Genomic DNA, 105,204 nt, shown 5'->3' with positions numbered 1-105,204 from the left:
TTAAACGTAACAACAATCTACAGGACACCAACACCAATGTACTCACCTTCAACAAACCAACAGTGCCCAGAGTGGTCAAAGTTGGCTTTTTACAAGTGAAGGGACTGTGTGTGTGTATGTGCATTCCGATGCCCCTTCGATGCTATGAGTGTCAGAGGTGTGGCCATCATGAGGACCGATGCTTAAGAAGCCGAGTGTGTGGCCGATGTGGGGATCGTTCTCGTCAGGGTTCTGGGTTTGTCGGCCGTAGAAGGTGGAGCGCCGCGCCAATTCAGGGGATTGTGATGCCTTGAAGCAGGAGAGAGAAATACAGGGAGTGGAGTACTTATCTAAAATTTCCTGCAACATCCCTTCCTGGCCCATGCATCTTCACTGTAGGGAGGAACAGTCCTGGAGCGGCGAGAGACGCTCTAACACGGACAGATTCACCCGATTCAATATTAGGCTCTGACACCCCTTATTGTCAAGCACAGAGGGGCTCGGCATCTGCTAAAACAACTTTCAATAGTTCCCCACCACCGGGGTCACTAAGGAATGGGGGTAAGTCTCCGGGAGGTGGATGGCGTGGGTGTCAGATGACCCCATCAAGCTCTATAATGGGTTGGGAGACATTGAGGGCATGAATGCAGAGGAGGCTGCCCCACGTGCTCAATGTGGTTCCAGACCTACCAAAACAATCACCCCCGTGCTTCTCCCCAGACAGGTAACCACAAAGATTTCCTCTGCAAGGGGTCTGACCTGGCTCCACGGTCTTCAATTTGAACTTGTAATGAAAAACACCATCATGCAGTGGAGCTCTCGAGAACTTGGAGCCAACTGCAGTGATGTTCTTCTGCTTTTAAACGAGCGTAGTCCTGCAGTGCCGTGCCTTCAGGAAGCATTCTTGAGGGATGCTGATATAATCACACTTGAAAGCTGTTTCCTGTTTAACTTCTACTTTCAAAGTGTTGACGAGGCCTCGGGAGGAGTTTATGTTTGTGAAAAGTATTTCCTCTCATAGCGTCATCCCTTTAAACACAAATTTGCGGGCCATTGCTGTGGGCGTCACTCTGCATCGGTGATTGCATTTTGTTGTATTTACGTGCCACCAGTCACCAATCTGGTGCCAAGCGAGCTAGACAGTCTTGTTCAACAACTTCCAGCTCCATTTGTTTTGCTCGGGGAATTTAGTGCCCATAACATTTTGTGGAGATCACATGGGCGACAGGGGCCGTATGGTGGCGAACTTCATTTTTGGACACGATTTGTGTCTATATGGCACCAAGACACAGACGTACTTGCACGTACTTTGTACGTGCGTGCACGTGTATCGACTTGAAAATTTTTCTCCTTCGCTGCTTTAAGACTGTAATTGGAGGGTCACTGATGACCTTCACAGCGGTGATCACTTTTGTCTGCCTTGAAAATGTTGAACTTTGTGTAAAACACGGCTGAATGAGGATACCCATTTCAACGTTGATGACCATATTTATCATTTTACTTCTATTTTGGTCGAGATTGCAAAGGAGTCCATTCCCGGGTCATCACCGAACCGTGGAAGAGTACAGGAGCCTATGGTCGCTGTGAATATGAGGAAACCGTTAGACGGCGCAAAGAGGCATTACGAAAATTTAGCAATCGTCCGACTCCCAAAAGTGTGAGTGGGTACCCCGTTCTCCGGCCGGAAAGTAATAGAGCATCATTGAAGGGGTGTGTTTCTGCTTTTGTTTCTCGTGCCTCTATTGGCGGGGTTTAGGACACTGTTCTCAAGGTGAAAGGAAGGAGAAAACACAATTCTCTGAAACATCCGAGGCTGAACAGTAATAGTTTGGTTTCAGAGCATGACATGGCAAATGTTCTTGCTGACAGTTTCTCGAAGAGTTTCTCATCATCGAGTTATTCGGAGGCCTTCCGAAGATTGGAGACTCAAGAGGAAGAGTCACGTTTGGAATTCGCATCCAGCTTCTCGGAAGGTTATAACCAGCTGTTCTTATTGTTGGAACTTGTGGTAGTTCTGGAGAGGGCCCATGATACATCCACTGATCCTGACGAGGTGCATTGCCAGTTTTTGAAGCACCTTCCTGAGTCATCATTGGCGTTTCTTTTGGGATCTTCAATGATTTATGGATTGCTGGTAATGTGCCTGATAAAAGGAGGGAGTCAGCAGTAGTACGGTTACCAAACCAGATGGGGACGCCCATTGCACTGACGATCTGTGTGTGCGGAACAATGGTATGAATGATCAGTTCTGGGTTTGTGTGGTGCTTGGAAGCTAACAATTTAATATCTCCTTTCCAAACTGGCTTACGTTTCGGCCGTTTCAGCAACGATAGTCTGGTTGGACTGGAAACAATTGTAGCGGTTTTCTTTGATTTGGAAGGGGTCCTTGACACGACATGGAAGTGCGAAATCTTGGATGATCTGTATGATCTGGGTCTGGGGGGGCCGCCTGCCCTCTTTCGTGTCGAGATTTATCTCGGACAAAGAGCCCAAGGTGCGAGTGGGCTCCACCCTCACTGATATGCGCGAGCGGAAGATGGATGTGTCCCAGGGCAGTGTTTTGTCTGTGACGCTTTTCAGTAACGGGATCAGTAACATCGCGATGTGTTTGGCTCCTGGTGTGGATTGCCCCTTGTGCTATGATGATTTTCTAGTGTGTTGTCTGTCGATACACATGCGTGCAATTGAAGGACAGGTTCAGTAGTGTATCAACAAGATTCCAAATTGGGCAAGTACTAGCGGTTTCATGTTCTCGAAATCAAAAACGGTATGTATGCATTTTTGTCAGTTACGAAGACGTTGTGATGAGCCTGAACTCAAGCTGGACGGAGTAACTGTTCCGGTTGTTGATGAAGCAAAGTTTATGGGCATTGTCTTCGACAGAAGACTGTCTTTTGTTCTAAACCTGAAGAAGGTGAGGGCTGAGTGTTTAGAGTTTTAGGATCTCCTTAAAGTAGTGGCGTACACTGGCTAGGGTGCTGTAGAGGGGTCGTCCTCAATTTATATAGAGCGTTTGTTCGCGCTGGGAGCATTTGAAGCATCCCCATGTGAGGGCCTTCTCGCAGAAGGGAATGAACCACCTTTGTCACGTAGAGAAGTGCTTTGCGCACAATAAGCTCTCAAATTAAGATTGGACCCTCTGAGCCTTCTTTTTCGGCTGTTTTTCAACACTTATATAGGGCTTTATTCGAAAGTAAATCAAGCGCCATACCTTCCTTTGACATTGGAATGTTATCCAGACTTGACGGTGCCAAGGTCTATCTTTCAAAATTCACAAAACATCCTTTCCCGAAGCACGTCTCTGGTTGCTTGAACAACCAAACGTACTTTTTGCTCTGCACGATGGAAGGGAATCGGAGGCAGACCCTTCCATGTTCCATAACTTTTATAATGAGCTCCTTACCGAGTTTGAAAACTACACAGGAATTTGTACTGACGGATCAGAAGATGTGGAAGGAGCTGCTGAGGCCTTCGTTTGTGGAGGGCACGCAGCACATGCTCGCTTGCCAAGTGGCGCATCAATTTCTTTCAGCAAAGATAGAGCAGTAGACCTTGCTCTGCAGTATATCGAAAGCAAGCGTGTTATAAACAGCATCATCTTCTTCGATTCACTATCGATGCTTCAGTCACTGCACGATGGAAAACTGGAGAACCCATTATTGACCGGTATTCTTGTCAAAAACGATTATGTGAGGACATTGCCCAGCAGTCTTCTTCAGGTGCATTAGTCGTTTCAATTTATTACATATCGACACCATCACAATTAAATTTATAACTATGTAAAGCCCCGCGAAAAAAATACCACCCATGGCAAGTTACTGGCAAGCTTACTGATATACACACGTTGGCCAAGCCTAGGTTTGAACCCACGCATACAGCAATGAGATGCCACTTATCTGCAAAGGCGTGAGTCTAAGACCACTCAGCCTCTTTTAGTGAAAGTGCAATCGATTAAAACACCACCACCACAACCCAGAAAAACCAAATCAGTATGTTCACAAAATTCCTTCCAGAAACTATTAAAATGATTGCTTACATTTGCAACGTAAAATTAAAGGTTTATGTCTCATGTCCCAGGAAAGAACGCAGCTGCATTTTTTACCGACTTTATGGAATTGATTTTATATGAGTTAACACGGCAGTGTCCAGCTTAAGGTCATGATCGTTTGGGACTTTCCATTACTCCCAATAGTTTTAAATCTCCAGTTGGATCAAATTAAGCACATATGCGGAATTAACTTCTTCCAAACCTTGGACTCCAACAATCAAATGCTGAGTTTGACAACCGATAGAGCATCCACCCTTCATGTTGAATGAATTTCACCTCCTTCTGGAATTGAGAAAAGAAAAGGCGTTTTATACGTGGATCAACTTGCAACTAGCAAACGAGATTGCGTCAGTATTAATAACGACCATTATCAGGTGCGTTTAGTCCAAAAATTTGTGGTCGCTCGAAATCATGTATATCCAGAATGGAAAATTGTGTGGATGAAGATTAGAACATCATTAAAACGGAGAGAAGGAGAGACTCTTTTGAAACAAGGAAGCATTTCGAACGAGGCTGTGTTTGGACCTCATGAAATGTAGAAATTCCAACTGTGAACACCATGTTAGTTCAAGTAGAAGAAAGCCACACGTTTGTTCAGGCAAGAAACCCTGTGGTATGTGTTGGTGATGTAGACAGACTCATATTTGAAGAATGTACGAGACGAAATCGTTTTGAACTCTACGCTTGCAGAACAAAAGGTTGTTGATAAACAAACAAAAAACGTGACTGATCCCACTCGCAACTGATCGCGCGCGCGTGCACAAGAAAAAAAAACCAACAAAAAATAATGATCTTTTCAAAATCTTTACATTATGTTTTAGAGACCAGTAAGACACCTTGAACTGGGACATTGGTTTTCAAAGCTCGGTACAAAAATATGCTTTTTGACCTTGGTGTTAACTTAATTGTGTTTTACATTAGTATTGGATCTCTACACAATTGTAAAAACTGCGGTTTTGTTACTTGGGTTTTGTGAATATGTCTAAACCCACTAAAATTTATCAGGCTGGATTTATAACCTAGTGTTATGAAAAGATTTCTCATCGTTCTTGTTATTCACATTCTGACTGGTAATTTAAACACGTTATTGGCGGGCTCACTCAGGTCGATAGCAAGATGACATAACCACATTCTTTCAACCGTACCAGCTTCATACAATTCTGGAATTTGTGCCTTTTAGTATATCAGGTAGACGATCAAAAATCCAATGAGTTAACAATTAACAAAAAATGCTAAAGAATTTCAAAATTTCTGACTGACACCCAAAGTTGTTTATAGTAATCGCAAATTATTAAATGTTTGATTTTAAAGCCAAAATATTATGTTCATTAGCTTCAGAGGTATTTTATTTCTAAATTTCTAACTTAATCATTTCTGAGAACATGAAGTTCATAGCGAAATTGTCTTTTCAATAATTCAACACTAAGACAACAAATACACATCAATTTTTAATATAAATAGCTTTCCAATACGCGATATGTTTTATCATTTCAAAAAGGGTTGCCTGCCTGTGCCTTTTGAGTTTCCGTCTGTGTAATGGAGCAAAATTATTTAGAATAAAATGTCTGTCGTATAATATTGAAGTGCTTTCTTTCGTTGTCAATATGACGTATGATCATTAAGTCTGATGTAATGGCTAAGGGATCGATATAACTTGGCAACTTGTAATAATTAATCTGTTCTGATGGGGGTGTGAATTGAGTTTTATTAGGGGCTTGCTTATTTAACGGTTCGAGCCGGAGGTGAGTATAATGGTAACAAGAGGTCATTGTGGTAAAGTGACAAGAACGGAGACAAAACAGCAAGGAATTTTAGGAATTTGTTTTCCATTTAAAAAGCTGTCATGAAATATTTTCCAGAGAACTTATTAATAAAGTCGGATTGTAAGAAATTATTCTGACTTCGTTGGGAGTCATAAAGACTTTTGGAGGGTAAAGTAGTAATCCTGATTGGCTAAGCTAAACGAGAGAGTGTGTTCCCTGACGGAATTCGGGGATTTCAAAATAATTCCCCTATGAATTAATCGGTCGAAGGGAAGTCTGAGTTGCTCCTAGATCAGGAAAACGTACTTGTTTCGTTAAAGAAATAGTCCAACGGACAAGGAGATATGAACATTTTATAGACCCGTATACAAAGAAGGACATAGGGAACACTCTTATGATAAACGAGCGAGAGTTCGAATAAAGCGCAATTTTAGCTTAAATTGCATGCAATGAATATGCAGTTATAGAAGTCTGTAATTAGTCTTGAATTTAGTCATTTTTAAATTGATATTTCAATTTTCCATGAGTTCATAAATAATAATAGTATGTCTTTTTTATTCATGTTGCAAGAACGTCATGTGATATTTCGTTATAGGATTGAGTTCGGATTTTGTTTTTTGTATGTAAAGGAATTCATTTATTAAAATTTCAAGCATTTCTTCTGACGAAAACTGTGTTAATATGTAAATTATCTGTCTTAAATAATTTGTATCATTTATGCTGATGATTGATTTTCATGAGTCTTTAAACTTATGTCAATGAATCGCTAATCAGCAAAGTAACGTAGTTAGGACAAGGAGTCAATTCCATTAATTTTTGTGTAATTTAGTTGTAAATACTTTGAAATAAATCCCTGGTGTAGAACGTGTACCGACTAATAGGTCAGCTGGAAAATGTATAGTTCCGCGGGACAATGGTAGAATCAGAGAGGGCTAATTATTTCATTTTATAGTACTCAGTTAAATGATTGATGATGATAGGTGTTTGTGTATTAGGCGAATGGTATTAATTAGTTCTTTTAATTTAGATAGGCGAAATCTGACGAAATACAGTGTGAATATTTTGTTGATTCCAGTAGAAGGAAATCCTGGGTTGGATAAATTATTTTCATTTGAAGGAAGAAACTAAATAGTTCCTTACCTGACTGGACAGTGGGAAAGAGAGCGCAGCCCGAAATAAAATTTAATGACTCGAAGAGAAGGTGTAAAAGAAAGACACGAACGTAGACCGATCACCAGCAGTGATTTGCGAAGGACCGGAATCACCAAGTGATGCTGTCATGCCTTCATTCTGTATTCGATCTGTCACTCAATCGTGATGAAATTGCATCAATAACAGAACTGCTAAATGAATTTCTCATATTTTTGTAGCTCTGCTTCTGAGAGAAATCGGGTTATTATCATGTCATCTTTCTCTGCGTAATTGATTAAATTGTTGTAATTTAAATTTGGGGACTCATGTTATTCTATTCTTTATCTTTGCTCAGTTCTCTATTATTCCATCCATTGATTTCGGATTTTATTTTATTGTTTACTCGATCCGGACGATAACACCGTGTCGATCATTTCCTAGATAACGATAACCAAACCAAACAGACAATACGTCGCAGTCTCACTTCAGAGTTTGCAACCTTCCTGATAACTGTTCCTCGGATTTATATGCATCATTACAGAAAATCGTTTCCGATATTAGTACTTTCCATGAAGTAAATGTACTTAACTGATGTCAGCAGAAAATAATGTTGCTGATCTAGCAATCCTTTTATTAATGTTAATGAATAATAAAATCGCTGACTTAGAATAAACGAAGAAATTTATAATTTACTTTAGTAATGCAAAAAAATGTTGCGATTTTTACTTAACGATAATCTTTAATAAAATAATAGAATTTTAAATTATTAGAATTTAAAACATTTGTAATACAATTTCCTAAAAGATTCAATCATGACAATACCTTCTGGGTCATTTGACCTGAGTCCTCGAGGCACGATTGAAGGAAAACATTCAAGGGAAAAATTAATAGAGTTGAAATGTCAAAACACAACAAACAATATGACTGTAAAATGTGCAAGGAAAATTCCAAGGAATATATTTCTCATGCAGGTCTTATTAGACTATTATAAACATATTATTGCTTTCATTCTTATTTTTATGCCATTCTTTTGGTACATTTTTATATTATTTGTTATAATATTTAAGGATGACTACCGTTATTGTTTTGATTCAAAGCATTATTGTGAAAAGAATTGTCATTCTTATGGATATTACTAGCAAACCGATCTTGAGTGAATCTTCCTAGTACGTTGCATGTAATTCAATTTGATTGATTGATTAAATGACAAAGATATAATTATTTTCTTGATACTTTAAATCAATAGCTTATGTATTCAGATTTTTTTTTTATTTGCACATGAAAATGAGTCATCATTTGATCTAATAATACAAATGAAGTACAGGTTAAGGTTAAAATACATTTTCTTTTGTCATTGATTTTGTCCTGTGTAAGGGACGTATTACAGTTAGTTACAATTAGTAAGAAGTAAGGACAGCAGGTGTTCTTTTCTGAATCAGATACGTATTTCTACGACAAACAAAATTTACCAATAGGACAAAAGTATCGTGTTTAGATATAATCAAGTATTTTAGCTTATATCTATTATTACAATAAAACACGATAACTTTTTCTATCTTTCGGATTATAGGTTGGTAGCATGAAGTATGCAGGGTATCAAATTATTATTTCTGACATGTATACAAAAAAATTTTTAATAGGATTTCAGGTCGATGCATTACGTTTAAGTATCATTAAGCAATGGCGAAAACTACCAGTTAATTGATTTTAACTTACTTCTTTAACTCGAATATATCAATGTATAATCTTTTCTATTTAATTAACTATGTACTGCTGTATTCTATACTTAAGCCTGTATATGCATTTTTTTTATCTCGGTATGTTTTAATACAAGTTTGTGTTTTGCACCTTGATTTGACTGGAAAACGAAGTTTACAAGGCAGCTCTTTTTAACACTAGGTTTCTTACGTATTAAAATGGTCAATAAAATGTTGTTTAGAAACGTCCTGATATAAAATAAATAGTTTATTTTTAATTTTTAACAATATTTTATTGACCAGACGAATTTCTGAAAAAAAAATATCCATATATTTTTATTTAAATTGCAGGCTTCTTCGTTCAGGGCTTGGTTTATTTCCTGATATCCCTTGTACTGGTAGTTAATATTGCACTCATCAAGGATGTAATTTACCAATGCCTCCTCAACAGCCTCATGCAGATTTGGTAAATTAATATTAAGATCACACAGTGTAATGTGAGACATTTCATCTTAGTTAGATTGTCTTAATTTAGCTCTGAGATAGGAGAGATGGGCGAGGGCAAATGGCTGGTTGGGTGGGTCAGGGCAATATAATTAAACCATTTTTGTAGCAAAACCACAAGAATGGTTATCTAAGTAATATTTTGCCATCTGTGTCTAAAATGTATTGTTCTTATCATGATTCCTAGTAAACCTTATAATATTTATGCGTCTTCCGCAAAGGAAAATAAGTTAAAACAACTTAAAGCTCAATTGCAGAACATTAAATACTTATGTCAGTGTAGCCGTTTTATGTCTCCTTCCATTAGCTTTCAAGCTTATCAATTTGCTAAAAATTCTGAGCAATAAACTTGTTGAAACGTCCCAATGCCTAAAAGAACCCTCTTTGCTTTTAAAATAAATAAATAATGCGGCAATTCAGTTGAAATGTATTAATATATTTTTATTTCCGCAAGTGTTGCAGTGGAATTGGGCAATACGTTCTCACAAATTATTATATAATCTTCCCTACAAACGATGTACGTAAAATGCGCGAATAGCGGGAAACGAATATTACAATATAAGATGAGAGAGAGAGAGAGAGAGAGAGAGAGAGAGAGAGAGAGAGAGAGAGAGAGTTGGACTGTAGCATGCAAGTAATGGCCATTATTGTAACTGCCAGTTCTAGAAAGCTAAAAGGGTCGTGAAGGATCACAAAAGGAAAATGTAAAAAAAGACAGAGAAAATGCAGCCTTTTCTGAGCATCTGGATAAAACGCTTGGTTTCTTTAAATACAAAATTTAATAATATGGGATAAAACTGACAAATCTGATGACCTATTGAGCAAAGTTTGTATAGTCAGTGTTAGTGTGTTATACACATCTTTTCACCAAATAGAGGATTATCTTTTATAAAAGTCATAATGTAAATCCCTTAACTTTCTCCTGATTCGGGAATTCATTTTCAATCTCCATATACATTATAGGACGTCATGCATGTGGTCTTAACTGCAATTTCGCTTTTAAAAATTGTGTAATTAGCTTATGCCTTTTCTGAGTCAAGGAGAAAATTTCAAATGTGGACGGTGGAGTTTAAACATAAAATCCTACTTTTGTTGAGACGTGGGTTCATCTTCATGAAGGTTTTGTTACTTTTAAGATGATACCTGTTTGATAAACCAAGCAATGGCGGCAATGAAGGATATGTGCTGTATAGAATGTTATGAAAGTAGCAAGGCTTATCAAATTTACACTGGTCTGCTAATGCTATCCATCTATTTTCGTCATATATATTTTGAGCAGATGCAATTCTCGCTAGACAAGTCACAGTTCTCCTTCCTTCAAGTTCCAGCATGTCTAATATATGATTTTCGAGCCTCTTTAATCATACAGCCATCACAGTCGACAATAATATTTTAAATATAAGTGAAATACACTCTTTCTTCATCAAATATGTTACCCGATCTTACTACCTTAGGAGAACTACCCCTACCCTGCAAATCCAGCCCTCCCAGGCTAAAACTGTTTTAAATAAATCGCTGAAAGTTATCTGCCCACATAAGTAGCAGTTAGAGGGATCTCCCCTTGATACAGGGATTGGCGCCAAGTCCCGTTAATAGTTCATTTACTGCCTCCGCTTGTGTTGCGTAGAAATAGCTTAAATAGGTGCAGATATAATGTATGATACAGAAAACTCGTATAATATTGATGTGAAATTTATTCTATGGTCAGGTACACACAGGTATGTTTTATACATTAATGTAATCTTAGCGTCAACTTCATAGTTATATCCTGATGCTCAACTAATTTTACCTGTATAGGCCGTCTTTTGGGTTTCCGTACAGGTAACATTCTTTACACTTGATATTATAGCGACCACTTCGTAAGTATTAATAATTATGCTTCAGTGCATTTTTATGTGCATGTGTAGTGTGTACTATAATAAATTTCTTTGCCTGCAAGGTTTGTTCAGTGCAATAGCGGACCTTTTAGTCCTAGGTCGCCTATGTATGAGTCCATTACAAATCATTATGTTGTCCAACTGGTGGCCTAGATTTTTCCCAGTGGAACAACGTTTCACAATTTGCACAAATTTGAGATTCAATCTCAAAAGATGGGGCACTCTCAGTTGGCGCTAGTTGGGCATGCTTTTGCAGTACAACGTCTGAAAATCTGTACGGATGTGAGCACAGTGGGCAGGGAGGAACACCTACCTCCATCATTCCCGTAAGCCAGTGGAGTGTGTCCCCATCAGGGTCGTCATTTTTGTATTAACATCATGAGATGAAAGCCCTTTCGAAAGCTTTTCATTGGTAGCAGGATGAACTAAAGCGGAAGAGAGTTATCATTTTGTCGGTGGTGACTTGTCTCAAACGGCAAGGTGGAATCAAGTCCCCAGGCTTTTGCGTTTTTGTTTAGAGCTTTCTTAAGTGGCGTCTTCAACGAAAAATATATTTGCCATAATCCAGGCCAACTGAATGTATTTGTATACTAGTTTCACGGAGAATCAACTAATACGAACGAATGGTCTCTTATACAAAACTCAGATATGTGCCCGATAGGAATAGACCAATGATGGACTTATTTGCGACACGGTTGAATGACAGACTCCCATCCTGTGTTTCACCAGTCCCGGAACCGAAGGCTTTGGCAGTCGATGCTCTTTCCGTGGATTGGATAGCTAACTTCCTACTATGGTTTTCCGATGGGAAACAGTTAGTACTAATCGCAATAAAAGGTTACCATTCTATCACTGAAACCTTTGGTCATAATGGAAGAGAGGATATCGGACAAAATAGAGAATAATACTCTCCCGATCATAATATATTTACACCTTCCTAGCCTCCATGCAGTTACATCCATGTAGAGAGAATGCCTTCCGCTCCAGTAATAAGTGAAGTATTCACGAGACTTGGCACCTAGCCCTGTATCATGGTGAGAGCACTCTACCTAACTGTAGTTGTTTGTTTTAGCCTGGGAGGGCTGGAGTTTAAATTGATCCAATCATTACATAAATTCCATCCTTTTCTGACCCACAATCTGAATTGGTGATTAACACATCATACTATGTATTGTTCTTCCCAGACGTCTGCTGTTCACCTTTACATACTTGTTGTTCTATATTATATGTATCGGGTTGGTTTCCTGTCTGATGTCTACAATATGTTTATCGGGTTGGTTTCCTGTCTGATGAGAATTATCAAGTCCATGATAATTCGGGCCATTGTCATATCCCGCCCTGACGGAAGCGTACTTTCCTAATTGTTCAAGAGATTTGATCCAGGTTTGTTATAAAACAAAAATTTACTTACATCGTAAAACATGAATATTTTGGTGGTGATAGGGTATTTCTTCATTGATTGAAGCAAATGTTTACAAAACAAAAAGTTTATGCCTGGAAAATTTGAGATCGTACTTTTTTCAAACAAAAATTGGTTTACTTGACGAAATAAAGTACTTATTTGTGATATTCATCGTTTTTGTGAGTGGTTATAAGTATTAATCATAAGGTGCTGGGTTGTCTGATCTTTTTCCAGGAAAGAACTGGTCAGTTGTACACGCTACAGACCCAGATCTGCCAGCTCATTATGCGACGGCATATCAGGGTCTATAGCTTTTGCTGTTGAACTCGACTTATAAGTACGTACTGACGGCACGCATTGTCATACATAGATTTTATTCATGCAATAACATCAATTAATTACTGATTTCTTAATAATTTGGAAAGAATAAAAATTGTTTGCCCTACATGTGGCATAAATTTATTGAAATTTAAATTTAGTATTAAAACATAATTTTGACGCAAAGATAGCGTACATTTCAGTCATTATTTGACCTTATTTGTACCAAAATATTTCTTCCCCTGAAATTTTGTTTCATGCAAGTCTTGTATCTAGAGATCGTTACTTCTGTCCAGTAATAAAAATCATCTTCTACGGCATTTTATTTTGCGTGTGTGTGTTATTTTAAAAATTGTAACAATTCAAATAATGTTGCAAATACTTTTAATGCTTCTATATCTACATTTTGCTACAATTAAAACTGTATTGTATACAATTATTGTTCTTATATATAAACACCTTGCTGAAGAACAATGAATCTATTTCGTCCATTATACATGTAGATCAGTACAAAATATCATTTTCCTTTGCACATATATGTCTCCATACTTTTCCTGTCTTCGGAGGATGTAAGACTGTTTTCACCAGTGGACCTGTAACCGGCATAAAGTCTACCCGTGGTGAAATGATGTACTTGTGGACATCACAGTCTGAAATGGGCACATTGACTACTGAATTATGACACATGAATATCATTAATGCTATTATTAAAAAAACAATTATTTCATAATTATTATTGCCTGACATGTTACAATATGCCATAGAAGATGAAATATTTTCTATTTTGTATCGGCTCTTTTTATGATCAAGGGCATAATTCATACCAGATACAGTGTTCGAGACATATGAAAATAATATGCCATGAAACACTGTATTAGATACGTATGAAAATAGTATGCAATGAAACAGGGTATTAGAGACATATGAAAATATTATGCAATGAAACACGGTATTAGAGACGTTAGAAAATAGTATGCCATGGAACACAGTATTAGAAACATGAAAATAGTATGCTATGAAACAGGATATTAAATATATCTTAAAATGGTATGTCATGAAACATGGTATTAGAGACATGAAAATAGTATGCCATGAAACACGATATTAAAGACATAAGACAATGGTGTGCAGTGAAACACGGTATTAGAGACATGAAAATAATATGTTATGAAACATGGGGAGTTCTTATTTCTTAAAATATGGCATCAGTAATATTGTACGTAAGAACCGTTGTGCACCTCGGTTTTATCATATGCCAACACATTTCAATATACACATGCTGACATAACACATTTCTCACATCCTATTATCATTGAGATGAATAAGACAATTTACGCAAGTATGTAGCATTTTAAGAAGAAAAGCAAAATATAATTGTAAATTAACGAAAATATGAAAATGCAAATCTACATATACATATATGAGCAAAGTAGGAAATAGTACATACCTGAATTTGAGTTATAATGATTTCATTGTATGTTCAAATATATTTGACTGCTGACCAAAATCATTATTTCATACACCAATCACTATTTTTAATAAACAATTAAAAGCTTGCCTTTGTTTGATGATGATGTCACGAAGTCAAAGCTCTGAAAAAATATTTTAAGAAAATGAAAAAGACACTTAAAAATTTGTTCTCACCAGTATGAGTTACTACACTCCATTATATATGTGTTGATATGTTTGTTTGTGTTTTGTAAATACAATCATATTTTACATGTTTGGTGTTGTTGTTTTTCAAGCATGTGGGTGCAAGTGTTTTAGCTTAAAATAACACAAATATTCTGTTTAAGAAAAATTACAAAACGAATTTCGTGCAATAAGGTATTGTCATTAAGTGTAGTAATACGACAAAGTCTATGTGTCTAAGTTTGCCTTCCTTCATTTGATACAAGACAAAGAATGAAAAAACGTGTCCAATAAACAAAGATGCACCCACTCAACTAGACGTGTTGCAAGAAGGTAAGAGCAGTAACTCAAGCAGCATGTATTGGTATATGTATCAACATGCCAAAGAACATTCACAGTGGATAAAATCAAAAGGGAAATTACCCTTAAAAATCATCAGTGACTGCAAAATCATGCACATGTTCGTCTGATGTATATGATACCTGCCTAGCTTTATGTTTCGGTAACCTAGTTATCTCCCTCTCGTATTTGGTATTCAGCTACATCCGGTAGGCAATCAAGCCACTGGACAAGAAGATAGCTGATATAGTCTATGATGAATCCGTCTTTGCCAAGCCTTTTGTATTAAGTAATGTGGACGCAGTGCTGAGCGATTCCTAACCACTCTTACAGTAAACATTTACTACAGGGGAAAGGACTGGGCAAACACATGGTATTACAGCGATGCAATTAAGAAAATTCTCTCTCTCTCTCTCTCTCTCTCTCTCTCTCTCTACATAAATAACAAAATACAAATTAAAATGTACTAACGGGGCTAGTCCTAATGCAAACACAATATAGCACGATTAAAACAATATATCATACACATATAACACACACAGGATATCAGACTCATCCTTGTCCAGATCACTATAATTTAGGGACCATGATATAGAAACCAGGCGAAAGACCGTGTATTAGAGGCGGAAAGTATATTTCATAAAAAAATATACTGGAAAGGAAAACAAAGGGACCAACTCAAGGGACCCTTTGAGTACGACCCACCGTAAAATAATAAAATGCAAATAGCAAAGAGCATCCCCTGAACAAAAATAATAAATACATTTTTCTGCCAAATCTTTTTGATTTTGTACAGAAAAAGAAACACCTACATTGGCGGGGGGGGGGGATGCAGAAACACATACAATCCTTTAAATTGTTCTGATGACTGTAGTGGGACACTTCAGAGGCCGAGAGCTTAACATAGCTAAAGAACGGAGAAGTGCCCACAAATAAAACAATATACAGTTCACCGTATGTAAAAGAACTCTGATAAACGGTCTAGCTGTTGTTGAACGTGATCGTTGGATTATAGAACGGTATGACTAAAATACGCGATGGAACGCAAAAGAAATAAAATACGCAATGGAAAATGGAACGCAATGGAATAAAATAAGCATTGAAAATTAGTTTTTGTTACTTTTTTTCATTGAAAAAATCAAAGAAGTTTTTAATCATCAGATGGATAAATATCTTTTTGAATTGGACAATGGAAAATATAATTACTTTTCAAAACTGACGTTAATAATTGTATGAAACGTACGCATTTGAGAAAGTACGCAGACGCTGTATGTCTTTTCTGTCTCACAACTATCCGTTAACTGCTTTATTGCGCATTAATATAGGGCGTTTAATTGAAAGATTTGCCCATGGCGAGAAATATAATTTCATTCACTTCATTCTGTGTTGTAATCGATGACTGTCTAACAGCGGCAAAACCTACCGGAAATGCTACTAACGAGTTCGGATAGAAAGGGCAGATCATGAGGTTACGAAAAATGGTGATGATATCTACGTGTTTAAGTAGATATATGGAAAATATTTCGCTCATAAACTGTGAACGTTTTGTATTGTCATTCATGGCCTTGATATACGCTAATATTTCACGAGTGAATGGAACAATGTATGTATATATATATATATATATATATATATATATATATATATATATATATATATATATATATATATATATATATATATATATATATATATATATATATATATATATATAATTGTAAGAAAACATATGTATTTTAAAATCTACAAAGCATCTACCACATACAGAAGTAGTGGAAGGGGATACTATACGTACAGTGGGAATTAGCATTACAGACCCCCCTTGGGAACATATACGTACAAGGGAAATTTAACATGGCGAAAAATTGTGGGTCAATATACGTACAAGGGGAATTAACATGGGAATAAATCGTGGGTCAATATACGTACAAGGGGAATTAACATGGGAATAAATCGTGGGTCAATATACGTACAAGGGGAATTTAACATGGGAATAAATTGTGGGTCACTTTACGTAAAAGGGAATTGAATATGGGATTTTTTTTTTTTTTTTAAATTTTTTTTTAAAAAAAAGGGTAGGCAATTGAAAAGTCATTCTCTTTTCGAGAAATATGGCTGGCCCTGAAAAGGGCCTTTGGGTTTTTCTTCTTCTTCTTCTTTTAACTTCTTAACTTCTTCCACCATCCTCTTATTTTGTCCATCATTCCTTTCTTCTTCTTCTTTTCTGTTTCCGGCAGCCAGTCCGGGTGGCCCATGGCCCGGAACTTCTCTTGGATTTTCATCCAATTATTGTTAAGCCGCTCAAACTCTTCCTTTTTCTTTTTGTTTTCCACATCTTTTCTTTCTTCCCTCCATTTCTCTTTAATCTTCTCTACTTCTTCCTCCATTACTTTTCTCATCAGATCTTCCCCTTTCTTCACCTTTTCCAATCCCCATTTTACATTTCTCCACTCTGTCCAATATAATATTTTTTCTAGGAAGCACCGGACTTTGATGACATGATCCAGTGCTTCCTTCAAACTTCCCACTCTGAAGTAAGGTGGGTTAATGAAGCCTCTTGACTTATTGACTTCTTCTTCAATCATTCCTGCTATGATATCTCTTGCTGTCTTTAGGCCTTGAACTTGACTCGTTACAAAGTCTTTCATATCTCCATGCCTCCATTCCTCTTCTATTCTTCCTAAAACATATTCTACATCCATTATCCAGAAATAGATGTCTCTCAATAGATTAAATAGAACTGATACTTGAGTCATTTTGTCTCAGTTATTCCTTAGAATGGTTCCAACATCAAACTTTGTGGGTTCTTATAGTGAAAGCGCGGACGTGATGGAAAACATCCCCCTAAAACATAAAATTGATCTTACCTAGATCATGACCAAATAACGCGCGGACGTGAAGGAAAACATCCCCCTACTTTCTCATTTCATATAATAAAACCCAAACTATACTCTCCACATACGCTAAGAAACCTATAATCTACTATTCACACAAACATACCTGAGCTCTTACAAACACTAACACACAAACACACATTCACTCACATTTTTTTAAAAACATTTAGTGTTTATATTCACACTACTCTACCTACACACATTGGCAAATGGATCGTTATTTCTTTTCTAGAGTATTGGGGTAGCCCTGAAAAGGGCTGTTTTTTTGTTTGGAACTTCATGGACACCTGGTTAATGGTGGCACCTTCCAGGCCTGGCGGCACATACACATCTTGTCCCCCAGTTGCTTTTTACCTTTTGGGGGGAGAGAGCAGAGGCAGGATATGTGCCTTCAGAATCCCAATTTTCGCTCTCTGGGATTCTGAAATTTCTTCTTCTTCTCTCCTTTTCCTCCTCCTCTTCTTCTTCTTTCTTTCTTCTCTCCTCCTCTTCTTTATTTCTTCTTTCCTCCTCCTCTCTCATCCTTCCGTCTTCCACAATGGCTTCCGCGGCCAGTTCATTCAACAGGCGCCTGGCATATTCCAGATGCACATGAAGTTCCATCAGTTTCGCCAATCTCGTGTTCATTCTTCTGGTGGTGGTGTTGATCAATCAACAAGGGTAGCTAGACTGCCGTTCGTGTTTCAATTTATACTGAAAGCGCGGACGTGAAGGAAAATATCCCCCTAAAAACATAAAATTGATCTTACCTAGATCATGACAAAAAAAAAACAAAAAAAAAAAACGCGCGTACCTAAAAGAAACACTCACTCACTTTTTTTATACTTCCCATTCCTATCTTAAAAAATTTTTTTCATCAATCACTTTAATAGACTATCCACATACTCAAATCAATCTAACCCCCAAATATACTCTCCCACACCTCAAACACCAAAAAAGAAAAACATCATTTTAATCTACTATCCATACCATCGTACGTTATTACTTACAAACACAAACACACAAACACATACCCTCACATTTTTTAAAAAGAGTTAGTGTTTATATTCACACTACTTTACTTACACACATTGGCAAATGGATTGTTATTTCTTTTCTAGAGTATTGGGGTAGCCCTGAAAAGGGCTGTTTTTTTGTTTGTTATGGCATTCTTTTTTTAGTTTCTAATAATGCGATGTCCTCTGATTATAGACTTTCTGGCAATAGGTCTGCTTCTTCGGAAAGAGAAGAAGAACTCTTTGGTGTCGATACGACAATCGACAAAGCCTCTGTCAGGTTCAGGATGCTGCTGCTGCTGTTGTTGCTGCTGTTGCTGCTGCTGTCTCTGAAGTCTGTACTTCTCTGTCCATTCTTCTTTTTCCCTGTTCATTTCTTCTCTGAAGAGCTCTTCTATCAGGTCTTCAGTGACTTTTTACATTCTCACATTCTCTATTTCTTCTGGCTTCGGTATCAGACTGTGTCTGACCCTATGCAAATTCACGTAGGCTTCGTTGAGCTTAGCTAGTTTGGAGCACATCTTCTTAGGAGGATGAGTCGACAATGGATGGTTAGACTGGAAACAACTCCCGGTTCTTAAAGTCAAAGTGCGGACGTGAAGGAAAACATCCCCACACGGTTTTTGAGCCGCAACGTTCAGTGAGTGTCATGAGAGGGATAGTAAGAAATGAAAGAGCATCAATCCAGCATTCTTATAGCTAAACAAAAGACAAAGGCATTTTTTTCAAAACACAACATTTTTTTATTCAAAAATCACTTAACACTAAACAACTCTAACATTTTTAACAATAATCCAACACTATAACATCAAACAATTTTTTCAAATCACAAACATTTTTTTCTCAATTGACAATCTACTTTAAACAGGGCTGACAACGTTGTGAATGAAATTGTGATTTCCACTGTTGGAAATCATTAGGCCATTGATGGACACTACGTTTCCTAGCTTGAGACAAAAGATAAGCATAATGGTCACAAAACCATCGATCTACTTTCACATCATTTCTCGTAGAAGAACGAGGATCAAAATGAGTCACTAAATGTTCTAAGGAATAGCCTAGGCTGCGATGATGCAGAAAATACACACAGTACTGTTCACGCACCAAGGAATCTGTGCCTTGTAATTTCACATTATTGAATCGGGTGGTCTGAGCATTTCTTCTCATAAAGTCAATGATATCGTCTTCCAAAGGGGGCAATCCGTACGAATCGAAATATTCCACACATCCTTCTTGAGGAAAGTAGACGGCTACCCACTGGGTTCTTGGGAGATGACTGTCGTCCGTGTTGATCACGTAAGCTAGATGGTCTTTACGTTTGCGATGAGGGAGTTCATCTTTAGCACAGACGACAGGATTCCAAGAAGCCGTATACGAACTGTGGTTCAAAAGGTAATAAAGTTCCCAGGTATCCATGTTTTGTGTGTGCTTTTTTTCTTCTTCACAGGTAATAATAAGTCGTCAATTCGATCCTGACTTTTTGCTTGAAAATGTCTGACGAATAAACGGTTATTCGTTCTGTTTCCTCACTCTGATTCAGGAGAGCTTCGATACGATCGATCTCTTGAGTGGTTAATGGTGGACAAGAATGTTCACGCAAGTCTTTATACCACTGATGCAACACGTCTTTGTCCGAGATGAGACTCCAAGCATCGTCCAGATACTCGTCCAATTTTTCTTCTTGACTCAACATCAGGCATTTATCGTGTTGAATTTGACTGGGATGATCGTTTTGACATCCATAGCAATCTTTCTTGATCAATTCCGTTATTTTTTCGACCAAGTGTTTGGCAAAACAGGAGACTAAATGGGCTTCTTGTTCTGGCCATCTTGACTTCATCATGATCACTTCTTCTTTTTCCATGGTCTCCTCACATTTCATGTCCAAAGCTTCTTCACTAGGTAAAGAGGGATAACAGTCTTCCATAGCTTCTAATAGTCTAGAATGACTTCTCTCAAACTGTTGATTTCTATGGTATTATCGAATTCTGCATACAGGATGACGTTCAACGTTGGATTATCATCAACACCGTGGTCTTTGATTGCAAACTGAATTTCCACACGAATCTGGCCGGATTTTATAGGATGGAAATGTCCCTCGTCGCTGCCTTGGTCTGGAGTGAAATCGAAAGCCCACAAAGCGTAGCCACCTGCATAATCTTCGTACGTAATGCCGTGACTGGTGTTGGTTCCTAACTGTCCGGTGGCTTCGTACAGGGACAAGTACGATTTCAAGTAATTCTTCTTTTTAAAGTCAGGTTCGAAAGGTCGGGTACACAAGGTCTTGCCATCGCGACTGACTTCGATCTTGGACACGTCAAAGTGTTTAAAGTAGAAAGGATTTTTTTTGATAGCTCCGTTGAAGGCTTCATTCTCGACGATACCAATGATTAAACGTTTGGGTAGCTGTCCTTGGAACAAATGATCTTCGATCATGGATCGCTGTCCCCTAGGAATGGTGAAGGTTTTCACTTCCACGCGTCGTATGGGATACTTGGCGGTCGTTCTGCTCAACGTCTGACTGATGTCGTTACCTACTTTAGGTAACACTTCCACACGTCGCACGTAGAGTCTGGCTTCTTGGATTTTGGTTTTGTAATCGTCATCATTAGCCAATAAATGGAAAGCGGTACTGCTCCGATTCAGTCTCAGGCGGACATTCACCCCGTTCAGCAAATATTTCTCTTGCAACCACATGTCCAAATGCAAACGGTCCATCAGTTCTAAACTCTTTCCATCTTTGATTCTGTCTCTTCGTTCTACAAATCCCGCATTGTGTTCTTTGGTTGTATCAATATCCAATAATTCAAACTGGCCTTCATCGTCACCTTCCCATACCACACAGGCATTGAGATGAGTGTTCTTGGCATCTATTCCGTACGTCAAGAGATTTTCCAGGTAGGCACGATAAGGGTAAGTATCCATGCTGCTACTGACTAGTTTGTTGTTCAAGTACAAGTCCACTCCGCTAAACAAGGAATGCATGAAATTGTTGACGGGAGCTACTGCTTCACTGTCTATATTACTTCCAGTCTTATCTACAACTTTGACTTTCAAGTACAAGTAACTGCTATTCAGATCGATTTAATCTTCGGGCTGTCCTTTGATTTCAAACTCGATGGGAGCAGAATCGGTCAATGAGGAGACGGGGTGAAATTCCACCCACTGGGATTCTTGCATGGTCATCATGGTAGGGGGCATGGCAAACAGATCCAGTTCCGTCTTGGAACAGGCGCAAGACTCTCGGTGCATCATTTTTTTCTCTTTCTCAATAATCGAAAACGTCTAAGTCTCGAACGGTTCTTCTTCTTTTCTTGATTTTTCTCGCTTGAAGTCTGGTGAAAGGATGTTTTCTTCGTCGTCTCTTTCTGCCTTGTCCTTGCTGAATGCCTGATTCGGTAGCGTGCAGGGCATTTATAGGTGTCTCTCGTCGACCCAAAATGTCTTTGCCCGTTTGCAGCAAGACATTTTTGCCAGCCCTCATGAAGGCTTCTTTAGGGTTTTGTTTGTCGATGATGACATTTTGGAGAAATTCTTTGCCTTGTGTCAGTGCCGCATCTTTCAAGGCGTGCAATCCGCGTGTCACCATCGGTTTCAAGACTGGGGCCACCGAACGAAAGGCCGATTTTAACATATCTCCTAAACCGTGTCCTCGCTGTCGAGCAACCCCTCGGTACACTGGATACATGACTTACGAGTCGTGAGAGAACCGTTTTCGAAAATGGAGTTTCACCGTGACTTTTCCTTTGGTGAATGGAATATTTTGTCCCAAATCTCCTTTTATAGCAATGTTGACCGTGTCCAAATACGACTTGCTGACAGGTAAATAATGAGGATGGATAAATTCGCGGTGAACGTGATAAGTGTTTCCACCTTCTTGGTCACTGGTCGTGGTACTATCCACTTTGAAACGAATGACACGCAGTAACGGTACGAAGGTGTGTCCCACCACGTTGTACTCCACCACATCGGAGTACACAAACATCAAATTCAGTCCTTGGTTCAGTTCTACCGGGAAACGAAAATACTTGTAAAATTCCGTATTGCTGTTGATCTTCGGATTAAAAGTTTGAGCCATTTTTGTGTCTCCACCTAAAATATCAAACAAATCACGATTGAAACTGATGGACATCGTTTGGGTATCCGGAAATTTCATCAGTAAGCTTTATGGTACTCCAGGGTGACACGTTTATTTACTTTGTTCAGGGCTTTGCCAAAGACTAACTCGAACGTGTCCGCAATAGTGTCCACCAAATGTTGGCCACTAAAATAAAACCCTGCCGGAATTTTCAAGGTGTAGATTTTGAAGGTTGGATTGCTGGTGGATGTTCTTGTGATCCCTGAAAACCCGCTGATTTCATTCATGGTGTCTTGTAATTGTTGGTTCAGGATTTCGACCTCAAAAGTGTTTTGCGTTTCAGTGATGTTTTTGATTTGTGTAGGGTGAATCATTTCTACTAAAGCCACTTCCCAATGGGCTTCGTGATCTAAGGGGATGGCCTGAGGTAATTTGGCCGTGTAACAGCACAACGTGTTGTGGGGAAACACCTCCATGGAACTGTCACTGGGTAAGGTTAAGTAAAATTGGTTTTGGTGACTCATAATTCCAGAGTTCTGTGGCTATCCGAGGGGTTATTACTGGACGTCAGAGGCGTGTCTCCGCCCAAAATGGGGTTCTGTTTGTGGTTGGACTGGTGACTGGCACTGACACTGGCACTGGACACAAGGTTCCCGTTCGAGGAGAATTTCAGGGAAGGATTGGGAAGCAGGTAACCGATGCAACTGCTCAATAAAATGGTCCACAATTGTTTGTCTCCTTGTTGCAAACTCAAATTGGCAATGGCTGCCCCGATGACACAATACACCACGAAGATTTGGCAGAAAAAGACGATTTGCGTTTTAGGCACACGTTCTCCACACCACACCCACAAGGATTGTTTTTCTAATTCTTGCACAGAAGAACTAGGTGAAGGAGGAGTGGTCGACGTAGCTGCGTCTGCTGTGTGAAAGGGCATGATGGTCACTTCTTCTTTTTATAGTCGATGACTTGCGAAGCGTCGATCCAAGAATCAAAACTGGGTGGATATCCTTTCCAACGTACTTTGACTTCTTCGACACGTCGTTTGCCCACTTTACGGGTTCTGCGTTCGAGAATGCTTTCGATGTCGTACACGTCGTCTTCTTTTTTGGTGACACGTTGTAACTCGGACAAATAAAACGTTCCTTTGAGCACTTCTCCGTTCATGTCTTCCAATTTATAGACGGCAGGATGACGGCCATGCACTCGTCCAGTGACGCGAAACAATTCGGTCGTCCAGTTAGGTAAGTAACCTTTGTCGAAAGTGCGTTTGGTTTTGCCAATGCGCACCCAATCTCCTACGGCCAACTCTCCACTTTTCTTGGGGACAGCCCTCGTCGGGGACGTACCAAACAGGCGCTCAAACACCAACACTTCGTTGTCGGGAGTCACGTCTTGCGGGGCACGTCCTATGCTTCGATGGTAAGATTGGTTGTGCGCTTGCACCAGGTGCAGTAAGATGTCGATGTACTTCAGAGTGTGGTGATATGTAAAATATTTCCACATGCGTTCTTTCAATGTGCGTTGAAAACGTTCCACGATGCTGGCTTTGGTTTCGGGATTCTCGGTGGTAAAAAAATGAATGTCACGTTTCTTTAATTCTTTTTGGAAAGCTTGGTTCAGAAATTCGGTGCCTTTGTCCGTTTGCCATCGAAGAGGGTGACGACCGCTTTGTTTCAGCACTCGTTGCAGGGCTCGCACTAACTCGCTGCTGGATTTGGAAGTCAAGGGCACGACCCAGGCAAATTTGGAAAAGACGTCGATGACACAAAACAAATATTTGTAGCCACGATTGTAGTTGCCCAAATGAGAGACATCGGCTAAATCGGCTTGCCATTGATGATCGATGCCTTCCACTTGGGTGCGACTTCTGGCAAACTTGCGTGGAATGGGTTTGTGTAAAGTGTAGGTAGCTTGTTCTTGTAACCATCGTTGCACTTGAGGTAAACGGAGACTTTTCAGTCGAGTTTCGGCAGCACGATACAATTTTTGAACTCCTGCGTAACCTGCAGGATGGGAGGGATCGTAGTAAATGCTGGCTAAGACTTTTTCCATTTTTTGTGTTTGTTTGTGTGTTAATAAGGCACCCACTCTTGGAAGAGGCTACTCTTTTTCTCTTGGGGTATTTTCTTGGATTGCAATGCTTTGCGTGTGCGACCGGCAATAGGTGTTGAAGAGGAGGAGAAGGATGTCTGAGCGGGGGATATCGGTTCTTGTTTCACTTCTGTCTTCACTTTCTTTTTCTCTTGTGATGAAGAAGGGGTGGCCATCATCTTTTTAATCCATCCAATTCTGGAGGTAGGTGGTGTTGTTAACTTGCGTACTTTTTCTGGTGGAGTTTGAAACCCTTCTTCTTCTTCTTCTTTTCCTTTTTCTGTCTTGACCAATGGTACTGGTACTGGTACTGGTGATGGTGCTGGACTTTTCATCAAGGTCTTAAAATCTTTCAAAGTGGGTAGAGCTGTTTCGTCTAAAGCTTTCTGGTGAAAGAGTTGCAGTCGTTGCAAGAGTTGACCGTACTTTTGCGATTTTTCTGTTTCGGACAAATCTTGGCGATCCATCAAGGACTGCAATTCGTGTTGTAACTGGGACATCTCGCTCAAATTGGGATTGGGAGGTAAATGCGGGGTGCGTTGTTCTTGCCACCGATGGTATTCCATCCATCGTTTGTAAGGCACTAAAGCTAGTTTTCGTCCTTCCATGGGGTTGTCAGGGGTCGATTCTGAGATCTTGGGACTTCCGAGGGTCTTTTTATCTTGCTCCCACCAGACCTCCCAACATGGTTCCCAAGACTCCTTTCAGTATGGGGCCTAACAAGAGAGGCAAAATGCCTCCACGTTGCACTAATATCTTCTTCTTTTGACGAATGGGAATTTTCTTTCGAAACATTTGGCGAAGAACGTGACGATGTTTGCTTAAGCATTGTTTCTGGTGTTTGGACAAAGCGATCGTGCCTTTCAAGACGTTCAAACAACATTCGCACACGGTATCGATGACCTCTTTGGAGGCTGATTGAATGAGTTTTTTTCGTAGAGGTGAAGAAGCTTTGGACAGGACAGATAACATGTCCCCATGTTTGACTAAACGTGGTGGTAGTCCTTTCCTTTTCTTTCCTTGGGGTTTTCTGGAGGGTGACATCTTTGAGTCTTCAGGAGCACCAAAAAAACACTGATACCCCGAGTTGGTCACGGGTCTTTTTTATACTGGAACGCGTCGCCACTGATTGTCTTTACGTCGTATCAGTTTGAGGACAGGCATGACACGTCGTGCAGGGGTACGTAACGGACTAAATCGAGCCAGTTCTTGCTTGGACAAATCCAGTAAACTTTGTAACATGCCCGATCTTTCATGGACTTTGATTTTGGGAGAAGGTAATTTGTGAGCAGCAGCCACTGCCGCTAAATTGGAGGGTCCTGCCACTGGGGAAGTTCTTTCTGGGGTCATCAACGGAGAAGTTCTTGGTGTGATCAACGTCTCCAAGTACTCTTCAGTTCCTGGTGTCATCAACGGAGAAGTGGATAAACGTGAGGCTGCCGGAGACACAGTCACCGACGTGGCAGGTCGTGGTTTGCTAGTGTAAGGCTGCGTCCTGGCCGAAGTGCCTCTCTTGCGATTAGTTTTCTTCTGTGGACTTTTTCTTTTTCTGGGGACTTTTTCTCTGTTTCTTTTTCTGGGGGCTTCTTTTCTTTTTCCGGGGTGGTGTCTGGTAAGAGGAGGGTCCCGCCACTGGAGAAGTTCTCCTTGGGGACTTGGTCTTTTTCTTCTTGGGGCTTCGTTGGACTTTTTTCTTGGGGATAACTTTGGGGGCATTAGGATCCCATCTTAAGAGTGAGCGAATGATGACGCCTCCTAGAGTACCGCTCCCTCCAGGTTTCAAAATGATTTGTTTTTTGGTTTGAGTGTCGATGCGGGGATCGGCCAGTTGGACCAAAGCGACTTTGTTTCGATCGAAAAAGCGTTTGGTTTGATGAGGAATCTGAATGATTCCTTGGAGTATTTGACGTGCCGTCACCGTGAACCATCGTAAGACTTCTTTGAGACTAGCTTCTAAGACACGAGCTCGTGTTTGTGGATTTTTTTCTCGACTGATGCCATACAAGGCACGAATCAATTTGACGGGAAGATGCGACTGAAGGGACGTCATGTTTACACTGTGTGAGACAGGCGAAAAGGGTCTGAGGTTTTTATAGATTTTTTGATGTGGAGTGAAATAAAATCTAGGACGGAGACGTGTACAGGACAGGTCCTCCGTCTTGGCACCAGTGGTGAAACAAGTGGGTACGAAATCGCAAATCCTCGGGGGTCGTAGGTTTCAAATCGACGAATAAATAGGCGTGTGGCGTTTGAGTGGCATCGTCGTACGCCTGAGTCAGCCAAGGCGTTCCTAACTGTTTGGCTAAGACTTGCACTTGCGATTTATCTCGAGGGCTTTTAAACAAGACCACGTAATGCTCATTGAGACTGATGGTGCGATGGGCTTTACTTTGTTGAAACAAATTTTGGGTGATGTAAACAACACTGGCATTACGGTGATGCCCTTTGCGCGTGAACCACAGTTTAATTTCTTCTTCGTCTTCTCCTAACATGTCGTCGAAAATGACCAAATGGGTTTGACGGGAGTCAGAGACGATGCCGTCGTCTTCTTTAGGAATGCCTTCCACAAACACGATGGAATCGCCTTGACTTTCTCGCAAGAGGCTGTACGCCGATTGCCACTCTTTGTAACACCACACGATCCGTTGAGGGGGTAGATCGATCAAATGATGTTTATGTTCGATCAAACGTTTGACGAATTCGGTTTTGCCTGAACCGCTAGGTCCAGCAATGAGCATGTTAAAGGGATGGCGAAGATACAAAGCCTCCCAACTGGCACGATCTAAGTGTTCATCGATGACTTTGACAGTAGAGGAAGAGGGAGCAGAGACAGCAGAGGTAGCCATTGTGTCAGAAATATCACTTGTGACACGAAAACAAACAAGACAAGAGTTTATATACTTTTTTTCAGAACACGTTTATTGAATGTTTCAAACATGAATACGAAAGACAAAAATAGATAAAAGCCAAAGGCTTAAGTACAAGAATAAAAGGCACATGATAACCATGAACGTGGAATAAACACAAGTGTCTGTACAACCACATGTTTTGGGTAATGTTCTAACCAGTTCTATAGTAGGGGGTAGTAAGGTCACACAAGTGTCCTCCCGAAAGGGTCTTTCAGGTTTGTCCACGACAGTCCTGTCCTGAGTGACGGGTTCTTCTGGTACCGTCACTAACACGGGTTGAAAAGTAACTTTTTTCCTTGAACAACTCTCTTGCATACTGGGCCACTTCTTGGGTCCAAGCCTCAAAACCCCATTCTTTCCAGGCACGGACATGTGTCCAATGGGAATGTAAGTCACAAGCTACACACACATCGTCATACACGTCTTGGGTAGCTAAAAGTTGACGAATCTTTTTTTCCTGTTGAGGTCGAGAAGTATCCAGATGAAACCGCAAGGCTTTGAGCAAAAGGAGTTTTTCGTGACCATTTAAGGCCATTGAGGTGGTAAGTACTGATCGTAAAGAGTCCACAAGGAATCGGCTGGTAAACGAAATCCCAGAAAACAAGTCACTAAGACACACACCACTTGTCGTCCCAAATTGAATGGATAAAGTTCTTGTAATAATCGATGGTAATGATCCACGGTTTGAATATGGTCGTTGAGTACCTTCCACGGAATCTGTTCAATGATATGTGACATAATCCGTGGCATGGCAACTTGATTTTATAGTGTCTTTGTTTCGGAAGCAATAAATGTAATTTCTAACCAAACATGTTCGTTCTCCAGTAGGGAATTTAAATGTTACATACCGTAATTGAAACGTCAGAGTTTGTCTAGATGTTTCGTCTTTTTCTAAGCAGATTCCATGTAACAAATGTTGGTAATCCTTTAACTCGTCTTCCTCAATACGTTGCAGTAAGTGAATCTCGAAGTAACCAAAATTACGAACGTCTGGTCCATCATCATCCACAAACTGAAAGTGTTCAACAAGGTCTGACCACTGAAAAAATTTCTGACGAATCAGTCCTCTTATACCATTCAGGTACCAGTGGTTAGAGATCTGGTGACGTAACGGATGCAATTGTTCTTTACGTTTCACTTGTATTTTCACCAGCTCTCGGTAAATCCTTTCTCTCAACTCCTCAGGCAAGCCCAAAATGTTCTCTTGTAAAGTATCCATAAGTATATACACTGTTTTTGGAATCGTTGGGTGGTGGCCAACAGCCTCGTTTAACTTTGTGCCTAATGTAATATCCACTCATAATCAGTCTTCTTGTAGTTTGGAACATAGCATAATTTAAAAACGGACGAATCACTTTAAGTTTGCGTTTCACTTGTATTTTGATCAGTTCTCGGTAAATGCGTTCTTTCAACTCCACAGGCAAAGCACGAATGTTCTCTAACAAAGTATCCATGAATAGGTCATACTAAATCCTCTTTGGTCTGACACAAGAAATGTACTGTTTGCACAAACATGGTTTTACTTCAGTGTCGAATTTAAATCGTTCAGTCACTAATCTACACATTACAATTCGTTCAGAAGTTTCCTCTTTCACCAAGTCGACATTGTGTTCAAGATGTTGGTAATTCGTTAACTCTTCCTCTGGAATTCGATGCAGTACGTTTACAATGATGTAGGTAGAATCGTCCATACCAAACCAATCATTTTTAAAACTAGAGGATCGTTCATCAATGTCTGTCCGATGGAACACTTTCAATTGAATCAATCCTTGTATAGCCTTCAGGTACCAGTGGTTCAAACACCGGTGACGTAACGGATGCAATTGTTCTTTACGTTTCACTTGTATTTTGACCAGCTCTCGGTAAATGCGTTCTCTCAACTCCACAGGCAAAGCACGAATGTTCTCTTGTAAAGTATTCATGAACAGATTATTATGGTAAAGTTACTTGAATGTCTCGGTCCCACTAAGGGTAAGTAATGACAATTCGGTGACCATCGAGCATGTTCTACGTAGGCCGAATCTTGCGGTTCCCACTGGTGAAGTGACACACCGCAACTGAAGCACTTGACTTTATCTCCTTCGCCCAAGTAGAAAAATCCGGCTCTGGCTAATTCTTCGGGGGTCGGTCCTCCCAGATACTTAGGCCATTTTCCTTTGAACGATTGAAGACGATTTTCAAAGTCGTAGTATTCCGACAAACGCACAGGAAACGAATATTCGTCTTTCACAGGTTCGTTTCGATAAGGGTTGGGTGACAGGAACAGGAGTTTGCTCAAGGCTGGATGACATCCGTAGGGGGGTAAACGTGAAGGTGAACATTCCCCTTTAAAACGAAACCCAGTAAAATGTCCAAGAGGACGAGCGGCATCCCTTTCGCATCCCTCAGGTTTGACACGCACAGCATCACTTTCCATGATAGGGGTAGTGACACTAAAGTTCCCATGATGCTTTACGCCATCGCTCAGGTCACAAGTACAGCATCGTATCCATCGCAAGGCTCACAATCGCATTCCACTTCCGAAGCCCCACACTTGAATTGTGCCTTTCTAAACAACTTGTTTTGTGTTTCTCTGAAAGTATTCATCTTGTTCGCTCGGTCTTGGTAGTCACAATGAACTATCGATCTTGCCTAGGGTTCCTTTTTTATATACAGACTAATACCGACGTGACCGTACGGCAACGTAAAGTGATTGGGAAGTCTCACTCGCTTCTGGTACACAATTTGATAGACTTTTTCCAAGGGTCGACTGACGATGTGGTGAGTGGGTAAACGTACAATCTTGCTGGGTTGGTAAGTGGTCACTTTAAAGTTTGCATCCTCTCCCGATTGTAAGGCTTCTTTCACTACCCCAAAGTTCACCACTTGACTGGTACGATAATTCAGAGTCAGTCTTTTCACTTTGCACGTCGTGTGCACTTCTCCTTGTTTGTCCCGGTATTCGTAGCCGTAATTTTTGGGACCGCCACTGACGAAACTTAGAATCTTGTCGTCGGGATGCTCGTCTGTCCAGGCTCCTAAACGGTCTCCTTCGATGTCAGGGTGATGTTGAATCGGGTGATGGATGTAAATGCAACTGTCCGTGTCAAAGTACAGGACGCGTTCCCCTAACAGTTCTAAAGCTTCGTACAATTTTAAGCGAGCATGGGCTGTCACGTAAGCCGCAATGATGACATTTCCAAAAGGGTCGTCTTGTACAAAGTCCAGATCTTCTTCGTAATTGACCAAGATCAAATCCTCGCGAACGACGTCCACGTGTTTCATGTATTTGGTTTTGCCGTGAATCATCTGGAAGTAGCGGGAAGGTTCTGTCAAATATTCCGTCTTGGGTAAACACGGTCGTTGTGCCATTTTACCCCACAAGCAATTTAACATCACTTTGGCAAACGACCGCCTGCCTTCGTTTTTCTCGATGTGGTCTAAAGTGATGCCTTCTTGTTCATAGTATTTCTCTTTGAATTGTATTTGGTCTTCGGGAGTGTGACACCAGGAAGGATAGCCGCTGGCTTCTTGCTTCAGTTTCAAAAAGGCATCCACGTAGTCAGCGAAAGTGCCTTTCTGACTGGGGTCACCCTTGTGGTATTGTTGTGTCTTGGGAAAGTGACAAATTTCGTACACTTCTAACAGTTGGTATCCCATGTCCAAAGCTTTGAACAATTCTACGCTGACCCAGGTTCCCGTCAAGGCACGTTCTTCCTGGCTGTGATGACAAGGCTGGTCTTGGTTGCACATTTCGGCACAAGTACGGCACAAGGGAAACATCAGTTTGCCTTGACAATGGTGAGGTAAGACGGGATGGTATAGGTTCGTGGGAGGCAAAACTTTACACTTGATCAAGCCTTCGTATTGTCGAATGTTTTTCAGGTCGATGTGTTCCGTTAACAATTGTGGGTGCCCTACAGGAAAGCGACAATATTTGCACACGTAGGGATACAGCGAACACACGTCCAAGTATTTGATTTCTTCTCCTTTCTCTTCGTCGGCTTGGTACAGCAAACATGTGGCATTGGTCCTCTCTCCGTACAAACTATCCCTCGGGTTCAGCGGGTCCATGAACTGGTAACTTTCCACGAGGCGTTTAAACTCGGGATCGGTTTTCATACGGTGATCGTACTCGTGTTCCCACATTTCCACCACTTGGTATCCTTGCTGTTCTAACTTTAGGCGCCGCTGACAAGTGTCCTGGTACAAGTCTTCCATGGTTCGTTGTAAAAACTGATTTTTAGTGCCACGGTCAGGGTAACAGACGGGACATCCGTGAAATAAGCAACCGTTAAACTCGTACACGATCTTGGGGTTTTCTAAGTCCCAGCCATCGACCGAATACGTTCCGATGGTCTTTTCGCCTCCTCCGTTGCGGGCATGCTGAATCCATTTGTCTTCCTTGTCGCACAAGTAATGTAACCAACGTAGGGCTTTGACCGAGTATTGACGTTTGACAAAGTGGGTCGTTTGAGGACTGATGACAGCCACGGTGTTTTCAGGCATGAATCGTTGTCGATACACTAAGGAACACGCTTTGACAATGGTGCAAGCTTCTTTCAAAGGATCGACCCCTCCGTGTTCCATGAACAGTTCTCGAAATTTTCCACAGCAACGCCGTAAAATGTCCACGTCGGAACGACAATACTTTAGCATTTCTTCCTGAACGTCGAAAGGGTCCGAGGCGTGAGCCTGGTACCAAGCGTAGAAAGCTTCTCGTTGTTCGGTACGCATGTTGTCGGGGTCGTAATAGTGAGCTTCAGGTAAATGGGGTAGAACAGCGTGTTAATTGGCTTCCGTATTGAAAAAGTGTGGAAAGTACCCTTTAGCCATTTCTGTCATTCCAAACGTTTTAGGCATTCGACTCAAAGGCATGGCCAAGTAGCTCATCGAATCTTTAAACTGTACTTGTCCCACTTGCATGAAAATAATTTTGGCTCCGTTCAAAGTCACTTTAGGACGCTCGGTGCCTTGTTCCGTATAGTACCTCAAAAGAAACTGTCCATCGTATCCGGAGAAATTGTGAGCCATCACCGTGGCATGACGATGACAATCTCCGTGACGTTCGATGTCCTCTTGGCTCCACGTCTTGTCGACGGGGTCTAAGACCCATTGGGCAAAATCGGCTAGCGTGTTCGGTCCCCGAAAGATTTTTTCACGCCCTCCAGGAATTTTGCTGCAGTGAGGGCAATGACTGAAGATAGGTTCTTGAATGCACTTCTCGCACGCTCGATGAGCCACGCAGAAATTAGGAATGTGAATGCCAGTCTCTTGCATGCATTCGAAATCGAAAAAGATGAAATTACCTTTCTTCTTTTGATCGTCCTCTTTCTCTCGTGGCAGCTGGTATTTTTGCACGTAACATTCGTGTTCCAAGTCCACGATGTGGTGACAAATGTGACATTTTTTCTTTCCTGAACATACGTGTGCCTTGGTATTATTGGCACGTAGGCCTTGTCCACAGGTAGGGCACAATCTCAGCAGTTGACAAGCACATTTCTTCTGCGAACCTTGTGTTTTCGGATGTTGTTGGTAACAGGTAGGGCTGACAAACGTGCGCAGACAAGTTGAACAAGGCACTGGTTCTTCGCTCAGACAGGGTGGAGAGGCCAAACATCCTGGGCATTTCGATCCACAATGCTTGTGTTGCTCTCGATTGTTATAACCATAATCACATTTCTCACAATAATAACCGTATCCCAAGAATCCAGTGATACTGGTAATGGTATCGAAATGGTCATCGTGATAATAGACATGAATGTATTTTCCGTCCTTAAAATGTTGGCCTCGAAACAACAGAGGCCCGCGCATTTCTTGAGGGTGCACTTTCAAGGTGTATCGTGGAGCTAGGACATCTTGCAATTTTTGCATCTCAGGAATGCCACAGGGTGTGTCTTTGGACAGGCCAGCTTGTTGCAACAGGAGTTCTGCTTCGTTTCGTTGTTTGGCTCGATCGGATCGTTGAATAGTGTTCCAGGTTCTTTTCCATTCTACCGTGTCGTTCTTGTTGGCATAGGTTCGTCCCACCACGATGGCACGGGCTAAACACATCTGGTGATGAGGATTGTGAATTTGGACAAGGCTACGCTTAATGCTGCGAAGCTCGTTCACCATTAACATCTTTTTGCGTCCGGTCCCTTGAGGAGGAGAGACGTGGGTCATGTCCAATGTGGTTTTTCCATCGGTGATGTCAAACTGGTCATTAGATTGTTGCACGTGTTGAATCTTGTCCATGACTTTGGAAGCAGTCAATTCTGCAGGGGTGCTAAACTCGATCCAAACAAGGGATTTCAAACCGTCGTGTTGTATGGAAAGTCTCAAGCGATCGTCTTCTTTGGGTTGACATTGTCGCTTGAGTGCAGTGAGCAGAGAATCCCACACCCCAGTGATAAACACTTCTGCTTTCTCTAACGGCACTTCAGCCTTGAAATCTTTAAACTTCACCGTGTATTTGTAAGCCGTGGTTCTAAATTTTCTAGAGGAGCGCTTTTCCGTCTCTCGAATGGAATAGTATTTGTCAGGGTTGACAAAGGGTGGCGAACATGGTTTAGAGGTTTCAAATTCTGGTTCACTCATGTCCTCTTCAAAATCACTGGCATGAATTTGTGCCAAGATTTCAGCCATGGTTCGAGGCGATAGATCACGTTTTTGCCTCTTACTTTCTTCTTCTTTCTTCTCGAATGAATAGGATCGTTTCATCTTGAGTGTAAAACGTCAAATGACTCAACTTTAAACACCATAGACTAATTTATAGTCATGGCAGACCAGCGTATATAAAAGGGCGTGTGTCTTGTCCTTTCACTATTCATTTCACTCTCAAGCTGAGCACAACGATGGAAGAGACTAACCAAATCGAACGTTTCGTCAGAGCTTTGCGAGGGGTCATTAGAAAATTCTCTTCAGACCAGCCTACGGACTACTCTCCTTCCTTTCGAGATAAAAGTCAAGATACTTGCTATATTTGTCAGAAGAAAGGGCATTGGTCTTCAGAGTGTCCAGACCGTCAAAAAAAAAAAAACAGGGACTAAAAAAGACAAAAGTCAAGATACCTGTTATTATTGTAAAGAAAAAGGACATTGGTCTCCAGATTGCCCAAAAAAGAAACAAGAGGAATCAGAAGAAAAGAGGAATTCTTCAGAAGAAGAGAGGGATTCTTCAGAGGAAGAGAGGGATTCTTCTGAGGAAGAAAGAAGACAGGTGAAGAAAAAGAAACAGGAGAAAAAAAGAAGAAGGGAAGAAAGCGAGGAGGAGGAAGAAGAAGAGGAAAAGAGTGTGAGGGTGGAAAAATTCAAAAAACAGAGAGACTAAACAAGGAGACAGAAGAAGTCAATGAACTTTTAATTAAAGTGTTATGTTGTGAATTGTGAATTGGATTGTAACAATGGATAAAAGAATAAATTAATGATATAAGGTATGTGTCTTTGAGTTTTGATTTTAAAATAAGAAGCTGCACTCACGCACTCATACACAGACACGTACTATAAGGGTAAAATGGGTGGGGATTTTTTGAGTTATTGGCAAATTGAAAGGCTATCTCTTTTCGAGAAATATGGGTGGCCCTGAAAAGGGCCTTTTTTCTTTATGGTGTAGGGGTGAGTTTAAGCAATCAACTTTAACTGTCTTAAGTCTTTGCCACGGCCAAGGCCTACTTCTGGAGTGCGTACTGTTGATGATGATGATTTGGTTGAAATCACTAAGGGTGGTACGGTAGGCTTAGTCACAGGGTTAACGTGTTTAGCTCGGGAAGGTCGTATTCTCTTCGGTCGTAATAAAGAAGTCTGATACATTTGTTTCAGACTTCTTAACTCCGCTAAAATGTCCAACAGTAGCGTGACCGTTTGATTTTCACCCTCTTGTTTCTTTGCTGCTACTTCTTCTTGCTGTTGTTGCTGTTGTTTTTTTCTTACCTCTTCTTCTTGCTGCTGTAGGAGAAAAGCTTGTTCCGCTTCCTTTTGTCGTTGTATAAATTTCTCCAATTCTTCTTTCTGTCTCTGTCTAAAATTCTCCACTTGCGGTAATGAAGAAGGTAACGAAGGTTCCGGAACAAATTCTTGCGAGGTAAGAAAATCCACAAAATCCCAATTCACCTCTTCTGAAAGTAAGTCAGGGTTCCCTTGGTCAGTCTCCCCTGCTGGTGCACCCCAATGGATCGTTTTCTGAGTTTCCGTCATGTTGAATCACTGTCACATAGATTGACTGTACACAAGCACTAACGAATCTATATAGACTACGTGACGTCACAGACTGCTCTCTTCGGATTGGATGCGAGCTGACTGAATTTTGTAACGCGTGTTCGGATTGGTGAATGAACTCAATCCGTTTCAATCCTTCCTCTGCCTATAAATAAGCGCAGTTCACTGCATTGATTCACCTGTTCTCGTCACTTCAAGATGTGGACCACAGTTGAGTCATCCACCCTTGTGTCTTCCATGATGTTTAGTACGGACATGCTCATGTATGTCCGATCCATGTGGACCGTTGTCCACAGGACAAACACCAGCCTGTGGATACGTAGGATCTACGTTGAAAGACAAGGATGCCTGAAAAGAGTGCTGATTTACGGACCAACAGTGAGACGCAGCCTAAGGACAAGAAGAAGACCAATGCGGTGCCATTTATGTTAATGAATACATTAACATAAACCCAAAGGCCCTTTTCAGGGCCAGCCATATTTCTCGAAAAGAGAATGACTTTTCAATTGCCTACCCTTTTTTAAAAAAATTTTTAAAAAAAAAAAATCCCATATTCAATTCCCTTTTACGTAAAGTGACCCACAATTTATTCCCACGTTAAATTCCCCTTGTACGTATATTGACCCACGATTTATTCCCATGTTAATTCCCCTTGTACGTATATTGACCCACGATTTATTCCCATGTTAATTCCCCTTGTACGTATATTGACCCACGATTTTTCGCCATGTTAAATTTCCCTTGTACGTATATGTTCCCAAGGGGGGTCTGTAATGCTAATTCCCATTGTACGTATAGTATCCCCTTTCACTACTTACAGACTGGTTCAGTACTGAATATTGAGAATAACAATATACCTGAGACGGGTCTTACCCCGGTCTTCCGTCTAACACTATAGGCAATGTCCGTTTCCGACCCAGATCTCCCGCTGGAAGACCACAATGCTTTCTTCTTGGCAGAAAACTTCTTCTGGATCTATAACAATATCAATTAGTGAAGATATTAATAAAGATAAATTTATATGATGTAATATTATTACAATTAGTGTAAAATAGTTACAAGTATTGCAAAATCAAAGTACATCGTTAGCTGTTACAATAATATTAGTTAATTAGCTATCGTAATACAGTTTGAAAACTTGCTTTACTTAAACATGTTATTATTGTGGACATAATCTAAAAACTATTTAATAATTACCATAGTTAGGTTGAAATAATTTTGGAAACATGGGATAAAATGCTTCATTAGTCAATACTTTATTCGTGATAGTGAAATACTTTTAAAACATCGATAAATTACTTGTCTAGTCATTTATATAGCATAATAACGAATTTTTGAACATCGTCAGAAATAGCAGTGAATTGATGAATATAATTTAATTTTTCCATCTATTCTTTCATATTATTTTATACAATTAAACCCCAGCCCAAATAAAAATCTCCTTTAAATGAAATTATTCATATACGTTCCATATATTATTATATCCGTTATATTTTACTGCAGTATACTGTTCTCCATTCGTGCAAAATGATGAAGAAAAGTATAATTACTTCGTCATTGCAGATACAATGGAGGAAGAAAACTAGCATCCCCTGCAACGAAATTTTTAAAATATTACACTTCATCAGAAAGCAAATGCCAGAGTGATAAATTACAAAACAATGAAGATACAAACATTAAAACTCATAAACAACACATGTTCAATGCAGACGTTATAAAAACACCCCTAAATATTTAGGTATTATGATTGCAATCTATTATTTTTGGCTTCAAGGTCAAGGTCCTGGTTCTGGAAACGTTAGGATTTTTTCTTCTTCCTCGTTGTTCAAAATCACTCTCGACTTCGTAATGTTCAAATTATATTCAATGCTCTAACATTAAAGAAATTAGAGGATAGTATTTATGGTTGTTCAAAATTCCTGAATAGTTTTTGTACCGAAAAATGTACCACCACTAGAAATGAACGAAAAACTTACTACTGATTGGTTACAAGAGGACTTAAGTCAATCACAACTTTAAGATTTACATTTTATTCATTTTATAAAATTTGAAAGCAAAGTCGTGTTGGACAAATTTTGAATATATTCGGTTTCATCCATCCTTCTTGTTACTGCAAAGTGTGCATTGCATATTGTACACCACGAGTTTTGAATGGAAGGTCACATGTTCTGTACAAAAAGTACACAAGGATACTCCTGCAAGTCAGTAATATAATATATGCATCAGACATACAAATATTCTTATCTATCTATCTATCGATCGATCGATCGATCTATCTATTTATCTATCGATCTATCTATCCATCTATCTGTCTGTCTGTCTATCTATCTGCCTGGTTTAAGATCTAGCTATCTATCTATCCATCTATCTATCTGTCTATGTGTCTGTCTGTCTATCTATCTGCCTGGTTTAAGACGTGTGACATGCTGTAAATGGCGGACTGATGCAAACTAGTGTAAATATGGGTCCACGGCGAATTGAAGACCGCTATCAGTTTATGTGTGGAAAGATGAGGCCATACCTTTATGGCCGTTTCAATCTGCTTTTCTATCTAAATACCTTCGTTGTGATGCAGAGTTGGAATAGCGGTGGAACATCACAATTGTCAGATTACATAAAAACTTAGAAACCATGCATTCACAGCAAAGGAAAACAATGTAATTAAGACTCAAATACTTCCTCCATCTTTCTCCATATCTGTCAACCGGTACGTCTGTTTTCATTATGTTGACCTCCATGCTTTGTGCAAGTTAGAAATATGTAGTGGAATACGCTGCTGATTTGTATCAGACGAGTTAGAAGCCATATTAAATCAAGCAGGGTAAAACAGTCCCCATGACCATTAATATTATATCTGTCTTGCGGTATGCTACTTTATTTGCCTGTATGTCTACCATATGTACATCACTAAAGGTTGTGGAAGACTATCACTCACTTCACCTGTACCGAGAAGCCATATCAATACACTAATGTGTCTCTTCAGTCTGTCTCCGTGGCTGTTTTCTTTCGGACCAGCAGTTGCGGAACCTGCAGAATGCTGCAGATTATAAACAGGTGGTCATTCTTAGTCGGTATGTGAATACATGGTTGAAGGGTAAGCTAAGCAGAGAAGGCGTCTCCGTAACAGTCACACAGCCATTGGCTGTATATGAGTTTCATTGTCAGCTTATATATATGTCTGTTACATACCTGCATCGTGCTGCAGATAACGAAGATGTAGTGGAACACTACACTGAACGGTACGAGAAGACTAAGCAACCAGGTCAGTCCAAGGAGCGGGAGGAGGGCCAACATGGCTCGTAGACTGCCTCTGAAACAATGTGGTGAATTATGTTATACAAATCTATTGGGCACTATGTACGTTTAGGATATTTCGGAAGACAAAGACTGACTCCCTGTCTTTATTCTACAATACGGTCATCATGTATTTACTATCAACCCCAAAGCAAAGAGGAGGAGAATGATCACACAGCACACTCAATTTGCAAATTTCAGTGCATGTACATTTTACTGGTTGCTAACTTTCGGACTCGGCCTGTATTGCTAGCTAGGGAAATTAAAATGTACAACGGAATTAGGTAATCCTGGCATTTATTTGCAGATGTAGCACATTTATGAAGGATCAATTAATATAAGAAAGGTCTTAATGGGACCCAAAAAGTATCCAGTCTGTAGAGATTGCCATTTTACAGAAATGACATCCTTTCAAGAGCGCAGTGTGTCTCTTGGAAAGACACTTTCCTTCGGTATGTATTGTATCCACTAATCTCATACATATATAATCTCTATTTACCTTATTCTTGCTGCTTGTGTCTTTTCCGAGTTGGTCTTCAGGGTAAGAAAGACCCTGATGACAACACCTAGCACGAATATGTTCATCTGAGAATAGAAGAAAGTTTTTTTTATCAGTGAGAGTTTGGAACAAACGTAATTTGACGAACAGGAGAATGTTGATTAGAGATGCATAAGAACCAATTCGTCAATATAAGTGGTATACATGTAGCATAACTTATTTTTAATCTTTACATCAACATTTTCATGTCGAAGGGATACGTCAAGATAGAACATAAATATTCTAACGCACCAGAGCAGTATATTATTTTTTTCAAATACCAGCATTAGCACAGAAATACGAAATTTAAAGCTCAGGATGACCTTGCATATTTTTGTTATATAAATAAATGTTATTAAAAATTGCTGCAACAAGATTTCAGCAGAATATCAGATTCACTGAGAAAATGTATACCCCTTTCTCAGTCTGTGCCGTGTCAAATTCAAGTACTTCACCAACCAATAAATGTACAGCCATTTGCATTAGCATGGAAAGTGTCGCTTTTCAAGTGACAACATCGGATTTGTTGAGAATTGTAAACAAATTAGATCTAAAATATCACAACATCGCATTTGGAGATGGCCTATATTTGTATTAAAAACAATGCCAATATTTAATTAGCTTAATCATGTTATTATCATGCTTGAGGAAGACAAAATGTGCTTGATATACTAAAAGGCGATAATAAAATCCTCAAACGTTCAAGGGCAAAAAAGTCTTCAATAACTTAGAGCGCGGAAACTTCTGGATGTATCGTAAAGAAGCCGAATCACTGTGAGTTACCATAGCAAAATATCCAGAATGCAATTAGCGATATGCTGTAATACAATCGGTATTCAGTTTTAATTTGTAACAAAGTTGTTTTTGGTATGCAATAGCGCTAAACATTGGTAATACTATCGCTTGGTAAAAAAGAGTTACAGAAAATTAAAAAGGGGTGATTTTTCAGATATTTTAAATTCAAGGCCTGCGCTAAATCTGTTTTTAATAGGAATTATTATAATCTTGAACCATGCCAACATGGACACGTACTCATACTGGACACCCTGTGTGAGTGAACATCTGCTAATAACGGTCAGTATACCATGATACTGATTGGCATAATCTACTTCATTTGCTGTCGCTTTTGTCGTTACGTGCTGATACTATAAAGCTGGCTTGGGTTTTGGCAATGTCACCAAATTTTAAATTATATAGATCATACTAAAAAGCATCCGAAAGTTTGATATGAACAGTGTCCCCCAAAAATACCTCTCCCTCATTTGTCATGTCTTGAGGCTCGTAATCTCCTGTTTGCTTTGCTTTGATATTGTTGGCCATGTTCTTCTCGGCTGGTTCAAAATCATCAAATGTTTTGTGAAACTCTGTTTGCTCTATCTTTTGCGCAGCAAAGAATATAAAGATGTTGATATTTGCTTTCGTGCTTAGTAGTTTGTCAAACAACAACTATCCTAAACAACAACAAAAACTTATTTTCCTATGAAGGGCTAATTTGTTTGTCAGTAGCTTCATGCTTGAATGCGTCTTTATTTGTTATTTTTCTGACTGAATATGTTTTCACCTACATTGTCTACACATTCAAACTTTTGCACTTTATCATGGCCTTGTCACTTATTACCCCGTTGCGAAATTGACGACGAGCTTGCGCTGTTGAACTCGTTAAATTCATTAATCTCGTTGGTGCTTTTGCTTCTTCTTGGTTCCGTTTAAGTCCATACCTTTTATGTTCAGTGAGTTCAATAGGGCACTGTAACTAAATATTACTCACTGCTAACCCTTAGAAAATGCTACTAATTGCTACCAAAAGCTACTAATTGTCACTAAGCTTCATTAGTGAAATGTAAAGCCAAAATTACAAGTTAGCAACAGTTATTAACATCCCCAAATGTTGAAGATTTGTGTTATTTATTAAGTTCTCTCGATGGTTAAATTGTAATCAAATATCAAATAAAAATACCGTCAGATGTTAAACTATACATTTGCTGTTGCTTATCACCTCCTTAAAGAAAGATAACATAAGACTGAAAATATATTGTAGAACCGCTGGAAAATAATCAAAGTTAAATCAAGCAATCTACAAAAATTGTTTAAAGAAAGCTCATGATAGAACAGGTATACATTCTGCAACTATGTTTAGGATTGATAGACCACCGAAACCTCCCACGTGTAAGTGAAAGCCCAGCAGACTGCACCTGGTATCGATGGTTAGATGTGAACGTTACTTAGAATTGTCTGTGAAAGTTTGTTACCTGTTGGACCAGCTCAAATAATTTTATCTTTGCAATTATGAAACATATTTATTTTCAAAAAGTATTAACTTCACAAATACTCAACTACTTTTTTACAAATAGTTGGTACTTAAGGATAAATAATTTATCCGTCAGTAGAATTTTACTTGATAACAAAGACCAAATTTTGGGCGTAAATTCCTGTGCGAATCTTTAGGCAGACCAGTTTTTGATCTGGCAATCCATCTAGTAAGTAACAGTCATTCTACATTCTATGTTTACTTAAATATGGTTCCCCTTCTCGCTGACAGATGTGGTCTTTAAGATGAATATATCGAAGTTAAACAAGCTCCATATGATGCTGCTGTCCAATCGCGTGCTTACAATTTTGAATAGCGAAACGATTGACAAACCAACACTCACCAACACAATTATAAGCATCGGACCAAGAAAAGCCCATATTAGTCCGTTGTGATTGGACAACCAGCAACTGAAGATAAAACAAACAATAAGGATGAATTAAATAAAAGTGGCATGCACCGCATATGCAAATATACACATGAATAAAATGTTAGAAACACTCAAAATGTGCTATACAAACATTGATTTCGCTAATGAAACCTCATAACACTGAAAGCCCTTGCGACCAAATTAAAATTACGGATTTTATGGAGTTTTATTTATGGAAATTTTCCACACTCACCAGGTATATGATCAGGCCTAAGATATATTCTCTGCCACACAGTCAATCACACAGGTAACTATAATCATATTTCTAATGGACATCACAAGTCAATCACACAGGTGACTATAATTATGTTTCTAATAAACATCAAAAGTCAATCACACAGGTACCTATACTTATGTTTCTAATGAATATCAAAAGTCAATCACACAGGTACCTATAATTGTTTCTAATGAACGTCAAAAGTCAATCACACATGTACCTATGATTATGTTTCTAATGAACATCAAAAGTCAATCACACGTGTACCTATAATTATGTTTCTAATGAACATCAAAAGTCAATCACACAGGTACCTATAATTATGCTTCTAATGAACATCAAAAGTCAATCACACAGGTAGCTATAATCATGTTACTAATGAACATCAAAAGTCAATCACACAGTTACCTATAATTATGTTTCTAATGAACATCAAAGTCAATCACACAGGTACCTATACTTATGTTTCTAATGAACACCAAAAGTCAATCACACAGGTACTTATAATTATGTTTCTAATGAACATCAAAGTCAATCACACAGGTACCTATAATTATGTTTCTAATGAACACCAAAAGTCAATCACACAGGTACCTATAATTATGTTTCTAATGAACATCAAAGTCAATCACACAGGTACCTATACTTATGTTTCTAATGAACATCAAAAGTCAATCACACAGGTACTTATAATTATGTTTCTAATGAACAGGTAACTATAATTATGTTTCTAATGAACATCAAAAGTCAATCACATTTTAAAATAGATTTCTGTAATAATAGGAGTTTTATTGGGAGGGGGATTCACCCCCAACTACTTGCTGCTCTCCCTCTTCAAGAGCGTGAAACAATTGGAATGGTTCCTAGAGTAAGATTATGTCCTTGACCCGCTTGAAATGAACGATTGAAATACACCCCAGCACTCGGTAACGCTTGCGCAGTCGCCATCGGTGCACCCTCTCGGAAAAATTCTAAAATCCGCGAAATGGCACCCACCCACCCACGTCGGTCGCCAATATCCCCAATACCTTTATAGATTATAGACTGGTTACAATCCCAAAAAAGTTTCAATTTTATCGAAAAAATTCCGATCCAAAAACTGACGGTTTCAAAAGGACTTCGGATTAATGAGGTCTCAATACAGAGATGCATATTTCACAGGAATTAAAATTTACATAATCTGAATCGTCTGTCACATTTTAGGAAAGACCACTCCGGTGGCATAAGTGATTAGAGCGTCCGCCTTGGATGAGGGAGGTCGCGGGTTTAAATCCCGGCCGAGACATAAAAAAGACATGAAAATGTTACTAGCAGTTGCCTGGCTTGGTGCTCAGCATTAGGAGCTTAGTGTTAGGACTGGTCGGCCTGGTTTCAGGATAATGTGACTGGGTGGGACATTATGCTACATGTCTGCGGCATAATGCCCCAGTACTAGACATCACTATAAACTGCCACATTGCAGACATCGTAGCGATATGACTGAAAAAGTTACACGTTTTAAGAAAAGAAACTATGTTCCTAATATATTCCATAAAATCAATATCTAATACAAACAATCTGATTAGCTCGTATATTATTATTATTATTATTATTATTATTATTATTATTATTATTGTTGTTGTTGTTGTTGATATTGATTATCTTTATCATTAAACGGAATTGATTCACTATATTGCATGAATGGAACAGTACCGTAGATCACATTTTAATATAGATATCTGTACTAATAGGAATTGTATTGGGAGGGGGAGTCACCCCCAACAACTTACCGCCCACCCCCACCCCTCAAGAGCGCAAAAAACCTGGAATGATTCCTAGAGTAGGTTAATGCCCTGGACACGCTCGAAATGTACGATTGAAATACACCCCCGGCCTAGGATTTTCCTAGATTATTATTATTATTATTATTATTATTATTATCGTTGCTATTGATTGTCTTTATCATTAAACTGAATTGAATAGCTATATTGCACGAATCGAACATTAACGAAGGTATCACTTTAACAATCGGCGATTCTTAGAATAAATGACGCGTGCAAACATTAATTTCTGGTCGTGTACCTCTTCTCGGGTCCTTCGCCGTAATTTGGAAACTGGGCTCCTACTGAGACCGTAACAATTACAGCCGGTAAACCCCACCCTAAGAGGAAGTACTTGATGCGCATGTCCTTATAGTTGAATATGCCCTTTGCACAGCAGAGATAGAGGGCGATCCCCTCTACCATCATCCACGTGAAGGCCGCCATAAACAGGAAGTGAAGAAGACTTGCCACCACCTTACAAACCACCTGCAAATGGATGCTATAAAAGTTTGAATTTGAAGTACTGTAATTTATCACCTTTCTTTAACACAATTCCAAACATTTTACTGGCTAATTGTTAAGGCAAGTCATTCCATTCACCCTATCTCAGATGGGTAACATGAAATTTGTCTGGCAATATGGAATGTAATACGACGTCCTCTTTCTATGGTAAAATAAACTGAATATTTTTTTAGATGACTGCAACAAACCTCGCATAAAAGCATCTGTAAATTTTTTCCTCCAAAATTACTGTCCTTGGTAAAGAATAACTGTTTGACTACATGATTAATCTTCCAGTCTAATATGATTAAATTAACAGCCTCTTACAGGCAGATGTCCAAGTACAGACATATTGCAGTTTATCAACGGTTGCTCGAGAAGATTCAAATCAATGGATTGACAGAAGAATATTTTATTTTCAAAAGCAGTTCGGGCAATTTTAGATCAGAGATGTTTTAAAAATTTGACTCATTGATCAAACCAATATTATGTTATGGAGCATGAAATATGGGGATCTGAATAGTCGAACGATTTTGAGGAAATGCAGTTTAAATTTGTAAAAGATACCTCTTTCAAATACTTAAAACAATTGGGTGTCTATAGGGGAATGCGGTAGTTTTCCTCTCTTTACCTCATATATGGCAAGATGTATAAAATATTTGATTACAATTATGCGATTATCGAGTGATAGATATCCACATCAATGTTATGTTGAAAAAGTTAGATTAAGTTGGTAGAGTCACGTGGGCTACGAAGATTAAAGATATGCTCTATCAATATGGCTTGGGATATATATGGATAACACATGAGGTTGGCGATGAAAATGTTTTTATTTTGGAGTTCACACAAATGATTAGAGACACGGCATTTCAAAGTTGGTTAAAGCGTATTAATAATTTTTCAAAATGTTATTACATGAGTTATTATAACTCCCTACTACAATATGAGAAATTCCTCTCAGGCAATATACCGTATAATATAAGAAAACATTTAGTGCAACTAAGGTGTTTAAGCCATAAAGTAATGATTGAAATAGGAAGAAGGGAAAAAATTGATTGAACATGCAGATTTTGTGAACTGTGCAGGAGAAGAAATATTGGTATACAGAGGATAAATTTAGTTTTGTTGAGTTTTCCCAGAATATGATATTGTTAGACGACAATATCTAAATAAACGCATATTATGTATAACCAATCGTTGAAAAATTTGTCTCGTTTATGGGTGGAAGCGATGTAATGATGCTGTATAATTTATCACACAACAGCTCCTTTACTAGCAGAGAGGCTCTTCTATCTCCATCAGAATAAAAACACATGAAAATATTACTATTCGGAAATACGTGTAGAAATATGCATAGAAGTAAAGCCAGAACTCATATCTCACCTCTATTAAAGAAAATGCAGTGTTCCGACTATGCATATCGTAAAAAGAATTTCGTATTATGATCGGATGACTATAATATTTCAATAAAGTGATTTTTGACATTTTTTATAAGGTGACTTTGGCCACGCACAAAATTTGGAATAGGTTCAATTTCCATTAAGGTTTTTATGTCATGGTAGAAATGTTTGCATTTGCTAGCTTTAGGGTGCGAGGCGAATTCCGTCGACGCAACGCTAAATGTACTAAGTACTGTCACGACTCAATGGTCTCAAATTATATAACAGAAAGAAACAAAACCAACAAGTTTATTAAAATCAACAAAAAAATTTATTTCTCTAAGCTACAAAGTGAAAACTTAGAAAAGAACATACAGTATTGTGAATGAAACCCCGAGTAATCCCAAATGTTCTATCACACGTCCAAAGTATAGAATCTTCGGAATGATTGCCAATAATCTTGAATGTCTTGATGTACCAAGAGTTTTGAATGACTTTGAATTAGTCATCAATAATCCCAAACTAGTGTTTTAGTGCAAAAAGCCGTCTAAAATTATATCTAAACAAAACTAAAAGTGATTCCACATACTGATATTCAAATGGGAATGAATAGGTGTGTACTTAGTCCTTTAATTCATACTCTCACCTGACCTATGTATGACACAACAAAATGACCTGGATGTGGGTCATTTATAACGGTAAACTCCATCAAATACTGTCATCAAGTTCTCTGGCTTTTTAAATTATTTAGATAACTGCATGACGATTTTGAAGTATTCGCTGTACAAAGGGACTCATACCAAACTGTTAAAGACAGAGTTGTGAAGTTACCCGATTTTAACGATCATCGCTATGCAAAGTGAGTAGTGAAGTTGACTGACTTTATCATCATCGATATGGAAAGTGAGTACTGAAGTTGTCTGATGTTATCGATCATCGCTATGCAAAGAGAGTAGTGAAGTTGCCTAATTGTATCGATCATCCATATGCAAAGAGAGCAGTGAAGTTGCCTGATTCAATCGACCATCGCTATGCTGAGTAGTGAAGTTGCAAACGTATGATGAAGTTCCCTGACTATAGATTATCACAAAGGGAGTGGTGAAGCTGGCTGAGTTTAAAGGTCATCTCTATATCTCTATGCAAAGGAGGTGAAGTTTTCTGATTTTGTATATCATCGCTATGCAAAGGGTATGGTGGCATTGACTGATTCTAAAGATCATCACTATAAGTAGTGAAGGGGGGCACTTTACGTACAATGGGAATTAGCATTAAAAACACCCCTGGGTCAGATTACGTACAATGGAAATTTAACATGGAGAAAAATCGTGGGTCAGATTACGTACAAGGGGAATTAACATGGTGATAAGTGCTGATAAATCGTGGGTCACTTTACCGACAAGGGGAATTTAACATGGGAATAAATCGTGGGTCTGTCTAACGACAAGGGGAATTTAACATGGGAATAAATTGTGGGTCACTTTACGTAAAAGGGAATTGAATATGGGATTTTTTTTCTTTTTTTTAAAAAATTTTTTTTTAAAAAAGGGGTAGGCAATTGAAAAGTCATTCTCTTTTCGAGAAATATGGCTGGCCCTGAAAAGGACCTTTGGGTTTATGTTAATGTATTCATTAACTTAAAGGGCACCGCATTGGTCTTCTTCTTGTCCTTAGGCTGCGTCTTACTGTTGGTCCGTAAATCAGCACTCTTTTCAGGCATCCTTGTCTTTCAACGTAGATCCTACGTATCCACAGGCTGGTGTTTGTCCTGTGGACAACGGTCCACTTGGATCGGACATACATGAGCATGTCCGTCCTAAACATCATGGAAGACACATGGGTGGATGACTCAACTGTCATCCGAAGAGAGCAGTCTGTGACGTCACGTGGTCTATATAGATTTGCTAGCGCTTGTGTGCAGTCAATCTATGCGACAGTGATTCAACATGACGGAAACTCAGAAAACGATCCATTGGGGTGCAGCAACAGGGGAGACCGCCCAAGGGAACCCGGACTTACTTTCAGAAGAGGTGAATTGGGATTTTGTGGATTTTCTCTCCTCGCAAGAGTTTGTTCCGGAACCTTCGTTACCTTCTTCATTACCGCAAGTGGAGAATTTTAGACAGAGACAGAAAGAAGAATTGGAGAAATTTATACGACGACAAAAGGAAGCGGAACAAGCTTTTCTTCTACAGCAGCAAGAAGAAGAGGTAAGAAAAAAACAACAGCAACAACAGCAAGAAGAAGTAGCAGCAAAGAAACAAGAGGATGAAAATCAAACGGTCACGGTACTGTTGGACATTTTAGCGGAGTTAAGAAGCCTGAAACAAATGTATCAGACTTCTTTATCTCGACCGAAGAGAATACGACCTTCCCGAGCTAAACACGTTAACCCTGTGACTAAGCCTACCGTACCACCCTTAGTGATTTCAACCCAATCATCATCAGCATTACGCAGTCCAGAAGTAGGCCTTGGCCGTGGCAAAGGCTTAAGGCAGTTAAAGTTGATTGCTTAAACTCACCCCTACACCATAAAGAAAAAAGGCCCTTTTCAGGGCCACCCACATTTCTCGAAAAGAGATAGCCTTTCAATTTGCCAATCACTAAAAAAAAAAAAAACAACAACCCCATTTTACCCCTTATAGTACGTGTCTTTGTATGAGTGCATGAGTGTACGTTCTTATTTTAAAATCATAACTCAAAGACACTTACCTTATATCATTAATTTATTCTTTTATGAATATTTACAATCCAATTCACAATCCACAACAGAACACTTTAATAAAAAGTTCATTGACTTCTTCTTTCTCCTTGTTTAGTCTCTGTTTTTTAAATTTCTTCACCGTCACACTCTTTTCCTTTTCTTCCTCCTCGCTTTCTTCCCTTCTTCTTTTCTTCTCCTGTTTCTTTTTCTTCACCTGTCTGCTTTCTTCCTCTGAAAAATCCCTCTCTTCTTCCGAAGAATCCCTCTCTTCTTCTGAAGAATTCCTTTTTTCTTCTGACTCCTCTTGTTTCTTTTTTGGGCAATCTGGAGACCAATGTCCTTTTTCTTTGCAATAATAACAGGTATCTTGACTTTTGTCTTGTTTAGCCCCTGTTTTTGTTCTTTTTTGACGGTCTGGACACTCTGAAGACCAATGTCCTTTCTTCCGACAGATATAGCAAGTATCTTGACTTTTATCTCGAAAGGAAGGAGAGTAGTCCGTAGGCTGGTCTGAAGAGAATTTTCTAATGACCCCTCGCAAAGCTCTGACGAAACGTTCGATTTGGTTAGTCTCTTCCATCGTTGTGCTCGGCTTGAGAGTGAAATGAATAGTAAAAGGACAAGACACACACCCTTTTATATACGCTGGTCTGCCATGACTATAAATTAGTCTATGGTGTTTAAACTTGAGTCATTTGACTTTTTGCACTCAAGATGAAACGATCCTATTCATTCGAGAAGAAAGAAGAAGAAGAAGAAAGTAAGAGGCAGAAACGCGACCTATCGCCTCGTACCAGGGCTGAAATTTTGGCACAAATTCATGCCAGTGATTTTGAAGAGGACATGAGTGAACCAGAATCCGAACCCTCTAAACCAAGTTCACCACCCTTAGTCAACCCTGACAAATACTATTCCATTCGAGAGACGGAAAAGCGCTCCTCTAGAAAATTTAGAACCACGGCTTACAAATACACGGTGAAGTTTAAAGATTTCAAGGCTGAAGTGCCGTTAGAGAAAGCAGAAGTGTTCATCACTGGGGTGTGGGATTCTTTGCTCACTGCACTCAAGCGACAATGTCAACCCAAAGAAGACGATCGCTTGAGACTTTCCATACAACACGACGGTTTGAAATCCCCCTGTTTGGATCGAGTTTAGCACCCCTGCAGAATTGACCGTTTCCAAAGTCAAGATTCAACACGTACAACAATCTAATGATCAGTTTGACATCACCGATGGTAAAGCTACACTGGACATGACCCACGTCTCTCCTCCTCAAGGGACTGGACACAAAAAGATGTTATTGGTGGACGACCTTCGCAACACCAAAAAGAGTCTCGTCCAAATTTACAACCCTCATGACCAGATGTGTTTAGCCCGTGCCATCGTGGTGGGACGAACCTACGCCAACAAGAACGACACGGTAGAATGGAAAAGAACCTGGAACACTATTCAACGTTCCTATCGAGCCAAACAACGAAACGAAGCAGTACTCCTTTTCCAACAAGCTGGCCTGTCCAAAGACACACCCTGTGGCATTCCTGAGATGCAAAAATTGCAAGATGTCCTAGCTCCACGATACACCTTGAAAGTGCACCCTCAAGAAATGCGCGGACCTTTGTTGTTTCGAGGCCAAGACTTTAAGGACGGAAAATACATTCATGTTTATTATCACGATGACCATTTCGATACCATTACCAGTATCACCGGATTCCTGGGATACAGTGATTACTGTGAGAAATGTGACCATGGTTATAATAATCGAGAGCAACACAAGCATTGTGGATTGAAATGCTCAGGATGTTTGGCCTCTTCACCCTGTCTGAGCGAAGAACCAGTGCCTTGTTCAACTTGTCTGCGCACGTTTGTCAGCCCTACCTGTTACCAACAACATCTGAAAAAGCAAGGTTCACAGAAGAAATGTGCTTGTCAACTCCTGAGATTGTGCCCTACGTGTGGACAAGTCATACGTACCAATAATACCAAGGCACACGTATGTTCAGGAAAGAAAAAATGTCACATTTGTCACCACATCGTGGACTTGGAACACCAATGCTACGTGCAAAAATACCAACCCCCACCAGAGAAAGAGGATGGTCAAAAGAAGAAAGGCAATTTCATCTTTTTCGATTTCGAATGCATGCAAGAGACCGGCATTCACATTCCTAATTTCTGCGTGGCTCATCGAGCGTGCGAGAAGTGCATTCAAGAACCTATCTTCAGTCATTGCCCTCTCTGTAGCAAGATTCCTGGAGGGCGTGAAAAAATCTTTCGGGGACCGAACACGTTAGCAGATTTTGCCCAATGGGTCTTAGACCCCGTCGACAAGACGTGGAGACAAGAGGACATCGAACGTTACCAAGATTGTCATCGTCATGCCACGGTGATGGCTCACAATTTCTCCGGATACGATGGACAGTCTCTTTTGAGGTACTATACGGAACAAGGCACCGAACGTCCTAAAGTGACTTTGAACGGAGCCAAAATCATTTTCATGCAAGTGGGACAAGTACAGTTTAAAGATTCGATGAGCTATTTGGCCATGCCCTTGAGTCGAATGCCTAAAACGTTTGGAATGACAGAAATGGCTAAAGGGTACTTTCCACACTTTTTCAATACGGAAGCCAATCAACACGCTGTTCTACCCCATTTACCTGAGGCTCACTATTACGACCCCGACAACATGCGTACCGAACAACGAGAAGCTTTCTACGCTTGGTACCAGGCTCACGCCTCGGACCCTTTCGACTTTCAGGAAGAAATGCTAAAGTATTGTCGTTCCGACGTGGACATTTTACGGCGTTGCTGTGGAAAATTTCGAGAACTGTTCATGGAACACGGAGGGGTCGATCCTTTGAAAGAAGCTTGCACCATTGCCAAAGCATGTTCCTTAGTGTATCGACAACGATTCATGCCTGAAAACACCGTGGCTGTCATCAGCCCTCAAACGACCCACTTTGTCAAACGTCAATACTCGGTCAAAGCCCTATGTTGGTTACATTACTTGTGCGACAAGGAAGACAAGTGGATTCAGCATGCCCGCAACGGAGGGTGCGAAAAGACCATCGGAACGTATTCGGTCGATGGCTGGGACTTAGAAAACCCCAAGATCGTGTACGAGTTTAACGGTTGCTTATTTCACGGATGTCCCGTTTGTTACCCTGACCGTGGCACTAAAAATCAGTTTTTGCAACGAACCATGGAAGACTTGTACCAGGACACTTGTCAGCGACGCCTAAAGTTAGAACAGCAAGGATACCAAGTGATGGAAATGTGGGAACACGAGTACGATCACCGTATGAAAACCGATCCCGAGTTTAAACGCCTCGTGGAAAGTTACCAGTTCATGGACCCGCTGAACCCGAGGGATAGTTTGTACGGAGGAAGGACCAATGCCACCTGTTTGCTGTACCAAGCCGACGAAGAGAAAGGAGAAGAAATCAAATACTTGGACTTGTGTTCGCTGTATCCCTACGTGTACAAATATTGTCGCTTTCCTGTAGGGCACCCGCAATTGTTAACGGAACACATCGACCTGAAAAACATTCGACAATACGAAGGCTTGATCAAGTGTAAAGTTTTGCCTCCCACGAACCTATACCATCCCGTCTTACCTCACCATTGTCAAGGCAAACTGATGTTTCCCTTGTACCGTACTTGTGCCGAAACGTGCAACCAAGACCAACCTTGTCAGCACACCCAGGAAGAACGTGCCTTGACGGGAACCTGGGTCAGCGTAGAATTGTTCAAAGCTCTGGACATGGGATACCAACTGTTAGAAGTGTACGAAATTTGCCACTTTCCCAAGACACAACAATACCACAAGGGTGATCCCGGTCAGAAAGGCATTTTCGCTGACTACGTGGATGCCTTTTTGAAACTGAAGCAAGAAGCCAGCGGCTATCCTTCCTGGTGTCACACTCCCGAAGACCAAATACAATTCAAAGAGAAATACTATGAACAAGAAGGCATCACTTTAGACCACATCGAGAAAAACGAAGGCAGGCGATCGTTTACCAAAGTGATGTTAAATTGCTTGTGGGGTAAAATGGCACAACGACCGTGTTTACCCAAGACGGAATATTTGACAGAACCTTCCCGCTACTTCCAGATGATTCACGACAAAACCAAATACATGAAACACGTGGACGTAGTTCGAGAGAATTTGATCTTGGTCAATTACGAAGAAGATTTGGACTTTGTACAAGACGACCCTTTTGGAAATGTCATCATTGCGGCTTACGTGACAGCCCATGCTCGTTTAAAATTGTACGAAGCTTTAGAACTGTTAGGGGAACGCGTCCTGTACTTTGACACGGACAGTTGCATTTACATCCATCACCCGATTCAACATCACCCTGACATCGAAGGAGACCGTTTAGGAGCCTGGACAGACGAGCATCCCGACGACAAGATTCTAAGTTTCGTCAGTGGCGGTCCCAAAAATTACGGCTACGAATACCGGGACAAACAAGGAGAAGTGCACACGACGCGCAAAGTGAAAGGACTGACTCTGAATTATCGTACCAGTCGAGTGGTGAACTTTGGGGTAGTGAAAGAAGCCTTGCAATCTGGAGAGGGTGGACACTTTAAAGTGACCACCTATCAACCGAACAAGATTGTACGTTTACCCACTCACCACATCGTCAGTCGACCCTTGGAAAAAGTCTATCAAATTGTGTACCAGAAGCGAGTGAGACTTCCCAATCACTTTACGTTGCCGTACGGTCACGTCGGTATTGGTCTGTATATAAAAAAGGAACCCTAGGCAAGATCGATAGTTCATTGTGACTACCAAGACCAAGCGAACAAGATGAATACTTTCAGAGAAACACAAAACAAGTTGTTTAGAAAGGCACAATTCAAGTGTGGGGCTTCGGAAGTGGAATGCGATTGTGAGCCTTGTGATGGGTACGATGCTGTACGTTGTGACCTGAGCGATGCCGTAAAGCATCATGGGAACTTTAGTGTCACTACCCCTATCATGGAAAGTGATGCTGTGCGTGTCAAACCTGAGGGATGCGAAAGTGATGCCGCTCGTCCTCTTGGACATTTTACTGGGTTTTGTTTTAAAGGGGAATGTTCACCTTCACGTTTACCCTCCTGCGGATGTCATCCAGCCCTGAGCAAACTCTTGTTCATGTCACCCAACCCTCATCGAAACGAACCTGTGAAAGACGAATATTCGTTTCCTGTGCGTTTGTCGGAATACTGCGACTTTGAAAATCGTCTTCAATCGTTCAAAGGAAAATGGCCTAAGTATCTGGGAGGACCGACCCCCGAAGAATTAGCCAGAGCCGGATTTTTCTACTTGGGCGAAGGAGATAAAGTCAAGTGCTTCAGTTGCGGTGTGTCACTTCACCACTGGGAACCGCAAGATTCGGCCTACGTAGAACATGCTCGATGGTCACCGAATTGTCATTACTTACCCTTAGTGGGACCGAGACACTGAAGTAACTTTACCATAATAATCTGTTCATGTATACTTTACAAGAGAACATTCGTGCTTTGCCTGTGGAGTTGAGAGAACGCATTTACCGAGAGCTGGTCAAAATACAAGTGAAACGTAAAGAACAATTGCATCCGTTACGTCACCGGTGTTTGAACCACTGGTACCTGAAGGCTATACAAGGATTGATTCAATTGAAAGTGTTCCATCGGACAGACATTGATGAACGATCCTCTAGTTTTAAAAAAGATTGGTTTGTTATGGACGATTCTACCTACATCATTGTAAACTTACTGCATCGAATTCCAGAGGAAGAGTTAACGAATTACCAACATCTTGAACACAATGTCAACTTAGTGAAAGAGGAAACTTCTGAACGAATTGTAATGTGCAAATTAGTAACTAAAGGATTTAAATTCGACACTGAAGTAAAACCATGTTTGTGCAAAGAGTACATTTCTTGTGTCAGACCAAATAGTATTTAGTATGACCTATTCATGGATACTTTACTAGAGAACATTCGTGCTTTGCCTGTGGAGTTGAGAGAACGCATTTACCGAGAACTGATCAAAATACAAGTGAAACTCAAACTCAAAGTGATTAAACCGTTTTTAAATTATGCTCTGTTCCAAAGTACAAGAAGACTGATTATGAGTGGATATTACATTAGGCACAAAGTTAAACGAGGCTATTGGCCACCACCCAACGATTCCAAAAACAGTGTATATACTTATGGATTGAGGAAGACGAGTTAAAGGATTACCAACATTTGTTACATGGAATCTGCTTAGAAAAAGACGAAACATCTAGACAAACTCTGACGTTTCAGTTACAGTAAGTAACATTTAAATTCCCTACTGGAGAACGAACATGTCTAGTTAGAAATTACATTTATTGCTTCCGAAACAAAGACACTATAAAATCAAGTTGCCATGCCACGGATTATGTCACATATCATTGAACAGATTCCGTGGAAGGAACTCAACGACCATATTCAAACCGTGGATCATTACCACCGATTATTACAAGAACTGTATCCATTCAATTTGGGACGACAAGTGGTGTGTGTCTTAGTGACTTGTTTCCTGGGATTTCGTTTACCAGCCGATTCCTTGTGGACTCTTTACGATCAGTACTTACCACCTCAATGGCCTTTAATGGTCGCGAAAAACTCCTTTTGCTCAAAGCCTTGCGGTTTCATCTGGATACTTCTCGACCTCTACGGGAAAAAAAGATTCGTCAACTTTTAGCTACCCAAGACGTGTATGACGATGTGTGTGTAGCTTGTGACTTACATCCCCATTGGACTGATGTCCGTGCCTGGAAAGAATGGGATTTTGAGGCTTGGACCCAAGAAGTGGCCCAGTATGCACGAGAGTTGTTCAAGGAAAAAAGTTACTTTTCAACCCGTGTTAGTGACGGTGCCAGAAGAACCCGTCACCCAGGACGGGACTGTCGTGGACAGGCCTGAAAGACCCTTTCGGGAGGACACTTGTGTGACCTTACTACCCCCTATTATAGAACTGGTTAGAACATTACCCAAAACATGTGGTTGTACAGACAGTTGTGTTTATTCCACGTTAATGGTTATCATGTGCCTTTTATCCTTGTACTTAAGCCTTTGGCTTTTATGTATTTTTGTCTTTCGTATTCATGTTTGAAAAAAAAACATTTAATAAACGTGTTCTGAAAAAGTATATAAACTCTTGTCTTGTTTGTTTTCGTGTCACAAGTGACATTTCTCACACAATGGCTACCTCTGCTGTCTCTACTCCCTCTTCCTCTACTGTCAAAGTCATCGACGAACACTTAGATCGTGCCAGTTGGGAGGCTTTGTATCTTCGCCAACCATTTAACATGCTCATTGCTGGACCTAGCGGTTCAGGCAAAACCGAATTCGTCAAACGTTTGATCGAACATAAACATCATTTGATCGCTCGGCCACCTCAGCGGATCGTGTGGTGTTACAAAGAGTGGCAATCGGCGTACAGCCTCTTGCGAGAAAGTCAAAGCGATTCCATCGTGTTTGTGGAAGGCATTCCTAAAGAAGACGACAGCATCGTCTCTGACTCTCGTCAAGCCCATTTGGTCATTTTCTACGACATGTTAGGAGAAGACGAAGAAGAAATTAAACTGTGGTTCACGCGCAAAGGGCATCACCGTAATGCCAGTGTCGTTTACATCACCCAAAATTTGTTTCAACAAAGTAAAGCCCATCGCACCATCAGTCTCAATGCGCATTACGTGGTCTTGTTTAAAAGCCCTCGAGATAAATCGCAAGTGCAAGTCTTAGCCAAACAGTTAGGAACACCTTGGCTGACTCAGGCGTACGACGATGCCACCCAAACGCCACACGCATATTTACTCGTCGATTTGAAACCTACCACCCCCGAGGATTTGCGATTTCGTACCCACTTGTTTCACCACTGGTGCCAAGACGGAGGGCCTGTCCTGTACACGTCTCCGTCCTCGACTTCATTTCACTCCCCATAAAAGATCTATAAAAATCTCAGGCCCTTTTCATTTGTCTCACACAGTGTGAACATGACGTCCCTTCAGTCGCATCTTCCCGTCAAATTGATTCGTGCCTTATATGGCATCAGTCGAGAAAAAAATCCACAAACACGAGCTCGTGTCTTAGAAGCTAGTCTCAAAGAAGTCTTACGATGGTTCACGGTGACGGCACGTCAAATACTCCAAGGAATCATTCAGATTCCTCATCAAACCAAACGCTTTTTCGATCGAAACAAAGTCGCTTTGGTCCAACTGGCCGATCCCCGCATTGACACTCAAACCAAAAAACAAATCATTTTGAAACCTGGAGGGAGCGGTACTCTAGGAGGGGTCATCATTCGCTCTCTCTTAAGATGGGATCCTAATGCCCCCAAAGTTATCCCCAAGAAAAAAATCCAACGAAGCCCCAAGAAGAAAAAGACCAAGTCCCCAAGGAGAACTTCTCCAGTGGCGGGACCCTCCTCTTACCAGACACCACCCCGGAAAAAGAAAAGAAGCCCCCAGAAAAAGAAACAGAGAAAAAGTCCCCAGAAAAAGAAAAGTCCACAGAAGAAAACTAGTCGCAAGAGAGGCACTTCGGCCAGGACGCAACCTTACACTCGCAAACCACGACCTGCCACGTCGGTGACTGTGTCTCCGGCAGCCTCACGTTTATCCACTTCTCCGTTGATGACACCAGGAACTGAAGAGTACTTGGAGACGTTGATCACACCAAGAACTTCTCCGTTGATGACCCCAAAGAGAACTTCCCCAGTGGCAGGACCCTCCAATTTAGTGGCAGTGGCTGCTGCTCACAAAGTACCTTCTCCCAAAATCAAAGTCCATGAAAGATCGGGCATGTTACAAAGTTTACTGGATTTGTCCAAGCAAGAACTGGCTCGATTTAGTCCGTTGCGTACCCCTGCACGACGTGTCATGCCTGTCCTCAAACTGATACGACGTAAAGACAATCAGTGGCGACGCGTTCCAGTATAAAAAAGACCCGTGACCAAGTCGGGGGTATCAGTGTTTTTTTGGTGCTCCTGAAGACTCAAAGATGTCACCCTCCAGAAAACCCCAAGGAAAGAAAAGGAAAGGACTACCACCACGTTTAGTCAAACATGGGGACATGTTATCTGTCCTGTCCAAAGCTTCTTCACCTCTACGAAAAAAACTCATTCAATCAGCCTCCAAAGAGGTCATCGATACCGTGTGCGAATGTTGTTTGAACGTTTTGAAAGGCACGATCCCTTTGTCCAAACACCAGAAACAATGCTTAAGCAAACATCGTCACGTTCTTCGCCAAATGTTTCGAAAGAAAATTCCCATTCGTCAAAAGAAGAAGATATTAGTGCAACGTGGAGGCATTTTGCCTCTCTTGTTAGGCCCCATACTGAAAGGAGTCTTGGGAACCATGTTGGGAGGTCTGGTGGGAGCAAGATAAAAAGACCCTCGGAAGTCCCAAGATCTCAGAATCGACCCCTGACAACCCCATGGAAGGACGAAAACTAGCTTTAGTGCCTTACAAACGATGGATGGAATACCATCGGTGGCAAGAACAACGCACCCCGCATTTACCTCCCAATCCCAATTTGAGCGAGATGTCCCAGTTACAACACGAATTGCAGTCCTTGATGGATCGCCAAGATTTGTCCGAAACAGAAAAATCGCAAAAGTACGGTCAACTCTTGCAACGACTACAACTCTTTCACCAGAAAGCTTTAGACGAAACAGCTCTACCCACTTTGAAAGATTTTAAGACCTTGATGAAAAGTCCAGCACCATCATTATTACCACCACCACCACCACCACCACTATTACCTTCCCCAGGAGTCACCAGAGATGCTACCCCACGAAGACCTGAGGAAGAAGAGATGCGAGAAGTGTTTCAAACACCGTCAGCAGCTCCCATTTCAAGTAAGATTTCAGCATCCTTGTTGACACCGTCCCCCACACCCCAACGAGAAGAAATGAAAGCTTGGGTTAAAAAGATGATGTCCACTCCTCCTTCGACAGAAGTGAAAAAGAAAGAAGGGAAACCAGAAGCGAAAAAAGAAAAGAAAACCAAAGCCATTCCATTGCCACCTCCATCACCACCACTACCTTCGACTTCTACTCCCGTAGCCCATCGGACACGTAAATCCGTTTCCAAACCACCCTTCCGTCCCACCCAAAGTAGCATCACCGAAGAGTGGGTGACTTATTAACACACAAAAAATGGAAAAAGTCTTAGCCAGCATTTACTACGATCCCTCCCATCCTGCAGGTTACGCAGGAGTTCAAAAATTGTATCGTGCTGCCAAAACTCGACTGAAAAGTCTCCGTTTACCTCAAGTGCAACGATGGTTACAAGAACAAGCAACCTACACTTTGCACAAACCCATTCGACGCAAGTTTGCCAGAAGTCGCACCCGAGTGGAAGGCATCGATCATCAATGGCAAGCCGATTTAGCCGATGTCTCTCATTTGGGCAGCTACAATCGTGGCTACAAATATTTGTTTTGTGTCATCGACGTCTTTTCCAAATTTGCCTGGGTCGTGCCCTTGACTTCCAAAATCCAGCAGCGAGTTAGTGCGAGCCCTGCAACGGGTGCTGAAACAAAGCGTTCGTCACCCTCTTCGATGGCAAACGGACAAAGGCACCGAATTTCTGAACCAAGCTTTCCAAAAAGAATTAAAGAAACGTGACATTCATTTTTTTACCACCGAGAATCCCGAAACCAAAGCCAGCATCGTGGAACGTTTTCAACGCACTTTGAAAGAACGCATGTGGAAATATTTTACGCATCACCACACTCTGAAGTACATCGACATCTTACCTCACCTGGTGCAAGCGTACAACCAATCTTACCATCGAAGCATCGGACGTGCCCCGCAAGACGTGACTCCCGACAACGAAGTGTTGGTGTTTGAGCGTCTGTTTGGTACGTCCCCGACGAGGGCTGTCCCCAAGAAAAGTGGAGAGTTGGCCGTAGGAGATTGGGTGCGCATTGGCAAAACCAAACGCACTTTCGACAAAGGTTACTTACCTAACTGGACGACCGAATTGTTTCGCGTCACTGGACGAGTGCATGGCCGTCATCCTACCGTCTATAAATTGGAAGACATGAACGGAGAAGTGCTCAAAGGAACGTTTTATTTACCCGAGTTACAACGTGTCACCAAAAAGGAAGACGACGTGTACGACATCGAAAGCATTCTCGAACGCAGAACCCGTAAAGTGGGCAAACGACGTGTCAAAGAAGTCAAAGTACGTTGGAAAGGATATCCACCCAGTTTTGATTCTTGGATCGACGCTTCGCAAGTCATCGACTATAAAAAGAAGAAGTGACCATCATGCCCTTTCACACAGCAGACGCAGCTACGTCGACCACTCCTCCTTCACCTAGTTCTTCTGTGCAAGAATTAGAAAAACAACCCTTGTGGGTGTGGTGTGGAGAACGTGTGCCTAAAACGCAAATCGTCTTTTTCTGCCAAATCTTCGTGGTGTATTGTGTCATCGGGGCAGCCATTGCCAATTTGAGTTTGCAACAAGGAGACAAACAATTGTGGACCATTTTATTGAGCAGTTGCATCGGTTACCTGCTTCCCAATCCCTCCCTGAAATTCTCCTCGAACAGGAACCACGGGAACCTTGTGTCCAGTGCCAGTGCCAGTCACCACTCCAACCACAATCAGAACCCCATTTTAGACGGAGACACGCCTCTGACGTCCAGTAACCGCTCGGACAGCCACAGAACTCTGGAATTATGAGTCACCAAAACCAATTTTACTTAACCTTACCCAGTGACAGTTCCATGGAGGTGTTTCCCCACAACACGTTGTGCTGTTACACGGCTAAATTACCTCAAACCATCCCGTTAGATCACGAAGCCCATTGGGAAGTGGCTTTAGTAGAAATGATTCACCCGACCCAAGTCCACAATGTCCTTCCCAATCAAAATTTTTTTCATGTGGAAGTTCATGACGAGCAATTGCAACAGGAATTGAATAAAAGAGCCATATATGACAATAAAACCTATAATGAGAAAACTCAAAAGTGGACCTACCACTTGTCCATTCTCCCAGGCTATTATTTCTGTGGTCAACATTTGGTCAGCACCATAGCTGCCAAGTTTAATGTCGTGTTTGGGAAAGCTTTGGAGCATGCCAACAACAAAAGTGTCACCATGGAGTACCACAAAGTAGCTCGTCGCTTCTCGATGAAATTTGAGCGGAGTAAAATCATGTCCATTTTATTTCGTCCTGAATTGTATGACATGTTGGGCGGAGACATGAACATGAGAACGACCATAATGAACAACAGCGAATTACCCATCGTTTACGACAACGAGTCTTTTACCAAGTTATTTCGTACCCCAGTAGAACTGAATCAAGGACTGAATTTGATGTTCGTGTATTCCGATGTGGTGGAGTACAACGTAGTGGGACACATCTCCGTACCGTTACTGCGTGCCATTCCTTTCAAAGTGGATTCTGCCGCGAACGCTGACGAGGAAGGTGGAAACACTTACCACGTCCACCGCGAATTGTCCATCCTCACTATTTGCCGGTCAGCAAGTCGTATTTGGACACGGTCAACATTACTATAAAAGGAGATTTGGGACAAAATATTCCATTCACCAAAGGAAAAGTCACGGTGAAACTCCATTTTCGAAAACGGTTCTCTCACGACTCGTAAGTCATGTATCCAGTGTACCGAGGGGTTGCTCGACAGCGAGGACACGGTTTATGAGATATGTTAAAATCGGCCTTTCGTTCGGTGGCCCCAGTGTTAAAACCGATGGTGACACGCGGATTGCACGCCTTGAATGATGCGGCACTGACGCAAGGCAAAGAATTTCTCCAAAATGTCATCATCGACAAACAAAACCCTAAAGAAGCCTTCATGAGGGCAGGCAAAAATGTCTTGCTGCAAACGGGCAAAGACATTTTAGGCCGACGAGACACACCTATAAATGCCCTGCACGCTACCGAGTCAGGCATTCAGCAAGGACAAGGCAGAAAGAGACGACGAAGAAAACACCCTTTCACCAGACTTCAAGCTAGAAAGGCCAAGAAAAGAAGAACCGTTCGAGACTTACACGTTTTCGATTATTGAGAAAGAGACAAAAAAATGATGCACCGAGAGTCTTGCGCTTGTTCCAAGACGGAACTGGATCTGTTTGCCATGCCCCCCACGATGATGACGATGCAAGAATCCCAGTGGGTGGAATTTCACCCCGTCTCCTCATTGACCGATTCCGCTCCCATCGAGTTTGAAATCAAAGGACAGCCCGAAGATTACATCGATCTGAATAGCAGTTACTTGTACTTGAAAGTCAAAGTTCTAGATAAGGATAATGGTGCAGTAGCAGACACTGAGAATATAGCTCCCGTCAACAATTTCATGCATTCCTTGTTCAGCTCAGTGGACTTGTACTTGAATCACAAACTAGTCAGCAGTAGCATAGATACTTACCCTTACCGTGCCTACCTGGAAAATCTCTTGACGTACGGAATAGATGCCAAGGATACTCATCTCAATGCTTGTGTGCTGTGGGAACCTGACGAAGCGAAGGCATTTGACGAACTAGATAAAGACAATGACGGCTTTGTGGAAAGACAAAAGAAAATCCTAGGTGAACACAGTATAGAACTGATGGATCGTTTGCATTTGGACATGTGGTTGCAAGAGAAATATTTGCTGAACGGGGTCAATGTTCGCCTGAGACTGAATCGCAGCAGTGCCGCTTTCCATTTGTTGGCTGATACTGATGCTGGCAATCCTAAAAGCAAAATCGAGGAGGCCAAACTCTACGTACGACGCGTGGAAGTGTTACCTAAAGTAGGTAACGAAATCAGTCAAACGTTGAGCAGAACGACCGCCAAGTATCCCATACGACGTGTGGAAGTGAAAACCTTCACCATTCCCGCTAACCATCATTCCATGATCGAAGATCATCTGTTTCAAGGACAGTTACCCAAACGTTTAATCCTTGGTATTGTCGAGAATGAAGCCTTCAACGGAGCCTTCAAAAAAAATCCTTTCAACTTTCAACACTTCAACGTGAAGAAAATCGAAGTCAGTCGCGATGGCAAGACCTTGTGTACCCGACCTTTCGAACCTGACTTTAGTGACAAGAAGATGAATTACTTGAGATCGTACTTGTCCCTGTACGAAGCCACCGGCCAGTTAGGAACCAACACCAGTCACGGCATTACGTACGACGATTACGCAGGAGGCTATGCTTTGTGGGCTTTCGATTTCACTCCAGACCAAGGCAGCGACGAGGGACATTTCCACCCTATAAAATCCGGCCAGATTCGTGTGGAACTTCAGTTTGCAAGGCCACTGGACGAGACAGTGAACGTCATCCTGTATGCAGAATTCGATAATACCATAGAAATCAACAGTTTGAGAGAAGTCATTCTAGATTATTAGAAGCCATGGAAGACTGTTATCCCTCTTTACCTAGTGGAGAAACTTTAAAGATAGAATGTGAGGAGACCGTGGAAAAAGAAGAAGAAGTGATCATGAAGAAATCGAGATGGCCAGAACAAGAAGCCCATTTAGTCTCCTGTTTTACCAAACACTTGGTGGAAAAAATGACGGAATTGATCAAGAAAAATTGTCATGGATGTCAAAACGATCATCCCAGTCAAATTCAACACGATAAATGCCTGATGTTGAGTCAAGAAGAAAAATTGGACGAGTATCTGGACGAAGCTTGGAGTCTCATCTCAAACAAAGACGTGTTGCATCAGTGGTATAAAGACTTGCGTGAACATTCTTGTCCACCATTAACCACTCAAGAGATCGATCGTATCGAAGCTCTCCTGAATCAGAGTGAGGAAACAGAACGAATAACCGTTTATTCGTCAGACATTTTCAAGCAAAAAGTCAGGATCGAATTGACGACTTATTATTACCTGTGAAGAAGAAAAAAAGCACACACAAAACATGGATACCTGGGAACTTTATTACCTTTTGAACCACAGTTCGTATACGGCTTCTTGGAATCCTGTCGTCTGTGCTAAAGATGAACTCCCTCATCGCAAACGTAAAGACCATCTAGCTTACGTGATCAACACGGACGACAGTCATCTCCCAGGAACCCACTGGGTAGCCGTTTACTTTCCTCAAGAAGGATGTGTGGAATATTTCGATTCGTATGGATTGCCCCCTTTGGAAGACGATATCATTGACTTTATGAGAAGAAATGCTCAGACCACCCGATTCAATAATGTGAAATTACAAGGCACAGATTCCTTGGTGTGTGGACAGTACTGTGTGTATTTTCTGCATCATCGCAGCCTGGGCTATTCCTTAGAACATTTAGTAACTCATTTTGATCCTCGTTCTTCTACTAGAAACGATGTGAAAGTAGATCGATGGTTTTGTGACCATTATGCTTATCTTTTGTCTCAAGCTAGGAAACGTAGTGTCCATCAATGGCCTAATGATTTCCAACAGTGGAAATCACAATTTCATTCACAACGTTGTCAGCCCTGTTTAAAGTAGACTGTCAATTGAGAAAAATGTTTGTCATTTGTTTAGAAAATGTTTGATGTTATAGTGTTGGATTATTGTTTTAAAAATATGTTAGAGTTGTTGTTGGTTAGTGTTAAGTGATTTCTGAATAAAAAATGTTGTGTTTTGAAAAAAATGCCTTTGTCTTTTGTTTAGCTATAAGACTGTTGGATTGATGCTCTTTCATTTCTTACTATCCCTCCCATAACACTCATTGAACGTTGCGACTCGAAAACCGTGTGGGGATGTTTTCCTTCACGTCCGCGCTTTGACTTTAAGAACCGGGGGTTGTTTCCAGTCTAACCATCCATTGTCGACTCATCCTCCTACCAAGATGTGCTCCAAACTAGCTAAGCTCAACGAAGCCTACGTGAATTTGCATAGGGTCAGACACAGTCTGATACCGAAGCCAGAAGAAATAGAGAATGTGAGAATGTTAAAAGTCATTGAAGACCTGATAGAAGAACTCTTCAGAGAAGAAGTGAACAGGGAGAAAGAAGAATGGACAGAGGAGTACAGACTTCAGAGACAGCAGCAACAACAGCAACAACAGCAGCAGCAGCAACCTGAACCTGACAGAGGCTTTGTCGATTGTCGTATCGACACCAAAGAGTTCTTCTCTTTCCGAAGAAGCAGACCTATTGTCAGAAAGTCTATCCTCAGAGGACATCGCATTCTTAGAAACTAAAAAAGAATGCCATAACAAACAAAAAAACAGCCCTTTTCAGGGCTACCCCAATACTCTAGAAAAGAAATAACCATTCATTTGCCAATGTGTGTAGGTAGAGTAGTGTGAATATAAACACTAACTCTTTTTCAAAAAATGTGAGGGTATGAGTTTGTGTGTTTGTGTTTGTAAGTGCTCACGTACGTTGGTATGGATAGTAGATTAAAATGATGTCTTTTTTGGCGTTTGAGGTGTATATTTGGGGTTAGATTGGATTGCTTTGCTTATGTGGATAGTGTATTGAAGTGATTTATAAAAAAATTTAAAATAGTGATGGGTAGCATAAAAAAGTGAGTGAGTGTTTCTTTTAGGTCCGCGCGTTGTTTTTTGGTCATGATCTAGGTAAGATCAATTTTATGTTTCAGGGGGATGTTTTCCTTCACGTCCGCACTTTCAGTATAACTTGAAACTCGTTCGGCAGTCCAGCTACCCTTGTTGATTGATCAACACCAGAATGAACACGAGACTGGCGAAACTGTTGGAACTTCATGTGCATCTGGAATATGCCAGGCGCCTGTTGAATGAACTGGCCGCGGAAGCCATTGTGGAAGACGGAAGGATGAGAGAGGAGGAGGAAAGAAGAAACAAAGAAGAGGAGGAGAGAAAATACAAAGAAGAGGAGGAGAGAAGAAAGAAAGAAGAAGAGGAGGAGGAAAAGGAGAGAAGAAGAAGAAGAAATTTCAGAATCCCAGAGAGCGAAAATTGGGATTCTGAAGCCACATATTCTGCCTCTGCTCTCTCCCCCCAAAAGGTAAAAAGTAACTGGGGGACAAGATGTGTATGCGGCGCCAGGCCTGGAAGGTGCCCCCATTAACCAGGTGTCCATGAAGTTCCAAACAAAAAAACAGCCCTTTTCAGGGCTACCCCAATACTCTAGAAAAGAAATAACGATCCATTTGCCAATGTGTGTAGGTAGAGTAGTGTGAATATAAACACTAACTCTTTTTTTTTATAGTGCGAGTGCATGTGTTTGTGTGTTAGTGTGTTTGTGTTAGTAACTGTTCAAGTAAGTTGGTGTGAATAGTAGATTATGGGTTTCTTTATTGTTTCTTAGCGTATGTGGAGAGTATAGTTAGGGTTATATTATATGAAATGAGAAAAGTGAGGGGATGTTTTCCTTCACGTCCGCGCGTTGTTGGGTCATGATCTAGGTAAGATCAATTTTATGTTTTAGGGGATGTTTTACTTCACGTCCGCGCTTTCACTATAAGAACCCACAGTATTCGTCGTTCAAACCATTTTACAAAGAAGATGGCTTCTAACCAAATTGACAAGATGCAAACATTGCAAGAGGTTTTAGACAATTTAGGAATGATGGAGCAGATGTTAATAAGACTGGTTGAAGACCACTATTCCTATAGTCCCCATCGTGTAAAGATGGAAATTAATAACTTAAGAAAGGTAAAGGACAAGATAAGTGGTGTCATGAAAGAGATAAAGGAGGAGAAGGAGGATGAAGAGGAAAGGATAAGAATACGCAAATGGAACGAAAAAATTGAAAAAGAAGAAGAAAATGAGAAGAGGAAGAAAGAAGAGGAGGAAGAGAAGAAGAAAGAAGAGGAGGAGAAAAAAAGAAAGAAAAGAAGAGAAAGAGTGTAGGAGAGAAAATAAGAAGTTGGTGGAGAAAAAGAAGAAATTAGAAGCAGAAGAAGAAACCAAAGGCCCTTTTCAGGGCCAGCCATATTTCTCGAAAAGAGAATGACTTTTCAATTGCCTACCCCTATTTTAAAAAAAATCTAAAAAAAAAAAAAAAAATCCCATATTCAATTCCCTTGTACGTAAAGTGACCCACAATTTATTCCCATGTTAAATTCCCCTTGTCGTTAGACAGACCCACGATTTATTCCCATGTTAAATTCCCCTTGTCGGTAAAGTGACCCACGATTTATCAGCACTTATCACCATGTTAATTCCCCTTGTACGTAATCTGACTCACGATTTTTCTCCATGTTAAATTTCCATTGTACGTAATCTGACCCAGGGGTGTTTTTAATGCTAATTCCCATTGTACGTAAAGTGCCCCCCTTCACTGCTTCTATATAAAGGGAGTGGTTAGGTTGCCTGATTCTATAGATAATCAAATGCAAAGAGTATGGTGAAGTTGGCTGATATTAAAGATCATCGTTATGCCACCTTGGGTAATAGAGTTGCCTGATTTTATAAGCTGTCTGTGTTTTATAGATCGTCACTTTTGAAAATGGAGTGGTAACGTTCTCAGTGTTTATAGATCATCGCTATGCAAAGGGAGTAATGGAGTTGCTTGTGTTTATAGATCATCGGTATGCAAAGGGAGTGATAGAGTTGTTTGTGTTTATAGATCATCGCTATGCAAAGGGAGTGGTGGAGGTCTCTCTGTTTATAGACCATCGTTATGCAAAGGGAGTGACGGGAGTTGTCTGTGTTTATACATCATAGCTATGCAAAGGGAGTGGTGGAGTTCTCTCTGTTTATAGATCATCGTTAGGCAAAGGGAGTGGTGGAGTTGACTGTGTTTATAGATTATCGCTATGCAAAGGGAGTGGTGGAGTTGACTGTGTTTATAGATCATCGCTATGCAAAGGAAGTGGTGGAGTTCTCTGTGTTTATAGATCATCGCTATGCAAAGGGAGTGGTGGACTTCTCTGTGTTTATTGATCATCACATTGAAAAGAGAGCGATGGAGTTCGTGATTTTATAGATCATCACTATGTGAAGGGAATGATAAACCTGAGGCTGAATGAATGAATGAATGAATTTTTCATTTACTTAATTTGCCTTTATAATTAATTCACATGGCTTTATACCATGCAATTACCCTTTTCTTTGCCTTTATGTATTATATTGTAATTTCTAAACTTTTCTTGCAATCTCCAGTCAGTGAAATATCAGCGAATCAATCGATCTCGTTCCCATTACACTTTATCCAAAGTGATATAAATACCTTTTTCCGGACTTTCTCAATTGAAGAACCAGAAGGTACTTAAGTGTGTCTTTACTAATTTACTAATTTTTCATTAACAGAAAGCAAAACACAACGACAGCAACAACAACGACGACGAAAACAACAGCACGTAAATTGCTTAGAGGATTTAAATTGTCGATTACGCCTGTCCTGTATTCGACTCAAGATTCAAGGGAGTTTTATACAAGGTTGGAAATTCCAACCCAACTTGCAAAATGATCCGATCCAAACTGGTGACGAAAGTTAAGCTTTTTGGAGGATGTTCATGTTACCATCCGAAAACGCAAAATAAAATCCCTGTCTGAGTCGTATTGAAACTGGACTGCATACGATATGTCAATTATTACATATATGGGTAACAGAGGAGACGATGGTTATGTGGCATTTTTACAAGTACATACAATACAAAGAGTAACATGTAACGGGATGCGTATCCTATGCGACAAGAGACTGAAACGATCTTAACGTTCAGATTTATTTGTGATATTTATTTTTTTTATAGGAAAATAAAGAATGAAAGAAATACTAAATCTGATCGTTTGTAAATAAAAGCATATCAATTAATGATAACTTCGATGATATTAAACTCATTACTTGCATGCTATATACTATTTGCAAGCTTCTGTAAACATATAAGCATTAAACAACTCGATTCTTTAAAACCTCGAGTGTAAAATATTTAAACGTTAAATCTGAGAAGCATACCACAATTACACCTGCATTCGTTTGAGATAAATCATTTTAAGTATTTGTAAACAGTTTTTATTCAATTATCATTTTGTGAATAAATTGTAACTTTAAAATTTCATTAACGTGGTTGCTTTGTACTGAGCATGCTTCCTATCATCTCTCTGCTCATTAAGAAATATGCCAATGTAAACACCCCGCATGACCTGCACACACATTTACAGTACCAATGTATACACTCCGCAGGACCTGTACGCATATTAACACTAAAAATGTAAACCATCTGCAGGACCTGCACACACAATGACAGTACCAATGGAAACACTCTAAAGGACATACACACACAATTATTGTACCAATATAAACACTCTACAGTACATATACGCACTTTTACACAGGACCTGCACACACACTTAAAGTACCAAATGTAAACACTCCTCATGACCTGCACACACATTTATAGTACCAGTGTAAACATGCCGCTGGACTTCCACACACATTTACAGTACCAATGTAAACACGCCGCAGGACCTGCACACACACTTAAAGTACCAAATGTAAAAACTCCTCGTGTCCTGCACACATATGTACAGTACCAATGTAAATAATCTCAGAACCTTCACACACATTTACAACATTAGCGTAAATACTCCGGAGGACCTGCCCACACATTTACAGTACCAATGTGAACACTCCGCAGGAACTGCACACACATTTACAGTGCCAAATATTGTGTATATCTTGTGTTACACTAATCATAAACCTAAACATATGAGATCAAAGTCTTATGTTGACAATGTGGGATTCCCCCTATGTATTGAAAGCTACCGTAATAAGAACGAAAAGAAGGAAGGAAAAAGGAGGAAAGAAAACGAAGTATACAAAGAAGCAGAGAAAAGAAGACTAAGAAGGGTGATGAGGTAAAGAAGAGTGGGAAGAGAAAATAGGAGCAAAAGAAGAAGAAAGAGGCATAGAAGAAAAAGCAAAAATAAGAATAACATACGATTCTCCCGGACCTACGTGGCTGCACACATCACAAATAAATACATGTGGTGCAGAATTTTGTTTCTTCGTTTTGTTCTACTTACTTCAGTCTTGTTTGCATCATCGGATGTGACAAAAACTAGTTGCGCCAGCAAAAGTGCCAAAGCAAGATTGGCGTGGATAAGGATTTTCTCATTGTTCAGCACCCTACATAGAAAAGGAAAACGGTAATATTGTAGAGAACATATCTGTATATATATATATATATATATATATATATATATATATATATATATATATATATATATATATATATGTTCTCTCTCTCTCTTTCCCTCCCTCTCTCTCTTTCTCTCACTCTCTCTCTATATATACACACACACACACACACACACATATATATATATATATATATATATATATATATATATATGTGTGTGTGTGTGTGTGTGTGTGTGTGTGTGTATATATATATATAATAATAATAATAATAAAACTAGCATATACTTTATGTGCGTACAGTACGTGTAAGAGATTATGTGTGTAACAGATATACAAACAAACAGACAGACAGACAGATAAGGATAGAGGTGGAATACTGAAGCCAATGCCACATACATTTAGAATCACCAAATTGTTCGAAACTAATATTTGTATGTCGAGCAGAAATTGGCTGAATAAGATACTGCGATTACATTTCAGAAGTCTTGTAATTTTTTAATATAATGCTTCAAATCGGTCAGACTGTATGACTGATCGTTACATGCCACAAAAATGAATGAATCCTGATCAAGGTTTCCTCCTGGCAATAATATGGCATGCCGGTACTGTTCATTCAAACACATGTAATATTCCCCATGATGCGTAAGAACAAAGCATATTCGTTTTAGCAGTGCGTAGTTGTTACTCAACATGATCAAGTAAGGGATCACAAGGAACTGTCTCTTTTATGTAGACCTTAGAATCTGTTGATTTAAAAGGAAGTATGTTGCTAAACCTCAGGAAAAATAATCAAATTAAATCACGTACATCCGTGTTGTCCTCTGCTGTTAGTATTTGATAGACTCTATTATATTTTCTCTTGGAAACAACACACTTCCGCCGGTTTCGCATTCCGTAGGTTTCTGATTTCACATTTAGATTTTATCCATATTGTCCTACGCAAGTGAAAACTATATAACAAACAACTGAACTAATTTCTATGGGTATTTATTATTTATTATTATGTATTGGCGAGTTTCATGAAATCTATGAAAACTTATACTCATGCACTGCATATGCAATCTAGCCATCGTTTTGTAATCAAGCGTTATTAGATAGACGGCTTACCTCAGATAAACATATATGACAAGCGTGGTGCCAAGACACGCTATCGAAATGCTGCAACCCACCGTTGACAGAATAATCAGTACCTGCCTGTTCTTCTCCGAGATCTTGATAAATAAATAAATAAATAAATAAATAAATAAATAAATAAACAAATACATAAATAAATAAATAAATAAATAATAGTTATATCAGATTGTAGGAAGCATCACGAAGTTCGTAAATGTATTGTTTTCTTTACAAAGTCGATCAATAAATAATTATTTGTCATTTAGGATTCAGTGACAACTGAACCATTTCTAAATAAAGTCTATCTTGAAGTCAAGAACAAATATCGATGCTTGAAGGAAATGGCACATGTCTGGTCCAGACTGAAGTCAAATTGACAGCAAAAAGAAATAGAATCAGCAATAAGCTGATTCCAATGATGTTATATCATGATAATTATATTTGTAAACAATATGCAAGTTATAATTAGGAAATATTAAACTGTTTAATAATTTCCAATTTAGAGCACGCTGCGACATATAGGTTGATAAATAAGTTATGAAATTCGACGACCTTGCAAAGCTTACTTGGTATTCGTTGGCGTACAATACCAGAACAGCAAAGTTCGTCAGATGGTCACAGGAGCACGTGGTGTGGCTCTGATTTTTGACCACTTGCCTGCATCCATCTGTTGACCATGACCTATAAGTAGCGAGAATAGTATCTCTAGTATGTAGAAGGAAATATTAAGTACATTAATAGTATTAAATGCTACGATGGCGGTAATTTCGTTTTTCATTTGTGTACTAGCTGTTGCAACTCTCGAGTAGCCGAGTTAAACTTTCGTGTTTTCTGTTTCTCATAGTTGACAATACTGTACTGTCCTGTACTATACTGTATTTCATTTCCTTCTGTTGATTACCCTTACAGCTACCATAAAATGAAATCCACTGTCTTAAAGACCTTTGACCACAGCAGTCAGAGGAAGTGAGCTGATTTTGTGTCGAATTGTTTTCGAGTTAGGATCTCAAGATGGCAATTGGTTTCGTTCCATTTCTTTAGTAAGTAAGCGAAATACATCAATGACATGTCAATTAAAAAGTAATTTTTTGGAGAGAATGATGCAACCTTACAAAAGTGCGCATTACTAGAACTTCTACTAGTTTTGACGATTCTTTTTACGATTCTTTTTACGTGAATGTGTGATTAAGCTTCACGTTTCTAGGTCCTTCACGGCGGAGACAAATGGATCGACCTGCCTTGTTAACCCCAACTCCTGACTAATTTGGCCCATTCGGGACCTAGGTTCTTACGTTTTCATTAGATACTTAATATTGCTACGTTAACAATTAAATTGTTAATATTTGACTCAATTCACGGTACATTTCGGTGCGTGTGCGTGTCTAATTTAATCCTCAGTTTATCATGAATGAATTTTCGGACATATCCAGAAGATAATGTCATATATAGAAACACGATCTGGCTTCTTTTTTGGAAATAGTTTGAGCAAAAACACCATACATCATTTACTCTGCTTGGAGAGAATCTCTTATGCGAAAATCAGCTATCAGGAAAAGAATATATAGCAAGAAAGTCCACAGGATTAGAGAAATAATTCTTTACAGAATGTCAGAATATTTAGACTTTGAGTTCGATTACGAAATTATGCTCAGAATGTTTCGAGAAACGAAATCAAAAGATGCTTTTAACTGTATCATTGATGATCAGGCTATGTCGTGCCTAGTTATAGATTTTTCAGTTTGACCCGAATGTGGCCTATTGCTTACTTACTTGATTCCAAAATTCCAATATGAACAAAGTCTGCTGTGTTCACTGCGGCCCTGATAACGATGTAAAATATGGTACAACAAATACATAAAAATCCACACATGTTATCAATTACATTTTCTTCAGAACAATATATTTTATACTCTTTATTATTATAATGCATGACACTCTTACAAAACAATATAAGAACTCATATATTAGGGCAACAAAGACAAAAAGGCAGTCAATCAGCTGTTTCTAGATCTGTTTACATTACACAAGAAAATCATTGGCTTAAATAACATCCCAATGTTTCCATGAGAAATTCTGATCGATGTAGCATTATTACACATACGATTGTTAGAAAGCAGCATTTAGCCCCAACAGAAAAAAATAAAGACGATTGTAAATTATTCTGCAACGCTTGCGTGGAATTAAACAGCGGACAGTGGAATTACACACATGACAGTGGAATTACAAAGCTGACAGAAGAATTACACAGATGAGAGTAGAATTACATAGCTGACAGAAGAATTACACAGATGAGAGTAGAATTACAAAGCTGACAGAAGAATTACACAGATGAGAGTAGAATTACATAGCTGACAGAAGAATTACACAGATGAGAGTAGAATTACATAGCTGACAGAAGAATTACACAGATGAGAGTAGAATTACATAGCTGACAGAAGAATTACACAGATGAGAGTAGAATTACAAAGCTGACAGAAGAATTACACAGATGAGAGTAGAATTACAAAGCTGACAGAAGAATTACACAGATGAGAGTAGAATTACATAGCTGACAATCGTTTTGCATAGTAGTAGTTTTACACCACTGACAAGTGTAATTTGTTAAAGATCTTTCTGGAAACATCACTGTTGCTAGAATAAAATGCTGCATTTTAATACAATTACAATAGTCCTACTATGAATAATATGACCTTAGAGAAATTATTATTATTATTATTATTACTATTATTATTATTATTATTATTATTCTATATGGAAACATCACTGTTGTTAGAATAAAATGCTGCATTTCATTACAATTACAATAGTCCTACCATGAATAATATGACCTAAGATAAATTATATATATATATATATATATATATATATATTATATATATATATATATATATATATAGAGAGAGAGAGAGAGAGAGAGAGAGAGAGAGAGAGAGAGAACAGATTAATGTCACCGGTTCGATTTCAGTTCTCAAGATAAGGATAATAGCATTATTGACGTTGATATTTGCAGCCCTCGTCCCACTATCACCGACATACTGGAGGGAAACAGACAGCACTTTGCTGCCAATGCTAGCCGACATGTTGCCTATCTGTTTCGGTACGAAAGTCTCGTGCAGTGTCCGATGCACGATTGTGGATACCCTGATGGCTGGCGTTGTAAGTACAAAGACAAATGGTTACATAAACTTCTGTTACTATTCATATATGCATGCCTTCGGCAACCAACTTACATTTCCCAGAATAAATAATAAATTAATGTTATTTTAATCTTTTAAAAGAAAATTAACTCTTCTTAGCATAAATCGTCTTGACAACAGAAACAAACAAACAGAAAGTAAAGAAAAGGCTTAACAAAAGACACACAAAAAAAACACTGAAGTGATTAATTAAAACATATTCTTTGAGTAGTAATTCGACTAGATGGCCTAATCATAAATGTGATAACGCGCAGTATACTTGTATATTGTGTCGTTACATACATTAACCGTTATAAATAATATACCAGACTAAAATATTGTGCAAGATTTGCTTAAGTGTATGTCGACACAGTCACTAATATACAGTTGCTGCTAGTCTGGTACAGAGGCTTATAATAGTCTCTTCGTAATGAATGTAGTCTAATTATTAGAAATACCAATAAACCTTTCTAAATCTTAGAACAACGAACTAACCAGTATAATTTCTGGGTGTTACGAACTAACTAGTTCTTCGGAAACTTCTTCATGACTACCACGTTGAGGTCAAGAGCTATCAAGAGCTATCTTCGAACATACAGAAACTTCTGGAAGCTGAGCTAAGGAGGATTCTTCTAACAAAAACTTCGACATGACTACCCCTTTGAGGTAATCAGCTATCTTCTAACACTTTCATTAACATCGGCAGCAAGTATTGTGATGAACAACAATATGCAGTTGGTCGCATGGGGAGTAATATATCTGTGTCCAATGCAGGAAGTTAAATACCCCCCCCCCATTCCCCCAAAAGTATTATGGAAAGAGTAGGCATTGGGAGTTAAGATAAGGTAAATGGATTTAACATTTGCATTACTTAACATCTGATTAGCGTATTTACGTACGTATATAAAACCTGTATTCCTTGTTGGCAATTTAATGTGTATTATCCGATTAAGGTTAAATATGATAAACAGCTTATTTATCATATCAGGATTTAAATTTTACGAAAGGTCAACTGAATTCATAACACTTACTAAAACATATAATTAAATAGGTTCAGCTTTTATTGTACTTACAATTGTGTGATGTGACCTCTGCTCGAATGAGCACAATTTTGTTTTCCAATTTTATCACAGTACATACATTATCGAAAGAAACGGGGAGGGGTAGAGAGACCTTTAACCCTCATGTATCAGTTTTCGCCTTGCGTTCATGTGCTATAGCTCATTTCAGTAGTATTATCCTATACTATCTTAAGATGGGAATATTTAGGTTATAACAAACATAATGAGACCTCATTTTTTTTCACATGAATGCAAAGAAAAATGGAATGCATTGTGTACATTAGGTTAACTGGTGCATTTGCTGAAGTTCAGTACCTTTCGTTTGACTGAAGATGCCAAGTGATAGCTTGATATATTCATAAGATGTATCCTCCGTGACTTTCATTGGTACGTATGTGTCATTGATTGAATCGGCATGTACAATCTCGGACTTCACAACTGCAAAGGAAAATTCAGACTTGTAAATAATAATAATAATAATAATAATAATAACGTAAAACAGACCTGAATTTTAACAGCTTCTAGCGGCATACATTGTTCTGTGTTGCGGAGGAAAAGCTGAGAACACATAGAAAAACATTATCACTATTTGTGAATGACAGTATAATAATAACCTATGCACATGCCAACATAGGGAATCAAACCATATATCTCATACGTTCATTGTGAGCTGCTTAACAAACGGGCTATTCATGTTTCCAAAATGATCCTCTCCGTGTTTCCATTGTTACAAGAAACATGGCATTTTTCAAATTTTCAAAAACGGTTTCTAAATAAATAAATGTTATTGTATCAATGAATTTGCTTTTAAAACCTGGTAATGTTTCCACATTCAACCGATACTTTGCCTTCTATAACATCATATTTAATTGATTACCTGAATTACATTTGCGCTCTCCCCACCCACCACCCACCCCCGGGACAATATATCTTCTTCAAAAAGATATAAGTAAGCTTTTGAAATTAATGTTCGTTATCTGGTATACGTTCTGAAATACTATTAGAAGAATTCACCGATATTACCGCTGCAAAATGTGGCAGTGGTGGAATTTCTTAATATTTACCCATTCTGTGCCATGATTAAAATCATGAATGATTTTTTTTACAAACCATAAGTTACTAGAAATAGAATAAACCAATCACTACATCAATGGATTCATAAAATTAAACAAAGAAACAGTGACAACATAATGATGTAAAGAAGACGGTGTGGATCTAATTATGAATAAATACAAAAAAAGATAATACTAGTTTTAAAAAATATATTATTTCCGGATGTTTTTGAGAGAAATTGTTGAATTAAATATTGATATCTTGTAAGTATGCGTCACTTATAATCGGAAGACATATCTCTTCATTAATCGGTATGACATCACGGACCTTAAAGTAATCAGAACGAGATCGCAAGCAATATTTTTTTAAAAAATCGAACCTTTAGATACTATTTAACTATAGACTGTTTAACTGTATGCAGGATACAAGGTGCCTGTTTGCCATATATAAGTTGAAAATAGGCCTCTTCATTCAAAGGACGTGGAAGTAGTGTGGAAAGAGAATACACTCCCACAGTTGTACGATCTCCGTAGCCAGTCATTGGTCATCTTTTCGTCGTCTTAAAATGCTTTCTTTAGATACCCCGCGATACTGAACATTGTCGTTCTCAGTGATATCATCATTCTTTGACATGTCATGGGTTTGTGTCTTGACAGAAGATGAGACAAAAATGTTCGAAATTCTTGATCATAATGTCACCCTCAATCAAATAAACTGAGAGAACTCCAGTTTCATATCTAACATGCAACCATTATAAGCAAGGTTTGGAATAACCCTATTAGAAACGAAAGCATTTATCCCAAATGACAGACTGATAGTATGACGTAAGCACATGAATAATTTATGTTGCTTTACAACTGGTCAGCTAATATTTCGTAGTATACAACCTTTTTTTTTTAGATCGGTGATCTGTTGAAGGTGATTTGTGTTCTCTTTAGAACAGTGTACATACATGCAGCAAATGCATATTTATCAAGTGATTCTGAAACTTCCAAGTTATTTCCTAGCTCTTTCATATCCTAATTCACTTTTGATGTGATAAGAACCTTCTGACGTTTGACTTTCAAAATTCTTACAAAGACACTTAAGTGTCGCGTCCTATGACGGGCATGTGATCCAATAAATGAGACACATATCTCGCTTTCTTATGTCTCTGTGAGGATATCAAACAGTGTTACTTGACAACATTAAAATTCAAATAAATGTCTCGATCAAACCTTCAGCCACGATGTACGAAACAGAGTTATGGATCCATGTCAGGAGATTCAACAATCAAGTCAGTCAATGACAGTTTCAAAGCACTTTGCAAGTAGTGTAATTACTCAGGTATAGCCAGTTCTCCAAAAATGTTCGTCATTTTCACGAATGCCTGGAACACAGTACTCATGCATAATTCATCTCCATTTGTAAGAATGAAGCGGTGTGTAGCTTTAGTCTCAATTTTGTTAGATTAGACTTGTAAATCTTTATGAGAATACATGCTGTTGTTGAACTTACCATTATATTGGAAGCAAGGGATAAGCAGCCTCGCATCCATACTAAACTGCCTGGGTGCACAAGTTGTACGTATGGATTTTTTGTGTTTAAATTTACAGGTATTTTAATTTAGGATATTTCTTTTCTTGATTGTTGAAGGAATGCAAATGGATGTACATTAGATCTGTAATAGGTGAGCGAAATCTAATCCTTTTAAAGAGCCTGTTCGCAACAAAAGCTTCCGAATGTATCTTTTTTCCAGTAGCATCGGCTCTTACAAGATCAGATTCGACATGAGATGATGCTGATAAAATAAATGATACAGATAACAGGCATACTTTGATTGCAGTGTTTCCAAATTCATTGCCGTCAGTTATGCATGCATCTACCATAGTTTTTTTTTCAAATAGCATCCTGTTACACGTCCTGTTCCACACAATCTTTAATAATCAGAGTACTTTATTTTATTAAATTTGATTGGTCATGTCTATGAATAGTATGATAATACGCAGATTGACAAGCTTTCCAGAGGCAGGAATGCATGATGTGAATAAACTGGATCCTGCCTTGTAGCAGAACATCAGTTTCAGGATGGGTATTAAAGCTGCATGATGATCAAGAAGTATACACAAAGAGAAGTATACATAATTATACACAAAGATAATTATACATAATTATACACAAAGATAATTATACATAATTATACACAAAGATAATTATACATAATTATACACAAAGATATAGAACACAATTGCGATTATTCACACCGACAAGAAGAAAGCAAAGGGCTTGCAAATAAGACAGGTACAGAACCAAATTGTTTTCTTATATTGTCGTTCTTGAGACTCAATGACAGGTAAATCTTGTTCACATACCTTAATCAAAATTTGAAATAAGAATACTTTTTATTCAGTTTTGGTGTAATTCAAATGTTAATGACCCTTCAAAGGTTTAGATTAGATTATTTTCCGCCAGTTGTTTGATATCCTGTTCACCTGCATTAAATTATATACTGTGTTTTGTTCTATGCATTTTGGAACAGACGCCTTTCTGGTACTCTCAAAAAATCAGCTTATGTACACGAGTTGCTTGATTGCTCTTTATTCTTATGTTTGCTGCTTTATATAGTCAAAATATTAATTTGGTTCGGCGTATAAAATGTTTTCTATATATTTAAGTTCCTAAATTCCATCAAGCGGTAGGAGGAGAGTTTGCGGCCAATGGTCATCAAAATTGGTTTAAGCCTGACCCCTGGGTATGGGTTACAGGGTCATGTTATTCCATATTGGGCATTTCTAATATGTGGAAGACAATAATGTTATGGTTGTATAAGATACTTGTATGTGTCAGAGACTAAGCATTGCAGTTTTAGATCTGTTTAATTCCCCACCTTTAACCGCAGTTATAAACTGTCAGGACGACTGTTTGCATCAATGTGTTATAGAATAACCGAATATGGTAACAAAAGAGGGTGGCATTTAAATATGTGTTTACTTATATTCGCCCATACCTACATCCAATAAAATACGATAACCTCTTCAATATATCGTAAGGCAATATTTTGTTGTTTGGGGCATTTTATGCTTCCTTTATTGGAGGGGGGGGGGTCATTTTGGTTTTGGTTTTTGGTTATGAATTGGTCGTTTTTAAGAAGTTTGCTTTCGAATGCAAAGCTGTTGTACAAAAATTCACAAATATTTTACTGATATTAGAAAAGATGAAATAAGGAGGGCTCCTGCCATAAGCACTTAAACGTCCATAAAATGACTCTCGCACCCCTTCCGCTTTAAGCTATCAACATATTTTGATTCAAAATGGTTGTATTAATGCTAATCCAACATATGTATACTGGTAACTAAAAGAACGGCAAAAAATATTTAGTCCATTTAAGGAAGTTTCGCTGTGGGTATGTTGTTGTCACATCATGCTTGAGATTGGCATGTTGCGCATCGTGTACAGAAAAATACTACATTCTTACCCACATGCGCGGTTGTCATAGAGATTGTTTCATTGGAGATGGCAACAGAACGCACCAATTCCTCAGCCAGCAGCAGGTACGCGTTCAAAAGTTCATTCTGGAATCAGCAACAAATATAAATTAATATATTTTACTTCATTGTGTGAATGTTTTATATTTGATAGCACACTCTTTTTGTCTTTGTGACAACGAAACATAGTTAGCTATATAGTCGGCTTTTCATTATGAATGTATTGGTATTATATTATTATAGTTTTCCTTGCTATTAATTGTTCTGCAGATCATTTTTCTTTGTAACACAATGCTATAGTGTTATTAAAGCAAGAAGAATGGCCATTCAGCTAGGTAAGTGTTCTCATTTCTTCTGCATCTAAATTCCAATATATATGTCATAGTAACAAGCCAAGTTCACAAAGATGCTATGTCTCACTTTTGACAATAATTGGTCCATTCATACTGAATGCAAATGTTTTCTCTTAAAAAACTATGTAGAATCAAAAAGCTACTTTTAAAAGAACCGTGTTACGATTGTTGCATATTTTTGTTTTCGTTGCAGATTTTGGAAAATAATTTTTTGAAGGTAAAAGACACAATATTTTCCTTTGCGATTAGTAACAAAAACAAATAAAAAGTTCAATGTATTTTTTCTAAAACCCGGGCATGTATCCTTTCCAACATAATTCTCTATCCAATGACATCTGAGAATAAGACGTGTTCAAAACTAAAACAAAAATATTTGAAGTTGTTTATATACATCTAAAGCTTAAAACTCAAAGGTCTCCCAGCACTGATGACAACAAATATATGCCATTTGATTGGTTAACAATTATGACCAAAATAATCTTATTAAGGTATTTGTTTCGAGGACTTATGTAGTCTATATGCTGTTTTAGTATATTGATTAATAAATTCACCACTCACGTTCTAATTATTGTCCGTGCTAAACTTTTGTTTTATTTGTCGCGCATTAAACTGTGTACTTCTAGATTATAGAGGAGTACGTTGAAGAACTGTAAAGCTTTCTCTGAGTAAAATTAGACTAATTTGAATATGATTCAGTCTTTTGGTACAGATTCAGTGTACTTGTACTCATTTTAATCATTGTTCATTATTAATTCAAAATGTCAATAAAGATCACCACTTTTGCCATTTTAACTATATTTAAATAGAAAAAATCCTTAGCATTGAATCTGGTGTTTTGTAGAGGATAGTAAATTTATTTCATCAGAAATTGAAAAATACAATAAAGAGTTCAAAATATTGCAGTAAATAGATCCTACAAACGAGGTTACTGGATACAAAAACATTAACTGACAAGGAATTGGAAATATTTGAACAAAACATTAAGAAAACTCGTGTGTTCTTTGTCTAGGCAACATCATTTCTAATATCCTAGTCAATGTCGAACGATTTAATCATAGTAGTAAACATTTTAATGAGTCAATGTCTTTCGTCCACGATTTGAATGACTTACAGATAGAGATGAACAAAGATTAATTATGTGATATCGAATGGCATTAAATAGTTTACTGGCCTTTTACCGTTTAGGTTAGGTTACCTATATATGTATATATTGCTTGTTTGCTAACGTTAAAATGCACAATTTAATGAGACCAACAAAGGGCAAACAAAACAAAGTAATATGCTTGGGACCAGCTGGCGAAATTATAAATTGATGAATGAAATGACCACGTTTTGTGCACTTCTCCTTGATACTTATTCTTTTACAAATAGGTAGAGGATACAAACAAACGTGATGGTGTGCAAATATTATAGTACACCTGAGATTTTTTACATTTCAATGCTGGAGAATCTTTCAACAAACAGAAAGTCGTTTATGATGATGGAAGTAGAGAATCAAGTTCAAAGCACATTTACTGGTAATAAATGATATAAAGTAAATGGAAACTATGTAACGTTTCTATTTCTTTTAAAACTTTAGGTGTTTTAGTTTAAGCTAAATTAATGGAAATCTACATTGCATTTGAGAGCTCTCCTGATAAGGGAATCTATTTTACTATCCCTAATTCGGCCGAAAATGAGAGACTATCCATTTATTTACAGGGAATATAACTTTCAGTATTATTCTTGTGCAAAGTCATTGACTGGGAATTATAGGGAATTCAAACAAGGACATATTGTATTATATTATTGTAATTAATTAGAAGACGGTAGTAACATCATTAGGTCACAGGCCACTACAGGCACATCAATACCTTCAGCTCAGGTTCTCATTTCAAACATCAGTTTAATTAGAACTTTATTCATTAGGACTCGTGCTAGACCTTGTTGGACTATTTTAGGATTTAATTCTCATTTCTGTAAGTTCTTTTCAGATTTTCACTTTTGTATTCTATGAAAATAAATTATTTGTTGAATTTTACAAATCTAGTCGGATTCGCTATTTTCTAGGACTAAGTTTAGAACAATAGAAGTGTAATAGATATAAAAAATCAGATAATAGCTTAGAAGTTACGAAACAGGGCGGTAATAAAGAGAAAACAAATTCAGGAATTGCAACGTCAGATTAATTGACAACACCTGCATAACCAAGGTCTTGCCAGCGAAAGTAAAATCTCGCCATTGTAAAACAACACGGTCTTCTCTTTCCGACATGTCCGATAAAGCTGTCATTTTCCGCATGTTGGGTCCGCAACATACCTACCATTGTAGGAGTTCAACTATGATTATTTCAGTAATATTTTAGAATTTGATTTTACATATCTTTAAACGGCAATTATTCACTTTATTTGGATCCTCTTACATCCATATTCATTTAAAATGTCATTATTTACAACATTCTTGGACGAAATCAACCTAAAGGTACAATCTAGATTGAATGCCGCGCGCTGTACTGTCACAATGAAAGCTGCGTAAGTTGATAAACAAATTTGTAATACCCTATATTGTGACGATTAGACTCGAGGTACTCTTATCTTGACTCAGTTTAATACATGGACACCATATTAAAAGTCCATAGCGATAGATAATTTTCGTCTGGAAGTTTACTGATGATATTTACGGTGCAGAACATTCAATAATCAGTTTTGAAGAGACTTTTGTTAAACAAAATTAGCTTTATATTTTAAAACAACAATTTATATTTAATTTAAGATGGGTAAAGGCGCATAAATGACCTGTGAGACCTTTATTATAGATAATATGTCATCTTCGTCTCATCATCTAAGTTGGCACTCTAGTTTAAAAGAAACAGAGAATGAATGACCTGATTCATTTTAACCAGCAACTCGCGAAGTGTTTTACAACTCTTGGTCCAAATCTATGTTACCAAAAGAAGCAAAACAGCAAATTTAGTCAAATCAGCAAATAATTTATTTCTTTTAATTACAAAGTGAAATTTTAGGAGTCACATTATTGCAAATGAAGTCACATTATTGCAAATTAAATCCCAAATAATCCTAAAGTTTCTATCACAAGTCCAAAAGCATAGAATGTTCAGAATGAATTGCAATAGTCTAGTATGTCTCGATGTGCGAATAGTCTTGAATGTCATAATATACCACAGTGATGCAATCCAGAATATCTTTGAGTTCACAATAGTTCCAATATATATTGTTTATCCAAACATCATTCAAGACTTAGCAATTCAATAAACGATTTATATAAATAATTTCTCTTGAATTATATCTGAACACAAGAGTAAACTGACAACAAATGGATTCTAGAGACTGATATTAAGAGAGAAATTAATTATTAGTTTATATACATCCTTGTGACCTACGACGCAAATAACGTTCTGGAAAACTAATAATTTCAATGGAAAATTCCAGTAACTAGTCAATATAAAGTCAAATTCATGTAAAAATCTCGTTTATTACTTAAAAGCTTGACAAGAGTCAGGTATGCTAAAATTACATCCACAACTCTCAGTCAGGGACAAAAGTGAAACACACAACATTACGTCAGATTTATATTTTTTTAAATTAGGCATCCGACTTTTTTACAAGTTGATATGCTGAAGGGTTCAGTTGCTAGGTTACCATATACAATTAAGTTTTAGATCTAGTGTCTTTGTTTCAACTGGTGCCATATCTATTGATTTGTATCATATATATCAATCATCATAGTCATTGCATCTACCCAGCTTTAGGTAGCGATTCGTGTTAAGTATTTTCATATGCTGGTGCTTAAAATTATGTTACTTATTTCTACCATAGGGTTCTTTTCTCCTATGTTGGAAATAGTCAGCTTTCTCTAATCTTGCATAGTAATATGGTTTATTCTTTCATCGGATTGTATCGTTTATTGTTTTCGCTCTTTGCACATATTAAAAGTGCATATATATGAACAAAATTGTCTATTATAGGCATGAAATCTTTCCTCGGCCTCACACACTTTATTTTAAACAAAATAAACATTAAACAATATAATTCGAACAACAACGCTATAAGCAATTAAATGTAAAAGTTTCATTTCTAAGTGAATATCTTGTTGGTCTTATTATCAGCTCGATATAATTTTCACGGCAATAAATACTAAGTATATTCTTTCCTTCTATTTCATCAAAGTAAACCGTTTTCTCCATTTGCCTCTTGGTATTTATGACACATGTTAGCGAAAGATGATCCACTTTCTCTCTTAGGTTGTCCATCATCGAGGACAGCAATCTCTGAGGATTTGGTGCACCTAATAATTGCAGAGAATCATCATTCATTGCGTTCTTCCAGAGAACAAGGAAGGTTTTCTCTGCGAATGGTTTCCGGCGTTAAATATATCAGCATTTTGCCTCAACGCTTCATTTACACACATGAATTTTACCCCAACCCACCCCATTGAGGCCCATAAGAGAAACGAAACGAAAGACTTGGGTATACAATCTGCTTAATAGTGACGAAAGACAAGAACAGAGATACAGTAACAAAATAATAGCAACTGACATTTGTTGTCTTTAATATTCTAAGATCGAAAGAGAAGGTAAACTCAATAGACTTTGCAAGTGTGTCTTCATTATCTCCCTTTACCTAACATATGTATTCTGCTTTCCGTTACTGTGTGTTTAATCCATGTGTGCAATAAAGTCTTCCCGGATCAAAAAATAGAGATTCTACACATTTTAATCATAGTAAATTGAAAGCATCAGAAACTGTAAGTAGCCGGAATTGTTTCCATTTCAACTGATGTATCAAACCGAAACAATAAATAACAAGACGAGGAGTCATGATAGAAGATTTCTAATTTGGTACTTTTCATTATTTCGATGATATAGAGAGCGAAATAGATATTATTCTACAAGCTTAAGGTTTGGCTAAAACTTACTGGTTTTACTGCTATCAAAGAATGTGAATGTCCTGACTGACTCCCGTGCGTCAGCCCGTAATTTTGTCCGTCTGTCCATCGGTTAGGGTAAAAGCTAGAGATAATCCTCTCCTCTAGCACTCCATATATAATTGTATTGAAACACTGTAGTCTAGAGATGCAGTTAGCATAGGTTTGTAATAAATGTATTCCTCAGTTTGAAAGAGATAATTCTTGAAAAATATTTCCAACCAATGGTAATAAGAGGTCATCTTGTCATCACTCACTTCTCCTTTAGAGAAAGAGCGCCGTAAACCTCTAATGACTATACATTCATACGGTAATGTAATATAGACTCGTGTCCAAGTTTACCTGAATAATCAGACAGGAGAATCGCTTAATTTAAAAATATACAACTGTTTACTTGCTGCCAAGATGTGATACATCATTTGATAATGGAATGCTTCTAATTGATTTCAACGGTTCATAAGTCAGAAACGGAATCAATTACAGACTAAAGCATACCGTCATCTATGACATTGTGTTATCTTGGCCATATTGCTTCATTCCAAAAATATCTTTATGTGTCCGCGATATTTGATATTAGTCCCTACACCCATCGTCTTATTTAGTATGTTCTTGAACTGTATATACTTAGTCCATACTTATTGCTCTGCTTTGTGATGATATAATGTCGAAGATTTCGGAATAGCTTGTACGAATCTATATTGATCAAAATAGTTCAGCTCGCGTAGGCCTTATTTTTTTAACTGTAACCTAATACGTTTTAATTTTGTTCTGGTAAATTAATTTAAAACTTAGAAACTCCGGGGTTTCTTTTACCAGTATTTTACACAATTTGTTTTTAGATTTGTATTTAACTTTTTAACTGAAAACTCTGATCTACAAAAAGGTTTCTACAAAATGTTATCAAGATTTCAACATGTCAACCTATCGTGGTTTTTTTTTAAAGAAAAACGAGTTTTAAATAAGGCAGATCCTGTATAATACAAATTTAAATTTTCCATAAACATATATGCAATGTTTAGGATTGGACACAATCTTTTAATGCATTACATCTGTAAAGATTGTGCAAATAAATCAAGATTGATATTATTTAAACCACAATAGGTAATATCTAGTATAACTGTAGGCCTTTTGATTTTATCGTTCCTTTTATTCCATACACGATTTATAAATCAATGTTTTGAGAGGTTTTGATTGGAATCTGGATTATTTTGGCAATACAAAAAAGAGCTATGTTGGCACATAACATTTAGGACTTTCAGCTCTTAATTCAGTCCGTATTACTTGCTTTTTAACATTTATTCTTAAGTCAAAATTCATGTAAAATTTACCAAGTACAATAAAACCTTTATGCAAGTGGAGTTCCGAACCATCAAAAATGTTTGGGATTTTCTTTACATATTGCCGAAGCATTAATTCTTTATTAAATATTTTGGTACTTTTGATGTTTATACTATTTCTAAATAATATAGCTTAGCTAAGATTTCCTCTCACGTCAGGAACTAGTCCTATAAATTAGACCCCAAGTTCTGTGTTACTACTGATGGACGATATACGGGTTTAACGTCACCGATTCATTAAAATGTAACAATTTTTCCGCATGCAAATCTTTCCGGAACTCACCTGCTTACAGTTTACACACGTATGGGTATTTGTTAACAGCTATATCTAGCTAGAAATTATAAATGAGCACATGCCAGAGGGTTGTGTAATTCCACATGGATTTACAAGTTGCCAAACATAGGATTTGATCCGGAAATAGTATGTACATATCACCAAAAGAACCCTTCAGCAACGCTAGCTCAACAACGGCGAGAAATACCGATAAGTGCATAAAACATGCACCGATGTGTGCAGACAACAGTGTCTGCAGAGTTTTGCAGGTTTTAATGAATAGGCGATATCGTTCCCTAAACGGCCAGTCAGTATCATTATAGGTGTGCGTCTGATTTATTCGGCCTAATCATGAACAAGTAAGTATAAGGATCCGACTGCACACAACCGAAACAAGTTTATAGGATTTACCATTTTGAATCCCATGCACGCGCATTGGGGTATATTATTTTTCATATACATTGTTATATAAGATCTAAAATTAATCTTTTTAGAAGAATTCAAAAGCTTCACAGGAAACCTTATCTAACGATTTTCAAAATTTATTAGTAACGTTAGTCTGGATATTTTTAATCTTTTTTTACAGTTTACAGAGATGTGTCATTGTGTTGTCTTCGACTTAGCGTACAGGAATAAACCCCTTTTTGATCTTCATTTATTATTATATCTGGGACTGTGTCGATTTTCACACCAAATGAATGCGTGGTGTACTTGGATGCCAGTTTTTGTTAGATAATATTTTAGTTTCTTATCCTTTGTTGTAAAGTTGGGATATATCCTGTTTAATATTCGTATCCTAAAGACATATAAAACAAATAACAAAGACCTAACCATAAAATTACAAATTACTGTGCTATATATCCGCTTAGTCCATGCTGAGCATTGTTTTTTTATAATTGTTTAAAACTTTAGATAATACACTAATCATAACAGGCTGTGCTGATGAAATAAAAAAAATTACAATGATTGTCAATATTTTCCTATAAGTCATGAAGAAAAATTTTTTTGTTCCTTTAGGACTTAAATCTGACTTGGTAATAAATGCGCGAATAGATTTATTTTCGAAATTCCTGTCTCTTAAACTACAAAATGAAAATGTTGATCACTAGCAAAATTCGGGCCATCAGCATCTAAATCTAGTAATTAATCTATTAACCATATTTATCCTATATAATTCCAATTTATTTCTCGCGAAGTTACTATATTTTCATCACAAGTATTAACAAAAAAAATGTTTCTTCTAACTTTAAAGTTTTTCTTCTGCTAGTTCTTTTTCTGTCTTTTTGTCTTTTTCTCTAACGCCACAAATTTGTTAGTTCTCCAGTTTGTTTTAACTAGCCAATTGACAGTAATAACCGAACTTCTTGAAATAAAAACAACCCCCTTGAAATCCCACTTTCATTTAAAACTTGTTGAAAAACCATGTACTGCGTATAGTTCTTTGATATGACTTACCTCAGCTTCTATAAATTTGGCAAACTCTTAATTTATTAAAATACAATTATTGTAGCTGGACATGATTTCTTCTCTTAAACTGAATTTAATAAAACTGTGTAGGTTAAATGTAATTATGACTTAGATGTACACACTAGGTTGTAACTTTCTCAACTATTTAATTGTTTTGAAATATTGTATTAAAAATTGTTTTAATCAACGGGTGATTTTTGAGATGCAAGCTGCTATCAGCATTTCTTTCTTAAACATATCAGTGGATTATGTTTCATTTACTAGACTAAATCTATGGTTGTGAAGAAGCGCAGCAAGATTGGCCATTTTCACGTGTCTCTTGTTTTGTTTATTAAGTTCAAAAGCAAAATAATGTAAAGAAGTATTCTGAAAATTATACATTGAATTGGAAGGTTCTTATTAATTCTGTTAGACTATAGTGACACGGTAACTGTCACTCTAAACTAGTGATTTACGTAGATTGTCAATAAGGTGGAAAAAATGTTATAAATGCAGAGATTTGCTGTCATTGCGAGTATGTTTTGTTAATTCTTGTACACGTAGTCACATACATTCATATCCCAGCACTTCCAGCTTGTTAATAGTACCTAATGAACCGTCCAGAAATGGATGAGTATGTATGTCATATTAATTAGATCTTCATCACTACAGTACATATATTTTACGTACCATTGTATCCACATACAATATTACAAAATTTTAAAATAAATAAAAATAGTCTGGGATATATTATCCCAGACACCACGTGACTTCGTCACTGTAAAAGGGTCTCTTACCGGATCTCTTCCAGAGGACGATGTATCTTGTTCTGGGACTTGTACGGAGGTGGTGTTGCGAAATGACGGGGAGAGACGACCTAGTTGATCTAGTAGCGCCTTTACGACGTCTTGGGGATCTTCGGTGGTCGAGGGCAAGACAGACTATTAAAAATATGGACGTATTTAATGGTTTCTACAATTGTGATCAGCTACAATGCGCTAAAAAGGCGACCATTGTATGAGCTCGTTAATAAGTTTGAATGATCTTTAATCGTCTTTAATCTTCATTTTAGTTGAATCAGAGATTTATTAGCAACACTATGAGAAAAGATGCCCCGAAAATGGAGAGAATAGGGATGATAGTGAGGTCAGTGGAAGGTGGATGGGTGGGTGGAAACATTTATTTCTTGTGAATGATACAAATGATATATTTTTCCAGTATAATCGCATAAATAAGTAGTATAGCATAGTTAGCTACATCTCCTTGTGCAAATCGTTAAAATGAACCGGATACTTGTAAGTATATTTCTTCAAGAAAAAATAAAAGACATGATCCCCTGTTAGAATATGTGTTTTCTTTTCAATCTACACATATTACCTGTGTTGAAACAATCACAGTTGAGGACGGTGTCCCATCTTCCTCAGTACTGTTTTCTGTACTGACGTCACCGGAACTGATAAACTCCAACGTTGCGGTGGTGGTACCGTTGTCAGAACTGGTAGAAGCTGATTGGTTTATGGATTGACCAAGTACATGGGACAAGATCATTGCGAATGAATCGTTGTCATTCATAATTCTTTCAATAAATCGTGAAGCCCTAGCAGTGGGGTTGTTAAAGCTCAAGATTCCCGTGGTAAAGACAGAAGCTGACAAATCAGTGGATCGCTTGGACGGAGTTGGTGTCGACACATGTAACGTAGACTTCCCCAGATGTGTTGTAATTTGGTCAGCTTGAGAGAGTGAAGGAATGAAACTTCCGGTCGTCGCCGACGCCTTTGTTGGTACCAAATCGGGCACTGCTGTTACCTGTGTTGTTGCCTTTGAGGTTGACGTTGAAATATTACACGGACATGGCACGGTCAGTTCTGTGGAAGAAAAAAAAAAACGATATTTAATTATTATCTGACTAATATTTTATTTTATTCACAGACAAGGAATCATCAAAACAATATATGACATTTTGTACAGTTGTATAGTTATTTTGCCTCCTCCTTATCGTTGTGCAGTATCGATTTAGCAGTAGGTGATATTTTAATGTTTTACAGCTATGCTTCGTCCTAATCACTGTGCAGTGCCATTTAACATTGTGCAACATTTCTACGGTTGAATTTTTTTTCTCTCGTCCTTATCGTTGTGCAATATCATTTTAGAAACATCAGGCAAGAAGTTTTATTGGTAGGAGGTTATAAAAATTTTGATTTTCATAGTTCCAATGGTGCCACGTAAGGTTTACATTCCAAACATTTCATCATAGTGAAAAGCTACCGAACTATCATAATGCATGCGGAATGCTCTTTCAACCAAGAAGAAAGCTTGTTCATGTTCCTTCTAAAAGTTTCACTGGGGCAAATCAATTTTGCTACATATAGCATCATAATTTATGTAGAAAGATACGATATTTCTTTGGAAAATATTTGCATGGGTTGACAGAGGTGACAAAATTATTGTATTGTCCTATATTTTTATTACAGCTGGACTGCCATATAGGAAAATTTTCGATTTCATAGCCCTCACACAACAATTAAAAGACAACGTTATTGACACCATTTGTTTCTCTTCTCACTGAAATATCATACTGTGGATAAAGATCCACCAATACAAAAACGTATGTTTCTTGTAATAAACGTTGAAATCGTTAAATTGGAATATTTATTTGTAACGTAAAATATACCCACTGTTCTTGAGTAATAATAATAATAATAATAATAATAATAATTTACCTCGTTCACATATTGATGAACTTGTGGAAATGTTACAGAATTCTGGGTAGATTTGTTTCTTATCCAGCACGATACATTTCTTGTTTTGGGTTCCTATTTCCCACAAGTTCCCGATGCTGCTTACCATAGAGGGCACCGTACCTGATTTTGACAAGGTGTCGTAGTAATAAGTTCCATTCTTATTGGTGAGGATGACTCCAATGTAAACACCGGAGGAATTTTCTGTATGAAAATACATAAGGATAATTACACCTATGCTTATTTCACTTTCTTCGTTATATGTGTTCTGAGAGAGAGAGAGAGAGAGAGAGAGAGAGAGAGAAAATTCTCCACTGTGACCTTAAATATTTTATTATTAAATACTGCTTGAAGTTGATCTGGTCTTGTTGCTGAATGTATATTAAATCAGAGTAAAATATGAATATCTTAAACAGCCACCTATCTATATATCTATATATAACGCCATGTCTTATAGTTCTTACCCATATTGAAAGCTCTTAGAATGTTGTTCAGTTGTACATCCGTGTCGTACGTGAATACGGTTCCCATGAATAACTCACACTCAACCTTATGGTTGCTCATGTTACCTCCCCCAGACAGCCAAAAACACTTATCTCCGACCTGCAGGGTCGGCAGGTCAGGATACATACAGATGCCGGAATCTGAAATATCGGTAGTAAAGACTTGTAAATGTGCATAAACTGTCCCTGTATTTTTATCAACATTTATTTATCTATCTATCTATCTGTGGAAAAACTTATTGCACTACAATTGGTGAAAAAAATTAAACTCCTTATAATGATCGTTTGTAACAGAAATATGCTGCATTAAATAAACAAATCAAGAACATCATAGGAAGCAGAAAAGGCATTATGGATGATCAAAACAAAAATAAAGCCTGTCGGATTAATTAATTAAACAAAAACATTCATGCTTACCATTAAGCCCTTCTATTCCTCCAAAAGAAAATAAAAGCATAATTATTCCAAGAGGAATCATTTGCTGCACTGTTAGAACCATGGGTCGCCCTTCTTATGCTTCTAGTCACCAGAATTTGTACTAAAAAGTTCAGTGTAAGCAAGAATCACCACAACTTGCTACCATGGTCTTGTTTACAGTAACCAGATTTGTATTTCCACCACCTTTGAATACTTACATTAAGATTATTTTCTAATAGGATTCTAAGCAAATATGAAATCCTAAAAAGGCTGTCCTTTTCCTCACAAATACTAAACACTGCCGTTCGGAATCAACATGAACTGGATAGCATTCCTTGACAACTATTAACATTCGATTTCAAATGCCGATGCTCCGATTTGATCCGAACGTATTACCCAGCAGTCAACAACAAAAAGAAAATGTCCAATTCGAAGAATTTCCGCTTCTGAAACCGACGTTAAATTCAGCCATTACCTACGAGGTTCAGTGTTTAATTGGACGCCTGGTTATTTATGAGATGTTTACAAGTAGTTTTGAAGTCGGATAATTGCCTTGTTCAAAGATATTGTTCCCTTGTTCAAAGATAGTCAGTATTCGGTTTCAAATTTTACTTCTTCTAAAGGAGTATCGTATTTACTTGGTCGATTTCACGACATAGATTATGTGTTATTAATTGGGCTTAACGCGCATATGGTATTAACACTCACCGCTTCCCACAAGAAACACCCCGTGTATTAAAAGACAGTTCCTCGATTTGCTGTCTTCTGTCTTCTCTGGCTGTTTTTCTGATTTGCTACTCCTATAGTAGGTTTTGTATTTTAAGCACTTTTGATGCTAATAATTACTTAATCGATACCAACAAAAAACTGCAGACCTGCATATTTATCTGGCCCAAGACACAGATACTGAAGAAGACAGATACATTGCAAAGAAAGAATTAGAAGACACCCACGCAGGCTGGTAGGCAGGCAGACAGACAAACAGATATATAGATAGAAATAGAATAGGTAAGAGATAGGCAGATATGAACCAAATGAACATAAACCTCATTTGATTACATGGCATGTGGGTGATCAAAGTACTTTAAAGGTCATAATCACCAACACACAAGGAAAAACCCGTAGCCCAGCGCAGAGAATGGGTGCTGCTGAAACTTTCTTTACATAACATACAAGGTAATGGGCACCGGAATGTTTTACAACAGACACGAAATATAGCACAGCATTTCGTCGTGAGCTAGAAATGGAAGCTTTACACAATAAAATTCTCGAAGCAGCACAATTGTTTGTCTTTAAATCATTTTTTTTTCAAGCGATAAAAAGAAAACAGTCCAGTTAGTTTTGCGCTTTACTTATAAAATTGAATTATTTTTCATCAGAGTATACTTTACTTTAGGAACTAATTTAGAAGACATAAATCATGAAACAATAAGACACATGTGGTGCAGACATTAATAGTTCTTTATCACTACTATTTCACTGTAGTATTTCTGTACCACTTTCATCAGTTCCACGTGGGATAACATATGGTGTACCTAAACGTCCTACTTTATTTCTGTATCCCATTATATTGCTATGTTACTAATGTATTGCTACCTTGCTACTTCACAGGATCATTGTTTCTTATATTGCTTTCCCTGGTCACTGTATCTTAGTGCTGTACTTGATAGATTTTATTTTATTTCTCCATTAGTTTATCGTAATATTCACTCTTCTGAATGAAAAGTAAACAAGTAAGAAAAGCGATACATTTCTAATGGTCTTTACCATTTTGATAAGAATATGTCTGTTGAGGTTAGGGATACGATTCATTGTATATATAATTTTCATTGCAAATATTAACACCAGATATGTAATTCGCGACGTATTGCAATTCATGTAGTACCGAGGAAGCCAAATAAGGAATGTCTCTAACTGTTTAATGGTGCAAGCTGTACAAATTATCTTTATCCATAAATAGCTGAATGTTTCAATGTTGTTGTGCGTCAAAATAGATGACCTCGAGCACTCAATCAAAACCTCAGTTATTTATTGTTTATGTTGCTGGCTTTATTTCTTTCCATACGTACATCTAAACATAGATTTGCAGGCCACATTTTAGTATAGGGAACCTAAAAAATGTGTCTTTCTGTTTCTGTGCTGTTATGTTCGTTTGGTACGCCTTTTATTATTTACTTGTTTGTTTTTGTTTGTTTTTTTGTGTGTTGGTTTTTGTTGTTGTTTGTTTTAACTGATATTTTATTTTTATTGTTCTTAAGAACGGTTTATTTTATAACGTTTTCTAGGTTATTGTTTTAGTCTTTAGTACGTGGCTTTGTCTTATTTCATATTTGTTATTTGTTTATTTCTTCGGCTATGATTTACTTTTTGGGGTGTTTTAGTTGTTTATGTTTTAGTTGCTTTTATAGTTATTTGTAGCTTTGTTGTTTTCCACTTTTACTTTGCACTTTGTTATTTTTATTACCGTTGGTTTCCTTGTTTGTGGTTTTTGTTGTTTGATTTGTTGATGTTCTTTTAAAATCTTCTCGTACTTTGCTGATTTTGTCATACTGTGTGTTCTTATAATATATATTATCATTTATTTTTTGTTTTTGTTTTGTAATTTTATATCTGTAATTTGGTTTAAAGTGACTGTTTTAATGTGGTTTGGTAGAAATGTTTTTCAAATTTGTTTTTTAATATGCTTTTTAAATACAGATGTTTCAAAATAGTTGTTATTTTAATGTTTAATTTATGCTGTATTTCTGTTTTCTTCAAATCTCTCGATTTTGTTACAAATTATGTTTCCTTAATGCGTTTTATTTATGTGTGTTTAATGTGTACTTTTGTTTCTTTTTATGTACTGTTTATTGTTTGCTTTTCAAATAACCGCTTTTGAATTTACATAATATATGGTATGATTGGGCAATTTATTATTTTTTATAAACGATCGTTATTTGACATATCTCATATTTAGGAGTTCCGTATTTATCATTTTTTATTATCACCAGATAAGTTGATCATCACTTTCTTCTTGCTTTGGTGTCATTAGGTTTTACTGGAGTTAAGTTAATGGATCTGTGAGAAGTTTTCTATCATTCAATCACAGTAGCTAAAATCTCAAACCATTTTCTCATTCCCGTTCGTGTGGTGTACTTCCAGTCTTGCCGTTATTGTTTATTAAATCGATACACAACCGATATCTTTTGATTCTAGTACGCAAATGCATAGTGTTTGTTCTTTTTTCAATAAATATTCTTCACATTTGTGTTGTAAAATTCATAGTATCCATCATACTGTATTTGTTCAAGTTTCTTTTGAACATAGTCTTATAGACTAAAAGTAATCGTACATATCAGCACCTCTGTTCAACTTTCCGTTTAAGCCGTATAATATTATGATGTATCCATTGTGATAGTTTTCTTACACCCGTAAGTCAACGAGGTACGTCTGCCACTAATTGTCACTTGACTTATATGAACTATTCTGAAGGAAAATATTTGGGTTTCTTTGTAATGTTCTTCATTCTATTATGGTATTTTATATTCTTTTTGTATCTTTTGTTTCAATTTCATGACAATAAAAACGTATGTTTGCATATGTTATGTGACCGGCTGGGTCTTAGTACAAATGTCTGAGATGGTGGGTTTTCTCTCAAGGATGAAGAATTTCACTGGTTGTAGAATCTCCATTTAAGTTTATTGAAGAGTAACAACTGTCATTTTTAATACTTATTTTCTGATAAATAGCCAAGTGTTTTCATATATATATTATTCTTGTAACAGATGATTTTTTAATGGTGTGGGAATATTTATAAATAATCATACAACTCTTCAAAATAATACTATGTAAAATAGAGTATGACATTTATTAGTTTATATTTCAAGTTACCATTCAGTTGTTTAATTATAATTTAAAATGTAGTATTGAAAAAAGTGAACAAGGGGTGATCTAGTGCAATAGTGAGGAACAGCGATACAGAAAAACAAATAATGAGGAACAACGATACAGAAAAACAATAGTGAGGAACAGCGATACAAAAAAACAATAGTGATGAACAGCGATACAGAAAAGCATTAACGAGGAACGGTGATACAAGGAAACAATAGTGGGAACATGAGGACTAGTGCTCTGATGGAGAAAAGATATTCAGAAATCGTAAAATAAGACAAATTAATCATGAGCAATAGTAAGGAAAATGATACAATAGTAACTACACGTTATCTCGTGTAGCAGTAGCACGACAAACTCATAGAGAAATACAACAGTAACTAACAAGTAATATAGTAAATCCGATGGCAAGAAAGAGTGAACCAGGGGTGAAGGGGTGAACCAGTATATGTAGGAAAATTGATAGAAAACTAAGATAACAAGAAACCAACAAACAAACAGCCAATGATAAACAGGAAATTATCAGTCAGGAACGATGCCACTAAAATATTATGGAAGTTTGTGCTTATAATTATTTAGTATAAAACATGTTGCTACTGTTTTAAAATATGCAAAAGAAACAAATACTATAGAGTTTTCAGATATATATATATATATATATATATATATATATATATATATATATATATATATATATATACGTGTGTGTGTGTTTATGTATTTCATTAATTACTTCATTATTTATATAATTTCTTCTCAGCTTCAAATGCCTTCAAATGCAAACATTTGTTCAGGTTTTGTGCTCGTCATTTTACTTGTCGGGCGACACACAAAAAAAGAAGCGATGAAGACAATTAGTTTAAAATCTGACCATTCTATAGTATTTACTTGTGCTCGAGAGATCCGTATGTGTTAGTGATTTAGATTTTAACGTAGCTTTAACAAGTTTTCAGTCATATCGCTACGATGTCTACAGTGTGGCAGTTTATAGTGGGGTCTAGCACTGGAGCATCATGCCGCGGACACGTATCATGATATCCCACCCAGTCACATTATCCTGACACCAGGCCGACCAGTCCTAACACTAACCTCTTAATGCTGAACGCCAAGCGAGGCAGCTGTTAGTACCATTTTTGTAAGTCTTTGGTATGACTCGACCGGACAGAACCCACGACCTCCCGCATCTTTTGCGGACGCCCTAACCACTTGGCCACCGGAGCGGTCTTCGAGAGATCCCTGTCTTTGTTCTAACTATGTGTGCTAATTTACACTGTCAGTTTTATCAGGTTCATGAATTGCCGATGAATTTCAACTTTATGTCCGGCTTTATCGACCAGAATGGGCAGAAAATAAGTTATGCCAAAACAATTACGTTAAATTAGAACTATTGATAAGCGTAAATCTGCCGCTTTTTTATATCAATGAAATAGTGGATGTTTATTACTTATTAAATACCAACCGCTGGGAATTCACCACCTGCATCTCTAGCGATAGTAGTTTGTCTAAGTTTGTCTGGCAACCCTTTGCGTGCTATTGTTTTTGCAATGTCATCTCGAACTATGCTTTGCTTTCTTTGGTTTTTATTTCGCTTTCAGCCATTCATTAATATAAATTAATAAATCTGAGAATAGATTTGATACCCCGAGATATAAACCTGGTGGACAAAGCAAACTTTTCAGTAGAAACTCGTACAATAGTCAGGCGAGAGCTTTTTAAAAACCTTTTGAATGAACTTATGGTTATGAAGTCCGTGTTTTAAAATCTATTGAATTTTTATAGTTTAGGGGGCAGAATCCACGTTTGAGAATGAATTAAGTTAAATTTTCAGTGGAGATAAGGATAATGGATTTGAAATGTAATGATGGAATACAAGTATTCGTTTCCACAACAGTACTAAACCAGTGTATGTACCGATGTATATTTGATCGCTATTATCAGTTACACTTTATAATTCTAATGTATTACACACGCTCCTTGGTTATGATAATAGTTTAGAGTCTGTCAAGAACCCACCCACACCTTTCCCAAAAATAAAATAGATGTAAGATGTCAAAGATACAAAACACAAACAAAGAAACCAAAACAACCGAAAAAAATGATGGAGTGAGGCAAGAAAAGAAATATTTACAATGATCATGGATTTTGAACTATTTGTAATCCTCGCACATTCAATATATTTAGATGGCTATTTGATTGACATCAGGAAATTTAGTGTCAAAACAGTACTTCTGAAACCCAATGATTAGCTAACCCAAGGGAGTCAGTCGTCAAATCATTTTTGAAACTTGCTAATTTCAGGCAGGAAACGAAAATGACTCTAACAAATGAAATTAAATATATATATATTACAATTTTGTAAATAAACGGTGTCCCCACTTTTAGAATTGTTTAATATTGCGATTATAATTAGCATGGCGAGTTCAACATTCAGTTTGTTATGAATAGAGATCAAGAGGAATAGTGTAACTTTTCGATTTTCGAGCCTCCTACGTTTGAGCCTGAAATTTTATGTTAATCACCCTCAGAGGCAGTTACTTTTTTAAACTCACTTTTGACTGGCTGATCTCTAATGACAACGCTTATCAAACCCAGTTGATGATCGTCCGCTAGGAGCACTCTTATTTGCTCTTGTTCTATCTGAATTAACATTGGAATCATGGTTAAAATCTTCGGACCACCATTAAAGTAAATTATATAGTTATATGTGCCATACATATGGATTAAATAACATTAAAGTATTGCATAAAGCTATATGTGCCATAAGTATGGATTAAATAACATTAAAGCATTGCATAAAGCTATATGTGCCATACGTATGGATTAAATAACATTAAAGTATTTGTATATAGTTATATGTGCCATACGTATGGATTAAATAACATTAAAGTATTGCATAAAGCTATATGTGCCATACGTATGGATTAAATAACATTAAAGTTGTGTATATAGTTATATGTCAAATACGTATGGATTAAATAACATTAAAGTAGTGTATATAGTTACATGTGTCATACGTATGGATTAAATAACATTAAAGTATTGTAAATAGTTATATGTATCATACATATGGATTCAATAATATTAAAATCTTATTTAAAGTGATAATCACTCAGTTTTTGTTCATATGAATCGGCGTTACCATTTCTCTTTATTGACCAAAATAAGTACTTGCTATTATTACCCGTTGCTGGTAACAAAAAATATATATTTCCAGTTTGAAAACAAAGACCGAATTTTAATTACATTTACTCTTATTATTGTTGCTTCACTTAGCATAATCCTTTATTTCCTCAGTGATAAAGGTGGGGTTCCTATCTAACAGAAGCTTCTTCTGACGATCTTACAACAAAATAATAAATGTGACAGGAGGTAGTAATATTGCTTCAGTTAGGGACGAATTCGCACTTTAAGTATCTATTTCAGTAGAAAACGTATTTGTCCTGAAGAAGAATTGTTCTCAAGAGTAAATCCACAAAATCATGTAATGGATGTCACTACAATTTACAAATGCAGTGTTATCCTGCCTTACATTTACTGGGACATCTCGGTGATCCCTTTAAATAGGTTATTGAAAGTCTTGAAAAAGAAATAAATGAAATATTAGAAATGAAAATAAGAGTTTAAAGCATTGTGAATGCGAAGAATCTTTACATGGCAAACTTATTTTCTGATTCTAAGGAATTTAGAACCAAGAATATTGTGTGGTTTATCTTAAAATATAGTACTTTGATTCGTTCCAATTCGGGAGCGCTCAGTAATGATAATATTGCTAAAAGTTTCTTGTTCTTTCTACAACAACAACAAAAATTGCACAAATTTATAGACTGAGATTAAAAGGTTTACATTCAATTTCAAAATCAAATATTTTAGAATTGACATCAAATTGGTTACTTTATTCTATATTCCATATTTAATAAGAAAAAAAAAAACAGTTACTGACTCCGGATATTAACAAGAGATGACATCGAGTTGGTTACTTATTCTTTATTACCGACTCAGTGAGGAACATGTAACCAGTTACTAACTCTAGATTTTAAGTTAGGGTTGAAAATAAACCTCTGTAACAGGTTGAGACGAAACAATTAGTCGCTTCCAATTCGAGAATGTTCTTACTGGTGCCAGCCATATTAAACTGGATACAGAAAGGACCAATTATATTTAAATTGTATGACCTTGCTAAAAAGTAGTGTCATCTGAAGCCATCTGATGTTCTAGGTAGATAAGTTTAGAGAAGGTGATCGCCTCTTAAGCTAACAGCAACCTCCTAAAAATGTGAACATATGTTGTTCTTTGATATTTTGTATCTAGGGATATATATATATATATATATATATATATATATATATATATATATATATATATATATATATATATATATATATATATATATATATATACATCCCCCAGAAGTGCAAGGGACGTAGGGACGTTAAGGTTAGTGGTTAGGTATAACTAGTATATAGTGTTTGTGAACTGTCAACATTTTCCACCAACTGATTCTCTACTTAAAGGAGTTTGATATAGTCTTAAGAGTTTCAATTTAGGGATCTGCTCCACAACATGGACAAGTTTAGGAAAAATTCCTTAATCCTATTTCGAGAAATGTGGAGCTAAATCAATAGTAGATTTGACAAATCCCATATAAGGAGATAATTTCTTAAGTCTCTGTATGTACCTTATTACCCCCCGCCCCCTTACACAGATTTTATCATGGATTATTCCATGATATGTTGTACCTAGGGATATGTTAGACCGCCAAAAGAAGTAATAACGAAATTTATCGAGAGCAATCATAGAAATATGTGTCCTTATAGCTGCCGACAATATGAAACCGGTACAGCAATGACCGACTATATCCATATGTTGCTGTTCGTGAAACCCTGTTTGGAGAAGACTGATTTCAACCCTTGTTTCACTTCACCTTTTGAGAAATACGTGCTAAATGGGGGGTGGGGGGTGGACGGGTATCACACAGCTGTTTTAGGGATTAAATATTCCTTTAAAACATGAGCTCTAAGATCCACTCTTTAACGGGTTGTGACATAGACCCTTCTTTGAGATTTTGTTTCCAAGAATATTTTCGGCCCACAAAGAAGTCGTGACAAAATTCGTTCAGAGAAATACGAGAAACAGGAGGATGTTTACAGGTATCGACCAGGTAAGGGAGGTACATAAGGGACAGATTCTATCAACAATGTCCACAAAGTTAACCCTTACTTAAGGGTTTTGATTGCAGCCCTTCTGTTGGAGTTTCCACCTATAGATCTGCCCCAACAGTAGGAAATGTTTTAACCAAAATTAAATGAACCGAGTTTGAGAAATATGATGCAAGATATATGGAAGTCGTAACAAAGACAAGAGACTAAATCTTACGTCTATGACTGGGCCCAAACATACACTCCTCAAATAACTTTGACATGGACCCTCTTTATTTTAAAACATCTTTTAGATTTTGTAGTTTGTGGTCTCTTCCAACAGTAGCAAATGTTTAGATAAAGTTCGTTAAACCGATTTTTATCAATATTGATCTCAATATGTAAGGGTGGGGCAGATTATAGACCTACGCTGATTACATATTACGGTCACATAAACCTAACATCCCGTCCTTAAAGAATTTTGACACTGACCCTTTGCTGAGAATTTATCTCTAGGGATATGTTCAACACCCAGAGGAAGTATTGAAGTATAGGGCAGTGCTGTCCAACCCGCGGCCCGCGGGCTGATTTTAAATGGCACGACTGAGCTCAAACAGCTATATAGTCGTTGATTTTCAGTTTTCTGCTGCGGCCCTCGGCTTCAAGAAAAACATTTTTCAGTGGCCCATGGAGTCAAAAAGGTTGGACAGCACTGGTATAGGGGAATCAAAGAAATGGTAAGCCTCTTAAGAGTACCGGATATGTAAATGAGGTACATGAAGGAACAATGCTATGAACAATTTGCTGTGATGAATGCGTGCAGTTAAAACAGCTTGATTTCATCCCCACTTTGAAAGTTTCGAGTTATTGATTAGCTAGAGAAAATTGATCGATCCAGTTCAAGAAATATGAACTAAGCTTATCGGGATATAATAGGGACTAAATGTATGGGACATAATAAGGACTAAATATATGGGGATATAATAAGGACTAAATATATGGGGATATGATAGGGACTAAATATATGGGGATATGATAGGGACTAAATGTATGGGGATATAATAGGGACTAAATGTATGGGGATATAATAGGGACTAAATGTATGGGGATATAATAAGGCCTAAATATATGGGGATATAATAAGGACTAAATATATGGGGATATGATAGGGACTAAATATATGGGGATATGATAGGGACTAAATATATGGGGATATAATAGGGACTAAATGTATGGGGATATAATAGGGACTAAATGTATGGGGATATGATAGGGACTAAATATAAGGGGATATGATAGGGACTAAATATATGGAGATATGATAGGGACTAAATATATGGGGATATAATAGGGACTAAATGTATGGGGATATAATAGGGACTAAATGTGTGGGGATATAATAGGGACTAAATGTATGATGATATACCAGGAGCCGAAAGCGGATTACATTTTACAACCAAACACCAAGTCTTTAAAGGATTTTGACATGGATTTCCTTAGAGATTTTGTATCTAGGGATTCTATTCAACTGCTGACGCTATAAGACTATTTTTGGGGCCATCTTATTCCAAAACTAAAGCAGGGAGAAGGCTTGTAGATTTGACTGTTTTGATGGAATTAACGTAGGGATTAATTCAAAATCAAAATCATAAAGTTTGAATAGCTGTGTGTTTTTTAGGGCATGGTTAGAGTTGAATATCTTTTTTTTTTAGTTTCAAATAAGTTTAGAAAATCATGTTATGTGTCCATTATTGCATATTTTGTGATGGCGATGTTGACGTTTGCATAGACCTTTCTTTTACTATTTGCAAATAACTTTACGACTTATTAGAAATTTCATGATATTTCTTTAGTGTTAAAATAACTGTCAGAGTTGCTGGTTTGACACAACCAAATATGCTATTTTCAGAATAATATTTCATGATTATTTATATAGAGAGAGCCTATTCATATGTCTACTTGCCTTTTTTTATTATATAGTTCATATGTTAAGCTTACCATTTTGCTTCGGTGTACACTTGATTTTTAAGATATTATTCATCCCGTACCTCTTTGTTTATGTGACAAATGGTGGACCAGAATAAATAAACTGTAATGTATTTTAGCTGCTATGCTTGTGAAATTTCCTGTCAAGGTGTTCATTATCCCTTATGATCTTCACCTGCCTTGGTGACAGTACCATGTAGCAGTGTAATGAAAGTAGTGCTTGGTATTTGATTGCTTTGATATTATTGGTTTTGCTCAGTTGCCTTTTTTATATTTGCCACTATACACCAGCTTAATTCTCAGCGGCACATTACAGAGCAAGATTAATAATTACAGGGGTCGGTTACAAGTTCTATTTGCTGCTTTAGCAATCAATTTTGAATGTATATTGTAAGAATGATTAACAATTAGCAATAATAATAATAGTAATAATAATCAAAGTTGCTGTTGTTATCATTATTATTGTTACTATTGCCATTATTATAAAAAGAATAGCTTGTTCACTCACTGACTACAGACTGGTAATATGAATGAATTGTATGAGAAGCATTGTAATGTCAATAAAGATTGCTCTCCAGTACACCATTACGGCTGTAAACTTAAGTAATAACGAAATTGGAAGATCTTTCAGCAAAATATGCTAATCGTGCAGGGACATATTTTATAATTACAAGAAAAAAGCCCTGGTAACTATTTTTTCAAAATTAATTTTTTTAACCAACTTATTTCACTATGTGTTTAACACAAAACCAATAATTTAAGACCGTTGCCTCAACATTAAGTTAGAAAGACATACAATCCTAAGATTGCATGAAGGCTATCCACGAAATGTGTGTGTGTGTGTGTGTGTGTGTGTGTGTGAAAGAGATAGAGTAATTTTAGCAATTTTCACCGGAGCCATCAGCTACGGTTTAAATAGCTTTTTATAAATACACATACAAATTATCTATCTTTTCTTATTTATCCAATAATGTTATGTCATCAAGTAAAACTATTTAGGGAAAGGTATTTTGTTGTCATGTCATCAAGCAAAACAATCTAGGGAAAGGTATTTTGTCGTCATGTCATCAAGCAAAACAATCTCGGGAAAGGGATTTTGTTCGTATAGCTAATGATAATAAATATTAGTGTAGTACCCTCAGATCAGACTTTAACTCAGTTTACACCAGTTGAATACATTAGTATGATGACAATCGATATTAGGTAATTTCGTGGCATCGGCTTTACAGAATTCTATTCTGTTAAGAATGTGTTGGCACGAAATCAGATTGAGAATGACAAAAGAGACTTTTTATAATCTCGTCATTATCTGTCCAACTTTCTCTTCATTTAGGCATATGATAGAAAGTGATTATTCAAAGATGAGACAAAGTGGGTATTGATATGACCTGAAGATAAATTAAATACGCCGTTAGAACTATATTCTTTGTAATTGTGTGGTTGTGGCAATTTTATTCATGTCAAAATGAAAGCAACAAAACTAAGCAAGCTATCTTTGACTGGTAAAGATAATGAAATATCAGTATAATAGATCATCATAAAGAACAAATCTATAATTTTTGGTACATTAAATCTCTACATTTGCTGGACTTCATTCGTATTTTGTGCAAAATACTTCTACCGTTTTCATAGATATCTGTATGTATGGGTTAGCACTTCCACACTTGTTTGTGATAGTATATTAATCTGTTTGTACGTGTTCCTTCTACCCTTTCATGAATGTTTCCGTGTACGTGTTAGCACTTTTACCCTTCCCATGGATGCTTATTTGTATGTTTGTGAGCACCCCTACCCTTTACATGTATGTTTGTGTGTAAGCAACTTTTATACATATGTGTATGTGTTGACTCTTCTAACCTTTTATGGATGTTGTTTATATATATATATATATATATATATATATATATATATATATATATATATATATATATATATATATATATATATATATATATATATATATAGGCAGTTCTACCCTTTTCATGATAGAGTGTGTATCCTATCCGTTTCAGGGATAACATAATACATGTTTATGTGTACGCACTACTATCATTGTGTGTGATAACATATACGCATATTTGTTTGTATAGTCCATGTGAGCACCTATGCATGGGATGTATGTATGTTTATGTACGTGTGACCACTCCTTCCTTTGTGTAGGATATTATATAAGTGTGTATATGTTCCTTACCCTTTTCTCTCCTTCCACTTCACTGTTAGGGTTATAGGGATTATAAGGGCAGTAGGGGGTAATAATTTTGTTTATAAGGGGATGTTAGGAGATTATAGGGGAAATTCTAATTTTGCTTATAAGACGTTTCAGTTCAATTTCATCATC

At 38.0% G+C, this 105,204-nt stretch overlaps 1 protein-coding gene across 1 annotated transcript; it reads right to left on the bottom strand.

Annotated features, from left to right (window-relative positions):
- Nucleotides 1–13,117: 13,117 nt before the first annotated feature.
- On the bottom strand, nt 13,118–92,237 carry LOC149798895 (adhesion G protein-coupled receptor L3-like). Its single transcript, XM_089956992.1, has 20 exons — nt 91,876–92,237; nt 91,420–91,599; nt 90,938–91,159; nt 89,595–90,082; nt 89,015–89,158; nt 79,875–79,971; nt 75,683–75,805; nt 74,082–74,278; nt 72,901–72,950; nt 71,697–71,811; nt 71,125–71,228; nt 69,900–70,002; nt 44,683–44,909; nt 42,318–42,384; nt 39,628–39,713; nt 39,024–39,144; nt 37,385–37,426; nt 36,692–36,809; nt 14,278–14,311; nt 13,118–13,369 (listed from the first exon to the last, which is right to left on the bottom strand). The coding sequence occupies exons 1-19, from the start codon at nt 91,955–91,957 to the stop codon at nt 14,304–14,306; spliced, it is 2,574 nt and encodes an 857-aa protein (XP_089813118.1). The 5' UTR covers nt 91,958–92,237; the 3' UTR covers nt 13,118–13,369; nt 14,278–14,303.
- Nucleotides 92,238–105,204: the final 12,967 nt, after the last annotated feature.

This window comes from Sinohyriopsis cumingii, chromosome 5 (genome assembly GCF_028554795.1).
Source record: "Sinohyriopsis cumingii isolate HCF-2022 chromosome 5, ASM2855479v2, whole genome shotgun sequence".
Lineage (NCBI taxonomy): Eukaryota > Metazoa > Mollusca > Bivalvia > Unionida > Unionidae > Sinohyriopsis > Sinohyriopsis cumingii.
This window is presented reverse-complemented; position numbering and strand designations above follow the sequence as displayed.

What these genes read in the sequence shown, in the direction of transcription:
- LOC149798895 (XM_089956992.1), bottom strand. Translation starts at nt 91,957, where the DNA reads ATGGTTCTAACAGTGCAGCAAATGATTCCTCTTGGAATAATTATGCTT. An exon ending in CGTCCTCTGGAAGAGATCCG is followed by an intron (nt 79,972 to 89,014) that starts GTAAGAGACCCT and finishes TGCTGATTCCAG; the next exon opens with AATGAACTTTTGAACGCGTA. An exon ending in TGTACGCCAACGAATACCAA is followed by an intron (nt 71,229 to 71,696) that starts GTAAGCTTTGCA and finishes TTATTTATCAAG; the next exon opens with ATCTCGGAGAAGAACAGGCA.